The 137,379-nt window shown below is 49.8% G+C and overlaps 9 protein-coding genes and 1 long non-coding RNA gene across 19 annotated transcripts in view; 7 read left to right on the top strand and 3 right to left on the bottom strand.

The window, feature by feature from the left end:
- The window catches only part of pde2a (phosphodiesterase 2A), a 51,103-nt gene extending 29,980 nt beyond the window's left edge, over window positions 1–21,123 (top strand). Inside the window, 31 exon segments of the mRNA XM_029844123.1 lie at window positions 6,208–6,270; window positions 6,272–6,298; window positions 6,498–6,539; window positions 6,542–6,588; window positions 7,200–7,309; window positions 7,442–7,497; window positions 7,633–7,722; window positions 7,784–7,940; window positions 8,122–8,174; window positions 10,869–10,943; window positions 11,032–11,073; window positions 13,334–13,402; window positions 13,503–13,633; window positions 14,221–14,332; window positions 14,426–14,465; window positions 14,742–14,805; window positions 15,014–15,095; window positions 16,173–16,347; window positions 16,772–16,884; window positions 16,964–17,041; window positions 17,135–17,257; window positions 17,350–17,420; window positions 17,726–17,848; window positions 17,924–18,011; window positions 18,299–18,346; window positions 18,566–18,640; window positions 18,718–18,817; window positions 18,952–19,064; window positions 19,499–19,537; window positions 19,685–19,791; window positions 20,121–21,123. Coding sequence (XP_029699983.1) covers window positions 6,208–6,270; window positions 6,272–6,298; window positions 6,498–6,539; window positions 6,542–6,588; window positions 7,200–7,309; window positions 7,442–7,497; window positions 7,633–7,722; window positions 7,784–7,940; window positions 8,122–8,174; window positions 10,869–10,943; window positions 11,032–11,073; window positions 13,334–13,402; window positions 13,503–13,633; window positions 14,221–14,332; window positions 14,426–14,465; window positions 14,742–14,805; window positions 15,014–15,095; window positions 16,173–16,347; window positions 16,772–16,884; window positions 16,964–17,041; window positions 17,135–17,257; window positions 17,350–17,420; window positions 17,726–17,848; window positions 17,924–18,011; window positions 18,299–18,346; window positions 18,566–18,640; window positions 18,718–18,817; window positions 18,952–19,064; window positions 19,499–19,537; window positions 19,685–19,791; window positions 20,121–20,355 — 2,748 coding nt within the window. The 3' untranslated portion in view covers window positions 20,356–21,123.
- Window positions 21,124–24,072: 2,949 nt separating this feature from the next.
- Window positions 24,073–33,422, top strand: LOC101070392 (cullin-3). Its single transcript, XM_029843272.1, has 16 exons — window positions 24,073–24,337; window positions 25,619–25,816; window positions 26,452–26,565; window positions 26,918–27,078; window positions 27,168–27,282; window positions 27,422–27,650; window positions 27,834–27,979; window positions 28,070–28,246; window positions 28,324–28,494; window positions 28,577–28,684; window positions 28,757–28,881; window positions 29,147–29,243; window positions 30,613–30,747; window positions 30,842–31,028; window positions 32,049–32,194; window positions 32,301–33,422. The coding sequence occupies exons 1-16, from the start codon at window positions 24,275–24,277 to the stop codon at window positions 32,430–32,432; spliced, it is 2,304 nt and encodes a 767-aa protein (XP_029699132.1). The 5' UTR covers window positions 24,073–24,274; the 3' UTR covers window positions 32,433–33,422.
- Window positions 33,423–35,335: 1,913 nt separating this feature from the next.
- LOC101064811 (porphobilinogen deaminase) lies at window positions 35,336–39,856 on the bottom strand. Of its 2 annotated transcripts, none has more exons than XM_011618084.2 (14): window positions 39,500–39,856; window positions 38,447–38,500; window positions 38,226–38,298; window positions 38,013–38,062; window positions 37,870–37,925; window positions 37,665–37,742; window positions 37,505–37,582; window positions 37,349–37,424; window positions 37,159–37,272; window positions 37,044–37,082; window positions 36,823–36,942; window positions 36,658–36,711; window positions 36,361–36,450; window positions 35,336–36,296 (listed from the first exon to the last, which is right to left on the bottom strand). In XM_011618084.2, the coding sequence occupies exons 1-14, from the start codon at window positions 39,521–39,523 to the stop codon at window positions 36,123–36,125; spliced, it is 1,080 nt and encodes a 359-aa protein (XP_011616386.1). In that variant the 5' UTR covers window positions 39,524–39,856; the 3' UTR covers window positions 35,336–36,122. The 2 variants fall into 2 exon arrangements, with proteins under 2 accessions (XP_011616386.1, XP_011616385.1); XM_011618083.2 differs by lacking the exon at window positions 39,500–39,856 and adding an exon at window positions 38,612–38,811.
- Window positions 39,857–40,551: 695 nt separating this feature from the next.
- Window positions 40,552–45,413, top strand: arcn1b (archain 1b). The gene is made up of 10 exons (XM_003976991.3): window positions 40,552–41,064; window positions 41,940–42,203; window positions 42,517–42,696; window positions 42,770–42,975; window positions 43,049–43,210; window positions 43,317–43,482; window positions 43,555–43,702; window positions 43,779–43,887; window positions 43,960–44,164; window positions 44,361–45,413. Exons 1-10 carry the CDS (start codon window positions 41,062–41,064, stop codon window positions 44,448–44,450), a joined length of 1,533 nt encoding a protein of 510 aa, XP_003977040.1. The 5' UTR covers window positions 40,552–41,061; the 3' UTR covers window positions 44,451–45,413.
- Window positions 45,414–53,327: 7,914 nt separating this feature from the next.
- phldb1b (pleckstrin homology-like domain, family B, member 1b) lies at window positions 53,328–84,805 on the top strand. The gene is given in 24 exon segments (XM_029843232.1): window positions 53,328–53,502; window positions 56,701–56,802; window positions 57,942–58,065; window positions 58,291–58,461; window positions 66,499–66,624; window positions 69,767–70,020; window positions 70,022–71,200; window positions 75,680–76,003; window positions 76,096–76,242; window positions 76,304–76,441; window positions 76,912–77,040; window positions 78,366–78,521; window positions 78,591–78,791; window positions 78,936–79,070; window positions 79,816–79,977; window positions 80,334–80,465; window positions 80,868–80,978; window positions 81,057–81,159; window positions 82,301–82,619; window positions 82,700–82,790; window positions 83,015–83,161; window positions 83,270–83,489; window positions 84,371–84,456; window positions 84,532–84,805. Coding segments are annotated over 24 exon segments (4,764 nt in total). The 5' UTR covers window positions 53,328–53,436; the 3' UTR covers window positions 84,673–84,805.
- A 1,102-nt stretch (window positions 84,806–85,907) lies between these two features.
- On the bottom strand, window positions 85,908–96,746 carry LOC101070853 (alpha-2-macroglobulin-like protein 1). Its single transcript, XM_029843233.1, has 35 exons — window positions 96,592–96,746; window positions 95,744–95,924; window positions 94,858–95,014; window positions 93,762–93,814; window positions 93,355–93,375; window positions 93,113–93,281; window positions 92,958–93,042; window positions 92,768–92,888; window positions 92,586–92,700; window positions 92,406–92,515; window positions 92,185–92,337; window positions 91,869–92,105; window positions 91,732–91,795; window positions 91,450–91,595; window positions 91,232–91,381; window positions 90,990–91,166; window positions 90,827–90,920; window positions 90,612–90,750; window positions 90,311–90,536; window positions 90,110–90,236; window positions 89,344–89,465; window positions 89,222–89,273; window positions 89,063–89,146; window positions 88,811–88,987; window positions 88,644–88,725; window positions 88,043–88,199; window positions 87,900–87,974; window positions 87,652–87,817; window positions 87,375–87,571; window positions 87,100–87,315; window positions 86,816–87,025; window positions 86,673–86,741; window positions 86,499–86,604; window positions 86,383–86,424; window positions 85,908–86,314 (listed from the first exon to the last, which is right to left on the bottom strand). The coding sequence occupies exons 1-35, from the start codon at window positions 96,675–96,677 to the stop codon at window positions 86,292–86,294; spliced, it is 4,389 nt and encodes a 1,462-aa protein (XP_029699093.1). The 5' UTR covers window positions 96,678–96,746; the 3' UTR covers window positions 85,908–86,291.
- Window positions 96,747–104,090: 7,344 nt separating this feature from the next.
- On the top strand, window positions 104,091–109,918 carry atf5b (activating transcription factor 5b). 4 transcript variants are annotated; one of them, XM_029843618.1, is made up of 4 exons: window positions 104,091–104,778; window positions 105,234–105,536; window positions 105,808–106,996; window positions 108,699–109,918. In XM_029843618.1, exons 2-4 carry the CDS (start codon window positions 105,281–105,283, stop codon window positions 108,877–108,879), a joined length of 1,626 nt encoding a protein of 541 aa, XP_029699478.1. In that variant the 5' UTR covers window positions 104,091–104,778; window positions 105,234–105,280; the 3' UTR covers window positions 108,880–109,918. The 4 variants fall into 4 exon arrangements, with proteins under 4 accessions (XP_029699478.1, XP_029699477.1, XP_003977041.2 ...); XM_029843617.1 differs by having other exon boundaries at window positions 104,101–104,778; window positions 108,693–109,918; XM_003976992.3 differs by having other exon boundaries at window positions 104,108–104,778; window positions 105,234–105,455; window positions 108,693–109,918.
- A 1,101-nt stretch (window positions 109,919–111,019) lies between these two features.
- LOC115251414 (uncharacterized) lies at window positions 111,020–120,806 on the top strand. 2 transcript variants are annotated; one of them, XR_003889965.1, is made up of 3 exons: window positions 111,020–111,224; window positions 111,746–111,826; window positions 120,671–120,806. It is a non-coding gene; the product is annotated as an uncharacterized lncRNA (long non-coding RNA). The 2 variants fall into 2 exon arrangements; XR_003889966.1 differs by lacking the exon at window positions 111,020–111,224 and adding an exon at window positions 111,396–111,511.
- LOC101071083 (uncharacterized) lies at window positions 113,569–120,825 on the bottom strand. 3 transcript variants are annotated; one of them, XM_011618087.2, is made up of 10 exons: window positions 120,656–120,825; window positions 120,179–120,300; window positions 120,069–120,090; window positions 119,925–119,971; window positions 119,417–119,859; window positions 119,236–119,341; window positions 119,019–119,165; window positions 116,501–116,561; window positions 116,005–116,168; window positions 113,569–114,883 (listed from the first exon to the last, which is right to left on the bottom strand). In XM_011618087.2, the coding sequence occupies exons 1-10, from the start codon at window positions 120,789–120,791 to the stop codon at window positions 114,851–114,853; spliced, it is 1,281 nt and encodes a 426-aa protein (XP_011616389.1). In that variant the 5' UTR covers window positions 120,792–120,825; the 3' UTR covers window positions 113,569–114,850. The 3 variants fall into 3 exon arrangements, with proteins under 3 accessions (XP_011616389.1, XP_029699480.1, XP_003977065.1); XM_029843620.1 differs by having other exon boundaries at window positions 116,025–116,168; XM_003977016.3 differs by lacking the exon at window positions 113,569–114,883 and having other exon boundaries at window positions 114,913–116,168.
- A 5,159-nt stretch (window positions 120,826–125,984) lies between these two features.
- Window positions 125,985–133,724, top strand: pou2af1 (POU class 2 homeobox associating factor 1). Of its 3 annotated transcripts, XM_029844085.1 has the most exons (6): window positions 126,054–126,134; window positions 127,612–127,656; window positions 127,759–127,874; window positions 132,369–132,408; window positions 132,477–132,745; window positions 133,186–133,724. In XM_029844085.1, exons 1-6 carry the CDS (start codon window positions 126,119–126,121, stop codon window positions 133,600–133,602), a joined length of 903 nt encoding a protein of 300 aa, XP_029699945.1. In that variant the 5' UTR covers window positions 126,054–126,118; the 3' UTR covers window positions 133,603–133,724. The 3 variants fall into 3 exon arrangements, with proteins under 3 accessions (XP_003977066.1, XP_029699945.1, XP_011616390.2); XM_003977017.3 differs by lacking the exon at window positions 127,612–127,656 and having other exon boundaries at window positions 125,985–126,134; XM_011618088.2 differs by lacking the exon at window positions 126,054–126,134 and having other exon boundaries at window positions 126,146–127,656.
- The last annotated feature ends 3,655 nt before the right edge of the window (window positions 133,725–137,379 follow it).

Raw genomic sequence — 137,379 nt, 5'->3', positions numbered from 1 at the left:
CATTAATGCATTATGGGCATAAACCACCTTACAGGGAACTACCTGCACTTTAGGAAACATACCCAAACATACACTAAAAATGTGGAGTAATATGAGGCTGAACATATCAGCCTCATATTACGATCCAAAAACCAGGTTAAGTAGATTCAGGAACAGTTCCTTTCTCAGAGCAACTGTGGTCTAAATTTGTGAAATTCAGGTAAATCATGAAGACGCACCTTAGTGAAGATGCGAAGCACTTTATTTTCATTTTTTTAAGCATTCATTTATTATGTGTGATAGCGTGAGTATGATGTATGTGCTTTTTAATGTGCTTTTATGACGCACCATACTGGAGCAGTGCCCCAATTTAGTTGTATTTTTTATGCAATTACAATTAATGACATTCTGGTTCTGTGTAATTTGGTACAAATAGGATTACAACCCACCCGACACCGACATAACCTCTTAGCTTATAGCCTGGAACCTTGTAGCCTGGAATGTGAACATGTTCTCATTTGTTAGCTCATCTATGTGTGACACATCACTATACTGAACCATGGTGCCCTTTTTCCTTGTTTGTTTAATCAGTTTAAGGAGCCACGCGTTTATAGTTTGATAGAGATTTTATACTTTTCTTTTACAGCAACGATTTAATGAACGCTAACAAAGTTTAATTAATAAAGAATATTTACAACATTAACAATAAAAATGACAAATTGCCATTTTAGATCATATTTTCTTGCATGTTTATTTGTATCCCTGTAGTGAAGTCAGCTGTATCATTTGTTTCAAAGTAGCCTACCACTGAGCTTAGCTTAGCTACAGTTGCCAATAGTTCTTGGCAATTTTCACAGCAGTGCCATTAAGTGTGAATTCCTATGGTAGTTTGAGTACATAATGCACGTGGACCCCTTAACATCACTGGACTTGGCCAATAATAGTCCACATGCATCCACTGAACCACCCCCAGATAGCTCGGTTATGATGGCGAGCTGGCACGTGTGATCTGTGCATGTGCTACATACAAACAGCGACCGGTTTTGACCTAGCATGAACAGGTATTTTTGGAACGTCGCGCAGATGGCACAATGCTTGTGTACCTAACAGAACTCAATATTTCAAAAGTGATTCAATCGCTAATGTTCAGTTAGCTACATTAGGAAACGTTACCTATAATGAACTGGCGACTTGTCCAGAGGGCAGCCAATGACAGCCAACGTAGGTTCCCCGTCAGCACTTACATACAATGAATGAACGAACAAGTAATGTTTCAGCCTGGTTTTACTCACTATTCTTAAAGGAAAAACATATTTGAGCCCAAGTTTCGCTTTTTTAGTGTCCAGATTTGTGTTTTTTGGTGAATATCGTCATTATTTTGTTTCCCTCACTCCCTGCTGGAGTTCGCTCTCGCTCACTTCCCACGAGGAAGAACGAACCATAAACCAAACCAGTTAATAACAATTTAACAATGACTTTTTGGCTTCGTTTTAGCTCGGATTCTCTAGGGTGAATATTTGGAAATTAGTTTAGTCTACATGTATTTTGTCGTAAAGTCGACTGTGGGGGCCCTAATGGGCTGTGGACCTTTAGAATTGTCACCAGCTCCTCCCCCCATACAACAGCGCTGATTTATTGTGGTTCTCTAATAAGCAGAGTGTTTTTCCTTTTGTCCTTGTTTCTCATGCTATCAGTTTCCAGTAGCCGTATGCATTGTTGAATGTTTTCCCACCTTTTTCTTATCACTTTATCAGGCATTTCATCACCTACAGACACGTCTCAGGTCCAGCTCACATTAGAGAATTGGCTTTTCTGTTGGAAGTGCTATAGGTCGCGTGTAGCCCTTGATTGTCCTATGCTTGAATATACACTCTTAATCTGTAGTTAGCCTTTACCACAGAGTAATATCTACAGCAAACCTTTACAGATTATGAACATTCAAATGGATTTTTAACACGAAACAGAACATTTAACAATAACAAGTAAAAAGCACTTGGAGAGCACAGACTTCATCCAAGCAGGTCGTTTCCCCACATGTTACTTATACCTGTTGTATAGTATATACCCCTATAGAGGCAGTGGTAGTACAAGGTTACCGGTACACAACACAGCCTCAGAGAAGATCAAATACCAAAGTCCCGCTGGTATCCAGAACATCCTCAAAATTTGATGATCTGCTCCTTTTCTCAACATTTCCTGAAAATGTTGTTAACTTACACTTACTCCACTCGTAAAACAAAGCGAACTACGTTGGTACCACGTCGGTATTCTGCCGTCTCCCAAGCCAGTAATTCCAAGATTCAGATCTCCCCAATAGCAACTAAACCACAGCTCAACTTTAAGACACTTCACAGTCGGAGCTCTTATTTGCGACAATGGTAAAGTTTCAACAAAAGAATAAGACAAGTAAATGTGGGAAAAGGTAGTCGAACAATTCAATTCAGTGTTGCTGGTGGTGGTTCAGATGGACTTCCTGGAATACCTTTTTAGATAACCAATGACTCGTATGGTGATATGCGCTGCTGCTCGGTGGTTCACAGACTTAACTTATATCTTGTGCTATACGTGGATTCAGTATCAGTGACTTCAACAAGGAGGGTCTAACATTTCCATATGATTCCTGTCAGAATATTTTGTTACCCCCTTGAGACTTATTTTAGGTTGGACCGACGCTATTTCAGGTTTCCACAGACATTATTATCTCAGTTTTTATTTCTATAGGAAATACATATCTTTAGGTATGCACTAAATATATGAACTATAGAGGGACACAGACAGAAAGGTCTTTTCTAAATCACGAATAATGACATGGTGATTTACATTGTTTGCCACAGAGGAAGAGCACAAGGGATGACTTCATTAAATACAAATATGATACACGTGGGACTGTCCTGTGTTTATGAGCACATTAGCGTTGCACGTTAGTGTTAACTACTGCTAGCATTTCTAATGCTGTCACACTGTAAAGTGCTGCCAGGTCAGAGCAACTCTTCCATCCAAACCACCCGACAAGTGCAAAACAAAGTTTAAAAAAGATATCTGCCCAATGGTGTCCAGTCCACCTCCTTCTGCTCAATCCACTGTTTCACATTGTGTGTGTGTGTGTGTGTGTGTGTGTGTCTGCGTGGCAGGGCCAGTCATCATGGCTTGGCTGTATTCTACAGTGCATGTGTCTCCAGTATGTTAGTAATGCTACTGGAGACTCAGCTCTGTTGGAATAACAACCAGGACCCATTGCTACACCACTGGCCTCACGTGTTCTGTGTAGAGGAAAAAAAGGCTTTTTGTCAGGTCGGTAATTCATCAGAAAGAGATATTACCAATGAAAAAGTGTGTCCCCTTTCTCTACAACCCTTTGGTAAACAGGTTTGTCTGATCTTACTCAGCTCATTCTTCTGCCGCTGATTAATGGTTGTGTTCAGGTGTGAGTCAATTTTCATGCAAATTAGCTCAAAATAGAAGAATTTGGTGATTTTATGTGTCTTTCTTAGCACTTGTCTAAGGTGATGAAGCCAGGCGCAGCTTTTCGAGACCTTTGAAATCAATTTTAGCAAACCTATCACGTTATCACAATTGTGTTTTTCAACCATTTTTTCCTTTACACTTTTTTTCAGTGAAAAATATCACAAGGCCACACCACCAACCCAGAAATTTCAAACACGACACTGTAGCCTAATGCAGGAATAATAAAATATAGTCTCTCCATTTATTTACACTCACTCAGTGTGAAATCTGGGCCTGTTCGGAGGAATGAAGCTCCTCATCAACAGCTCTCAGTCTCGCTGTTTGTTTTTTTATATGCAGTTGCATCCTCGGTGAATCTCAGTCCAAATAAAAGATAGTTTTCGCTGTATCGCCTCCAGCTCACCTTCTTTGTTTTCTTTTAGACTGCACACGTTTGTCTGGGTTCGAATGTTGTCCAGCGCCCAGTTCAGCGTTATCAATTTGCCTTTTCGAAAACCCTCTCATCACTGTCGCTATAGTCCCGCTAGCCACAATACTACTACCACCGCTACCTGTCACATGCATGCATCGCTAATCCTCTTGTCTCCATGTACAATCGACCAACACAGTCGAGCCAATTAGCTGACCCTCTTGCCCCTACTGATATGGAAGAGTAATGCGTAATTGCCCTGCCATGACACAGACAATCAAAAATGGGATATCATTGCAGAAAGCAATGAATTCGCTTTTTTTCGACAATTAGGTAAAATTGGGTCATTTCCCTCGGTAAATGTGAGGATCGCTCACGGCACACTATGGCGTGAAAGCTACTGCTCTATAGGACTGCCAGTTCCGGCTGGTGACTATGCTTTGGTGTCATAGGGAGTCTGAACTGCACAGCGGATACGCGTTTGAAGGTAGAGTCAAGCCCCTCAGAGCGATGTCACACCACAAGTTGTACAACGTACATGGCCGAGATTTTCCACAGGACTGAGCCTGTTTCCCTCTGAATGGTTAGGGAACTTCTCTAAGTGGTTTCCCTTGTTGCATCCAGCTTCTCTGGGTCTGGATGCCCTCATAGTGCTGCCTTCACTAATTGTTGGATGCCGCTGATGCTAGCGGCAGCGGTGTTGTCTATCTCAGGTGTTGGTTTGTTTTAACCTGTACACCAGTTTGCAGACGCTGGTCAGCAGGGATTTGGGGGATATCTGCAAGGTTGCAGGGGTTCCACTTATTAAACAATTTCTGTTTTCAGAAGATTGGGGTCCGAACAAGGCAAGCCTTCAGCATAAATATCGTCAGCTGTTGGTTTCTCTTGGTGGTCACGATAAAGGCCATTCTGTGTGTAGACAGCTTGTGTCCTTATGGATTATTGATGTTGTGCTCTTGAATATGCAAGATACTCTTAATGTGGCAGTTTCCACACTTCCCAGTGCAAATGTTGTAGTTTTTGTTGACAGACATTCATGTGCTAGTGTTGCAAAGTAGATAATGCTAATGTTGCACTCAAGCATGTTCAGGCTGTGCCGCGAATGGCTGAACGCTGCCAACACAGGCAGCAGGAAAATAATGCTGCAAATTCAGAGACACTGAGCGGGAGCAAAACATACAAACCCGGAAAAAACAAAAGCGTAAAAACAATGCTGCAAACGGGAAAACACACAAAAAGCCTAAAACAAACTGCAAGAGAGAAATGTGGCTATAATGATAAATATAACTCGCCACGTAACTTCCCTGCTTTTCTTTGATACCGCAGCCAAGTATTTTAAAACACATAAGGGATATTCTGGACTTTTGTTCTCCTCTCTAAAGGTTAGCTAAATTTAATTTGAGAATCCCGCTCGTCTGTTGAGGGCTGTCAGCTCCCCCTAGTGGCCTGGGGCACTTCAGCTGTGGCGAGAATTTCATCGCATTTCTCTCTTGCAGTTTTATTTTGGGGTTTTGTCTTTTTTGCCCTACTTTTCGCTCACATTCATTTTGTGGGGTTTGTACATTCTGCTTAGTTTCTTCTGCGATTTTTCTCTTGCTGCATTTGTTTCATGTGCTTTGGTTTAAGCATCATTCCTGTGTTTGCAGCGTTTAGGGGGCCGTACGCTTTTTACAGTGCATTTACGCCCGTCAGCCACCGTGAACACAAGCGATGACACAGCAAACAAGATGCCGTTGTCGCCTTGGTACACTGGAAAATTAATCACGAGCTTTTGTTCTGGCTGACATGTCAATCAGTGTGTCCGACCAGGCTTTAGAAGGAAGAGGACAATGGTCTTGAAGTCACTGAGGTTTTTCCATCAACATAACGGTGCAGCGTCCCCTTTTCCTTTTTTCAATCAACTGTTGGGACTCAATTGGAGCGAGGTCGGGTATTAGCGTATTTATTACTTAGTGCTGGTAGCTCAGTCTGTTGAAAAAAAAAATCAATCAATCAATTTTCATGGACACTTACTCTAAAATGTTGCTAACTATACATTGTTTACAGTTTAGAAGAGAAGGAGAAGGTATACCTTCAACAGGGACCCTAAAAATCACATTAAACATGCACAGCATTGACAGACAACTGCTCTTTAAATTCAAAATAGTGTTTTTTTTTAATAAAGTATACCAATTCTAAATGAATTTGGCTGAATATAGCCATGTAGGCCAGAGAGAGAAGAGTCAACACAGTGAAAAGAGAAACTGAGGGCAGCTCCTCCATTTTATGATTATAATTGCGAGGCACTTTGGGAGCGAGGCTGTAGTATCAGGGAGGGGGGACCTGTTGAAATGTGCCTGTTGATTTGTTCCCAGGATGCTTTGCTGCGGCTGGCGGCGGTCGTTGACGTTCATTCGCTGCGAGCAGCTTTTCGAGACAGCGATGCAGGACCTCCTACCCCACACGGTATTGCCTCCTTAATTAACCCAACACATCCCACAAACTATACAGTTTGCACAAACATAATTGCACCTCGCTGATGAATTTACCTGATTAATTACCTGATTAACATTTCCTGTTAAGGCCTGTGCAGTTGGGTGTTCCGACTGTGGGCTTTTTTGGAGATCGGGGAGGGTTTTTGTTCAATGTGCATGTGTTATTTCAGGAATGTGTGTGTGTCTACATGCTGGATGGAGAGTCAAGGACTGATTTGGTGATGAGCCACCACATGAACTGCCAAAGGAGGGAAAGATCAGGTGGGTTATTTTGTGCGTGTGTGTGTGGGGGGGGGGGGGCAAGTATATAGTATGCATAGGATGTGGGGCCACTCACCGCACCATGTGTCCAAATGAGCTAGAATTGTGATCTACATACATTATCCTACATTGAGGCTCTTCAAGCCGGCAAACAATCAGCTTGATTGTGTTAAAAACATGGCCGGTTTTTACGCGACACTTTTTTCTTTTACTCTGCAGAGAAGCGACCGTCCACAGCTGATGAGCTTCGGTGCCGCTCGCTCGCGGCTGAGTGGAAAATTAGCACGCGATCGAGGCGGATCGAGTTCGACAAGAAAACACTGAAACCGTTCCATCATCCTCGGAGATTTTTGGGAGGGCTAATTAGCATATTTTGACCAGAACGCGTCTGATATTCCTTCATTTCAACTCCATTTACATTAAATGGTTTAATTTGTCACACATGAGGACGAAACTATTTTCCAGGCAGGTTCCAGAGACCACCTGAAGTCCTGAAATCTCTTATCTCTCCAGGCTCCGCAATGCTGTCTGACTTATTTTCTCTCTGTTTAACGTGATGTAGGCGGTTCTCTTCCTCAAATAAGCCGGAGTTTTGTGTGTGCTGCTCACAGGAGTATCGTCAACCAACTGAATCGACGTCAGTGTAATGGCCTTCCTCTGTCGGAGCTGCCAGAGAAATATCGAGCATGCCTGGCAGCGCCGCTTCCAGCACACCGAAGAGGTGAGACGCTCCGGAAGACACAGGAAGCACATGAAGGGGGACGAAGTGACGAATGAAGTCCCCTGTAGTCTGTAGCAACACGAGGTGCATCACTCTGCATAAATCCATATGGTATCCTGTTCTTTCCTTCAGCCATTATCATTCCTATCCTGGACCAGAAGCAAAGCGAGGCCATTGCCGTCTTACTGGTGAGACCCCCTACTCAACAAACCAGCATTCACTTTATAAATAAGTAATTACAAGTGCTAATAGCGCGATTATCTCTGTAAGCTCCACAGATTTCCCTTTTATAAACCTGATTAAAATGTGCTCACCTTCGACAGGTTGGCTGTAATTCACTCTCTGATCAGGACGAAGTTCACCCTGAACACCCTGGAAAAACATGCAAGTCTTCCCTCCTTTACATTGGTTGCGCATAAAAGAATGAATAAAATAACCCTACCCGCATCTTCTCTACCACCACGCATGCACCAGGCATCGGTTGCATGTGTTCGCGTCCAGGCTGTCCAGGCATCCTACCAGAGGCCTCCTCTCAGCCCTTCTTCCGTACAGTCCCATGATGCACTGCTGCACCTCGACATCTCAGGCCATGATTACAGCCAACTGGACCGAGACATCCTCCAGCTTTGTGGTACGCATCCATGCCTGAAGACACGTTTATTTTTGACACTATAGATTAACGTCTACAACAATAAAACACATTGAAGAACCCCGAAGCCTCCTCTCTCCCCATCATATCTAAATTAGCCTTATTCATGAGTCCTCCCTCCATTTTAATCTATTTCTCTCTCTCGCTCTCTCCAAACTTTCAGGTGAGCTCTTTGACCTCGATGCTGCTTCTCTTCAGCTCAAAGTCATCAATTATGTACGTGGTATATGTTACTCGTGCACTCTCATGTGAACACACAAGCACAAGCAGATCATGATGCACACAGGAAGCCGAACCGGACATCTTCTTCAGTGACTTCTTCAGACAAAGAAAAGAAAATTGCGCATAAAAATAAACGTGTCTCCGCCACAAACTCCCAACTCACCAATATGTTTATAGTTCTCATTCCTTTGACATTTATGACATTTCCCACTGTTGCCTGTCTCTTCTGATCCCCTTCACCCAGCATGGATCCTTTCTTTTATGCCAGGATTCTGGGATTTATGGTGTCGTTGGTCACTACTTTTCACAATGCATTATGGGACATATTCCATCCACTGAAAGGTTACAGTGACCCTCAGTCTATACGACATTTTTAAAGGGGTAATCTTGGTAATAATGGTTTGAGCTGTTGTAATGAAAGTGTCATTTGGTCAGAAGAAAGGGCAAAAATCTTCCTTTTTATTCTTTTAAACTATTAATGAGTGGTATATAAAGGAGATGTTGTCACAGATCTTTCCTGTTAAAGACACAAGGTGTATTTTTTCTCCTGGACATTGCACCTCTCATCCAATTAAATGAGTTTTATGCCACATAAGGACAAAACTTTATCCCAGGCATCATCACAAGCAAACATGATGTTCACTCGCATATTTTTTTGCCGTTCCTTATTGATTAATACGGCTGGAAATGCGCCACTTCCAACGTTCAGTGGTCCCGCCTTGCCCAGGGGACAATGGATTTCGTAGTCATTGCCAAACACAGATGACAATTTTACTGTTGCTGTTGATGATTTAAACAGAAATTTAACGTAATTATGGAATGCAACATCTTCAGTCTTGATGATTGACACACAGTCTGTGGCTTTACTACGCAGCCGAGTTTGCTAATAACGTGGACGAAATGATCCACGACCAGCTAACTGAACGCACAGTTAACGTCGCAGTAGAGGGAGGCTTTGTCCTGATTTCTAGAACTATTTGGATGATCTCATTATCTATGGCAACGGCTATGCCGAACTTGACCGAAACCTCAACGCTGGTTTGCAAATACTGAATAAGGCTGGATTTAGAATGAGATCAAATGCCAGGAATCATCCCCGCACGTCCTTGGCCATACTATCGCCATAACTAGACGGCGTCCTTCCAGACCAAGAACACATTGATGCTGTTGTGAACGCTCAAGCAACTCCTTCTGGACAAAAGTATTAAAAATAATACATTTTATTCACGAGTTGAGTCTTGAGTCTGGATAAAAATAAAAGAGGGTCGATATTGCGGTCAGATGGCGCAGTGAGGCGGATGGAGGAGTGGTGATCTGGAGGAGGTCAGACCGACTGTAGTCAGGAAGGAAGCACTTACTTGTTTGTGGGCTGCAGAGAAATGGCCGACACACTTGTGGGTCATCCTCTACTCTTCATACTGGCTGTCAGCCACTGCGGACTCTGATCAGCGAGCGCTACGGCGACACGGCCTTCGAAGGTCATCGACGATTGGTCGTACTGAGCAATGGCCTGTGACCAGCCAAAATGGATTCAGAAGAAGCCTCATGTGTCCTCTGCCGATCTAATGACAAATCTGCTTCTACTCATCTGCCCCTCTGGAACCAGAGCCAGTTCCAGTCCCCTGATGGGCCCTGGAAAAACCTTGGACTTGACATAGTAGGACCTTTTGAATCGGCTGTCCCTACCTGTAGGTACGCAGTACCATTCCTAGTGGTCTGGACTGTTCTCACACCAGCACTGCCTTCAGTCGTCATGGCAACCCCGTCAAAGGTTTTCATGGTGCTCTCAGAAGTTGCATCCAAATGGTAGAAAATTTGTACCAACGTGGACATTCTTCCTTCACCGTTTGCTGCATCTACACAAGATGTTTTTGCTTGCAACTTAGTTAGAAGAGTTCTTTTTGTCCAGGGGGAAAAGTGAGGATAAGGAAGCCCCCTGGTACTGTATGAACATCCCAGTGTTAGTGGCCCAAACTTCCTATTATCTTGCAGATGTTTAGAAGCTGTCTTTCGTTCTGTGGTTGGAACTGACGTCAAGCGCTCCAGGTTTTCTAGGGCTCATGACAGGAGCTCCTGTCGGGGGAACCACCCTCTTCAAGGTTTCACGTGTCACAATTGTCCCTCACAGGGGCTTTTCTATTTTTTGGACCATTCTCTGTAAACCGATGAAAGTCCCCATAGATCATCAGTTTCTGAAATACTTAGATCGGCACCTCTGGCACCAAAAACCAGACCGGATTCAATCCAATTCACTTAAATCCCCTTTCTTCCTTATTCTGATGCTTGGTATGAGCAACTCATCTGTGTTGTGGCCATGTGATTGGTTGATTGGCTTTATAAGCGTGCCTAATAATGTGGCAGGTGAGTGTAGATAGCAAATAACATAATAAAATGACTGTTTGTTCCTTGAATTTCAAGACAGCTCACGTTTTTCTTCATATAAAAATGTTCTGCATCATTCCTATATGTTTAGAAATGTTTTAATCTGTATCTCAATATGGAGCAAAACACTTGTTATCATATTTATATATTGTATTTACAAGGAATTAGCGTCCGGATGAGATTAATTTTGTCATTTTCGACAGCATTGATAAAATATTCACTTTTCCTCGGCTCCATTCTTAAAAAGTGCCAGTGGCCGATATCATATGCCACATTTCAAGCCTCGTTCTGTTGTTTGTCCTGCAGCTGCAGCAGCAGACGCAGTCGGAGTGCTGCTGTTTGCTGCTGGTGTCTGAGGACAACCACCAGCTCTTTTGCCAGGTATGCGCAAACACACACTCACACACACCCACACCAAAAATACATCAACAACAGGCTTTTGGACTAACCTGATCTCTTTGAGTTGTAGGTAGTTGGAGACAAAGTCCTGGAGGAGGAGATTAGTTTTCCGGTGAGGTCCACGGCATTGAACGAACCCTTCCTAAATTCTCATTAGTGTATCCCTTGTATGGCGCACTGGTGTCACCTATTTCATTTAACCTTGCCTTGAAGAGAAAGCTAAATGAGGGGCGAAATGAGAAATTAGGACTTAGGCTATTTGAGAAGCAATGGCAGACAGCGATATTAGCCATCAGGAACCCCCAGACCGGAACAGCTCGGATTCAAAGATATCGGGAGCGGTTGGCGTTCCTGACTGCTGCGTATAGAGACAGAAAAAGATTTCCCCAAACACAAAGGCATTTCCTTAATAATGGAGAAATGGAGAAGCTGTAAACTTCTGAAAATGTGCCTCTGAAATGCTGGAGAATAATTTTCTCAACTGAACCTTCCTTTAGTTCTTTGAAGACATTTCACCTCTTAGGCTTCTTGGTTCTAAATGAACTGGTGGGAATCCCTGAGTTTTATGGATGAATCCCATCGGTTGTAGTCGTCTGTGTCCTTAAGGGCAGGCGATTACGTGCTAGTGAGTGGGAATGACTGGCAGGCAACTGGTGTCCACCTCCTCTGTTCAGTGATGGTCATTAAAGCTTAACGAGGATGGCTCGTTAGGTCGTTGGATCCGGATCTAGTCCGACTAAACCTCTCCATTGGCTGGATTGATGTTTGACTCCTCTCTGCCTAATAAAAGCAGTGAAGTTGGCTGAGATGAGCCGGGGCTTGTTATCTGTGGCGATAGCCTTGGGCGCACCCCAGCAGGCAAACCGGGAGGAGAGGTAGTCACTGATGGTGGAGACAGACCTGGTGGGGAGCACCTCAGGCAGTGGCAGGGGAGGGGGAGATCCGGGCTCACCGTTGGGGAGGCAGGCGGTGCAGCACCGGCGTCTCCACATCCCTGTTGACACCCGGCTATCGGAACGGGCCCCCGCGGCGCTGCTTGACCTTTAGAACGCCCAGGGGTCCTTCATGAATCACGGCCAACACACGGCCTCCCTCAGGGCGCTCGAGACCGCTGTGCACAGCCTTCTCGCCGCGTAAACCTCATTCCAGCAAGACGGGTCACACACATTTCCTCTGGAACTTCTGGTCGGCCACCCCTCACAGAAGAAAGCACGGGGTGCTCTGGAAGGCAGCTCAGCTGCCATGTTTACCCCCCCAGGCGTGAACTGTGACACGCCTGCCACCCTTCAGACCCCCAGGAAAGATACCCCGACGTGTGTCCTGAACCAGTTGTGGTCAGCAGGGCTGTGAGGGCCTGGTGGTCGGACTAAAATGTCCCCCATATGGAGGTCAGGTCATGAAGTTGGGGCTCAGCAGGTGAACGTGGGCCAGCACAGGTGGATCCTGTTATCAGTCATTTGTTTTATTAATCAATGCTGAAATTTTCTGTGTAATTTTAAATTACCTTCCGTATCTTCCCGTTCTTCTGCCTGTGTCATGGCTCACTGCCCGCTGGGGGAGATCACAATTCCCCCTGACGGGAACATTTTGGAAAATCACGCCGGCCCGATCTGTGGCAGTGCCCCTGTGTCAGGTTTTGGACTGCAAGGACTCTAATGGGAACTTCATGTTGCAAAGGAAGCCCCGTTTTTCAGATACAGCAGTCAGGTGAACATGAGGGCCTTCTGGGGGGAGGGACCAGCCTTTCAGGAGCATAGCCTCAGGCTGCAAGAAGGTTGCAGGAGACTTGGGTTCACCCGGATCCCCTGAAACCGGTGCCATGGTAGCAGAAGTGGTGGAGCTGAAGACAAGGCCTTCTGTTATTGGGGGTGCTCAGGTGCAGGTCTGTGGACCTTCAGAAGCCTCTCTGGTTTCAGAGGAGGCCCTCAAACCTCTCAAGGCAGCATTGCGGTGCAGATTTGTGTGCTGGGTCTCATAACCGCTCCGATTGGACTGTAAATGGTCGCAGTAGGACCCCAATTGGACTACACAGGAAAATAAACAGAGGTGAATTTGGGAATGATCTTAAGACAGATGACAGAGGTGTGAGAAGGTGACTGGGGACGAGAAGGCAGCAGTGAAGCCAACAAACTGTGTGAAGGATGGAGGTGGACCTGGCTGGTGAGCTGGTGTGACTGGGCAGACTGGTGCAGGCTTCATATAGGTCACCTGTCCGGTCTATATGGTGTCATTGTTTAATTCTGAATTTAATCTAAGCATCTAATCAGTATTAGCAGATGACACTTGTCATTCTTCTTTTATTTGTTATAGTTGGACTTTTTTTTCTTTATTCCTGCTTCTCTAACCTCTTGGATTGAATCTCTTCTGCGTAGCTTACATTTGGACACTTCGGTCAGGTGGTGCAGAAAAAACAGTCCATCACTCTTCAAGACATCACTGCTGTAAGGGACCTTTTTGGTTCTTCCTTGCTTGCTTCGTGCCATTTAAAAAATATAACTTATTGCAGTATCAAAATTGCATTTATCTCTTTCTTCCTTGCAGGAAGAGTGCAGGCAGATGTCCACCATGTTGGGATGCAAGATCATGTCCATGCTCTGCGTACCAGTGGCGAGTAGAGCCACCGGACAGGTGGTGGCGCTAGCATGTGCCTTTAACAAGCAGGGTGGGCAGAGGTACAAATGTAGTGTGTTCACACTCCAACTTTGTTACATCACCCCTCCTCTGTATATCATGTTTGCAGAAAATACATTTTTAGCATAAATATAGTATAATGAGAGGGTAGATTAGACGATTTCTATGCATAACCCCAGTAGCAGGATCAATGGATCACCTCCGATGATCATTTTGAAAAGCCGAACCAACAGCATCAAAGAATTACTACATTTGTTTTTAATGCTTTGTAGCTCTTTTTGCTACTGTTAATATTCATTTCAGCAGTCAAAAGAAGATCGATTCATGACTTAAAATTACTCATCGAACATTGAGAGACGTGGAAGCGAGTGACCGTATTCTAGTAGGACTTGTCAGGCTGTGTCAGACAGCGCCCTCTGTAGGTAACTGTGGGAACTGCATCGAACTGAATGGCGTCATTAAGGCCAATATTATTGAATTGATCACTCTGCTGCTTATCCAATTTTACTTAAAAGAAAGTGACAAATGTAGCACTTTTTCTTGGGGGGGGGGGGGTTACCCCAAAAGAATTGACACTTGACAAACCTGAGTATTTATGTCTTTAATATGTGTGTATGTGTCTTTGCAGGCATACAGAGGCAGATGAACATGCCATCCAGCACTGCTTCTGTTACACTTCAACAGTCCTCACTTCAACTTTGGCCTTCCAGAAAGAACAGAAACTGAAAGTGGAGTGCCAGGTACGCACACACCAACACACAAGGACACACATACGCATAAGCAATCATTTTCCTTTCAATGAGAGAACTTTATGAGCACTCTTTCTTTCACAGGCACTCTTACAAGTGGCCAAGAACCTCTTTACACACTTGGGTAAGTTGGCAACCGCCAGCCTCGGTGGTTATGTGGAGTAAAACGGTGAATGTATGTGACATCGTTCTCATGGAGTCACGTCAAATGGAGGTTACAGCAACGGTCATATTTCTAAGCACAAAATTCCCTTCAAAATGAGGGTTCCACCTCTCTATGGTAGCTCCTAATCATACTGACACCCAACAAAATAAACAATTTATCCCCTTAGATTGTTGTATTTATTAAATTTTGCCTGTTTCACCCCCCGTTCTCCCCCCCACCATCCATGTCTTTCAGATGATGTGTCAGTGCTGTTACAGGAAATTATAGTGGAGGCCAGGAACCTAAGTGGTGCAGAGATGTAAGCATCATCTCTAGAAGGATCTCTCTTTCTTTGTCTTTGTGTGCACGTGTGTGCGTGCGTGCGTGTGTGTGGGTGTCCAATGTTGCTCATCTCTCTTTGTTTAAAAAGGCAGCCTTGGCAGTTTGCTGTTAAGGCCTCTTTATTTAAAGAAAGGAGCTTAAACTCTACGCTAGCTTCTAACATTGATGCTTCTGGGCTTTTCCAGCTGTTCCGTGTTCCTGCTGGATCGACTCAGCCACGAGCTGGTGGCAAAAGTGTTCGACGGCGGCGTCGTTAGTGATGAAGAGGTGCGGAAGTGCTGACTTTTACACCCCTAATCTTTAGGGTTACCTTTCCTCATAAAGAGCATGATGTGATTATTGTAGTGAGAGCAGAGCGGCAGAAGAGAATACACATTAATATCATCTATCATCTATTAATATCATCTATTTTACATGTATCCCCTCACCAAGCATATATATATATATATATATATATATATATATACAGTACCTACCCCATAGGTAAAATAACTAGTATCTAAAGTTACTGAGTGCATGCAGTCATCAGGATATATACAGAACAAGTTTAGCTCAGCTAAAGTAATATTTAAAACCTGTCCGTTAATATTCAATTTAGTCCTTTTAACATTTACTGTCAACAAGAAAAAGAACAATTTGTTCTCTCTCTCTGTGTTTTTCTGTCTCTCTCCCTCTGTTTCTCTCTCCCTCTGTTTCTCTCTCCCTCTGTTTCTCTCTCCCTCTGTTTCTCTCTCTGTCTCTCTCCCTCTGTCTCTCTCCCTCTGTCTCTCTCCCTCTGTCTCTCTCCCTCTGTTTCTCTCTCTCTCTGTTTCTCTCTGTCTCTCTCCCTCTGTCTCTCTCCCTCTGTTTCTCTCTCTGTCTCTCTCCCTCTGTCTCTCTCCCTCTGTTTCTCTCTCCCTCTGTTTCTCTCTGTCTCTCTCCCTCTGTTTCTCCCTCTCTCTCTCCCTCTGTCTCTCTCCCTCTGTTTCTCTCTCCCTCTGTCTCTCTCTGTCTGTTTCTCTCTGTCTCTCTCCCTCTGTTTCTCTCTCCCTCTGTCTCTCTCCCTCTGTCTCTCTCCCTCTGTTTCTCTCTCCCTCTGTCTCTCTCCCTCTGTCTCTCTCCCTCTGTTTCTCTCTCCCTCTGTCTCTCTCCCTCTGTCTCTCTCCCTCTGTTTCTCTCTCTCTCCCTCTGTCTCTTTCCCTCTGTTTCTCTGTCTCTCTCCCTCTGTTTCTCTCTCCCTCTATCTCCCTCTCTCTCTCCCTCTGTTTCTCTCTCCCTCTGTTTCTCTCTCTCTCTCCCTCTGTTTCTCTCTCTCTCTCCCTCTGTTTCTCTCTCCCTCTGTTTCTCCCTCTCTCTCCTTCACAGAAGGAGTTCCGTATCCCGGCAGATCAGGGGATTGCGGGTCACGTGGCCACCACAGGTCAGATCCTGAACATTAAGGATGCCTACTCCCACCCTCTCTTCTACCGTGGAGTGGACGACAGCACTGGCTTCAGGACCCGGAACATCCTCTGCTTCCCCATCAAAGATGAGACCAACGGTAGAACCTTTGACTTTTCACACGCAGGCACAAAACAGGCTGTTGAAGCCGGAATAACTTCCACGGAACAGGTCAAAGGCGATAGAAAGAACATCCAGGAAATTTGCCGACTCGGAAACTAGTTTGTCACGATTAAACATTGTCAGCGATGTGAATAATGTTCTTGGAAAGACAATTTTGGGTGTCCCACATGTCCCAACAGTAGTAGGGACATCAAAGGAACTCGGACATCAACTTATTTCTTTGAGTAATTACAATTTAACAAGTCCATAAATTCCAAAATAAGGCAATATATGATAAAAATGACCGTCACTTCTAGGCTCTTTCTTCTTTGCCAGATAATGGTGCTTTGATGTCGTCCTCTGTACTCCCTCCGTTCACCCTCCCACCGTCTCATTACTCTTGACGTAACCGTCTCTTCCAGAGGTGATCGGGGTGGCGGAGCTGGTGAATAAAATGAACGGGCCCTGGTTCAACCGTTTCGACGAGGACCTGGCCACGGCGTTCTCCATCTACTGTGGCATCAGCATCGCGCACGTACGTCTGAATTCATGCTAAAATAAGCCGGTCTCTGTGACCCCTGTCCAGGCTAAAAAGGCTCCGTTTGTCCCCTCAGTCTCTGCTGTATAAGAGGGTCCACGAAGCACAGTTCCGATCTCATTTGGCCAACGAAATGATGATGTACCACATGAAGGTAAACTCACATGTCTTCACCCTCCGTCCCGGGAACCGGAGATTACTGACAATGTCGATGCGCTCCATCTGATTCAGTTTGTGTGTGCCGCAGGTTTCAGGGGAAGAGGTCTCTAAGCTGCTGGTGTCCGGGATTGAGCCAATCAAGGAGATCGATCCCTGCTTCGCGGAATTCACTTACACACCTCGCTCACTATCTGACGATTCCACACCGATGGTAAAAGACCATAAAGTTCACACACGGCTTCATTTGTTCGAGCTACACCGCAGCGAACGACGATCTCACGGTCCCGTTTTGTCCTTCTGCAGTGTGTCCTCAGCATGTTTGAAGACATGGGCTTCATCAACACGTACAAGATTGACCTGCACACTCTCGCCAGGTCTGACAATGTCCGTTTTACAAACGCGCTGTAAAAAAACTGTGTGTATCCTAGTTCCGCTGTCCAGATTTAGCCTAGCTTAATCAGTGTTGTTGCGTCGTTACGCAGAAGTTTAAAGGAGATAAACTGTTCAAAGTGTTGCCACTAACATGGTTTACAGGACAAAGGAAAGCAACAAGTCACTAATTGAGCATTTATAGTTGCAGTAACAGCAGCTAAATGGACACACGACCTTTGTAGTCGTAGTAATTACAAAAGCAGAAACAAGTAAGAATCAGCAACACTTGATACTTTCCTGGTGTCAGGTTCTGTCTTATGGTGAAGAAAGGCTACAGGGACCCTCCGTACCACAACTGGATGCACGCCTTCTCCGTCAGCCACTTTTGCTACCTGCTCTACAAAAACCTTGGGCTCTCACGCTACCTCCAGTATGTGAACCTCTCTTCCTCCGTTGCTACGAGTGCACGAGCAGCTCCGCATTGCTAACGTTCCTCTTTCTCTAGAGACATAGAGATCCTCGCGCTCTTCGTCTCCTGTATGTGCCACGACCTGGACCACCGCGGCACCAACAACTCGTTCCAAGTTGCCTCGGTGAGAGCGCGGAAATTCCAAGTTTGCGCTAGCGTTAGCGGCCGGATGTCGGCCGTCGTGTCGCGTCATCTTTGCCGATTCGAAGCCCCAAAATACACACAATTACACACAATAGTCGCCATGAATAAATGAATGGGGAATCAACACGAGAGACAGCACGGAACATAAATTATTCCGGTTTATGGATGCACACCAACACACTCATATCAATGTTTGTTTGTTTATTTGAGTCGGGGCAGATTTGTAACCATTGTCTAACACGCGTTTGATTTCATTTCTGTTTTCAGCAATCTGTGCTGGCTGCTCTCTACAGCTCCGAGGGATCCGTGATGGAGGTAATCTAAGCTCCACGTTACGTCACAGCCAGATGTGGAAGGCCAAGTTTTACCATGATAGAGATTAGAAACGTTCAGATTTATCAAGTCAATTCTCCTACATGTATTAGATTTAGTTTGTAGCGCTGAACTCTTTGGTTGGATCTTGTTCCTGCTTCCTGTCCTCCTCCAGAAGATGCGTTTTAAAATGTTCCCGTCATCTTCTGCTTGTCATGACAGCGGCACCACTTCGCTCAGGCCATCGCCATCTTGAACACTGTGGGCTGCAACATCTTCGAGAAGTTCTCCAGAAAGGTGAGGCACAACCTTCACTGTTTACAGCGATGGCTAGCGCACGTACGTGCACACTACGGTCCCCCGTGTGTTTTCAGGACTACCAGCGGATGTTGGACTTGATACGAGACATCATTTTGGCGACTGACCTGGCTCACCACCTTCGGATTTTCAAAGACTTGCAGAAGATGGCTGACGGTATTTGATCTTCTGTTTGCAAATAGTTTAGAGGCTTGTTTGAGTAACCGGAGGGTTGCCAGTTCAAATCCTGGGACCGGTCACAGGCCAGGGTGTGTGTGTGTGCCCGTCAATCATCCTCATTTGTGTCGTAGATGGATACAATCCCAAAAGCCAGACGCACCGCTCCATGCTGCTGTGCCTGCTGATGACATCGTGTGACCTGTCAGACCAAACCAAGGGCTGGAAAACCACGCGCAAGATTGCCGTCAGTTTAGATCAATAACAACCGCGCTGACCGGACGGCCCTGTGTGTCTGCCTTAAAATATCAATGACTATAACTGGGAATATCACAAACATCTAGTCACTGGCTTAAATGTAGACATAATTCTCCTCGTCTGAAGTTCTGAAACTGTTTAACAATGAAGCTGATATAAAAGTGCTGCCCACTGCTCCTTGGCTTTGATCTTTGGAAGGTCAAAGGTGACGGAAACGTAATCATCTATTGCTCGGCTTATTATCAACATTTCCTCAAAAAAAAAGAAAATCATGAAAACCTGAACTTGAAGCTGTTCCCAAACAGACGGACGCAGCAGCGCCGGCGGTCACCTAACACAATTATACGTAGCGGTTTGATCTTGGAAGCAGAGTAACAGAATTAAGACTTATTGAAAATAACGTCTGCTTCTGTCTGGCCACAGGAGCTGATCTATAAAGAGTTCTTCTCCCAAGGAGATCTGGTACGTCTTCGCTGATGACAAATGACATTTTAAAGCGTTTGCTAAGAACGTAGCATGTTATTTTGAGCCCCTTTGTCTGTGCGTGCGTGTGTGTGTGTGTGTGTGTGTGTGTGTGTGTGTGTGTGTGTGTGTGTGTGTGTGTAACAGGAAAAAGCAATGGGCAACAGGCCCAGTGAAATGATGGACAGAGAAAAAGCTTACATCCCAGAGCTGCAGATAAGCTTCATGGAACACATCGCCATGCCGATTTACAAGTGCGTATGGAAAACCCGCACGCGTCTGGTCTCATATTTAATAGATATAAGATATAGAAATGTATCAGAAACACTAGCTAAAGATGTAGAATTTTAGTATTATCATTAAATGATGATTAGATCAGATTAGACTGGATCAGATTACATAGTAACAAATGTGTTTAGCAAGATATCGTCCTGCCTCAAACAAATCTAGTCAGGAAGTCGCACACTTTTGACTCAAACAAGTGTTTCAGGAAGACGCCCTTTTTCCTACTAGCGGGTTTTTCTTCCCCGCGTTAGCTACCAAAAGGAATGTGGCAACAACGAGCGCTTTTCTCTCCTCTCAGGCTTCTCTCGGAACTGTTTCCCGGCGCCGCCGAGCTGTACGAGAGAGTCGCCGCCAACCGGGAGCAGTGGACCAAAGTGTCCCACAAGTTCACCATCCGCGGGTTGCCGAGCAACAACAGTTTAGATTTCCTGGATCAAGAATACGAACTGCTGCAGTCAGAGGGCGCTCTGACCAGTGACGACCAATGCCTAAACGGTTGCCTTGACGATGCAGAGGGCGGGAGGTGTCAGTGATGTCGGCGGCCGCCTCGTTCTTTGATGTTTTACCGTGTCTAGCAGAAGATCTGCGCTCTGCTATCAATCGTTTAGAGAACAAAGGTTTGAAAGGGGATTTAAGTCAGACGGGGACGGATCCGTGCGAGCTAGTTCGGGAGGTTTCGCGCTTCAGGTCGCTGAAGTCCGCAGGTCAGGAAAGGAGGGAGCTTTTATGTTCTTTTTTCTTCTTTTTTTTAATCTTTCGTTTGTGCTGCAAGTCAAAAGTCCATTAATAAACGCCTGTTCCTGTTTAAGGGTGTAATAACACGCACATGTGTACAGGTGCTGTTCAGACAAAACAGGAAAAATAGCAACTTATTCATCCTTTTTTTAAAAAAGTAACTGTTTCTTTTGTGGGGTTTTCTATATCTCATTTTATTGCATGACAGTCTTTTAATATTTGAATTCAAGCACATCTCATTCTATTTAAATTCACCCTACGTCATTTATCTCCAGTTGTATAGTTCATTTTATAGTTTATATTTATTTCCACCTTCTTTTAGATTCCCGCCTACATTTGTGTTACTTTTAAAAGTTTGAAGCAGCAATTTGACAATCAATAAACCAACAGATGCATCCTTATATTTCTAATCATGGAAAACCTTTCGCCATCCCATGACGCTCCGGATACAGATCCCTGGAAGCCCTTTAAAGTCCGAACCCATCCGTTCATCCCAATGTGCCACAGGAGTGGATTACGTCCCTGATTGTGTCATCCAGATCAGCCTTATCACACATATATGTTGCCTTTCAAAAAATCTAATATATCTTCTTTTTTTTAATGGATGATTGTTGTATATTTGTTATAGACATAGTTTTAGTAGTGTGTGTGTGTGTGTGGACGACGGAGGACCAACATGTTTAGGTAGGTATATATTTGTTATGACTGTATTGAGACCTCATGATGTGTGTGTGTGTGTGGGGGGGATTTCAGTGTTCTGTTCGAAGGCCCTTAGATGGGGGGGGGGGGTGCTGCTGCTGTTGCCATGTTACAGAGACAGGGGACTGATGGGGTGGATCATGACGCACACTCTCTTCCTCGCTGATACGAGATGAGAATTCTGGGATTGTTGGAGGTCAACGTGCGGAGCGCCCAGCGTCCCGTGGCCATCGTTCCCTCCCACCTATATGAACATTATAGCTTCTGTCATTTGCAAACCACTATTTTATACACGCATACCTGCCTTGTACATGGAACTGCAAATGTAAATGGTGCCTCATGTTAAATTATTCTTTTAATTTCCAGATTTAAGTGTTAACGCGCGTTTGTGTGTGTGTGTGAGCGTTTTAACGAGTATTTGCTTTTCCAAATACACACGTGCCGACGTGTATATGTATACTTTTTTTTAAATTTTAGTCACTAAGAATTTTAAAATGAAAATGCTTCTAAGAATCTATACTATAGTATAGTTTTATATACTGAGGATGTGTCTGTCTGTTCCGGTGTTGTCAGGCCTACAGCTGCCATGCAAGTGTTGTTGATCCTTCTCCCACGGCCAGCAGAGACCAGGCTGGACGTTCCCCTTTTGTCCAAGAAGCTTCTTCACTTTTGTTTTGTCCCAGCCGACGCTCTCTTGCTCCCGATAATCACCCGGTCCTGGATGAACGGGAGCGTTCTGTGCTCGACAGTATTCCGATTCGCCAGGTTATTCGATTCCCTCACCAACAGAGCAAAAAGCAAACCTTCCTTTGATGATCCTTTGATGAGTTAGATCCAAACACCTCCACCAATCAGGTCGCCTCCACCCGTGTTGGGACTTACACCCCAAACGAACTACTTTAATTCCATAATTTAATGGAGGCTGTTAATCTTTTATAATTATCCAGTAGTATCGTATCGGCTCATTATCTATGTTTCCTGAAAACTCCGTTAAAATCCGATCTGAACTGTTGTTGTTGCTGCTGCTGCTGCTGAAACAAACAAACAACGAAAGCTCTTTGGCGGAGGGAATCGCTCTAATTCTTGTCAAGAGATGAGATGCAAAACTCCCGACTGTGATGTGATACCAGGGAGGACGTTTGACATTAATAGTAATTGTTAAAAAAAAAGTGTGATGTAAATAACGTTTTTAAAGAAAACATTTGTGTGTCCGTCCACGTCTGTCCAATATCACAGGAGAAGTATTTCAGTTATTTAATCTTTTTAAGGTGTTTCCTGTTTTTTAACAGACTATAAGACGGATGTGATGGATGAACGATTTTGTATTTGGGATATTAATATGATATTCTGCCATAAAGGAGCCTCCAAACTACTTTGTTAACAGATATATACTTTGTATCTGTGGTTGTGGTTGTGTTCTTCTTCATCAGAAAGAATGACTGTGGATATTTTAAAAAGCCAAAGGGCAATGTCTTGGTTTCTGAAATAAAGCTTATGATTATTATGATTAGTCGTCATAGAAGTAGTGCTGTAGTTTGTCTGATTACCCTTTTATATCGGCTCCTTTACACACATTTACTTAATAGTAGAATTTCTATCTGTCCTCTGATGTATATGATGACCAGAATAAAAGACTTGGCTGGGGAGAGTGATTGGGCACGGAACAAATGTCCATTAGACCTGGGCTGTGTCTGGAATCACACTGGTTTCCTGTTCACTACTCACCATAAATAACTAGTTGTCCTCCTTAAACTACCTAGTGGCCTCCATAAGCTTTGCTTTTACTTTTCCCTACTGCTTAATAACTATAAAACACTAGCTGGTTGTTGTCGTCATTAGTTTATTTAATTATTAATGAATAATTAGCATCCTGTTCAGCTTTTCGCGTGCAATCGCAAAGGATGATGGGATTTGAGGTGACCCCTCCACTTCCCGGCTGCCCCCCCCTCAGACAGCCCATGTGTGTTAACTAAAAGTTAATATAGGACAATAACTATTTAATAATTATTATAACGACTCTCAGGTGACCACTCAGATCATTAGCATGCTAATGGTCCACAGGGGCTATATTTTCAAGATCGGAGTTTCTGGTCGTCTCCGTGTTACCTTTGGATAAATAAGTATAAAGGATACATTTCTCACACTTGTATATATAATGTATAAATATACCTTCAACAGAGATGGCAGCATATCATTTTTGCTTCGTCACAAACAAGCTAACAACTAAATAAAAGACATTTGTAAAAACAAGATACTTATAATTAGATATATAGGTTGGGCTTTATTGCTTTATTTTTTTTTGCTTTTTCTGTCCACTGGTCTTGTTATAAGACCCAAACTTATAAAACTTCTACCGGAGTGTCGGGCCCAATGGAGGTAATGTTTGGTTCTAAAAAGGTATCGTTAAATAGATACTTGACTAGTCACATATTCTTAAACCACATAATCTGGTTGAACCACAAATTGCGCAAGTAACGTTCAAAGCATGTAATACACTGTTAGTGAGACACAGAAATGATCTTTAAAATATTTTTTTAAAAGCTGAAACATTGTCCAGTATAAAAGGAAATACAAGGTTGATGATGATAGTAACAAAAATAAATAAATAAATCTATCTATCTATCTATCTATCTATCTATCTATCTATCTATCTATCTATCTATCTATACAGTATGTCTAGATTCTGTGTCTTTTACTTTACTTATAAAGTTTTGGTGTTTTTTTATTTATTTGAATCTTTTTAAAAAATGAGGTCCTCGTGACAAAACACGCGTCTTCCAAGGCCCAGCGGTCGAAATCTCGCGTGATTTGAAGTGCGTGAGCTCTGCGCATCGAGATCTGGGAGTCGTCCGCCATTGCTGTACAGAGAAGTCACTGATTTGGCACTTTGCTGTAAACAATACATTTGCGGCACCGGGTGGGACGTAGCGTTACGTGGTGCTGCTTGAACCAGTATACATAAGTGTACCTCCTTAAGAATACTTTAATGTGAATACAGAGCCAGCGGATAAGGCAACCATGTCCAATCTCAGCAAAGGCGGCCCTAAGAAGGATACCAAAATGAGGATACGGGCCTTTCCTGTAAGTACGAAACGTCGCAAGTGCCCTGTCTGGCCGACGGACGTGTACGCGATCGTCGTGGTCGGCTAAATGCTAACTGGGCTTGTCAGTTGAGCAGCAAACTTACTCAAATAGGTTCCTAGGTAATGCATCGACACCGAGTGTCGTCAAGCTACCGGTGCTAGCGGCGTCGTGTTGCACGTATATGTGAAATATGTTGGCGTCTAAACGCGCCTGTGCCTGCTCCGAACGTTAGCTAGCATCCGTGGAGCTAGCAGACGCGTTAGCTCGTCCCCTGACACTTGTTGTTTTGACTGCTTCTAGTTGTCTGTGGGGAATGGGGACCGTCGCTTTTGGGGCCCATAATGCGAGCGGGTCGGGCGGTCTGGAGCTGTGCGGCGGGCTGCTTCGGCTCAAAATGCGCCAACCTTGTTAAACCTGCAGCTGGTTGCCAAACCAAGTGACGTTACTTTCTGAGATGCTACATGGTGGCGTTTATTGTCTGCTGCAGGTGTCATTTCAGGCTTTCCCGGTGTCGGCCTGCACAGAACCCCCCCTTAAAAGCGTGCTCTCCCAACCAAGGATGGTGTTTTGAGGGGGATTATGGCCGGTACCTTTTGTTTTCTGCCTCGGCCCGGGGAGGAGAATGAACCGTTCCTGCACAAGTTGGCTCCGGAGATGGGGAAACAACTTCAATTTTAATGAGCAGAATTAAAGGATAGTTCATTCATTGGCAATTCGTGCCTCTGAATAAAAAGTGGAACCGTCCAGCCCCCCCTGTCTGTCGGGGTTAAAGTGATAATATGATGCAGAATTTGGCCTGAAGTGTTTTCTGCACACAAAAGTGGAGGGAAAAACGTGTTCTTTCACTTTTTAAATGAAATTTCAGCATGACGTCTTCCTATTAAACTGCAGACTTTAGTGCAAACGAGCATCCCAGATCTTTTCATTAACATAGACTGAAATTGAGAATGGGCCGAGGTTATTAACGCTAAATCCGCCATTATTTTATTAGTGGACTCTTGCTGCGTTCATGTTCGGCGCGTCGACTAGCTTAAAATGTGTGTAGAGTTTATCTTTTGTTGTGGATTAAGACACGAGAGAAATGGACAATTGTACTTTAAGTTCTCTATGCTGTTACAGAAATAAGTGTAGTTTAATGCTTAATGGTTCACCTGTGTGGAAAGGGGACTATTCAGGGTCATTTCACCTTTTACTGCGCTCACAAGAGTGTGTGAGTGTAGACATTGTATACTTGTCAAGCTTCCATCACACCCTTCACAAATGGTCCCATTTCTGCAGATGACAATGGATGAGAAGTACGTCAACAACATCTGGGACCTTTTGAAGAACGCCATCCAGGAGATTCAGAGGAAAAACAACAGCGGGCTCAGCTTTGAGGAACTTTACAGAAACGCATACACAATGGTACTTCATAAGCACGGAGAGAAGCTGTACACGGGCCTGAGGGAGGTCGTCACTGAACATCTAATCAACAAAGTAAGGCCCGGACGAGACACGTCCCTCCGCTCTCTTCACATGTGTGTCTGGTCTTTGGTGCTGAAATTCCCAGAGTCTCCGGTGTGCATGAACGCATCGTGGTTGCTCTGGGTCCCAGCTGAAGTTCAGCCATCGAGGTTTGTATTGATGACATGAAGCGCCTCCTGGAACCCCGACGGCCGGGTGAAGAAGGTGGAACCTGTTTAGACTTGTTCCCTTCTGCATCGTTTAGGCCGTTGACATATTGATCACAACGTATGGATGAAGGGATAACAGTGATGTTTGTGGTAAAGGAGTCAAAGAAACCATGTCCTGCTTTCTATCCTGTTTTATGCTTAAATTATAGTCGTATATTGGGTTCTTGACGAAGGCCGTTGTGCGTTCAGTGACCCAACGCTGGCTCGGCTCCAACGCTTAAATTAACTGAGCGTCTCGGTGACCCAAACACATCGTGATATGTCGTAGTTGAGGCAGGTATTTGCTTCCCCACGTGGTTCAACAAGTAACTGGAATCCCAAATCAACACGGCGCTCAACAGCCTGGCGTCACCCTGCTCCTCGGCTGTTGGCTCTGGACTTTCATGACTAAACCTCCCGTATTTCACTGCCTAAAGCATGACCGTCTGACTCTTGCAGGTACGAGAAGATGTCCTCAATTCTTTAAATAATAACTTCCTGCAAACACTAAATCAAGCCTGGAATGACCATCAAACGGCGATGGTCATGATCAGAGATATCCTGATGTATATGGTGAGTAGCTCGTTGCACGTTAAGCTCTCTGATCCGGCGATTTTCTAGTTCCAATCTCGCGTCTGCTATGCTAACGCTGGGTTCAGCCAATCAGTACAGAGTAAGCCTCAAGCCCCGCCCAGGAGTTTTTCAGGGCAGATCTAAGTTCCTATTCTGGAGCGGGGACTCGGTCCGAGCCATAAAAAGCCCGTTCGGCCAATTTTGATGTGAAAGGGGCATTAATGAGGAGGTCCGTCCAGAGTTGACCCTCTTAACTGGATCGCTAATACCCAGTGCTGTATAGCCACTCCAGTGTCTATAAGCTTGCTCTGAGTGCCTCTAGCTGGTGTTTCACGTGCGTTTTCGTCCACAGGATCGTGTGTATGTGCAGCAGAATAATGTCGAGAACGTCTACAACCTCGGGCTCATCATCTTCAGAGATCAGGTCGTGCGTTACGGCTGCATCAGAGACCACCTCCGACAGACGCTGCTGGACATGATCGCCCGGGAGCGGAAGGGAGAGGTGGTCGACAGGTACTTTTGGCTCCTTTTTTCCAACCTTTGACCTTTTCCGTCGCAGCGTTAACCATTTCCTGGCCGTGCGCTCCTCTTCCGTCCTTCAGGGGGGCCATTCGAAACGCCTGCCAGATGCTAATGATTCTTGGCCTTGAAGGAAGATCTGTCTATGAAGAAGACTTTGAAGCACCTTTCTTGGAAATGTCTGCAGAATTTTTCCAGGTGCGTCACATAATAAAATGAAAGCTGCCCCCTGGCAGCAGACCTCATGCCCCGGAAACCCCGTTCCTTCATCCCTCCGCCCGCCTTCTGGGTGTTTCGTGAACGGCGTCTCAGTGAAGCATCTGTGTCCTCCGTTCAGATGGAAAGTCAAAAGTTCCTCGCTGAAAACTGCGCCAGTGTCTACATCAAGAAGGTGGAAGCCAGAATCAACGAGGAGATCGAGCGGGTGATGCACTGCCTGGACAAATCTACAGAGGAGCCCATCGTCAAGGTGGTGGAGCGCGAGCTGATCTCCAAGCACATGAAGACAATTGTGGAGATGGAGAACTCTGGGCTGGTCCACATGCTGAAAAATGGCAAAATCGAAGGTGCGGCTCCTGCATATCGGAGACTTTGTTTCCATTTCTGCCCACAAACCCTGATAGTCTCCATTTTTGCTCCCCCCTGTAATGCTTGAGGAGTAATACGCAGGAAATGCTTCTCTCATGCTGCAGCCTCCTGGGTTTAGCCGGGAGGATTCTCATTTGTCTCTCTGTTGTGGTGCGTCGTAGATTTGGCGTGCATGTACAAGCTGTTCAGCAGGGTCCCGAATGGGCTGAAGACCATGTGTGAGTGTATGAGTCTCTACCTCCGGGAGCAGGGCAAGGCGCTCGTGTCCGAGGAGGGCGAGGGAAAGAACCCTGTCGACTACATCCAGGTAAGAGTGCAGGAGGCCGCTCTGCTCCAACGGCTTCAGTCCCAACATCTTTCTGATACGCACCCCCCCCCCCCCCCCTTCCCCCCACAGGGTTTGCTGGATCTGAAGTCTCGTTTTGACCGTTTCCTCCTGGAGTCTTTCAACAACGACCGGCTCTTCAAACAAACGATCGCGGGCGACTTTGAGTACTTCCTCAACCTGAACTCGCGGTCACCCGAGTACCTTTCGCTCTTCATCGACGACAAGCTGAAGAAAGGACTCAAGGGGGTGAGTCTTCCACGCCACGCCACTCCGAAAAGGGGGTCCTGCCTGGTTCTTCATTCCCGGTGCATGTTTCTCTCCAGTTGACGGAGCAGGAGGTGGAGTCCATACTGGACAAGGCCATGGTGCTGTTCCGTTTCATGCAGGAGAAGGACGTGTTCGAGAGGTACTACAAGCAGCACCTCGCCCGCAGACTGCTCACCAACAAAAGCGTCTCTGACGATTCGGAGAAAAATATGATCTCCAAGCTGAAGGTGAGTCCAGGAGCGTCCGACGGGCGCCGGCGTCCGTTTGTCAGCTGGCTGATGTCGCCCGCCGGTCTCGTTTCTCGCTCAGACCGAGTGCGGATGCCAGTTCACCTCCAAGCTCGAGGGGATGTTCCGGGACATGACCATCTCCAACACCACTATGGACGAGTTTAGACAACACCTGCAGACCACCGGGGTATGTCGCTTTGGATCTATATTCTGTGTCTCTTCTACAGATAATGGAGGCATCTCTTTCCTCTGACCGCAGGTGTCACCTGGGGGGGTGGATCTCACAGTAAGAGTCCTGACTACAGGATATTGGCCCACACAGTCTGCAACTCCCAAGTGCAACATCCCCCATTCCCCTCGTCACGCGTTTGAAGTGTTCAGGAGGTGAGTCGGTTCGGCTTTCGAGCAGATCTTTGCCGTTTATGGGGCAGGAGGAAAGATTCCTCTGTGGGACCGGCCCGGGTCCCGACTCAAGACGACGCGGAAACGGTTCTCAAATGAACCGGGTCGGCGGTTTCAGAGATAAGCGGCCACCGACGGATGTTCCCTCAAGCCAGATATCTTAATAACAGCCCCTTTTGTGGTTCCATTTAGTTTAGGGTGCTTTTAAACCGCCGCCGGAGCGTTTAACATGATCTTTGGGTTGCAGGTTTTATCTTGGTAAACACAGCGGAAGACAGCTGACGTTGCAACATCACATGGGGTCTGCAGATCTGAATGCCACCTTCTACGGGCCCATCAGAAAGGTACTGGGAATGCACTCACACACTCTCCGATGCGGATTTGGGGGAGAATTTTATTTGTAGCTGTTTATTCACTCGAGTATTTGCCAGAATATCAGTCTGAAATGCATAAAACACCATATGAATGTTGAAAAAGGTGCCTTTCATAGAGGTGGATGTGCTGTAGCCAATCCCAGGGCAGTTCTGGGGGGAGAAACCCTCGTTAGCAGCGGTGATGAGACGCTCCTTGTGGTCGGTCAGCAGGTTTTTTGCACCGCTCAAGAGGGATTTTGGCCCCTGAGCAGGATTTTGCTCTAAATCCTTCAAGTTTCTTGGCTGTTGCTCGGAAACCCGAAGCTGCAGCTCCCTTCACAGGTTTTCTGGTTTTGGGATTTGTGATCTGACCTGTGGAAATTTCCGATCCCGGCGCTGCGATTCCGGCCTGGCCAGGCTGCAAACTGCGCAACGGATTCCTTGAATGGAGACGCGCCTCAGAGGGGAGACGTGCCTCCTTCCAGGAAGTCCGTGCCGCAGGTTGGAGCCAGCCGGGCCGGCAGCAGGCCGGCATTGATCAGCGTTCCCAACTGCACAACTGTGCAAATCGATTGTTTTCCACCCGAAACGAGACACAACGTGCCTGAAACGTCTGCGAGGCCAAAGCTCCGAGCACCTGGATGGATGAAGTCGAGCACTTGGAAGGAGCACCACATGTGGAGCAGGAGGATGCAAAGAGCCTTCAGGAGGCAATTCAGGATTTGTTTCAGGATGGGATTTTCCCTGTTTACAGGATTTCCTGTTTTTCTTACCTCAGGTTGCCTTTTGGGGGGGGTTATTACAGCCTCAGGAAATCAACAACAGTAATGATGATGGTAGTAAGAACGCTCCTGTTTAGTATCCATATCAGCAGAGATCGCTGTACTCTATATGGAACACTCAATGTATCCCATAATGCATTGCACAGCAGTGTAAAACGGTGCTCCCTAACCAAGCAGTATATCCCATCATCCTTTGCGCCCACACGCAGTTACATAGAGTTAAGGGAAACATTAAGGACATAATCGTACATCCACAAACAGGTGTTTTCTATTTTTAATAACTCTGAAAATGAAACTAATTGAGCGGCGCCGACGTCTCTCTGGTACATATTTATGGTGCCACGGCTGAGGGTCCGAAAGAGGTCGTCAGTCGGGTGTGAGGATAAATGGGGGGGGGGACCGTTGGAGCACCGAGGATCCTGAAGCAGAACCCTGCTGCCACGTTCCCCTGACCTCCAGAACCAGCCCAGATGGTCCGAGAGAGCTATCCTTCATTTCTCTTGATTGAGTTAACTGGTAAATGTGGTCCGTCACGGGCCGAGGGCAAATATTCATGTTTCACGTTTATTTTTTTAAAGGAGGATGGATCGGAGTTTGGAGTGGGAGGAGCGCAGGTGACTGGCTCCAACACCAGGAAGCACATCCTGCAGGTCTCTACCTTCCAGATGACCATCCTCATGCTCTTCAACAACAGAGAGAAGTTCACATTTGAAGTAAATCTATTGGGAGTGGGTCGATGGCTGGGCCGCTTTTAGCTTTACCGTCCACGTAACCGCGCGTCCATCTCGCCCTGTCCCCGCTCCCCAGGAGATCCAGCAGGAGACGGACATCCCGGAGAGGGAACTGGTGCGAGCGCTGCAGTCTCTGGCCTGTGGAAAGCCCACCCAGAGAGTCCTCACCAAGGAGCCCAAGTCCAAGGAGATCGAGAACGGCCACGTGTTTACAGTCAATGACCAGTTTACTTCCAAACTGCACCGCGTGAAGATCCAGACCGGTACGGGACCGCCGCCCTCCGTCTGTCTGAGTTTAGTTTTCAGGGAATGTTGATGCCCCAAAAATCAAATGAAAGGTCACGACTCTAATATTTGGAGGGACGGCCTTTAGCTTCCAGAGCCCCTGCTGTGCGTGGAGGTGAGGCCGACGATATCTAGTCGGAACCTCTCAACCTGAGATCCTGCCCCAAGTGGAGGAGTTCAAGTACCTCGGGGTCTTGTTCACGAGTGAGGGAAGAATGGAGCAGGAGATCGACAGGCGGATCGGTGCGGCATCCGCAGTAATGCGGACTCTGCACCGGTCCGTAGTGGTGAAGAGAGCTCTCGATTTACCGGTCGATCTTCGTTCCTACCCTCACCTATGGTCATGAGCTCTGGGTCATGACCGAAAGAACAAGATCACGGGTACAAGCGGCCGAAATGAGCTTCCTCCGTAGGGTGGCTGGGCTCTCCCTTAGAGAGGGTGAGAAGCTCTGCCATCCGGGAGGAGCTCGGAGTAGAGCCGCTGCTCCTCCGCGTTGAGAGGAGCCAGATGAGGTGGCTTGGGCACCTAGTTAGGATGACCCCTGGACGCGTCACTGGTGAGGTGTTCAGGGCATGTCCCTCCGGGAGGAGACCCCGGGAAGACCCAGGACACGTTGGAGAGACTATGTCTCTCGACTGGTCTGGGAACGCCTGGGGATCCCTCCGGATGAGCTGGAGGAGGCAGCTGGGGAGAGGGAAGTCTGGGCTTCTCTCCTTAGGCTGCTGCTCCAGCACATCCCGAACACCCCCCCAGGGGTTCAGGTCTGTCCGATGCTCCCTGAACCCGCCTCTCTCCGTCTGAGCCCGAGGAATCCCGGCAGCCATCTTGGAACATGCCACCAGGGAAGGAACCATCCACCGATGGAATCAGCTGGTCCTTCGGTGTCTTCAGTCGCTAAACCTGGAAGCGTGGGCCCAGGACCCACGTTTCCCCCCGCGTCGGCCGCCAAACCCCGCGTTGATTCTGCTGTTCCAACCTGCTGCTTTCGTGTCTCCAGTTGCTGCTAAACAAGGCGAGTCGGACCCGGAGAGGAAGGAGACGCGCCAGAAGGTGGACGACGACAGGAAGCACGAAATCGAAGCCGCCATCGTCCGCATCATGAAATCCAGAAAAAAGATGCAGCACAACGTCCTTGTAGCAGAGGTGAGTGCGCGCGTCCGATTCCCAGTCGCCCTCCCGCTGTTGCCGGGCGACCACGCCGGCCTCCAGGAAGCCAGTAAATACAGGATGATGCTTGGTGTCTCCGCAGGTCACGCAGCAGTTACGTGCACGGTTCCTTCCCAGTCCGGTAGTGATCAAGAAGCGGATAGAAGGACTCATAGAGCGGGAATATCTGGCTCGAACTCCCGAGGACCGTAAAGTGTACACCTACGTAGCATAAACCCCCGTCGGCATTGAAAGCTCGTACCAAGTCGCAAAAAAACGAGAGCCTTGTTTCTTTTTTCGTGGACTGCTATGCTTTTGAATGAACTTGGAACTGCTTTTATTATTGGTTCTGGGACACACTGGGAAACTTAATTTTCTTCTCTAAAATGGTGAAACACACACGATTGATGGTGAAATTGTCTAGCAAAGGAGTTACAGTCTCGAAAGTGGGTCTGCTTTTGTACAAACCCCTGTTTTCTTGTGGCCTTTGGACAGCATTGGATCAGCCCGGTTAGCAAACGCGCCACTAAATCCCCCCCCCATCCCTCCCCTCGGGGCCCCATCAGATCAGGATTTGCGGTAGACGTCAGGCCGCGCAGACGCCGAGGGAACGTTCGAATCTACGGCCCATTTTAACTGTAAATGTCTGTTGATTTTGCAACACGGTGGCTGTACTGGACGACCGATTCCCCTCCAGGGGATTTTAAATAGAAAGAACCAGACAGAGTTAATATGTACAGACCTGGTTTACAAAAGAAGTCAAATATATTTTGGTGACCTGAGAAAACAGGAAGAGTGCTTAATTTATGTTGCAAAAAAAAAAAGGCTGTTTTTTTTTGTTGTTTTTTTTTTTTGTTTTCCTGTGTGAATTAATTGCACCTCACATTTAGCTGAAATATTTAATACAATTTTAAACATTTTGGTCAGGTCTAGTAGTTAGAGAGATCATGAGCACATGGCGTCCGTTCAGGAGGCAATATGCACATAAATGGCTTTTTGGTTATCTGCATCAGGCCTGTCATGTTATTCTACAACATCTTCTATTTGAATGGAAGGCTACAAATTTCAAAGAGGACTTTTGTTTCATCCTTGACTGCATTTTGAACTGGTAGCGCCACGTTCTAATGTGTACAAATTGTAAAATAAGTATTATACTCCCTGCTAAGGTGGACTGTACAGGGCCTTGTTTTCATCATATTAAATGTAGAATAAAATAAAGCAAGAGGGTTTTTTTTCTTCTTCCCAAACACACACACACACTCACGCTCGTTACACAACTTTACTGGGTCACCTGGTTAGTAAAGGGCTGTTGGAAACGTTCCTCGGAGACACGGGAGCATCGTGGTGACCACCCGACTGAACTCATCGCCTGATGATACCAGGATGGACCCACGCCGAGATGGCGTCCACACCAAATCGTGGCCGACCATCTGAGGGTTGCAGCCGAAACTGAGACTCATCGGAGCAGGTAAAGACCAGTTTTGGTCTTGGCTAGCTCCTGGTGTGGTCTCCTGCCCCTGGAGCCCATCTTAAAGGTCCTGCAAGTACCGTAGAGCCCTTCAGGGGCCCCCATGGAGGTCTACTGAGTAACAGGCAGAGGAAGAAGAGGGAAGTGACGTCATCAGGCGCCACTTCCATCAACAATGGTGAGACACCCTGGATAACTGGGCAGCCCTCCCCACACGGAGGGTTACTGGAGCCCTCGAAGGACAATTCAGGGGACATCGGACCAAAGAAGCGACACCACCCAACGCTACAAAGGAAGTGGCTACAATCTTAGAAACGGCGCCACCAACAGAGAAACTGGGCGTTGGACAATACCCACCTCAAACGGCAGGAAATGGAGCCTCAGCCTCCAAAGGCCTTAGCAGGAGGGGGGGACCTCGGGGCCCCCCGAGGTGAAGTAGCCACCACAGCTGTTGAGCTCTGCAAGGTTGGAGGTGAGCCCCACCACCCCTGACAGCCCCTTTCAACAGAAATAACTGATAGGGCTCCCGCAGAGAGCTCCTCCCCCTTGGAACAACCAGATGAGGACATTCAGGAATGCCTTCCGGTGTTTGGGGAGGAAACGACAACAGGGTCCAGATTTGGGACTGTTCAAAAGACTCAACAAGTGGGTAGAAGCAATAGCTTCTGAGGATGGAGCTATTGGGCTAATACCCAGGGATGAGGGTCCTAAACTGCCTCGGACAAGTGCCACCTAACCCTAACCCAGGTGGTCTGGACCCTTCGAAGCGGTAGGAAGTTCCCCATGACGGTCCAGGTGAAGGGCACATGGGTGCCGCCCAGTTATCATGCCTGATTAATGATTATAAAATATCACCTTTTATGTTACAGAATTACCTGTAGGTACATTAGATCACCTCGCGGCACCACCGGAGGAGATTTGTTAAGTCAGCCTCACATGATACGTCAAATTAGCCCTCTGAATAATAATTAACCTAATTTTGGTTCTAGTTAATTTTGTTTGGAAGACTTTTATCTCGTCTTGTCTCCTCAAGCGATGGAGCTGCCACCACCCAGACGGAGCTGCCACCACCCAGACGGAGCTGCCACCATGGGAATAAAGGTATAAACACAGGCTCTAGCTACAGGCTACTTCTGTACCTGTGTGTTTCGTGAGGTGCCAGGTTAGAAAAAGGATGGTTACGGTAGTTTAACATGCAGGAGACACTTAGTCTATGTGTTGTAACTTAACTAGCATCACCCTAGGTTTAGAGCCCACTAAACCCTCATCTGACTACCAGAATACAACAAATACAACATTAAATCAAATTGATGCTTAGCTTAGCTGGACCAGTTGGTGTCACCAGTGAGACAATCACGGCGGTGTGTTGAGATTTATTTGGGGAGTCACCTGTGCATCAAGCCAAGCTCCAGACAGTTGTGTTTCTAGTTTTAAAAGCAGCCTTTGCTGTGTGGTCCTGGTGGTCCACACTGGACAATAGGTGGTTGCTCCTGCCGGTCACTCGTTAGAAGGTTAGCGTTTAGCATTCTGAGGAGCAATGGGGCTGTTTAAATATTACATGAAGTGCATTACCAGAATAAAGACAAATTAAAAGGAGAAGTTTTAATGTGGAAATATATCGATTTCCTTATATATAATGTTTCTCAGGATTTACACATGAACAACTGTACTGCGTCTTTACCAGTCCTTGTTTATTGTATGAAACATTGTTATTAACAATCCACGGATATTAATTTACACCAGGAAAGATCAGGGTTGCAACTGAAGCCACCACAGACATTAACGTTTGGAAACTGTCATAATATTGACTTATCAAGGCCACCGTAGAGAACCGAGTGTAATGACTCTGTCCACCGGAAGAGGGAGACAAAGTAAAACTGCAGCACAAATGGCTGAATTTCCAGATAAGGCCTCAAGATAAAGACAAAGAAACAGCTCTTTAATGGTGTCACGGCACCCATTCAAAGAAAAAAAAACGTCTCAATTTAGCACAAGTTATCTTAAATATACTCTGTCTCAATATTAATTGATTTAAACCTCTTTAGCTGTGATTCTACACCTTTTATATGAAAAAACCCCCCAAACTTAAATCATCCACATTTCACTCACTGGCTGCAGAAAAAACAGCCACGTTCTGATTTTTGTTGGCATAAAAAGCCAGATTTGCCAAATACGGACACCGGTGAGAGGCGAAGCGCAGCGCTAGTTGACGCTCAGCGCCCTGATCCAGGGTCAGAAGTTGTATTTTGTTGTTTTTCCCTCCTTTTTGGCATCTACAGTCAAAACAATATTGTTCCTGATAATACGTGAAGGTCGTTTTCTGGTTTCGACAACTCGGCGAGGCAACAGACGTCTCTGTGACCCATCTGGTGACAAACTCCAGGAAACTGGACTGTTTACACTATTTTCTGAAATATGTAGGATTTTTCTTTTTAAAAAAAAGGAACCGCGTCCAGATTATCTGGCGTCATTTAGCTGCCTGGCCACCGTCAGGATCTCCTTGGCTCCTTTGCTCAGCAGCAGCTTGGCGAGGTCCACCCCCAGTCGCTCCGCCTTGTCCTGGGCTTCTCCTGGGATCTTCCTGGCGGTGACGCCGACCCTCTGGACGCACTCGTCCACCTCGTCTGGACTCTGGACGCACGCAGGAGCGCGTTAACGTGGGCGGAGGTGACAGAGACCTTTCTTTAAGACTTACCCCGTCAGCAGCGGCGGCGATGCCCGTCTGCATCGTCTCCTTCAGACTGTCGGATCCATCCAGGCTGTAAACGGCGCCCGTCAGGTAGAGCTGCAACAACGTCCCGCGGCGTTTAGCGTGATGTCATTTGCAGCCAGCCCCGCCCACCAACGACATTTCACCCTGAATTTGTCACATCCATCGACTAACGTACTGAAAACGAACGCTTAAACCCGAGTGTGGCCCCGTGCTGCGCCAGATTTTCGACAAACGCTGGCCTGATGGCGAATTTGGGGGCGGGGCTTCTGTGAACCTTACCTGAGAGTCTTTCACCACGGTGTGTACCGCCACCGGAACGCTGCAGCCGCCCTCCTATAAACCGATGAACACCATGTTTACAGGAGAAACTGCAGCGTGAAGGCATCAGCGGTGTGTGTGAGTGTGTGTGTGTGTGTGTGTGTGTGTGAGTGTGTGTGTGTGTACCAGGTGTTTGAGGAACGCTCTCTCGGCGATGCAGCGCAGCACAGTGTCGGGATCGTGGAGGACCGACACCATCTCCAGAATGTCGGCGTCTCTGGCACGAACCTCCACTGCCAGAGCTCCCTGAGGGCGCACACACACACACACACACACACACACATGTATAGATAGTCTATTACATCCAACAGTGCACATCTGGACGGGCCGTGCCCAGGTGTTCCTACCTGCCCAACAGCGTACATGCAGTCGTCAGGCTCCAGGATCTGACGGGAGCAGGAGGAGTTCGGTTACTTTTCCGAGCTGTTTCATGCAAACGTGTGGTTTTTTTAGGGAACGCACCTGGGAGATCCGGTTCTCCCAGCCCATCCTCCGGAGGCCCGCGGCGGCCAGGATGATGGCGGCGAAGTCCTCCTTCTCGTCCAGCTTCTTCAGACGAGTGTTGAGATTCCCGCGCTGGGAAGGAGCGCTCAGGAAAACGCAACGTGCTTCCGCGCTGGATTCGCCGCCGCGACAAGCGATTTAAGGATACGATGTCTTTAAAATCCAGGTGTGGGAACCTCTTCTTCAGCTGGGCGGCCCGCCGCAGCGAGCTGGTGCCGATCACGCTACACAAACACAGCGTTTGAAATCAGGCCGAGGCGGCGGCGGCGTGAGCGGCGGGCGTGAGCGGCGGGCGTGGCCGTACCTGTTGGCTGGCAGAGCGTCCAGAGATTTCCCAGCATTCTTTGGGTGTAGCACCACGGCATCGTGGGGGTTTTCTCTCCTGAAGCACAGAAAAGAACCAAACGTTAAATATTGTCATTTTCCCGCAGGGAAAAGTCGGGTTTTCCTGCACGTGCACTCACTTGAGCACGGCCCCTATGGTGAACCCTGGAGGAAGGGTGGTGGGAAGGTCTTTGAGGGAGTGGACCACCAGGTCGACCCTGCGGGGGAGACAGGAAACACGCTCACGCTCTGTTCATCTGGGGCCTCTCAAATCAAAGAGACCCTTCAAAGAAGATCAAAGGTAAAGGAGGAGCCAATCAGCCGGCGGAAGCGTCAGACACTCACTCGTTCTTCTCCAGAGCGTTCTCCAGCTCTTTGGTGAACAAGCTCTTCTCCCCGATCTGCATCAATGAAAGAGGACAGTGGGTGATTCTGCTCGTGCGCAGGAGACCACTCGACCATCTGCTGGCGTTTTAATGCACCGCTACCTTTGATAACGCCGTGTCCAGGATTTTATCCCCGGTGGTTGACATGGCAACTGGAGCAAGGGGAATTCAAAGAGTTGATGTGAAAGCAACAATCAGCAGAGGCAGCAAAGGCAGGTTTGACCCCACCTCTGCTGCAGCAGCTAGCTTATCAGATGGGCTTGAGGATTCATGCTCTGGACCCAGAATTAGTGAAAATAAAGGGCTCCTTCTCACCGATCTCCAAGCGGACGTCAGGGTACAGTTCTTTGAGTTTTTCAGCCACACTGTCCGTCTGGATGCGGGCCAACTGGGACACAACGACCACGTGAGAGAAAGTTTCACACGTCCATCCGCCGCTAACTGGCGTCTCGCTAACTTTAACTTCTTCCGATTACATTTAAATGCGTGAAAAGGCAACTTAAACGCGACTTTAGTGGAGCAGAGTGGTGGGTTACCTGGCTCTTGCGGGTTCCTATCTGGATGACCCGACGAACCTCGCCGCTTCCGTCCTGCACAGACCGAAAAAGAGCAAATTTAAAGGACATCTGCAGCAAAACAAAGGTATCCTCACTGACGTCGTCCCTGACAGAGGCGCGGGACGTGTGCCCCGCTCGCCTCACCCTCATGTACTCCTCAGGTCTTCCCTCCATCATCCGGCTCAGAGTCTCGGCACTGTGGGGCCTATTGTGGGGCTGGGGCGGCTCGCTGCGTCTGGGTAGAGCTGCGCTGAGGTCACGTAGCCTCCAGATACTGAACAGTGGTCTTTTTTAACAGCTCGCCGCCCTCTATTCAAGACCTCCACCCCAAGATATCTCTGGTTCCAAAAGATAAGTGCTGTCGATTCATGAGTCCGTTATAAAAGGCAGGGAGGGGCCAGTTCCAGGGGCCAGGGGCCTTTGGGTGTGGTGTGGTTACAGGTTTGATATGCCTTTGTGCGGTTCTCTCCCCAATTATTCATTTCTACATGACAGTCAGCCCTAAAGAAAGGCAATATTGTCCACAGTGTGAACTATTTCCTTGTCAAAGCGCATCATATCGAACACTTTTTGATTACAATTGCTTTTTCCTCGCTTTGTATCTAATCATAACGATATTTAATGGGGGGAGGGGGAGTTTAAATACGTTTAAATGTAGAAAATATTCACAATTGTATTTTTTAGCTAGATTAAAAGGACTGCAAAACAGATTAAAGAACATATCATGGAGTGATGTTAGTTGGTTGATGATATTGGGTTTTTTTCTTGGTAATTAATGTGTATTACACAGTCCTTAATGTACATAATCGATAGGTTTAAATGTGGGAACTGATCGTGTGGGGAACTCGTTCACGGGATGACCCGCCTTGGAGAAGTTATTATCCAATAGCGAGGCGAGTTTGGAGACAGACGGCATGATTGGCCAATCAGAGCGCGCCAAAGAAGCAATGCGGAAATCAGGTTATACACGCGAGCGCCCGGGAGCTTAGCCTATATTCTCCTAAACAATGGGCATTTTTTGGCAAGTCTTACCGGAGAACTGGTTTCCACTGACATATCGATGATGCGCTGCTCTTTGCCACTTCTGCAGAAGTCAAGGGCGCATTTTTGTTCATACGGAAGCCATCAAATAGCCGAAAGCGCCGTCGGTCCACGGTTGCCGGACGGCTCCTCTCTGAATGAGCGCAGGAGCCGTGATGTCATTGCATCTGTGTTAGAGGTCATTTCCGGGTTCTGTCACATCGAAAAGGCGTCCGTGTCTTTCCGGCCCCTTTGGAATTATATCCGAATAATATTCCCCTACCACCAATCAAAAGGCGAAACACGAGTTTGGTTTAGTTAGATCGAAACAATTGGTTACGTTTTCCAAAAACATTTGCGCTCAAGTTGGTCACATATAGCAGGGTTTTATAGAATAAAGTTGGAGGCAACTGCCACACTTCTACGGCTCTCTGATGATAAACTGCAGTGTCCTGTCACTCAAAATAGGTTCTACTGTCTTCTTGTTGACGTTGGTGTCCTGCATAAATTGTGTAAACAGGAAAGTTTGACTCAAACTATCTGTAGTATATCGCTACATTCTGAGGAAATAGAAATTGTTAATCTAGGCCAGAAACTATTCAACATAATTTACTAACCCCACACGGCAGGTTGATAAAGGGTGCTATACTCGGGACCAAATAGTAATTTTTAAAACTTTAATGCCACGATACAGTGTAAACGTAGATGTCAATGTTGCTATGGAAACAGTGCGAAACCGAGACTAGTACGAATCACACTCCCTTTCGCTCCCTGAGATAGCCTAAATCAATAGCGCTCACCATAAGACGCTAAAACACTTTATATGATGCTGTGAAAAGCAGTGTGTAAATTAATATTACATATTCTATCTCAATTTCGTACATTATTTTTTGTATCGGTCATATGCAACACACAAACATAACCGGCGGAAAACAGCAAATGAACCTTGGTTCCGTCCATAGCTGTTGCAGATTTTTTTTAAAGGCCTGTAGAAAGTTAATACATACCATCACATCATCGTTACCTCGTCACAAAAGCGCACATTACAACAGTTGTTGCACCATGACTTAGTTAACGATGTTTATTTCGATGTTTGGTTCAAACTATATTCTAGGAGGCTTTGTAATTATGTATAACTCCAATAAACAACATGAAATGAAATTCTTTAATGAAATAACTTTCCATAGAAACGTTCCGAATATACAGCTTCACGATCTAGATCTAAATTGATTCCGACGTCTCTGGGTATTTCCAATTATTGTAGAACTTTGGCACGGCCCACACGAGATAAACGAGTAGAACCGTCTCTTTAGAAGTAAAAAAGGGAAAGAAAAAAGAGGGAGAGACAACATTTCGGGCCCACGTCACAGCTTTTTACAGTGGGCCGATCTTGCGCTGCACTTCCGGTGGAGACGTGGCTCTGTGCTGCTGCCATATTGACGCTAGCTAGCTAACAATCACATAACTTGTAGGCAGCTGTGTGTTCGCACTTTGCTTCTCCGGAGTGACTAGAAATCACCGAAAAAGGGAAAACCGAGTGACGGATTACCATCCTTCCATAGATAGCGACCAAAATGGTGAGTGACAGCCGAATGTCGAGATGTTTCCAGCGACTTTGTCGGGCCTGAAACATTGGCTAACCTCGGAAGCAGCTAACAGCTTGTTCCCATTTAGCGAGAGCGAATTAAGAAAACTAAACACTGCATTAATTTGAGATGGCACCGATTAGCGCATCTCTGGTGGTGTAAAGAGTTGGGATGAATCGTCTTTCAGCTATTGTAGTACTGGTTGCGGTGGGTCGGTGGCACTGAATGCACAGACAGTGCTGACGTTCAACTAGCTTCAGAGGCTAGCGCTAGCGTTAGCTCCTGTCAGTAGCCGGATCCGAGCTAACCTCACCTGCTGTCAGCAGGCAGCTCTGCTTTGAGACCCAAAACTATATCGAGGTCCACATGTGTGCCAGCACTGTGGGTTGCGAACTGCTGCAATCTTATTTTCTTGTTTGTCAAAGATCGATCGATTTTTTAGCAGGTTGAACTTCTGCCGTTGTCAACGTGGAATGAATCCAGTTCCTCACAATCAGCTGATTGGGAAACTTGTTTACCTTAAAACTCATGTAAAACATCCACGCATGATACATGTATCTGCCGTTTCTACCTGTTGGAAGCACCTCTCTTAATTGTGGGACTTGTCCTGAAGTCTTTGCCAGGTTTGTGGCAGGTTTTTACGCATCTGTGTGCGTTGAGCTGTGATATATGAGTTAATACTCAGGGGAATTGCTTCCAAGATCTGCCACAAACCATTAGTGCTGTTTTTGCAGACGTTTACCTGAGTAGCCTCCAGTTAGATCATGTCACAATGGACCTTTTCCCCCCTATAAAGTCCTATTTGCACAGACAAACGGATGGCATGGCATGTATACGTGACGGCTAATCAACCCTCCATCCTGCAGGTGCTTTTGGCAGCGGCGGTGTGCACCAAGGCTGGAAAGGCCATCGTGTCCAGGCAGTTTGTGGAAATGACCCGGACGCGCATCGAGGGTCTCCTGGCGGCGTTCCCTAAACTGATGAACACGGGCAAGCAGCACACCTTCGTAGAAACCGACAGCGTCCGCTACGTGTACCAGCCGCTGGAGAAGCTCTACATGGTCCTCATCACCACCAAGAACAGCAACATCCTGGAGGACCTGGAGACGCTCAGACTGTTCTCCCGTGTGGTAAGAACGCGGGCGTTAACACTGATGCTAACACGCCACTGATGACCAGCGGTCCACGAGAAGTAGGCGTGTTCGTTGCACGACTTAGAACACAGACGACTTAATTTAAGACGCTACCTCGCGCCTTCTGGAGCGATGTGGCTTATTTACTGTGACTTCCTCACTCACCCCACTGGTATAAATAAAGTTTTCTGGATTTGAATGGGTGTTTACAGCCGAGCAGCCACCAGGGGGCGCTCAAACTTCTAAGTTGAAGGCTAACAATAAGCAGCTGCTCGTTGTCCGGTCAGTTACGCGGCGCTTTGTTCCTCAGATCCCTGAATACTGCCGCGTGCTGGAGGAAAGCGAGATTTCCGAGCACTGTTTCGACCTGATCTTTGCCTTTGACGAGATCGTGGCGCTCGGCTACAGAGAGAACGTCAACCTGGCTCAGATCCGCACCTTCACAGAGATGGATTCCCACGAGGAGAAGGTCTTCCGCGCCGTCAGAGAGGTGCGTCGGCGCGGCGCCGCCCGGTAATTTCCCCGACCGAGCCTTTGCTAACGTCTGCCGCGTCGCTCCGCAGACTCAGGAGAGAGAGGCCAAGGCGGAGATGAGGAGGAAGGCCAAGGAGCTGCAGCAGGCCCGGCGGGACGCCGAGCGCTCCGGGAAGAAGGCGCCGGCCTTCGGCGGCTTCGGCAGCGCCGGCATGACCGGCATCTCTTCGGGCTCCATCATGACAGACAGCATCGTCGAACCAGAGAAGCCCAAAATCTCCCCAGCTCCAGTCAGGTACCCCAGCACACCCACACCAACCGCGCCTCTATAGCGCCCCCACGTGGCCAACCAGCGCTCTCCTCCTCAGACCCAGCGGACCCAGTAAAGCCCTCAAACTGGGCGCCAAAGGGAAAGAAGTGGACAACTTTGTGGACAAGCTCAAATCAGAGGGGGAGACCATCATGCCCACCTCAGGGAAGAAGGCGTCGGAGGTGTCTAAAGTGCTGTCGCCTCCGGTTAATATGGAGAGGTAGCACACACACACGCACACACACACACACACACACACACACACACGCACACACACACACGTACGTGAGGGGACCACAGTCAACTCCGACGTGCTTCCCGTCCAGCGTGCACCTGCGGGTGGAGGAGAAGATCGCGCTGACGTGCGGCCGTGACGGCGGGCTGCAGAACATGGAGCTCCTGGGCATGGTGACGCTGCGGGTGATGGACGACAAGAACGGGCGCATCCGCCTCATCATCAACAACAACGACAACAAAGGGCTGCAGCTGCAGGTGGGTGCGCGTCCGCCGTCCCCCCGGTGGGGGGGGAGACAAGAGTGATAAAACCTGTCCCTTTTCCCTCAGACGCACCCCAACGTGGACAAGAAGCTGTTCACGGCCGAGTCCGTCATCGGCCTGAAGAACCCAGAGAAGTCCTTCCCGCTCAACAACGACGTCGGCGTGCTGAAGTGGAGGCTACAGACCACAGACGAGTCCCTCATCCCGCTAACCAGTAAGCGACCGCGCCGTTCCCGATCAACGGGAGCGCGCGGCCGCCGCTAACGTGCGCCTCCCCCCCCCCCCCCCAGTAAACTGCTGGCCCTCGGAGAGCGGCAGCGGCTGCGACGTCAACATCGAGTACGAGCTGCAGGAGGAGAGCTTGGAGCTCAACGACGTGGTCATCAGCATCCCCGTCCCGTGAGTCGCCCGCGCTGACGCCGCTGGCGAGCGACGACCACGCCGCTCACGTCACTCCGCGTGTCCCCGCAGGTCCGGCGTCGGAGCCCCCGTCATCGGGGACCTGGACGGAGAGTACAAACACGACAGCAGGAGAAACATCCTGGAGTGGTGCCTACCCGTCATCGATGCCAACAACAAGACCGGCAGCCTGGAGTTCAGCGTCGCCGGGCAGCCCAACGACTTCTTCCCAATCAACGTGTCCTTTGTGTCCAAGCGCAACTACTGCGACATCCAGGTGGGTGTGTCGCCCTCTGCTGGCAGCACGCGTGATTACACATTGATGTCTGTGGCGCAGCAGCGCCCTCCAGTGGCCGCTCGCCCAAACCACTCATCCAGCCCCGTTTAGAACTGTTTTTAGTTGGACTTTAACGCACTAAATGACGTCCGAAATGACCCAGTGGATTCGTGACCCGTGTTTTCTTCTCTTCCAGGTTACCAAAGTGACTTACGTAGACGGCGACAGCTCCGTCAGATTCTCCTCAGAAACCTCCTTTGTTGTCGACAAATACGAGATCCTGTAAAAACAAACGGGAAGGGAGAGGGAGGGGGGAGTCAAAGAAGCGTCAAAATAAATAAAATCACCAACAAAACAAAAAAAAAAAAAAAGTCCAAATCTATGCTCCAGAGTTGCAGATTCCTTGGCTGCCCACCTGTTTCAGACTGTACACGGCGTGGAGCGGAGCCGCGGTGGCGTATTTATGTTTGTATGAAAGGATCATCTATATATAGAGTTAATTCAACAGGGGGACGCAGCAACCACACCTGGCGCCGTCACCAAGCAGAACCTTCATGAGGACTTTCAGATGAAGTACAGGGTGACCGCGTGGGGGGGGTGCGGGGGGCCCCCACGGTCTCGCCGCCGTCGCTTTTTTTTTTTAATGATTATTTTGGAGCCGTAATCGCTGCAGCCTGTCTGTGATTCTCCCCGTGGTTTTCTTTGAGGACGGCGAGCTCCGAGTTTGTTGCTCGTCCGGTCTGCAACTATCAGCAAAAACTAATAATCAATATTCCCCCCTCCTGTGTTTTTTTTTTTTTTTTTTTTTTCCACGGATCTTCACACGTCTGAGAAGGTCAAAGTTCACTCCTCGCGGCGTCTGAGTGTCGCCGGACGCCGTCTTTCGCTCTGGTCCGTCTCTGATTTCACAGATTAGAAATTAACCCCTCCCCTAATCTGGTGTTGGCACAAGCCCCGCCTACTGGACCCGCCCACCAGACACGCCCCCACAGTTCCCTTCAGGACATCTTCATCCTTCAGATCCACGTCTCTTCCTTCCTTCCTTCCTTCCTTCCTTCCTTCCTTCCTTTTCCTTTCTTTTCTTTTCTTTTTTTAATTGTTCTCCCCAGACTTCAGTCCAGCGACGATTGTGCGGATGTTGAAAATGAGATTGAGCATTTTTGACTAAATTACTGACGGGGGATCTTAACATTCCAGTGTACAATTAGAAAAAATCTTTAATGGAATAAAAGTGTATTATTGAAAAAGACTCATTTTGTGTTCATGAACGTCCATTAATCCTCTCCCAGTGTAACCAGTCCATTTATCCTCTATCTCCCAGTGTAACCAGTCCATTTATCCTCCCTCCCAGTGTAACCAGTCCATTTATCCTCCCTCCCAGTGTAACCAGTCCATTTATCCTCCCTCCCAGTGTAACCAGTCCATTTATCCTCTATCTCCCACTATAACCAGTCCATTTATCCTCTATCTCCCACTATAACCAGTCCATTTATCCTCCCTCCCACTATAACCAGTCCATTTATCCTCCCTCCCACTGTAACCAGTCCATTTATCCTCTCTCCCAGTGTAACCAGTCCATTTATCTATCTCCCACTATAACCAGTCCATTTATCCTCCCTCCCAGTGTAACCAGTCCATTTATCCTCTATCTCCCACTATAACCAGTCCATTTATCCTCCCTCCCACTATAACCAGTCCATTTATCCTCCCTCCCACTGTAACCAGTCCATTTATCCTCTCTCCCAGTGTAACCAGTCCATTTATCCTCCCTCCCACTGTAACCAGTCCATTTATCCTCTATCTCCCACTATAACCAGTCCATTTATCCTCCCTCCCAGTGTAACCAGTCCATTTATCCTCTATCTCCCACTATAACCAGTCCATTTATCCTCCCTCCCACTGTAACCAGTCCATTTATCCTCTATCTCCCACTATAACCAGTCCATTTATCCTCTCTCCCAGTGTAACCAGTCCATTTATCCTCCCTCCCAGTGTAACCAGTCCATTTATCCTCCCTCCCAGTGTAACCAGTCCATTTATCCTCTATCTCCCAGTGTAACCAGTCCATTTATCCTCCCTCCCACTATAACCAGTCCATTTATCCTCCCTCCCAGTGTAACCAGTCCATTTATCCTCTATCTCCCACTATAACCAGTCCATTTATCCTCCCTCCCACTGTAACCAGTCCATTTATCCTCTATCTCCCACTATAACCAGTCCATTTATCCTCCCTCCCAGTGTAACCAGTCCATTTATCCTGTCTCCCAGTGTAACCAGTCCATTTATCCTCCCTCCCAGTGTAACCAGTCCATTTATCCTCTATCTCCCAGTGTAACCAGTCCATTTATCCTGTCTCCCAGTATAACCAGTCCATTTATCCTCCCTCCCAGTGTAACCAGTCCATTTATCCTCTCCCACTGTAACCAGTCCATTTATCCCCCCTCCCAGTGTAACCAGTCCATTTATCTCCTCTCCCACTATAACCAGTCCATTTACCCCTCTCCCACTGTAACCAGTCCATTTATCTCCTCTCCCACTGTAACCAGTCCATTTATCTCTTCTCCCATTGTAACCAGTCCATTTACCCCTCTCCCAGTGTAACCAGTCCATTTACCCCTCTCCCAGTGTAACCAGTCCATTTATCCTCCCTCCCAGTGTAACCAGTCCATTTATCCTCTATCTCCCAGTGTAACCAGTCCATTTATCCTCCCTCCCACTATAACCAGTCCATTTATCCTCCCTCCCAGTGTAACCAGTCCATTTATCCTCTATCTCCCACTATAACCAGTCCATTTATCCTCCCTCCCACTGTAACCAGTCCATTTATCCTCTATCTCCCACTATAACCAGTCCATTTATCCTCCCTCCCAGTGTAACCAGTCCATTTATCTCCTCTCCCACTATAACCAGTCCATTTACCCCTCTCCCACTGTAACCAGTCCATTTATCTCCTCTCCCACTGTAACCAGTCCATTTATCTCTTCTCCCATTGTAACCAGTCCATTTACCCCTCTCCCAGTGTAACCAGTCCATTTATCCTCTCCCAGTGTAACCAGTCCATTTACCCCTCTCCCAGTGTAACCAGTCCATGTATCCTCTCCCAGTGTAACCAGTCCATTTATCCTCTATCTCCCAGTATAACCAGTCCATTTATCCTCTATCTCCCAGTATAACCAGTCCATTTATCCTCTATCTCCCAGTATAACCAGTCCATTTATCCTCTGTCTCCCAGTATAACCAGTCCATTTTCTTCCCAACCGGTCTCCACTATTTCCTCCCAGTATCCCTCCCTCCCAGCCCAGTTAGCGTGCGGCTAAGTGAGCCTGCTCTTTAATCCTAGCTAGCGTTAGCTGAAAGGTCACAGCCGCCAGACTAAACATGATCCGCTGTTGTGTGTTTTTCCACATACGTGACTCACGTCTGCTCTTTGTTGCCCCCTTAAAACATGTCAGTCGTCCCGGATGTCGACGGTGACGGTGTGAAAACACAGAAATCACGTGTCAGATCGTCGCCACGGCAACAACAGGTGCAACAAAGACACAAAAGCACTGTTTTTACAGCTTTGCCAACGGTATTAGCGAGTTCTCACCGAGCTTCACTGGTTATTAAGGAGATGTGTAAAACATACAAGCTAAGGCTTTTAAAAGCACGTCATCAATGCTAGCTGGCTCCCGGATACCTTAGCTAGCTGCGGCGCAAGTGAGCTAATGGAAACAAATGGCAAGAATAGAAAAAGTTGCTAGCTGTAGTTTTAAGCGTTAATTGGCGGTGGACATTGTCTCACCTGTCAACTAGTCTCTTAGCTAGCCCTGTTCCTGTGGCTAATATGCTTAGCAGTGTGACATCTTACAATAAGTTACCACAGATGTTTCCCAGCTGTGGTTGCTCCACTGTGATAGCATAGTTGCTAAATAGCATACCTTTGCATGAGTGTGTTAAAATGTCTAAAGCAAAAAGTTTTGGTTTTTGATTCGGCATCACTTGCGCCACGCTAGTTAGCACTCTGCGGCTAACGTCAGGTGCTGAGACGTTTAGCTTAACGGATGGATGAACGCTAGGAGAGGTGAGGGTGTTTGGGGGGGAGTGGAGGCGGGGCTTCAGAAGGTCACAGCCTGCCTGCGACCATATTTGGACAGAGGGGTGTTGCTGGAGGAGGGCGGGTGTTAATAACAGGCCTGCGGTCATAAAAGGGGGTGTGTCTGTTTTACGATTGAATGAGCAGGCTGATAAGCTTTGTGGAGGGTTTCGGGGGCGGGGGGGGGGCACAGACGCTGTTGTCTTTGGCACATTAGACTCAGTCGCCCTGGAGGACTCAAACCAGTCTGATGTTGCCCTGAGCTGGAGTTGCTCTTTCATGGAGCGCAGGCTGGCAAAAGTTTGCTAACGCCTCCGTTTTTGGTCCCGTCCGATGGAGTTGAGGACGATGCTGAAGAAGGTTCGATTCAAGGTAGGAAGGCGGATGTTCGGAGGTCGTTGCCTTCAAATAAAAGTTCACGTCGACAGGACGGAGTCAACTCTGAGAGTGTTAACGTCTAAACGTGGCGACCTTTGAAGTGTTTAGCTTTCAGAGGTTAGCCTTTTAGCCAAAGTTTTCCCGGAGCTGTGTTCAACCCTAAATGTCTGCAACTTTTTCCGCTGTATTTGGAACCTCAACATTTTTACGATTTTTTTGTTTGTTAGCAGTTAAACGAAGAGCGCTAGCATCATGTGCCTGATGGGAGCTGCTCTCTTGGCTCTTTATTTACTGTCCCACAGTTCAAAGGGAGAACCTGCAGCCTCCTGATTGGTCTGTGGCGACACCGAGGTGCTAATTAGAGCGCGGGAGTACACATGACCTATTGCTAATGTAGCGTGGGAGGAAACTCCCTGTCCCCTACGACTTTATTATCACTTCCTCTGTACGAGGAATATTCCGGAATCCATCCGAGGGCAACAAGTGAAAACTGTATTTTGTTGGCAATTGGTGAGAGTTTTAACCTTTTGCCCACAAGGTGGCGCCCTTTCAATAGCTCGTTTTATCCCAACTAAGCTTTCAAGTTAAGTTTTGGAAATTTTAAAAGAATTCTTAAACTTCCCGCAGCGTCTCTTTCCGGAAGTGGGACATTCCTCAAACCTTCGTAGGCCAGGAAACATTCAAACGAGCGACTGGAACTTTCGTTCGTGGGTGAACGCTTCCTTTCATCCCATCCTGGCGTAAAAGCTACGAACTTTTCAAAGGGGCGATTGAGAACCTAGCGCACATCAAAGCAACAAAACAAAGAGAACTATTTGTTTTCACCTTTCGCTCCTCCCCGCTGCTTCCACCGCGGCCTCGTTTCACCTTCTTCTCTCTTCGTTTTCAATGTTTTTACCCACCAGAAGATTTAAAAAAAACATCGTGTTTGGGTCGTTAGCCTGGAGGGGGGGAACGACCCCAGATCGCCCCCTTTTTACGACACTCATGTTCACCTGTTGCTGCCAGCTGCTGTTTGGTGATGCCTTTCCTAACCCTTTCCCCAAGGAGTGTTGCTCCTTGACTATTAATTAACACTTAATTACACAGTAATAAATACTTAATAAGGCTCAATAAGATCGCTAAACCTCAACTGTGGCTAGTCATTCAGCTACACTAGCAGGAATGAAATGCCGCGTGCTAACTACTTGACACCAAATAATGTGGGTTTAAAGGAGCCTTAATAAATGCTTTATTAACCTTTATAAACTGTTAATTAACCGTTATTATCTGCGATGACTGAAATTTACCGATACAAACGTTACCGTTGGTGCCACACGTGGCCCTGAGAGGGGTGGGGGGGGGTGGATTTCATGTGCCGGTGTGGAATTTCCAGCTCTGGAACAGGAGCATGTGGTTCTGGCATCGGCGCCTTTTCCAGGGGGGCGGGCCCGCGCCCACCTGCGACATTCTGTAGGTCCAATCGGGGCGTTTGCCCGGTTCTGCCATCAAGGAAGCAATCCCCCACTCCAGCACCAGGGGGCAGCAGCGCCGCTGTGTTGGCTAATGTTTCTCTTCATCAGGGACGATGATGATGATGCTGGGGATGATACCGGCACCATGTCGACCCGCTCCCTTCGGGTCCGCTTCTTCCTCCACCGTCAGCCCAGAATCCCGAGTCTCCGTCCCGGCACGTCCAGGCCGTCCTGCGTCCCCCCGATTAAAAGGGTCCAATCAGCTCCGAGTCGGCCCCCGTCTTTGATGTTGATAATGAGCGTTTTCCCGCGGCTCGGCCCGGCAGCTCTGCTTCCATAACGGGCTTCAGCGGTTGCGTGGGTGCTGGCACGGCGTGGCGTTTCATTAAAGATCAAAGAGCTAGCGTTTACGCGTCTCAGACGGCGGTTTATGCTAAGTGTGTGTGTTCACCTTTGACTCCCAGCAGTCTGCTTTCACCCGGAGGCTAAGCTACGGCGGCGCTCAATGCTACCGGTTAGCATCTTCTAAATGTTAAACAGTTTCAGCTCTTTTTTTTTTTTATCGGCGCGTCTTTCTCTTTGAACCTTCGCTGCGTGCAGATCAAAGCGGCCAGAGGGAGTTTTCATTAGAAAACTCCAAAGAAAAAGAGATTTGGAAATAAACTGCATATAAATTGAAATAAAAGTTCTTTCTCGCTAGCAGAGACGCCGTTTTTCCCTCCAGCTGCCACCAGATAATTCATGTTGGATTAGCAGTAGCGTCGCGGTCAGCTAGCGGGGAATGTTTTACGATGGACCGGCCCAGATGTACAAGCTTCCTATAAACAGTCCAGGAATGTGGGACATTTGTAGGTGACTAAACCAAGATTCTAGTTAGCAGCTAGGTTAGCATCTCATCTTCGATACCCACCAATTATCACAAGCTATTTAAAAAATTGACACTTTATTTTTTTTTTTACGTTTCATCGAGTCGAAGTTTCAATAACAGTCGTGGCAAGATGCTAATGCTAGCTGGTAGCAACGAAGCAGAACCTCGACCCACATTTTTGTCAGCATCTTTCAGTCTTTCAGTTTTAGACACGCAAATAGGTCTCTAGCGCTAACGCTAGCATTTGTTTTTATATGGATTACCCAAAATGTTGCTTAGCTTATTTACGAAAACGACGGCCAGGCAAGAGGCGGCTTTTTGTTTGCTGGTGCTGAACGTATTTACGAGAACAGACCGACCCGAATGGACCTGATTTGGACCAAGAGGAGTTCTGGCTCAAGCTAGCCGACAGGCGCTCCAGTGTGGGAGCATAAAGGTCTGTTCCCGAGAGAAGCTGCGCCCTCACTGTTTGGCTGTGTTTGCTAACGAGTCCCAGTTGAAGGTTCTCCGCAGGCTCCTGCTGAACCACACAGTGGGTCTTTATTCCGGAGAATGAGCTCCTTGTGGAGGCCCGCTGGGCGAGGCTGAGCAAACAGGAAGCAGAACCGGGGCGGTTCGGCTGCACGGGTCGGTGGGCGTGTGTTAGCAAGGGCAGGGTTTCAGCCCCATGTGGGGACCGCGCAGATTCATTAGGGTTTATTGTGGTTCTCATTAGCCTCCCTGATGGGAGCACCTGCATCCCGGACCATTGTCCAGCTCCTAACCCGACCGGGACCGGTTTCTAGCCAACATGACAAAGCTGGGTGGGTGGTCCGGGCGGGGATGGGCTCCCTGAATGGGTCCATTTAACCTGGAGAGGACGGGAACGGCAGAGCGAGGTGAGCAACCGGTGTGTGTGTGTGTCTGTGTGTGTGTGTGTGTGTGTGTGTGTGTGTGTGTGTGTGTGTGTGTGTAAAGAGTTAGCGGGTTAGCGTTGACCCGTGTTGTTGTTACAGCATCTGGTTCTGTTCTGGTTCGGAACCTTCTGTGGTATCGAGAACCAAACACATGAGGACTTCCCGGGAAGATAAGGGCGGTAGTCCGGACACGTGTGGTTCATTTCCATCCTTGGCGGGTCTTTGGACGCCTCGGCGGTGTCGGATCAGCGCCGGCTGCTCCGCGGTCGGGGGAGCCGAGAACAGGCCCCGTTGTTGCTTGGACCTCGGAGTTGGAGTACATTTAGCGGCCGGAACGGCTGTGTGGGTTCTCGGAGCGATAATAAATCCTTTGTTCCGTGACCTAATCACTGCGAGACGGAGGCTCCGCCCCCTCGCCCCAGCACCTGGGCTGAACCTGACCCGCTCTTTTTCCCGCTACCTAGCGACGCTAACCCAAACGAGCGAGTGATTTTCCCTTTACCTTTTCGGGAACATCCCGACCGACCGTCGTCCCGTCTGATCCGGAGGTCGCGGGGGCAGGCGAGGTCGCCGACATCACGTGTCTAAACAAGTGAAATCCTTCCAGGCGGCCATGTGACCTCGCCGCGACATCATTTCCTGCCTTTATTGTCCTGTCTTTTGTGCCTCCGACACTGATTCATTCCAGGCTTTCACTCCCCCCCCCAACCGGCCGATACTTATCCCAAAAAACCGCGTGGTGAAACGCGCGCACGTGCTCACGTTTCCACCCTGCCGTCACCATGGCAACGGCGGAGTTGGCAGACACAACAGTCTGGGGGGGGGTGACGTCGTGGTGTTTTGGCTGCTGCTCTTCGTCAGCCGTATCTGCGTTCCCGTTTTATTTTTAGCGGAATGCCGTAACTTGAGGTGTGGATCCGTGATCTTCCGCGCATTTTCCAGAGGGTCAGTGTTTCCAGGGCCCGTTAGCGGAACGCCGGGAGAACACAAAGGCCTTCAGAAAGGCCTCCGGAGCGACCGGAGCGTGTGCCGTTTCCATGACTCAAAGGGATGTCCCAGCCTCCCCCCGGTGCTTCCCGTCCTTCCCTTCCCCACTTCACCACCGCTCACGTCCGAGTTCACCTCCCGCAACGGTCCGGGGATCCGAGCCGGCCGCAGTTTAAGGCAACAGACATCAAAGAAGATCAGAGATTAAAGAAAGACAGTGGGTGAGTGACACTGGGACACGCTTGTAGCTCCTGGACGGGGGTCTGGATGCTGGAGAGCCGGAATGATGACAGGAGCGGAATCCTGACCGCCAAAATTTCATTTTCCGCTTGAAAAGAATCTTTCTACTAACATAATCCGAACTCTTACAAAGCTCTCGGTCCTCTAGATTTTGATCCACATCGTATTTCGCAACATTACAGTGAAACATTCCGGTGCCGGGTGTGTGTGTCCGTGTGGGTGTGTGTCCTGGAGTCCAGTTTGCTGCAGCAGCGTTCCCGCTCCTCCTCTAGAGGATTACTGCCGTTCAAAGAGCTTCTTTGTCCCCGCAGTGCTGGAATGTCCGTCCAGCTCTGCATCCTTTGGAAACTCTGAGCCAAAAGTCAACGGAACCAATGAGCAACGGAATACCGCTCGGAATATGGCGTTCCTGTTGGGCCAATCACAGGCAACTGCCCCAGGTGGGAGGTCAACCAGTAGGTTTGACGTCTTCCAGGTGTCGGAGCTTTAATTTAGAGGGGGAATATCGACTATATCCTGATCCATCAGGGTAATCCCAGAGCGTTCCACTTATTGAAAGTGGGAATATTGAGTTTGTCGGTGATAATCCCCCCGTAAGGACAAACGCTGACTCGGCGGGCTGTTGGATAACGGCGGTTTGGACCCAAACGCGGCTCTGAGGTCACATTTCTGCTGTGGGCCCGGATGATGAGAGGCTTTCGGGAATCCTCACAGGCCGGAGCGTCGGATTCCGCAGCGGCGGGTTACGAACCTGGACCGATCTTTCGTTGTTTGTGTACGTTCGCGGCACTTTGATACGGCACAAACGCGGAGCAGATGGCGCGATCAGTATCTCGTGTTAAGCGCTAACACCCGAGCTGTACTCCTTGGTGCTAACGCGTCAAAATCTGGAGAAAAAACACTTTGAATCGCGAATGCTAATTAGCTCACTTGACCGAAGCTAACCGCCACCACTTCCCGCCATTTTTGCGATAAAGTCACGGGAGGAGGCGGAAGAAGACGGGTTCCTTTCCGATGAGACCGTCTGATGACAGCGTTTGTCTGTAAAGCTTAGCTTCCGTGCTAACATGACGCATTAGCAACCTGGCCGCGCTAGCTATTCCTGGGATTTTAAACCTCTACTTTGATGCTGGGCGTCGCCCGGCTGCGGTTTACTGTTGCCCTCCACTTGCTTTGTTTTAGCGTTGGTGTGCGAGTTGAATTCCCTGACACGTGGTTTTCTTTAACTGTCGTGTTATTCTTGCGTTTATCGGTGAACCGCCCGAAGAATGTTGAAATACGCCGACGCGTTGTCAGGTCGCTTCCCTTCCTGCTCCCTTACTGCATTTCTGCGGTCGGCTTCTAAAAAAAGGAAAGTGCAATTTGGCCTCGGAATGACGATAAACAAAGTCGCGCCAAAACAGACTTCCAGACAGGAGAAAGTGGGATTGACGGGAAGGAGAGACGCTTAATGCTACTGTTGTTAGCTGTAGCATTAGGCAATGCTAAAGTTCACACTGGAGGCTCGAAACACCGTGGAGCGACATGCTAGCCCTCATGGAGGGGCCCCCGCTAGTTTATAGTTCATCTCATATCATGCATATTAGCCTTATACTGTTAGCTTCCATGCTAAAGCGCCATGCTCCCAAATATATGATCTTCCCATTTGACCTCCTTTATTGCTCAGAATTGGGTATTTTTCACTTGCAATAAATCGTTAGCAGAGGTGTTTTGACGTAAGACTGGACCCTGACTGGTAGGGAAGTTCATGGAAAACCTGGGAAAAACTCCAAAACTCCAGAGTTTGATGTGACTTTCATTCCATTTTCATCCCTCTATCTACCGCAGCCTCCATCTTTCCGGACTTTCTCCGTTCCCACCCCGAGCCTTCGTTTCATATCAGCATCAAAACAAAAACTAAAAAGATTCCCTCATGCCCTCCCCGTGGGGAACAATGGCAGCCTTTCTGCCCCGGCATGAGAGGGAGGGACGCAGGGCAACAAACTATGCAGAGATGGGGGCTCCTTTGTTTCGGACCTGATGGGAATAAACGCTCATCCGGAGACTATCTGCTCCACACAATTCCCAAAGATGCTACTGCTAACTTTGTGTTAGCATTTCCAAGGAGTTAACAGGCGCTTCCTGTCTGGTTTTGCCACGTCTTTATCAGAAATAGACACCGGGCAGAGTCACTGATGTGGCCCAGATTAGCTGATGTGGCCCAGATTAGCTGATGTGCCCCAGATTAGCATTTTAGCTCCTTAAATATCACTTTTTGTGCCCCTTTAATGAAGAAGAAAACATCTGTTACTCCCTCTTCTCTCTGTTTGCCCTTTATTTCCATCATTCATCACTCCCTTCTACTTTGTTTCTTTTGATCACCACACACACACACACACGCACACACACACACACACACACACGTGTCTCTGTTATCTGGGACTTCAGGGCTGCCGGGCAGGAATGTAGGTCTCAGTTTAGTGGAGCAAGCAGGAACAGGTCCACCTCCTGAATGGGAGTTTGTGGAGGATCCTGAGACCAGCACAAAGAGCTCGCCTGTGTCTGGCGGTGCTGCACCAATCTCGCCGTGCCGTCTCGGAGGCGTGAGGTTGGCGTCCGGCGGCGGCCCTGCGCCATGGAAATCGGTTTGCTGGACAACTGGAGGAAGGTAACGATGGCAGGAGAGGAGGGGAGGCGTCAGGTTAGCGTGAAGAAGCTCAGGGGCTCATTCCAGATATCCTGCAGCTGCCTCCTGTATCCTGGGGGCAGAGGGCGATTTCCATCTTTGCTGCATGTTTTCGCTACGCTAATGTCTCCGGGTACCGTGTTCTGTGTGTGCTAGGTCCTCTCAGCCTCTCAAACCTGATTTTTCTGTAGATGATACGGACTTTCACCCCTTTACAAACTGGGCTTAGCGGCTAATTTGGCCATAGCGTGGCCACAAACACATGTTGTGTGTACGCTCATTAGCTCCTGCTGCTTTAAGATCCCTCAAAAATGGTTCTTTAAAATGTTACTTTTCCAACTCCACCAACCCGAACCCCCTGCTGGTCAGTTGTGGTATTGACAAAAAATGCTAAACATTAAGGAACAGAACCTCACCGGTGTTACGTCCCACTGCTGTTGTGTAATTACATGTTTATGGATGTAGCCAAAGCACTTTTAGCGTGCGCTAGCAACAGCCACCTCACTTGTGCTAATGGTTGAGTGTGATCAGCAGGAATTTTGTAATAGGCAAGAAAAGAGTATTTTTAGCCATTTATACTCAGAATTAGCTTGGTCAGGTTGTGTGTGCGTGTATGTGTGTGTGTGTGTGTGTAGATGACTGGCAAATGCGTCATCAATTACCAGGAGATTTTAACCTAGCTTGCGTGCTTAGCGTGTGTTTTACTTCCTCACTGTGTCTTAATGCCGTCTACCATCTGTTGTTTTGGTGTGTGTGTGTGTGTGTGTGTGTGTGTGTGTGTGTGTGTGTGTGTTAATGCCATGAATCACACCTTGACACACTGGTGTGTGTCGTCGGCGTGGGGAGGGGGATTCCCGCTCAGCGTGGTTGAGAAATCCTCGGATTCTGTCCGGTCATCGCCGAGGACCGGTCTCTGTCCAGCAGAGGTCCAGTCACGCGTGACTTAGGTTGACGACTTCATCTCCTTCCGCAGGATCTTCACGCGCCGCGGGACGCCGTGGACGGCTCGGTGGACATGGACCGCCTGAACAGGAACACACCTGAGGGGGGACGGCAGAGCCGGCAGGTGCTCCAGGTGAGTGAGGCGCTGTTTGGACCCGTGCTGCTGCTTCTTTTAGCGCTACGATTGAGGGTAAACAGGGACACGGCGGTGGTTCAGGTCAGCGGGTCCAGACGGGGCGTGTCCTGACAGCATCTGTCCACATATTCCAAAGCAGGAATTTACAAGCGGAGTCGGTAATTAGACCGAACCTGAGGCTGACTGCCTGTTTTTCCCACCTGCTGGGCCCGGCAGTCCAGTCCGGAGCTAAACGGACTCGCCATCGGATCCCGTTCCAGTTGCTGTTTAGCCTTATTGACGCCCAAAGGTCAAGGGTTTGTGACAAATGATGATCCGATGTTTGACGTAAACGCTGTCCGTTAGCAGGCGTAGCCGCGTCCGCCACATGGGAGCAGCAGCACGTAGCATATGGGGCTCCCACAGCTCCCAGTGAGGCCTCCCAGCCAGTCTCTCAGCAATCCTCTTAGGCTTGACCCCGCCGCACCAACACAATGTGATAATCCCATTAGCGCACGCGGCCGGCTAACGGGCCAAGAGGCGGGGTCGCTGCTCGCGGACGGCGCTGAAGCAGCAAGTGTAAGAGGGTCCAGAACCGGGACAGCGAAGGAGCTCAGGGCCTTCAGAGTCCATTTAACACTTCACCTGAGTTTAATCACCAAACGCGCTCACAGACGAGTGAAGCGCGAAATGGACTTTGAAGCCTATTTGCTAGCGAGCGAATGCTAATTGATCCAACAGAGTTTTCAGGGAACTTTGTTCCCTTTCAAGAATTTTGATGTCTTTTGAGTCGGCCTGAATTTGTCTTGTTTTTAATCTAATTTCAAAGTAAAAGACTGGAAAGCTAATTCATTAGTGCGTCAAACGCCCTCCAGGAGCTCCGTGCTTCTTCTAAATCGTGGGGGGTGCCGTTGCTATGGCGACGTCTCGACGGTGATACTTCAGGGTTGTGTGGCGAGGAAGAGGGGGGCGTAAACAGAGCGGGCGGTTATTGAAACGACCCCCCGGGGTGAAGATATCCAGACCCCAGACAGGGCTCGCTGTCTGCACATCCTCGTTCGTTAGCGTCACGCTCAGCCAATTAGCTCGGCTAATGATCAGCAAACGACAGCTGATCATCTCGTGTCTGTCTGTTGGGCGTGGCCTTCCTGTTTCAGAGCACTCCGCTGGACCTGCTGGAGACCGGAAAGGGGCTGAAGCTCCAAGCAGAGCGCCCCCACCTGGTCAGCCTGGGGAGCGGACGACTGAGCGTCGCCATCACTCTGCTGCCTCTGCCCGAAGGTGAGACCCGAGGAGGTTGACCTCCGGGGAACGGCCGATTCCCTCGGGACAATTTCCCGGCAAACAAAACAAATCGTTTTCCTTCAATTTTGTTTCCAGCAGCTTTAAGAGAAATTTGAAACGGCAGTTCCCATAGTGACCACAAGGGGCGCGGGTTTCCCATCTGTGGCTTCATTTCTGTGTGGGTCTGGACACTTGACGCATTCTTTACCCCCCTCCCCACAGGCCGGACCACCCTGGGTAACGGTCTCGCTGACATCAGCATCCAGGGCCCCGGCGTGGCCCCCCACCACTGCTACATAGAGAACAAGTGTGGGGTCATCACGTTGCACCCCTGTGGGAACCTGTGCGCTGTTGACGGACTTCAGCTCACCCAGCCGGTCCGCCTGTCCCAAGGTAGGAGATCAATACATCTGCTATAACAGCACTCACTGGGGACAAAAGGTTCCTGGTTGGAACCAACAAAGGTGTTTCAGCTTCTTCTATGGTGTCTCTGAGAACCAGGACCCTGTTTGGGGATCCAAACCGGATCCCTTATTATTGGTTTTGTGTTTAATCACAGACGTTTCCACGAAGAACCAGTTCGGTTCAGTTTCTGACCTGAACCATGAAGGGTTCTTTGAGCTGTCCTCAAAGAAGAAGAACTTGTACTTTACTTTGGTTCCACCTTTTTGGTTCTAGGGACTGATCTATTTGGTTTTGGTTCTCGGGACTGATCTATTAGGTTTTGGTTCTGGGGACTGAGCTATTTGGTTTTGGTTCTGGGGACTGTAGGAGCCTTTGATGGTGGCTCTTCGGCCCTTTTAGGACTTGTTCCGAAACGATCATTTCCTCACCTTGTGTGATGTATGACAGGCAGTCTCCTAGCATTTGAACCTGGACCCCGAGTAACCTGAGAGGGGGTTATTTATACAGCCCCTCTTCCCCAGACGGACCCCCCTGTAGGCCAGGAGCAGGTCTGGGTCTAGAGGAATAAGGGTAAACTGGAGTTCAGCACAGGAAAGAAGTTCCTTTTGTCTAGTGGTGGCTGATGCCGACCTTGCAACAGGAAGTGAGTCAGCTGTGGTTGCCCAACAGCTAACATGGCTCCTCCCTCCTGTAATTAGATGAGCAACACTCCTCAGAGACGCGTGTCGGGCTCTGACCGCGTCTCAGGTAATCCTGTCTGAGTTTCCCCGCTTTTGCCGATGATTCGCCGAGGCTCCGGATTACCCGCTCTGCTGAGCGCGCGGCAATTCGATAGCGTTGCGGGTGATTCGCCGAGCGGTTAGCAACAATCCTCCAGGATTTACAGCGTGAACCGGGAGGAGGGGAATCCCGACTGTGGAAAACTAAAACGGTTTGTCTGAGTCAATGTTTTACAGGGATGAAAGTTGGTGACTTGAGTTCGGGGCTAGGGTCGGAGTCATGCTAACTGAATTAGCTTTGCTGAGGAGCAAAACTGGGAGTACAGGTGGGGTGAAGTGTTGGAAGTGGTGGGGTCAGGCAGTAGGAGACACATTTGACCTTTAATCGAGCCGTGTTTGGGGTGAAAACAGCCCTCAGACTTTACCCAACATACCCTTTAAGGTGCGCGGAGGCTACGGGTACCCTGGTCCTGGGACGGGTATCGCCTTTAGAACTCCAGCGGAGATAACATAAAAGTAACAGAAAAGTTGGCTAGCCTCATAGCCACTCCATCATTTAGTTAGCATTTGATGTTTTTAGGCCCTTTAGGGTGGTGGAAGTCGATTCTACTCCACAGAATTCCCTAAAAAAACATCAAAGGAAAATGCTTCGGTGGCTGCTTTGATCTACAGTAAGATTCTTTTAATGAATTGATTTTATGAGTCTGACATAATAAATGTGAATCAGTCGCTCAGTTGTGGATGCAGCGGTCTGATCCCAGCTCCTCCCGAGGTCTGGGATCTCCACCTTCCTCCCCCCTCCTCCTCCTCCTCCTCCTCAGCCCTACCTCTCCGGGCTCAGGGATGAGTGGGAGCCAGCTGTTGGTTCCAGGAGGCTCTGCGTCTTCAGAGAACCGCGGAGGAGGGAGACAATGGAGCCGGATTACAGCCTCTGAAACCTTCATCCGAACCTGGACCGAGGCGGAGCTGCGAGGTCCGTGTTTTTTAAGGCGCGGACGCGCCGACGGCTCCCATTGTGGCCCCCTCGAACCTTTAGAATATATTAAAGCCCGTCGCGGTTTGAGGATTATCATAACAAAAGCGCGTCGGGGACAAAAAGCGCCATAAACGCAGGAAAACACGTGTCTTTAAAAAAAAGAAAAGGAAAAAAGAAAATCACGCCAGGAGGCGATGGAACCAGCGGAGGGACGGGAGAGTTTCAGTCACCGCGGCTAAAGTAAGTCCGTTTGCCTTAACTTTCCCTCACAAATCCGGTTTAAAGTGGGCTCAAAGTTGCGACGTGTGTGTGTGAACGGGCGAGAGGTGGACACACACTCACACACACGCGGTTGACATGTCCTCTCCGCGTCGGTTCCGGGCGCTGCGCGCTGTCGCCAAACTCCAGTGGAAAATCTCATTTTTTAATTTTTCCACTTCCGTGTGCGATCATTTAAAGGGAGCGAGCATCGCAGCGTGTTTGCTGCTAACGATCCGCGAAGTTCGGCTTGTAAATTAGTCCAGATTTTTAAACTCAGATGTCCCAACTTTGAGTTTCAAACCTGCTCATTCATACTAACTTTAGCGCTGCGCGGCTGCTTTAAGGAGGATTTCTGCGGCTCAAACTCCTACTTTTATTGATTTATGAACTTTATCTCCCCGTGACTCACCATAATCTCACATTTGCGCCAGTTTATGGGCAGATTCGGCGGTCGTTTCCCAATAAAACCCAGTCTGCGGGGTCATTTCAAAATAAAAGCTCCGGGAGAATCTGGGAGATTTCCCCAGAAGTGTCAATATTGACAGTGTGGAGATTGGACGCGCAGCACCTGCTCCAGTGCCCCCAGACACCAGCACGCCAGGTTTCAGCCTCCATGTTGGTTCTGTTTATAGACCACAAACCCACACAGGTCTGCCAGATCTGCATGTCCACCCCCCCCGCCACCATGTCCCGCTGGCATGAGCAGGCTCTGCCGTGTCTGTCTACTGTTTCACTTCTATTCCTGGTGGCCAATGTGACCTCAGCAGGTCTTTTAGCCTCCCGTAGCTTCCTTTCTGCTTGTTCACGGGCCTTCGGCTCCTCAGGCCTGGATCACATGAGCGAGCTGCGTCCGTCCGTCCGTCCGTCCGTCAGCCCGCGGTGGCTCATCTTCATCTGTCATCTCTGACTTGACCCCCCTCCAAACACTCATGGGGCTGCTAAGAGCATGGTGTCGGCTCCCAGTGGAGCCAGAGTCCGGGGTGTGTGTGTGTGTGTGTGTGTGTGTGTGTGTGTGTGTGTGTGTGTGGGTCCCGGTGCTGTGGTCAGCCTCCTGTGTCCATACGACATGCTGGTGTTAGCGCTGCAGCTCTGTATGTAAAGATTCCAGAGTGTTTTTCATCCCAATCCTAAACCTATTGTTTGGAATGGCTGTTTTCACTCCCAGTATCCACAGTTCCAGCACCAGTACGGCACCAGTACAGCACCAGTACAGCACCAGTACGGCACCAGTAACGGTTGGATGGATTGTGTTCCAGACTTGTTACATATTAAATCCACATTAGGAAATGAGATCGACAATAAAGACACAACAGAATCTGTTCTTATTAGCATGCAGCGGCTAAATGGGACCAAGGAAATATCCCTTAATTAATCCCTTCCCTTAAGTATAACACCTCCAATTTTAATAACTATTAACATTAACGCGCTGAGATGTTAAGACACTTTGAGGCAAAGCTCATTTATTTGGATGAAAGAAGCTAATCTGCCTAATCTAAATGAATGGAATGGATCCATTTGTCCAAGAGTCCAGTAGCACGAACGGGAATCTCTTCCTGAAACAGGAAAAGCAGCTGGAATACCTGAGCAGGGGGAGGAGTTTCAGACCATCTGCCTGGGGGGGGGGGGGGGGGTAGTGGTGGTGGTGGGGGGTCTGAACATCTGTTCGGACAGTCGGTGAACAGACTCCAACGCGACGTCTCGCCGAGCCGACGCTGCGTTCTGTCCCTGAAATTAGGGAAGCTGTGACCTGTTGCATTCTGGGAGTTCACTGTTTTGAGGGGTTTTAATCTGAAGACGTAAATTCCGGGTTTTTCCGGGTTTTTTTAGTTTCACTCGGCAATGCTGGCTAGCATTGAAGTTTACGTTCTTTGCAGACGATCCAGCCGTGTTAGCGGTGTGTTTTAGACATCGCAGTGATGTCAGAAGGGTTTGAAGACGCGGTTTGGCTAGCTCGCCCCTCAGCCCGTCATTGGCTAATGGGTAAATCTGGCTTTAAGTGAGGGTGTAACGCCTGGGTTTCCATAGCAACCCTCGGCCCGGTCTTGAATGTCTTTGTCCGCGGCCGTTGAGCGCTTTTGTGCCCCGGCGAAACTTTTGTTTGCACTGGGATTGTAAAATGTTAAATATTAACGGTCAAGTCGGTGGAGTCGCTGCGGCGGTTTCCGCCACCCGGTGACCCGCACGAAACGCCTCCGCATCATGTGACGGCAGCCGCCGAGTCTCGCCGCGTCGATCCGGATTCACCGTGGAGGAGAAGCTCCCTCTGATCTCATCTGCTGGGAAAGGCGCTGCTCAGGGTTCGTGCGGTCGTTCCAGACCCGAACTGATGGTGCTTTTAATGCCACACGACCCCCGGGGGGGGCGATCTGCCATTAAAGCCGAGCGGTCTGAGAGGGCACGGAACAGTTTCCCGATTGTCTCCTTTGCTGTCGGCTCACATTTATTCAACCGATTCTTTTTTTCTTTTTTTTTTAGGGGGGGCCATCAAATTCCCCACTTTGCCTTTGTGCTTTTTAGCTAATTTTTTGCAACGTCGGCCTGTTTTGGAGGTGAAAGCGCGCTGTTGAAGCTTGTGTTCTGACAGGTCAGAGGGAAAATATGAAGGAGTGGAACGTTCTCAAGGTTGCACCAATAAGCAGGAAATTCCTGAAATGGAAGGAGTTGCAGGCTCAGAGTGTCAAACACACAGTCAAATCCATCCGATTTGCAGTCTTGACGGCTTTTGTAGCATCAAAGGTGTTGTGAAATCAGGAGTTTGCATTGATAAGACGACATTTGTTGCTTTTGCTACAAAAATAGGCTGCGCTAGCATCTAAATATCAGATATTTAAAATGCTCATCAGTTTCAGCTTCACGTGCGGATGTATTTTCTCAGTAATTAGCTTTGATCTCTTTGATCTCCTTGGTTCGTCAGGTCCGTCTTGGCTCCGCCCCCCCCCAACGTTCTATGATCCACTCCCAGAATGAGGACAAAGCGTCCTGGTCGCAAATGTCAGGGTCACCCCTGAAGCCGGGCTGCACCAGGAGACCCGCTCGCGTCACGCTAAGCACTCAAAGTTCTTCCCAGACCACTTCAAAGGATAAAAGGACGCCGCGCTGATGCTGAGAGTGCACTCAGTGTAATGAAGCCCGGAGAAATCCGTCCTGGGGAGGCGTCCCTGTCTCCCACCTGTCGGGAAGCCCATTCGCGTGATTAAATGGGGGGGGGGGGGACAAAAGTGTCCTTCACGTGTACATGTACTGTAGCGGCGCTCCCACCTCAGCTGGACCGGCTTCGTGCGAGAGGCGCCCGTTCTAATTTGCGATTCCTCGTCGGAAAGCGTTCCGAAGCACAACCGTTTATTAAGTCTCCGTCTCGCTGAGCTCAGCTTTGCCGAAAACTCATCCCTCAACCGCTGGTTCTGGGAAGAATCCTCACATGCTTCTCCCAGGTCAGGAGGTTCCTGTGTGGGAGGGAGGACAGGGATAATGCTGTCTGTCTTGGGAGGGGGGGGGGGGCTGCAAGTGATCCGGACAGGCACTAATGAAGTGTTCCCGATTACTCGAGGAACAGCGTGGAAGTTCTTCACGGTCATCTCTCACATTCCTCCATTTTTTTTTTCTGGGAAAACTGCAACAGTCTGTGAAATTCCGGGCTGCAGCGATCCCAGCGGAGGAGTTGACCAACGTGTCGCGCAATTCCCGCGGGCTTCAAAGGGTTCTTCCCAAACGTCTTTCACTTGGAGGTTCCCCCGGGCTGAATAAAGGAGTTAGTGGTTTGAGGTGTGGTGAAGTCGCCCAGCTAACCGTTGTAATGCAGATCAGGTCACTGCTGATAGAACAGTTGCAGATAAGCTACCGAGCCTCCCTGCGGCTAATGCCGTCCCTTTATTGACCTTTTCCCCCGGCGCTTCCGTCAAATTAATGAATTTCTTCTACCTGCGTGAGGAAACGAGGCGTCCTGCTCTCCGTGATGAAAATGTCGTGATTTATGGCGCTAACCTACCCCGTCTCCTCCAGGCGGAACGCGATACGTCTCTTAGAGCGCCACCCAAAACCTGAGCTGCCCTCCTACAGCTACGCTTCAATTGTCTCCGCGTTCACGGAGAATCCGCCGTCATAGGTAGCTGCGCGGCGCTAATTTGAGGAGTGCTAATGGGTAACAAGAGACTACGCACTCACGCTAGGGCCTTTACGCCACTCCCCTGTCCTCAGTTTGCCGGCGGGGGAGCGCTCCAACTCTCCGAAAGCTTTAGATCGAACAATATGACGAGGAAATCACGATGTCATCAACGACGCTATTAACAATAACAATTACAGGGAGCGCTTAGCTATAGCTGTAGCGATCTGATGCCATTTTTGAGAGCACGTGTTTGTTGCTGACTGTTGTTTGCTGACCCAGTATGAGCCTCTGCTGTCAGACACCCCCCCCCCACACACACACACACACACACACTGAGCGGGCGTCTGCTTCCCGTGGCTTAACAGCATAGAGGAAGAGAAATGTCGTCCATCATCTGTCAGCCTGATCACCATTGGGGCCCTGGGGTCCAGGCTGAACTTATTAGCGCGTGTGCCAGCGGTGATCCGCCAGTTACATCTCGATAGTGCATCGAGTCTTCTCAAAACGCTCCGACACACAGTTGTGTCTGACAGAAGCGCTGAGTCGGCGCGGCGTGTTGAGCCAGCGCGGCGTTCCCAAACGCTGGGACGAGTTTGTCACTTCCGCCTGGGAGTGACGGATCTGATACCGGCGGTGGAGATCGAGCCGCTACAAGTCAGGCACCGTGAGTCAGGGGGGGGGGGCGCCAGGTGAAGGAGGGAGGTGAAGAGCGCTGACGTGGCGCCGTAGGCCGCCAGAGCTAACATCCCCCGTTCAGCATTCCTGCTGAGGGAACCGATGGAGTTCTCATTTTCCAGATATCGACTGTGGAAAACCAAAGTTATGTCGGGGAATCTGTGACCACCGAAGGAATCGCTGATGGAAAGTTGGAAAGAGCGGCTGAGCTTCACTCTGCGGATTCGTGGATTTGGATTCGTTTTAGCCAGTCGGCGAGTTCCAGGAGCTGATTTTTGAGTAAAATGGAGCCACAAAAGTGTGAATAAACGATAGTGATTAAACGGTGATTCCTACTTTTACTGTGCAGTGAAGCCCTCGTAGATACAAAACTGCTGGGTATTGTTGATAAAAATGTAATATTAGCGTGTCATCAAGTTCCTTACACCCACCAGAAGCTCCAGAGTTAGCCACCAATGCTAACGACAACAATGCCCGACTTGTACCTGGAACGTATCGACATCGGTCTTTTGTCACGGTTCAGGTTCCATCCTCGGAGCTAACGGGGACTCGCCGCTCAACCACAGTTCAAGGTTTTTATCCATTAGCTAACATCCATCAGGCTCTAGCTGCGCTAGCTTTCCACTAGCTGTCGTTGTGGCCTCTGAGAAGCTCCGTCTCTGCTCAGGGCCTCATCTGTTGTGCTGAGGAGCTTCTATATCATATATTATATATGTTGTTTCGAGCGAGTGTGGCTAAGCAGATGTGATGGATTGTGCCAGGGAGGCTAGCCCGGGCCCTGACTGGCGAACAAATCCCCCGTCGGTGTGGATCAATGGAGCATTGGCTAATCCGACCACCTTAAAGCGGCAACAACGAGCCAATTACGAGGGAATGCGTTGAGGTCGCGGGGCTCCGGAGGCAGGCGACTCACCGCTACGTTCCCACTAAATGAGTTCAGAAGCAGCATTTTTAGAGCGTCTTATCTGCTTAATTGGACGTGTTTCCTGCAGGAGCAGGATATCAGGGCGGGGCACATCAGATAGCCGAGCTTCGTAAACCGTCGGGACTTAATTTGATGTTGTGGATACTCATTAAAGTGTAATTTACACTTGAGATGCAGCTTCCTTCCTCTCAGGGAAGATCCTCTTGTTTTCTCTATTTGGTGAAGCTCCCACTTCCTGTTCCTGGCCTGGTTTATGGAGGCTATCTGCTATATTATGCCTCATAAGGTGTTTTGTTTTTTGTTTTTTTTTAAATAAAGTTCTGACTGCTCCCAAGTAAATATTTAAACCAGATGTTTGGTTTTGCAGGCTGCATGTTGTGTTTTGGCCAATCGGCCTTCTTCCGCTTCAACCACCCTGAAGAGGCCCTCAGGATGAAGAGCATGGTGCCGCAGGGAGGAAGCGTCTCCACCGGGGACTACAGACTCTGTCCAGGTACGTCCCCGAAGCCCTGGCTAGGACAAAAGAGCTGGACGCTCGTCCCCCAAATCCCGCACGTGCTCAGAACCAACGTCCGTTCATTTGGTATCACCAGTGGATTAGCCTAGCTGGTTAGCATTCCTCCAGCCATCGCGTGAAGACAGGCCTTTTCTCAACGTGCATGGTTTTTGAGCGCTTATTTCACAGTGATTAATCCAGCTTTTAGCTCCGCGGCTAGTCTTGTGTTAGCCTTTGAAAGGCAGCACTCGTTGAACCCTGCAGGCTGACTGGTGCCCAGCTGGGAGCAGGCGCTGGAGCTAACGCCATGCATGTTTTATGAGCATCTCATTCCTCTGCGTCTCCAGGCAAAGTTTTCAGCTGCTTGCTTACGCGCGCGCGCACGTGTGTGTGTGTGTGTTCTTGCCACATACTGAGTACCGTAATTAGCATTCTGCAAGCAAAATGAGGACTTTTTGGCTTCAAAGGGCTGTTTGAGGGTTAAAATGTGCTTTTAAGGTTGAGGTTAGGGTCAGGGGAGAATATTATGTCTATGAAAGTCCTCACAAAGATAGAAATACAGGGGTGTGTGTTTGTGCGGAGGCGCTGGCTCCCCCCCAACTGTAAGCGTAGCGTTTCTTGGCTAGCGCTGCCAGCGGGGATGCGTCACAGCATCTTTATTATCGTCCTCTGTCGAGCGGGGACGCTGTCTGCCACCGGAGGACAAGATGAGCGAACACGCGCGATAGCTGCCGTCGACTTCCTCTCCTGGCAATGAAAGCCTTCCGTTGTTTGGAAACGTACAATTTTCCTCAATTACGTGTTCCTGAGCTTCACTGGGATGAAGCACGCGGGCACCACTCCCATAATAATCTGAGCAAATTACCCTTCTTATCTGTGTGTCACTAAAACCGACCACTTTTATGGAGAGAAAACCCTTCGTAGCTCATAAACAGGCTTAAAAGATGGGTTTTTTTCAGCACGCCACATTGTCCTGTCCCAGAATTCTCTTGACTTTAATGCTCAGAGTCTCATTAAGTGAAGAGCTGTGTCCATCAGCTCCTGTCCTCTCACTGATTGGACATTTCCTGGGCCTCAGTGTTGGGCTGACAGAAGCCTTTGTGGCTCTGAGCTGCTCACTTTAAGTGGTGGACGTCTGGGGTTACAGTATCTCTTTCACTGACTATTTATAAAGCTCCAGTTCTGTTCTGCTGTCCAGCGTCTCTGTAATCTCTCTGGGTTTCCCCTCCAGGCCCTCGCAGCGTCTGACCAACTTTCTTCTCACTGTTGGCATCACCTCTCCATAAAAAAAGCTCTTTATCTGCCCGTCATTTGGCTGCAGGATGTTATCGCCACCGGCCGGATTTTCATCACCGTGAACATGTGCTCTTCACAAGATAATGCAGGGATGACGTTTCTACTTAGTGATGCATTCAAGAGCCACACGAAAGCAGAGGATAATGTTCATTTGGTGATAACATTTAATGATGAAGCTTCTGTCCCAGTGACTTTCTCATCCTGGTAAAATCTTGTAAATAGGCAATTAGGGCCACATTTGGTCGTTTACAGGGGTGTTTTGTTGCTCTATTCTTCCCCGGGGTCTTATAAAAGTGGCGAGATCCGCGTCAGGGAGGCAATAACGGGGGCAGGCCACAAAAATCCCCGTTGTGATCCTTTTTTAAAACCGCTGTAAATCTTAAAGTCGTTCTAATCACCCTGGACTGGGGGAGTTGCGTCAAGGCGCCCGTAATACCGGATATAGAAGATTCGCGCTGTCAGAATAAAAGCACGCGAAATGTTAAAACGTTGGAAAAGCTTTATCACTGGAACAACTCAACACATACGTGAGGTTTTTAATGTACCCTGACATACAGGGTCGTTGTAAAGTATTTTCTTGCCACCTATTCAGGGTGTTTCTGGATGACGTCCTTTTATGTTGACAGCGGTAACCGGAAGCGCGTGTAGCGCCTCGACGCTAGCAGAACGGTAGGCAACAGCGGTGCCCAGCGCCCCAACCCCCGGCTGAAATCTCCCTTCACCGCCGAATCTCCGCGGCTTCTTCGGTGTGCGTATGTGTGCGCGACAGGGCTCGGACACACCCGGTGTGTGACCGGTGTCCGGAGGATGAGGGCCTCGGTGGGTGTCAGGTGAACCGGGTTGTGTGTCTTCATGTGAGTAACCGGAGCTCCGGAGGAGAGCAGCGAGTCGAGCCGGTCACCAAACTCCGCTTAATAATCGGTCGTTTTCACCTTCCGCCGCTTACACACAATCCCGATATTCCTCGCGATTTTTGCCCACATTTAGTTTGGGATTTAGCATACGGGGGGAGTCGGTAAAATGCCTTCGAAATAGGGAATAAAAAGATGATTTGCGCCTGGTCCCATCATCGTTTGCGCTGGTGAAATTTGGCGACGAGAACCCGAGATATGGTGAATCAATCAGCGCCGAAAGACGCAGCAATCCACGCCGAATTGCTCGTTTGGACGTGTCACGAAAGGGGTCAAGTTGTCAAACCCCTCAGCAAAAGCGAGTTGTGGATAAAGCTAAGCTAATGCTAAATTAGCAGATTTCTAAATGAAGTTTGGACGGCGCAACCGGGGGCGCGTTTTGCCTCCATGACATAATTGCCTGGGCTTTTCTCCCGGCCAGGGAGGGGGGTGGGGGGCTTTTATCCGAGCCTCCCCTCCTGCAGGTTGTCTCCAGCAGATGTTTCCAGATGTCTCTGGATGTGACGAAGCTCGGAGCAGATGCAGGCGGAGGGTCTCATCTGTTACAACATTTCTGTGACATCACGTCCGCCGGGAGAGAGAACCCTCCCAGTGTTTCCACGTAAACAGAGAAGATTTATTAAGTATTAATAAAATGGAACCTGTGATCTGGTCTCCTCCACGTCACACCGTGTGTGTGTGTGTGTGTGATATTGTCCTATGCTAACACGCCAGAGGGACCCAGAGACACGGCGAGGATTCGATTACTCCGCCTGCGTCCTTCGGGCAAACCTGTAATTGGGTTACGGAGGCACATGTTCTCCCATATGATCCAGAACCGTCTCTTCTCCTCCACACACGTGTCCTTTGTTTTCCTTCCTGTCCTCTCGAGCGCGGTCTCCGACTCGTTCCATCCTGATCGCTTCCCGCGTTTTTTCTGTCTCTTCCCTCAGACGCCGAGAGCCTGGTCAATGGGAATCACCAGGCCGGTCCAGCTCAGGCCGGTCCAGCTCCTGGAGACAGAGTCCAGTCCGAGCACAGCGCCATTGTCAGCTCCATTGAGAAGGACCTCCAGGACATCATGGACTCTCTAGCCATGGACGACGCTCAGCCTTCCTCCTCGGAGGGGAAGCCCCTGAGTGGCCACGCCATCCCCCACTCCCCCCTGTCACCCATGGTCAACGGAGGAGGCCGCTATCTGCTGTCCCCCCCCCACCAGCCCGGGGGCGATGTCAGTGGGGTCCAGTTATGAGAACACGTCCCCTCCATTCTCCCCCCTCTCCTCTCCTTCAGCAGCAAGCAGCGGGAGCTTCACCAGCCCGTCCCCCAGCGGAGGACCCCTGGATCCCAGTTGCTCGCTGCCCCCGGTGCCTCTACGCTCCTCCAGTTACAAATTCACCTCGCCGCCGCCCGTACCTCAGCCTCGGACCACATTGGGCATTGGCGGGGCGGGTCAGGAGAGTCCCAGGCTCCAGCGGAAGCTCTTAACGGAGGCTCCTCCGAGCCCCAGAGCTCAGGGACGGGAAGGAGCGGCCAGCCCCAGTCGGTCGCCTGTCGTTATTTCTCCTGAGTCTCTGGGGGGCAGAAACATTATGCCAAGTAGCCCCAGGCTCCCTCTCAAGTTCCCCACCTCCTCGTCTCCCTCCAGTCCAAGGACCAAGAAGGCCACGGTGCTCCAGGAGAGGCCCGCCAGCCCCTTCAGGGAGGTGGCTGGTCTGGTCGACTCCCTGTCCTCCAGCCCCTCCAGGCAAGTTCCTCAGCACACCAGAACCTTCCAACCTCCACTGGATCCTATTGTCCACATAATCCAGGGATCCCCTATTCAGCAAAGTCCACGTGCGCTGCAGCCCCCTGAAAGCCCGCGCACGTCCCGGAGAAACATGGAGCTGAACGGTAGCAGCATGAGGGAACTGCCGCCTCTGAGCCCCTCGGTGGCCAGGAGGGGGGTCCCGGTACTCCCGGGGGCGCTCCCGGGCACCGTCCCCACCTTGAGGACTCCAGATAGCCCCTCCTGTTTGGGGAAGTTTGTCCCCGAGAGTCCGAGACTCAGGTCCAAATCTGGATCAACGTCTGAGGATCCGGTCTGCAGCAGGGGCGTCAGAGCGCGCAGTCCGTCGCCGACCTCGCCGCTGGAGGGCGGCGCCGGCGCGCGGAAGCCCAGCGCGGGGGGGTCTCTGTCCCCGGCGTACAGCCTGGGCTCCCTGCCCGGCTCGTCCCCGGTCCCCAGCCCCAGGACGCAGAGGAAGATGGCCGCCGGCCGAGCCCCTCCAGGGATGAGGGAGAGGAAGAACAGCATCTCGGAGATCAGCGACAACGAGGACGAGCTGGTGGAGTACCACCGCCGGCAGAGGGAGGAGAGGCTGCGCGAGCAGGAGATGGAGAGGCTGGTGAGTGCCCGCGCGTTTCCACGGCAACCAAACGCTCCCTGGTCTAGGGGGGCGGGGGGAGGATTAGACATCTTGATCTTGTCTTCAGGTCTGAATGTAGCAGCTGGAACAAAGTCCTGTTCTGAAAGCTTGTAATTACACAGTGGGCGTGTAATTAGGCTGGAACCTTGGTGAGGGGGGGGGGGGGGGGGGGCGGGGTCACCTCGGGGTCATCCGTCCACAGGCGCGACCGCGAGTTCAAACCGTAGGACGGAAGAACGCCGGTCAGGTGCCGGTCACGTGACCGTAAAAAGTCGGAATCAGAATCGCTCAGCCGTGCCTGTAGGGGGCGCCGCGTGTGTGTGTGTGGGGGGGGGGGGGGGGGGGGGGGGGGGGGGGGTTCTCTGCACCCTGATGTGTTGTGGGATTGTTTGGAGGCAGGAACTCGCAGCTCTTTGAGGAGGCAGCAGGAGGAGCTGCGGGGCCTGTAATTAGCCGCAGTCGTGACAGCGCCTTCTTGCCCCACAGCGTCTCAGTTTACGGGGCTTCACACACATCCTGCTACTCATTCACACAACCGATTACCCAAAAACAAAGCTGTGTGAGCGGCGCCTCTCACGGAGGCTCGTTCAGGGGCGAGGGAGCGTTCACGGGGAGTCAACAGCTCAGAGGCAGCGGGAGGCTGCTGGGAGGATCCGGGTTCTTCGGGATAATGTTTAGAGTTGTTTTGATGTTCCTGACGGGTGTCTGTGAGGCTCCGGGGGAACTGGTGCGACTGGGGCAAATTGACCTTGAAACATCAGCACTTTGTGGCGTTTTCCCCTCCGGGCAGGGGCGTTTGGGACGAACCGCGACCTTCGTGGTTGTCATCTCGGGGCAGATCTCTGCCAGCAGCCCACCAGTCTGCCCCCTCTCCCCGTCTCCTCTCCTGCTTTATTTTGGTACGTTAGCAGGATGTCACCAACGTCTGTGACGCAGCAAAAACTAAAACGTTTGTGGGTCCAAGTTGTTCCTTCACTGTCCAGATTATATTTAGCGGCAGCGACTTAGACCCCCCCAACACAGGCTGATGCTCCGCGTGAGACTGAATATTTGGGAAAATCCACACAGGCAGGCCGGCAGACAGTTGAATCTGTGTTCTTTAATTAATTTATCAGATAATCTGCAGAAGAGGATTTGGCTTGTGGATGTTTAACGGGGATTTTGAGGGTGCAGTTCAGTGGCCGCCCACTAGAGGGCGCCATTTAACCGCAAACCTGTGAGTAGAGCAGAGAGAAGAAAACATTCAAAAGTCATATGAGATGTCAGACTGAGACAATTAGGAGTAAGTCTGTAAATATTGGCTTCATAAAGTGGAAATGAGCAAAGCAGCATGTCCTGGAGTCGTTTGTGTGGTTTGTGACGGGCCTTTAAAAAGGCAGCAACAAGCCTCACGGGGTAAAACGGCCCCCTTGATAATTATCATCTCGTTTGAGCTGGAATCAACAGAGGCAGGTTTCAGCCCCCCTGAAACTAAAATTACCTCTTTCCATCATCGCGCCTGGTGTAAATCTGTCGGCCTATTTCAGGTAAAGCCCAAAAGTTCCTCTGCTTTTATTAGAAGCAACTGTAGGAGTCCCCGCCCCTGTCCTCACCTCCTCCCATAAGACCTGGGGTGGGGGGCAACGACAGCATCTTCAGCCTTGTAACGCAGCCGCCTGTGTGTCTGATGGACCGGTACCACATGGTTCACGGCAGCGGGACCGTTCCGGGTCCTCCGGGACGAGGTCCAAGCAGGGAGCGGGTTGTGGTCTGCCTGCTGACTGTAGCTCAAAAGAAGCCAACGTTTGTGAACAGCCTGACAGCTCTCGTGAAGGTAACGAGGCTAATGCTAATATTAGGTGCGGGGTCCGGGTTCAGGAGAGTAGGTGCACTGTTTGGGATCCTTCCATGTGACTCTGTGGTTGCCAGGCCAGCTCAGATGCTAACAGTGAGGGCTGTGTTCTTGCCACCTTTAGCTAGGAACAAGCTAACCGCTAAATCCTGCTCTAAATGGTGCATGTGCTTTATATAGGGACTTTTGGGCGCTTTACAGAGACCCAGAGCCTGACCTCTGAGCCAGCAAGGGTGGCAGGAAGAACTGACTTTTAACAGGAAGAAACCTCGAGCAGGACCAGACTCACGTAAGGGGACCTGTCTGCTGGTAGGTGGTGAGACAAAGGTGGTGAGGAAGGGTGAGGGTGACACGTGCATCCTAAATGCAGATAGGTGAATTTGTTTTCCCAAACCTGAGGGTCAGTGGGGTCAGAGGTCGTCGGCATTTTCTGCTTCCAGCTTCGATTTTATCCGGGAAGACCGAGCTGCCTCCCGAATCCTGGCAGATCTCCCGTGAGCGTCGGGACGTGAGTGGGAGAGAGTGGGAGAGAGTGGGAGAGAGTGGGAGCTCGCCCTCAGAAACCAGCTTTGCGACGCCAACGGACGAGCGTTTGAGCCGCAGGCGGCCCGCGAGCGGCCGGTTCCTCGGCCCGCTCCTCTCCGCACCTCTGCCGACGCGCACGTCGGGTTTTACATTCCGCGCACGCACGGCAGATCGAACGGGCTGATGCAAGTGCTGGCAGATGTTGCGCCTCCATAATGAGTCTGACTGAGCCTGCTGATTAGAACGGCCGCGTCGAGGCTCCGCCGCCCCTTTAATCGCTGCATCTCCAGCCTTGGAAGTGCCGATGCCCCCAGGCGGCGGCGGTTTAAATCCCCGCCGCCCCCACTGGGAGCAGCAACGCCGCGGCTTCATCACCGACACGTTGGAGCAGGACCACCACGGAGGTGGGCCGCTGCTGGAGAACCCCCCCCCCCCGCCCTTTCTTCTCCAATCTGGCTTTGATGCTTTTATGTTGGGAATAAAAAAGAAAACAAAGCGAATCCTCTTGTTGGGATCATCTGTTTGTTCCTCCCGTGGGACCTGAACGCCCGGAGCCCCCGGAGGATCAGCCCGCTCATGAATGGGCCTCGTTTGGCGGCAGATACACGCGCAGAATAAGGCTTTGTTGAACTTTCCGTGCCTGAGATTCCTGTTTACGCCTGTGACGTCGGGGAGAAGGGGGGGAAAAAACTGCGACTATGAAAGCATCTGCTCTGATCAAAGATCTGCAGACGGAGGATGGCCCCCGGGGCGCTCGGGGAGGACAAGGAGGAGATGGGGGGAGGGGGGGGAACATTAAAGGGCACCAGAGCAAACAGGAGATGGCAAATCTCAGGGGGGGGAGAGGAGCAAACACGAGGAGGAGACGCCGACTGCTGCGAGGGGGAAAATCCAGAAAATAAAGAGGCAAGTGGGGAGACGAGGCCGGCGAAGGGAGGAGGGACAGAGTGAGAGGTCTGCCGTCAGCGTAGCTGCTCCTTTACTGGAGAGGACGCGCAGTTAGGTGACGCTAATTAGTGAAGCCGTTAAACCCCCAGCTGAGTCTGGGGGTTTGTCCTGTCAGAATTTAACTGGGGGGGGGGGGGGGGGGGGGTATTTGAAACACACGGGGGCAGGAATTCCTTCACCTGCTGATGGCAGTAAAGCCTCACATCCGGTTCGCTGCATTTATTAACCAGTTTCCTCTGGATAGTGCTTCTGTTGGGACCAGTTAGCAGCACAGTTAGCATCCTCAGAGGCTAATGATGTCATGGCGGGGGGGGGGGAGTTGATCACCTGGTTGGAGCGTGAGGAAACCTTGGTAACGCTTAGCCTCGGCTACCGTATCCTGCTGTAAACCCACTGTATCTCCCAGGGGCTCATGGGAGCTCGCCATTTTGTACCCAGTGTTTGATTAACACACCAAAGTGCGACCTTGTTCTCTTCCCAGCCAGCTCTCGCAGCCCCCCCGGGGACCTTCTAATGATATCTACAGAGGCCCCACAAAGTTCTAAATTAAAGGATTTTTATCGCCCGCGGCAACAGAGCGCTCCGATCCTAAAAAAAAACAAACTTCTGGCGTTGAAAAGAGCCGCAAAAAAGGAGGAAAAACGGGGGATTCTTGCAGATCTTGTTTGTGCTTCTGAGCCGCAGCGCGTCTCTACGCGATTGTTGACAGATTTGTTGCTGTCGACTCGATTTAGGCGACGCCGAACGTGTCTAATCCGCCCGAGCCCCCCCACCCCCCCCACCCCCACCCCCCCACCTGAGAGGCCGTCTGATCCCAGACCGTTGGCGTTCTGTCGCTTCTGCTGACAAAACCTGACGGCAGTTATTCTAATTCCAGCAGATGTTGAGTGGGAGGACGGGATCGGAGCGCTTGACGTTGGACGGCGCCGCCGGGGGGGGGGGGGAGGGTTACACAGCCTGGCAGATTACAGGTTAGAGCCGGCGCTGATGGGTGAAGTCCCAAATCCACCAGGAAGTGCAGCCTGGAGTTAAGACGGGTGACCCTGTTGGTCCGTGACCCCCGCATGGTGGCAGCTGGACCACCAGACCAGCCTGGCCCTCGTGGGGGGGGGGGCGAGGGTCCTGTTCTGACGTCCCCCTCCGGTTCCCCACAGGAGCGCCAGCGGCTGGAGACCATCCTCAACCTCTGTGCCGAGTACAACAAAGGAGAAGGCGGCGGCCTGGAGCCGCTCAGCTCGGGGAGGACGGGGTTCCCCGGGGTGCTGAGCGACGGCCCGGCCCAGAAACCCTCGCTGGACGGCGTCCTGGCGGGGGCGCCGTTGCCCGCCGCCTTCCAGCTGCTGCAGAAGCAGCGAGAGAGCGACGAGGAGAACCTGAAGGAGGAGTGCAGCAGCACGGAGAGCACCCATCAGGAGGTGAGGACGTCTCCGGCCCCCGGCTCCTCCGCAGCAGCAGCGCTGCTCAATGGAGACAGACAGGTTCTCGCCGTTAGCGTTTAGCATGTAGCCACGTCGATCTCCACTCCGCAGCCACTTAAAAGCTTTCCTCGTCCTCGTCCTCGTCCCCGCAGCACGAGGACTCGTCCGGCTCGGGGAGCCCCGGCCGCCTGGAGCTGGGCTACCTGGAAGACGAGCGCGTTCGAGCTCTCGCCCGCATCGATGAGCTCAAATCCCGGCTGATGGAGCTGGAGCAGCAGCTGCAGGAGTCCAAACAAGAGGTAGGAAATGAAGCCGCCGCGTCCCCCGGGGGTCAAAGGTCAGACGGTCTCCCTCCTCCAGGCAGAGATGGAGCGCGCCTTGCTGCAGGGCGAGAGGCAGGCGGAGGCGGAGCAGCTGGAGTCCGAGGCGGACGTCATCGCGCAGCTGCAGCACAAGCTGGACGAGCTGGAGAGCGCCATCCAGAGGGAGAAGGACAAGGTAGGCCTGGACGTTCTCTCACACACACACACACACACACACACACACACACGCTCTCCTCTGGTCTCCTCCGGGTTGGTTGATCACATTAGTTCTCCAGATGTGATTTGGGCTCCTCTCCTGCACGTTTGTACTAACGACCTCTGTTAACCTCTAATCCCCCCCCCTTCTGATCTGTGTGGCGACGCTCGGGCTCCAGAGGCCGTTTGGGCTCTGCTCCTCCGATCTTCTGGTGTCACGGAGCTCCTTTGTCCTCAGATTCTAACGGCTTTAGTTTCCTCGTCGATCACATGACCTTTACAGACACAGAACCAGTTTGTAGCTCATTTGTTAGCAGCGTTTTGATGTTTTTATCTGCATGGTGTGGATTTTTGAGTGTCTCTGTTTTCTTCTCTCCCCGTCACTCTGTTGTTGTTGTTGTTGTTGGTGCGTGTGTGTGTGGGTGTGTGTGTGGGTGTGTCGTGTCCTAGGAGAGGGCCAATCTGGAGGCTGAACGGCGGGCCCTGCAGAGCCTCCAGGAGGGCTACGCCGAGCTGAAGAACCAGCTCCATAACTGTCCCGAGTCGCTGCGGGAACATTTGCAGGAGCAGCTCAAGAGGGTGGGTGTCAGACGGAAGCAGCAGCACCTTCCAGACAAAATTCAGGAATCTTCCAGGTCCCCTGAACCTTTGAGCCGGGCTCCAGCACTGAGCCGAAGGAATTTTCCTTCTCGGCTCCACACGTACGTGTTAGCAAGGCCTCCGGGGTTAGCGAGGCCTCCAGGGTTAGCGAGGCCTCCAGGGTTAGCGAGGCCTCCCGTGTTAGCGAGGCCTCCAGGGTTAGCGAGGCCTCCCGTGTTAGCGAGGCCTCCGGGGTTAGCGAGGCCTCCCGTGTTAGCGAGGCCTCCTGTGTTAGCGAGGCCGCCTGGGTTAGCGAGGCTGCCTGGGTTAGCGAGGCCTCCTGGGATAGCGAGGCCTCCGGGGTTAGCGAGGCCTCCAGGGTTAGCGAGGCCTCCAGGGTTAGCGAGGCCTCCAGGGTTAGCGAGGCCTCCCGTGTTAGCGAGGCCTCCAGGGTTAGCGAGGCCTCCCGTGTTAGCGAGGCCTCCGGGGTTAGCGAGGCCTCCCGTGTTAGCGAGGCTGCCTGGGTTAGCGAGGCCTCCCGTGTTAGCGAGGCCTCCCGTGTTAGCGAGGCTGCCTGGGTTAGCGAGGCCTCCCGTGTTAGCGAGGCCTCCGGGGTTAGCGAGACCTCCCGTGTTAGCCCGAGGCCTCCCGTGTTAGCGAGGCCTCCCGTGTTAGCGAGGCCTCCCGTGTTAGCGAGGCCTCCCGTGTTAGCGAGGCCTCCGGGGTTAGCGAGGCCTCCCGTGTTAGCGAGGCCTCCGGGGTTAGCGAGGCCTCCCGTGTTAGCGAGGCCTCCGGGGTTAGCAAGGCCTCCCGTGTTAGCGAGGCCTCCGGGGTTAGCGAGGCCTCCCGGGTCAGCGTGGGAGCACGCGAGGCCCCCTGAGGCTGCTCCTGGGACATCTCTCTAATGTGTGAATGTCGCCTGGTGACCTGTCTTTAACCGCTGACTAATCCATTAACCACCTGCTAGATCTGCTCCTTTCTTTCCTTCCTCTGACTCTTTGGATCGTTTTGACCTTTTTGGAGCCTTTCGAGCTGGAGACGAGACCTGGAAGGAGACTAATCCCGTGTTTGAGTAGCTTCCGCTGTCGCCAAGGTCATTTTTGTTTGCCCCCCCCCCCCTAAAGGACACATCTTAGAGCTCTCCACTCATGTCAGGGTTGGTTTTCAGTGTGAACATGATGGAACGGAGACGCCACATTCCGATGTGTCCAAGTACGTCCGCCTGAACGGCGTCCTCCAGAACAAGGGTTCAGGGTCGGGGGGGGGGGTTTGTCCTTTAATGGCCCGACTGAGCCGTGATGTAACCTCTGGTGGGCTTCCATCAGGACGGCGAGGCGCTGGAAGCCGGGACCAAGAAGTTTGAGGACCTGGAGTTCCAGCAGCTGGAGAGGGAGAGCAGCCTGGAGGAGGAGAGGGAGACGATGAGCCAGCAGCTGCTCCTGGAGAGAGCGGAGTACCACAGCAGCGTGGCCAAGAGAAAGGTGAGGAGACGCGCGCTCGGTAGCCACGCTAGCTCGCACGCCACTCCACTCCACGCCTCTGTCCTCCAGGAGAAGCTCTCCGCTCTGGAGGCCCAGGCCACCCAGCTGGGCCTGCAGGCGTCTCAGGAGCGCGAGCGGCTGGTGGAGGAGCGGACGGTCGTCCTGCAGACGCTGCAGAAGGAGAAGGAGAGGCTGGCGGAGCTGGAGAAGAGGTACCACGGCCTGACCGGGGGGCGGGGCTTCCCCAAGTCCTCCTCCGCCATGAGAGAGGTGAGTGTGGGGTCATCCGTCTGGTGTGAACTGTTCCTGCCCTAACAACCTGAACGGGGGGGGGGGGGGGGGGGGGGCGGTCCAGGGGAGGCGGCTCACCTGTCCCGCCTGATTTCAGCTGCTCTGCCTCAATCCTTGAAACAGGAAGTGCTCCACGTCGGCGAGGCCGGCCTGTTGTCGGAGGACGCCCGCTCCTCCCAGCATTCCCTCTGTCGGGCCTCTGCTTCCTACTCGCGTCCCTCCCCTCCCTGTCAGTTTTACCCCAGCAGCCCCACAGAGGTAACAGCGCTAACCCGCCCTGCATGAAGCCCGTTGCCGCCCCCCCCACCCCGCCCGCTAGCGCCTCTGTGTGTGACGTGACGTGTGTAGGTGGTCATGTGACTCGTGTGTGCTGTAAATGCCAGTAACCTCGTGGCTTCTCATCCCGTCTGACCACGTGGCGTTGAGCGCTACCCGACGCCGTCTGACGTCTTTCCGATGCACGGTGGCGACCACACACCCGTCTCGCTCACTCGCTCGCCACCCTTTACCGTTAGAGTTCTGCCGGTCCGCCGCCGGTCGTGACCCTGCGGCTCCGGCACAGACGCGGGGTTGTTAGCGTTAGCTGCTAGCTGTTAGTATTAGCTGCTAGCTGGGTTTGATTTGGTGACTGTAGAGGTGAATGTATATCAATATCAGGCCGTTTACGGGAAGCTGATACTCAATGACCTCATTTCTGAGGTCAGAGGTCACAAATCAAACCCGCTGCCCGTCCACCAGAGTGACCTTGTTTTTCCTTTCCTTTCCTTTCCTTTCCTTTCCTTCCTTTCCTTTCCTTTCCTTTCCTTTCCTTTCCTTTCCTTTCCTTCCCTTCCTGCCTTTCCTTTCCTTCCCTTCCTTCCTTTCCTTTCCTTTCCTTTCCTTTCCTTTCCTTTCCTTTCCTTTCCTTTCCTTTCCTTTCCTCCCCTTCCTTCCCTTCCTGCCTTTCCTTCCCTTCCTTTCCTTTCCTTCCCTTCCTTCCCTTCCTTTCCTTTCCTTTCTAAAGAACTATGTGACTATGGGACAGTTGAATCAGATTTATGGGATGCCAAAGGTGGAGTCGTCCCCCACGTCTCCGCTCCACCAGCCCCTGCAGTCCGGCGCTGGAGACCCCGCCTTTTCCTACCTCCCCTCTCCTCGTGGCTCCTCCCCCTCTCTCTCCGTGGAGGTTCGTGGCATCTTCCTTCCTGTTTTTCCCCACTTTTAACATGGTTTGTGCATCTTATTCAACCTTGTGAGTCCGTAGATCCTCCAGCTGAAAACTTAAATGTTCCTCTGAGGAAATGGGTCACTGCAGCAGCAGCGACATAGAATTAAAATCAAGAAGATATGGATTTGGAAGCTGGAGGGGGAAACGCATAATTCAGCTGGCAATAATGTGCTGAAGACGGAAAAACATCAGTGTAATTCCAGCTTCTTAGGGTGCATAAAACAAACGCTCCTATCCTCCCCGCCATCTTTACATGCTTTCTAATCTCTTTTCTTCTCTCCCCCACCCTCGTTCCGCTCCCTCCTTCATCTCAGCACCACACTGAGGCTGGCAGGTCCAGGCTAGATTTAGAGCAGTGGTACCGGGGGCTGATGGCTGGCTCCGGCCCGCTCTGCCCCTCCCTTCTGCCCCCAAAGTCACAGTCGGGCTGCCGGCCGGTGCTGCAGGTAGCTGCTCTTCTCTTCCTCCTCCGGCTTTCTGCTCACTTGTTCTTCTGTCTTATTCCTTCATCTGCAGCCCACAGTCGTCAGTGTGTGTGTGTGTGTGTGTGTGTGTGTGTGTGTTAGAGGTGAAGATACCTGTTGTACCTCTTATCAACCAGTAGGGGGCGATAGAGCGCCTGGAACGTCGTGTTAGAATGTGGAATTCCAGTTTGATATTTGAGTTCTGTGGTTGAGAGCGTGTTCCGGGGGGGTGGGGTGGGGGGGTAGAGCCAGGTCCTCTGGGTTTGTGCTCCATCCCACAGCTCAACGCAGCATTATTGGACCTGAGAGCTGCTGATTAGGGTTTGATTCATCAAGTTCTCCACGCCCCCCCCCCCCCCGATCTCTGTGCTTTTACCCCCGCAGGTATTTCGCTCCAAGCTGGACAGCGACTCGGGTCCGTCTCCCCATCAGTCCCGCTCGGGTTCGACGTCCCCCCTGCAGCAGGGCGCGGCCACGCTGGGGCGCCACTCAAAGGTGGGCGGGTCTTCCGACGGCCTCGCCGCCGGTCCCGCGTCTCCGACGGGAACTGACCGTTGTTTTCTGGCGCCGCAGGGCCCCCTGATGGCCGCGGGCAGCACCGGCAGCCTCCCCAGGAACCTGGCCGCCACGCTGCAGGACATCGAGGCCAAGAGGCAGCTCGCGCTGCAGCAGAAAGGTGACGCCACCGCGCCGACTCAAGGTCAAGGTCGACCTGTTTGGGCTCTTTTTGCTCGGACTTTTGCCAAAACGGATGATGAGAAGGTCAAATTAAAACGAGCTCTGCTCAGGGAGAGTTAATGTTCCATCAGGAACCCAAATGTCTGGTAGCGAGCAGCCAAATGGGCCTAATTTCCCCCCAAAACCGGGAGAATCTTCGCCTGGGATGGCGTCGTTACTCGGTCGCCTTTGTGATGAGCAATCAGCATTTAGTCCTGATGACATCGGGAAAGGCACTTATTCCGAGTTTAAACACCGGTTGGAATGTGTAACTATTCCAAAGAGATGAGCAAATAATAATTACAATGGCAACACATTTTATTTGTACAGCGCGTTTGGCGCCGTTATTGTAGCTTCCAGTGGATTCCAGAGAAACGAGGACAGGGAAAACAAAGAGGGAGCGCTAATTAAGGCGAGCGCGCCGCTTTGATGTGGGAAGACGTTCGACTGGAAGCGGCTACGAGACGTTAAAACAGAATTATTACGTTTTCACGTCGGTTTACAGACATTCAGGCGTCGTTAGCGTGTTTTCTTTAGCTCGTCAGTGTTGGTTATTGGTGTGTGTGTGTGTGTGTGGGGGGGGGGACACCTCTGCTCCTCTTCCTCTCTGTGGGAGTAGCCCCGCCCACGGCGCCGGGCTGGAGACCCGAGTCCGACCCTCTCCGGTCTGTTCGGGCGCCCCAGACCTCCAGACTGAACCCCTCAGCCAGGGGCTCAGCAGGTTGTCACATGACCTCCTTGATCTTCCCATCAACCCCCGGCGTCTGAAATCAGCCCGCTCGTGTTCTGATGGGCTGGCGGCAGCCTTTAAGACCCGGCCCACTGCCCCCCCCCCCCCCGGAGGATCCGGCGCCGCGCTAATGCCAGCGGATCAGAGGGGGGCGACCCGGGCAGCCAATCAGGAGCCGCCTGGCGGTTTCCATCGATTTACCCGTCAGAGAATTGAGACGTTGATCACAGACGCTGCCCCCCCCCCCCACCTTCTAGCGTGTTTCCCCTCATCCATAAATCATCCCTGAGATCTACGGGATTTGGGAATTTTGCGAAGGAAAAGTGTCGGGACAAAAGCGCTGAAAATCCCCCCCCCCTCCCCCCCCCAGGTCAGCAGGTGATCGAGGAGCAGCGGCGGCGTCTGGCCGAGCTCAAGCAGCGAGCGGTGGCGGAGGCTCAGTACCAGTGGGAGGCGCTCCACGGCTCCCAGACCCACCTCCTGACCTCGCCGCCTCCGTCCTCGTTCTCGCCGCTGACGGCGTGCCGCGGGGCGCCCCCCCCTCTGGTCCACCACTCCATCCTGCACCACCAGCCGCCGGCGGCCGGCGACCGTCCCTACGACACGCTGAGCCTGGAGAGCTCGGACAGCGTGGACACCAGCATCTCCACCGGGAACAACTCGGCCTGCTCGCCGGACAACACGTCCAGGTTCGTCCGGTCGGATCAGGAGACCTTTGATCTAGATCAAAGGGTCAGGTGAAGCTAACGGACGTTGTGTCTGACCGCAGCGTCGGCGGCGCGGACGCCCTGAAGATCGAGGAGATGGAGAAGATGCTGAGGGAGGCGCAGCTGGAGAAGGCCCGGCTCATCGAGTCCAGGGTAAGACGGATGGTCCCCGTCCCGACGTCAATGGGAGGACAGTCCAGTCAGCACATTCCTCGTCTTCTCCTTCATTTTTATCGTCATTTGATGAAGACCGGGATCGATCCTCCGATTGATGACCGGTTCACTTTGTTGCTGAAAGTCCTTCTGGGTTGTGGTGGGGGGGGGGGGGGGCGGTTCTCTGCAAGGCCCGGACATTTGATGACAGCGTTGCTCCCCAGGAGCGGGAGAGCCTGGCTCGCCGACAGATGCTGGAGGAGGAGCGGAGGAGGCGGGAGGAGGCGGAGAAGAGGCTCCAGGACGAGACGTTCCACCGGCAGCAGCTGGTGGAGAAGGAGGTGAAGATGAGGGCCAAGAACTTCTCTCAGGTCAGTGACCCCCCCCCCTCCCCCCGTTAGAACCAGTGGGGCCGAAACGCTGCCCCCTAGTGGCTGGGAGACCCCGACCCCGTCGCTAACGGCCCGCGTCTCCTCCAGGCCCGTCCGATGACGCGATACCTGCCCATCCGGAGGGAGGAGTTCGACCTGCGCTCCCACGTGGAGTCGTCGGGCCACAACGTGGACACCTGCTACCAGGTCATCCTCACCGAGAAGATGTGCAAAGGCTACCTGGTGAAGATGGGGGGCAAGATCAAGTCCTGGAAGAAGCGCTGGTTCGTCTTCGACCGCCTCAAGCGCACCTTCTCCTACTACGTCGGTAAGATCTACGGACACGCCGGCCGGTCGCGGGACGGTTTTAACGATCAAAGGCTGTCGGAACGGCGACTTTTAGATCCGAGTCGGAGCCGAAACATCGTTGTGTAGCGACTCTGAGGCGTCAGGTTTTAAGGCGGCGGAGCGGCGTGCCGGGGACCTTCGGCGGCGGCACGTGCAGAGCGAAGCGTGCGCCCGCGTCTAATTTTGACGGGAGCTCTGGGAGCCTTTGAAGTCCTCAGAAGGTTGCGCTTTGAAGCGTACCTGGTTGGAGGAGGCGCGCTGAGATTAGCCAGGTTCAGACGCGCCCGGCGCCGAGCTCTCCGGGGACGCCAGCCGAGACGCCTCGCTCCCGTCGTCTCTTGACCTTGAACGGCGAAGAGGTGGCGGGTAAACGGGGCGCGGCCGGCGTTAATCAAGCGAGGCGAAGAGACGCAGCGGAATGAGATGCAAGCGGCGTGTTTGAATGCTAAAGAGGTCGTTAGCGGATAATGGCCGCGCATTAAGCGGGAAAGTGTTGTTCCTCGAAATGAAGCGCGGCATTTTCTACCTACTGCTCTTGAAGTTGGCTGGCGGAGTGTTTGTGCCTGGAGGTAGAGGACGGGTGCTGAGTTCCCCACCGGTTCCCCTCCGCTAGTTCTGCAGCGGCTGATGAAACACGCTGCAATCGTGTGCTAGCGTAGCGTAAGAACGTGAAAACACAATGAGCCCCGCCGCTTAAAGAGGAGCAAAAGTGCTGCGCTTGTCTTTCTCCATCCATCACCGCAAACCCTAAATTGTTGATGATCAAAGTTTTGCGGATTGTCCGCGTCTCCTGACGTTTTCCGCCTGCGCTCTTCTTCTTCTCCTCCTCTCCTTTACATTCCCTCCCCCCCCCCCCCCCAGACAAACACGAGACCAAGCTGAAGGGCGTCATCTACTTCCAGGCTATAGAAGAAGTTTATTACGACCACCTCCGCAGCGCCACAAAGGTGACACGCCTCCTGCCGCCGTCGTCCCCTCCCCCGCGAGCGCCTCTCTGACCCCGCCTCCTTTTCTCCTTCCAGAGCCCGAACCCCCCCCTCACCTTCTGCGTCAAGACCCACGACCGACTTTACTTCATGGTGGCGCCGTCCGCGGAGGCCATGAGGATCTGGATGGACGTGATCGTCACGGGGGCCGAAGGCTACACGCAGTTCATGAACTGAGCGGGAGCCCCGCCCCCTTCCCCCAGGCCACACCCCCAAGACCCCGCCCCTCAGCTCCCAAATATGTCACAGGTCACTCGAAACTGCACGTCAGATTTTATTTTGTAGACAATTTTTCCTGTTTTGGATTCAAAAAAGGGACACACACACACACACACGTGCACACACACACACACACACGTGTATATAAACCAAATGTTTTGAAGAAGCCTTTCTATATTGCCAAATGGAGATCTTGTAGTTATTTGTTCAAACTTTTGTATCTTTTTTTTTTTTACGTGTAAAAGACATAAATTGCCAAATGACACAACGCCAATGTTTCCTTTGACCGTTGAACCGCGACTTCACATTAAGACGTTCGTACGTTCGAATCGGCGCACGTAGCGCTCGCGGCTCTCGGTACATCACACCTTCAGTCCATCGTTCAGACAATCCAAAGAAACTGGAGGAGTTTTTTTTAAGTAACGCGGGACTTTAAGAAATCGGTACGTTGGTGTGTGAGTTAGCAACATGCTAGCTATACCTACTTTAAATGTTAGCTGCTTTAACAGTAGCTACCTTTAGCTTAGCAACCTGATTATGTTTCATTGTTCCATGCTCTTTGCATTCTCACAGAATATTAACGGCCGTGATAAACTAGCTTTCTTTTTTTGCTGAGAACTGCAATAAACCACCTGCCACTCAACCGTAATATTTTTAATTCTTAATTTCAGGCTCCTTACGTACGATTTCTCGCAAAATGTAGAAGACGGTCCATTAGCCAAGTAGCCGTTGGTGAGCTGATGCTACACAGAGGAGAAACAGCCGTCAACCCTGCTGGCCAGATACAAAACCACCAGGGGGCGCCAACGAGTCTGAACTGTGCCTTTTGACCCTGCTCAGTTACTGTTGACTAGGATGGCCTTTACGGCACATCGGATGTAAATAAACAGACGTGTTGTCGTCGTGAGTGTTGAGGTTGTAGTTAGCGGCGGCGGTTTGTGTCCGACCTCGTCCGGTTTCACGTGTCGGTTCACTTAATTTATGGTCGTGGTGCCTGAAAGCGACGCGGTTACTTTAAAGACCTTAATATATTCTTGCCTTTTCAAGCCACAAATGCGACTCTTCAACACTGGCTAGGCTGTTGGTCGATGGTGTTTATGCGTCACTGTTCTGTACGTTAAATAGCAAAAATGCTGTCAAGATGTTGCCTCAATGAAAAATGACATTAAATCGTACAAAAGCACCAGCAGTTGTTCCTCCTTCTGGGTCATTTTACAGCCTTTATTGTGAGTTTTGAAACCATGACAAGAAGCTTTTCGGACTCACAGTCGCCTTAATTGTGCTAGCGGTTTCCGTCGCGTACGAGGTTTTTCCTGTCAAAACTATAAAAAGCGAGTCGTTTCCGAGAATCTCCTGTTGAATTCAGCAGATTCTAAATTTAAAAAAAATTAAAAAAAAACAGTTCCAGTGTCACACGTGGATCTCGTGCCGACTAAAAAACAAATAAAAAGACGGGGTTGACGTTAAAAAAAAAAAAAAAATCCTAAAAACTTGCTACGACAAAACATTCACTGTTACAGCTAGTGCTGAAACTTATCACCCCCCCCACGATGACGGCGATCCTTCCAGACTAGCGTCTACAGCTCGTTGACGGTGTCACCTGCAAGAAAAAGTAAAATCTTTGACGCCATTTCCCCCCTCAAACCGCCGTCCCTGAACCGGACTCACCCTCTGAGCACGGCGAGCTGTACTCCGTCGCGGCCTCGTCACCTGAAACATCAAACGCACGTCAGTCACCATGGCGACAGGCCCCTGCCGCCACCGGTTCCGGACCCGCTACTCACTGGTCTGGTAGTAGTCGTAGACTCTGACCACGGCCGGTTTCAGGTTCCGGACAGGAAGCTCCTCCTCCAGCGTCACGTTGTAGAGCTTCGTCTCGTCCTTCTTCAGCTGAAACGAGAAGCAGAGGTTGGAGCCGCGGTTCCGTTGGTGCGGGGCTACGGAGCGCCGGTTCTCACCCCGTCCAGGTAGATGTTGACGTATCCGCCCTCCACGTCCACGCGCTTCACCGAGCGGTCGTTCTTCAGCTGCAGAAACACACAAGCGTCAGTGCGGCCGGACGCCGAGCGCGGCGGCCGTCGGCCCGTTAAGCCCCACCCACCAGGTCCAGCGAGCTCTGCTCCAGGACGTAGCCGGACAGCAGCTTGACGTTGACGATGACCATGTTGGTTTCCTCCCTCCGGCCCTGGTACCCGACGAACACGAAGAGGATGAGCTGCGGCCGGCTGGCGTTGCACTTGGCCATGGTGTGGGCGGAGACGTTGAAGGCGGAGAAGTCGGGGGGAGGGGGGATGTTGTAGTGGGAGGAGATCTGAGGAGAGAAGGCTCATGGGGAGTCCGGGACCCACCCCAAACCCAGGAGCTGTGGTGAAAGCGCTGGTTTACCTGGGCCAGCACGCAGCTCTGCCCCTCCGCCCTGATGGTGTACTCCCCAGGCACCTCGCTCAGCTTCTCCTCCTGGTACAGCAGCCGGTTGCTTTGATCCACCGTGAACTCTTTGTTCAGGCCGCCCAGCGACGTCACCGTGACCGTAGTGCTGCCCTCCGCGCTGTAGGTGGCGGCGCCGTATTTGGCCAGCGCTTGCAGAGCCACAACGGTGTCCTAAAGAGCACAGCGGTCAGTTTCACATCACCTCCCCGTCAGGTGCCAGGCTCTCTCACCTGTGTGGACGAGAAGCCGCCGTACGGGTTCTGCTGCCGGGCGAGCCAGCGGACGATGCCCGACGAGTAGTCCAATCCGAACTCTGGCAGGGCGGGGCCAGAGAGCAGGGCCAGCAGCACGTAGGAGGTCATCTCCACCTCCAGGGAATCCAGACCTTTCCCCGAAGCCCCAGCTCGGTCCCAGTGACGAGTACTGCCTGCAGCGGGGTCGCAGGGAGAACGGGCCGTTAACCCGAGCACATGACCAGCAGGGGGCGCTGGTCCCCTCCCAGCTCACCCTTAGCGCTGGATTTCTGGTGCAGGTACGTGATGAGTTTGCTCCTCATCTCCTGGTCTCCAGCCAGCGTGAAGGTGTAGGACAGCAGAGCGGAGGTGTACAGGTTGTCCAGCTGCCCTGAAACCGCCTGTCTCAGACAGTCCAGGCTCTTCTGGACCACCGGCTCCTGTCAGGCAACCGCAACGGCACCATCAAACCCTCAATTCAGCAGCTACCTCAAACCTCAGAAGGTGGAACGCCGCTCTCGCCTCAGCGTTGCCGTCCAGCTCCAGCATGGCGGCGGCGATGTAGGCCGTCAGGGACACGTCGTCGCTCACTCCGCCCTGAACACAAAGGCGTTAGCCTCCGCCGGACGATCCAGGTGCGGTTTCTCTGGAGGCGGCGGCGTTACCTTCATGCCGTTGTGAAAGAGTCTGCCGACGGATCGGATGCAGCCGTCGGGCCGCTGGTGCTTGGCCAGCCACTTCCTGGCCTCCTCCACGTGCTTGAGGTCCACAAAGATGTAGGGCCCGGCGCCGCCGAAGGACTTCATCACAAAGGCGGTCAGCCTGGGCGGTGACGGTAAAACCGCGTTCGTTAGCGTAGGGGTTAAATCTTTCAAAGGCAGTTTTAACCGATCCAACTTCTTCCTCCATCCCTGCTCTGATTTTGAGTCCTTGTTTCACACCCACACACTCTCCACGCTGCCCAGTGGCTAATCCCCCCCCCCCCCCCCCCCCCCCCCCCCCCCCCCCCCCCCCCCCAGGCTCCGAGCTCTAAGCCCATTAAATGCAATTATTAATATTTTCTGGCAGGAAGTGAATTATTTTGAAGGTGCCAAACGCTTCCCACCGTGGCGGGATGTTTTTCTTCCCCCGTCAAACCGAGAGTGAGACCGAAGCTAAAAACGTTAGCGAAAGATTCGAAACGCTGACGCAACCCACGTCCCACTTGTACAATCAGACTTTTTCCATGTGTTCCGAGGGAAAGGGGGGGGGGGCGCTTGTACCCACCAGGTGTTTCCGGACTCGTCGCTCTTTCCGAAAGCGCTGTAGGATCCGTCGTCGTGTTTGTAGGTGAGTTCCCTCTGATAACCTACCACAACCAGCAGCACAACAAATAAAGGAACAGTTCGCGTGACTACATGCTAACGCTAACTTTAAGTGCGTCCGAAACTCACCGCTCTCCAGGAAGCGCGTGGCTTTCTCCTGAATGTCCGGGGTCAGCTGACCCGTGCTCTTCAGGTAGTTGAGGATGAAGATGTTGGGAGCAAACAGCACCATGTTCTGCTCCCCGCAGCCGTACGGCATGGCCAGCAGCTTGTCCAGGTTCTTCATGGCGCGGCCCATCAGGTCACCTGCGGAGAGCCAAATTCCCAGTCACGCTAAGCCGGTCTGCCGAGGACCTCTACAGAACAAGGCTGTGAGCTGACCCAGCACGGAGACGGAGGCCCGGGCGGATCCGGCGACAAAGAACTCCGGCAGCAGGAGCGAGACTTTCTTCTCTTTGGGTCCCCCTGAAGCAACGAGAGCAGAGAGCATGATGGGAAACTCAACAACGCCAACATGTTATGCTAACAAGCGGCCCTCACCCGCCGGGCAGAGCAGCGCGTTGTGACTGACCATCTGCGGCGTTCCTTCAGCCTTCAGAAGGAAGCAACCCACACGTTAGCAGCAACATCGGGACATGCGACGTCGGGGGACCGTTACCCACCTCCACCAGCAGGGTGCGCACCACCGTGTCGATCTGGCCCGTCTTGGGTACCGTGGCGACCTCGTTGCCACAGAGAAGGTCGGTCTTGAGAGCTTCTGCGCTGACCTTCAGCTGCACCTGACCTGCACACACGGACCACCAATCGCAGCCTCCCGTTAGCCGCGGCCTCATTAAGCCCCATTTGTTGCCTGATTTTTCCGCTCCCTCTTCCCATCCCAGCATCCCTCACTCCGAGGACACGTACGGAGCGGTCCCCCCCCAGGGTGGTTTCCCGCCGTTTCGTCAGAGATGCTACCTGACTTGTTAGTACAAGTGACTGTCAGATGAGCGCAATCTGACATTGATCAGAGCCTCGCCCGCGCCGCCGCTGATGGCGCCCACGGAAATCCTCCGCTCTCAGGCTAGCCAGCAACAGCGGCGCGCGTTCCTCGCTCCCAGCGCTGCAAACGCAACATCTGTCAGTGTCGTTAGCGCGCGTTAATTAGCCGGCTGCGTCTCATCTTTGTCAGCCGACGTCTGAGTTTGGCGTCTGACGGAACAAACATCATCAGTCTTTAATTATGAAGACGTGGAGCCGCGTCGTTAGATTACAGTCAAAGTCAAGGTGATGCAAGCGCAGGCGGCGCCGCTGCGGGACAGTAATGCGATGGCGTCTGACACGGCTTTTAATGCCGCCATTATTATTTCAGGAGGTTAAAACGGATCCGACGTCTGTGGAACAGCAAAACTAGCTCATTTAATTCAGACGGGATCAGAGTTCCGATACCTAGAACGGCCGGAGTCACGATCCAGGAGAAGGTCCTGCTCTCCTCGCCACACAGGCACACCGAGTACTGGCACCCGTCGCAGTTTCTGAAGGCGTACTGGTCCGATTCAGCCAGCGTGACCTGGACCTGCACGCGGAGACAGAACCCGGCTCACAAACGGTGACAAAGCGCAGAAGAAGAGGGGGAGGGCGGGAGTTCACCATGATGCACTCGGACAGGTAGTTGAAGACGCTGGCTCGGAGGGTGAAGACCTCCCCGCGGATCACCGAGTACGGCAGCGTCAGGCTGACGAAAAAGGGCTGGAACGCCGTCAGCCCGACGCTGGGCGCCACGCCGAACCCCACGGAGGAGACGCAGAACGCTCCGGCCGCCCACTTCGTGATGGTGTCCGGGACGGTTTTCTCCAGGTCCGTCGAGCCGCCGTCTCTGCAAAAAAAAAACCCAGTTTGAACCGGTTTCAAAAACCCAAAAAAAGGTGCAGAAAGTGGGTCCATTTTTTACCCCACAGAAACTAGATCCCAGATCCACGTCTCCGGGAAAAACGTCCTGACCGTCTCCTTCTTTTGGTCATCCTTTTTCATCACCCCTTCGGAATTCATAGTGTTGAAGGCCAGAGGAACCGGAGAGTCGACCATATCCGCTATAAAACAACAGATCGGCTTTAACGAATACACTTGGGACGGAAACGAGGCCTTGGTTGCGGAGCAGGAAGCCACCTTCAAAAAATTCGATCATGTCCTTGTAGAGCCTCTCCCTGCAGTTGTAGGGCTTCTTCACGTCGGAGTTGGTCAGAATTTTGATCCCGATTTCCTGGAAAAGATCCCATCGTCAGAAACAGACGTTCCCCTTTCCGATGAATCGACGTGGACGTTTCGGTACCTTAAAGATGCTGTAGACGTCGTCCTTCTGATCCGGAGGTTCGTAGAAGAATGAGCGCTTCGAGCGGCCGCCTGCCCCGAGGTCCGGCACCAGCGACGGGAGACATGGATATGGCTCGTTGTCTTCGACGTCGTAGTTGTATCCGGACAGCTTCTGGTAGGGCAGCTCCTGGAACACCTGAGCGGAGCAGAAAACGGTCAGGAGGAGTTTGACTTGTTAGCCGCATCGCTAACGCTGCGAACCGAGTTGACGGAGAGTTCCTCCTCCGACTGCAGCAGGAGGACGCTCTGGTCGATGGCTCTGACGGAGCACAGGGAACCCGGGTGGGCCTTCAGACTGAGGGTGGTCTTCTCTGCCGGAAGCTCCTGGAGGGAGGAGAACTTCAGGGAGACCTGCAGAGACGCCAGGGTTAGACCAGACCGCCTGACCACACCAGTTCCCGGAGGGTCTGGAGCTGCACCTTGTTGTTGAGGCAGAGCCGCACAGGGAAGTCCTGGCTGTCGGCCACGGCCTCGCCGCTCGGCATCACGGCGTAAACGACCACTTGTGCGACCGGTGCCAAGTTGCTGACCTGACGGAGCGGCACGGAAAACTCCCCCGTGTTGACTGAGGCGGAAAGAGGAGGAAACTCATTACTGCCCCCTGTTGGGGGGGGGTGGTACACCACCTTACTATTGATTTAAAAACGTCGCTGCTGTTTTTAAATGCCGGAATCGTCGTAATCGAATCTTTTTTTTTTTACCACTTCCTGCTTTAACAGCCACCGGGACACGACCGTGCTGAACTATTCTTCCTTTGGACATCACCTGCAGACACAAAACAATGGAGAATCAGTTTCGATCACATGAGGCAGCCGGTGTGTCACCTCCACAGCCTCACCAGGTAAAAATGGTCAAGCACTTCCTGTCCCTTCCTAAGCTCCTCCCCCTGGATGATGTACTGCACGCGCACGGATGCTTCCTGGCCGCAGGGGAGCTTCCCGTTGCCCTGCGTGAGCTTTAGAAAGCTGCGGCTCTTGGAGTAAAAGGCGGCGACGTGGTGGCTGGCCGACCTGTACTCGGGCCGACGCAGGTTTTGCTCGTAGGGCTCCCGTTCCTCCGTCTTTCTCGACCTCGCCTGGTGACAGACGGAAATCTCAGTCGCACCTTGAAGAATGTGAAGAGCGAAGGGACGTGTTTGTGGAGCGGCGACCCACCCTCAGCGTCACCGAGCCGCTCCACGGCACCGTGTCAAAGGAAAACGCCGCCATTCCTTTCGCGTCGGTCGTCAGCGTCAGGTTAGAGTCTCCGACGAACACGTACACGGGCTCGTCTGGGACCGGTTTGCTGTCCGGACCCACCATTTTCACCTGCGAACGACACAAAGTTGAATTCTGCACAGGCGAGCGGCGGGTAAAAGGCGGACCGGACCGGCTACCTTCCCCTGGAACGGGATCCCGGGTTTGTAGGACGCAGGAACATCTTTGAAGGTCACCGTTCTGACCTGACTGCTGAAGCTGGTCTGCCCGGCGCCCTTCAGAACCACCCCTGAACAACCCAGAGAGCAGAGCTCAGGACCAGCAGGAGCCTCTCGGACCCCAACCCTACCCCTACCCACCTGTGCCGAACTCCTCCAGCTCAGCGCTGACCTCGAAGCGGTCCGCGTACATGTGCCTGTTGAGGGCAAACTCGCTCACGTCCACGGTCTGCGACACGCAGCCGCTTTTGTCCGTCTGGAAGGTCGGGAGGAAAGTTAGCGGTCGGCAACAGAGGCGCCAGCGCCGGATCGGGACTACGCACCGTCAGCTGGTAGGTCTTGCAGATGTCTTTCGGCTGCTCGCCGGAGTACCAGTAAAACGCGAAGGCGCTCCTGCAAAAGTCGGCTTTCACGGACCCGATGACGGGTTTTCCGTAGGTGTATCTGCAGGAGCAGAGGAGCAGGTCAAAGGAAGGAAGAGGCCCGGTATCCTCAGGTGGAAACGACACTCACTTGCCACAGATCCTGAAGGTCGCCTCTCGGTCCAGGATGGTGATGACTTGGGGCAGGTGCACCTTCACTTCGTACTTTGGCAACACTGGGGCAGAAGAGACCCAGTTCAACACAGATCTGAGGGCAGAAGGTCGAAGATGGGAGCCGAAACCCACCGTATTCCTTGATGTCGAAGCCGTGGAGGATCCTCTCCCCTTTATCCGTCTTGGCGCCGATGGTGTAGCGTCCTTGCTCGGCCTCGGGGATCATGGGATGTTTGAGATCCAGGATGCCCCCAGCGATGGGTTTATTCAGCCACTGGGCGATTCGGTTGTTATTGGGATCCTTTAAGGAGGAAGACCTCGGTGAAGGTTCGGAAAATGGAGGGAAATGAGTCAAATGTCATGTGTGGTCTTACCAGCAGCTCCACCAGCTTATACTGGGAGAGAGAGAGAGAAGAGAAGGTTAGGACGCACAGACACCGGCGCTAACGGGCACCGCCAGACCCGAACAAGTCTGAACATCTGAATGAATTCCCGTCCTCATCCTGGCGACACCCATGGAAAACGCCTCGAGTCCGTATTGATTCAGATGTTTGGGTCAGAGTGTGTGCCAAATGAACTCCGACGGCGTGTTTATCACGCCGCGCCACACGGAGCTTCACGCCCACGTGGTCCTCAAAAATCAACAAACAGCCCCTCCGTTCCCCTCCCACTCTCCTGAACCAAAATAGACCTCGGCGCTCACATTCACACGCGTGCTCGACATGGCACCGCTCTCCAGAACCGACCTGTGAAAACACACACGGCACCGGAATGCACTCACCACTCGGTTGACAGGGATGAAGTCGATATCCATGGAGACGATCCGGAACTGGACTGAAAGGAAAGTGGAAAATGAGGTCAACAGAACGTCTGGGTCAATGTTCTGCTGGAGGGAACCAAAGGAAGGGTGAAGTACCATCCTGCACTCTGGTGGCCCTCGACGCTAATAATTGTGGGGTTTTTTTACGAGAAGTTAGCGCGCGGGACTGAACCGCTAACTTGAAATATCCCATGGATCAATGAAGAGAGCTGGGTACAGGAAGCCTCCCGCCTACTGGCCAAACGGTGGTACTGCAAAGATGGCGTCGGTCACGCGCTTCCATCGGACCCAAAAACACTTTTCTTCCGTATGCTAACATGGCGAAAGAGACGTCTAGATCCCCATTTAATACTTTGTTGCTACATACATTTTAAAACCAAGTTCTGGTGTATTATTCTCCACATTGCTAACGTGCACTGGAGCAACGGGAGCGTTCGTGAGCTTCGTTAGCTTTGTGGGAGCACAAATATTAATGTTTAACTCTCTCAGATTAATGAATATCAGTAATGTGTCCCACCTTAAAGTTAAAGTAGTTGAAATGATTCTACGTTATATTTGACATTAGAACTTCCTGAACCGCCGCCTCCTCATAACGGTCACGGTTGCGGCGGCTCAGCCACAATCAGCTCGTTACCGGGCTAGCGAACGTTGCAGCTACGACCGTGGAAACTGTTGAATGAGGCCGCGAGAGCCCGAGTGGTAGTTCGGAGATGCTAGTGTGGAATCTCGGCCCCTACGGGGCTACGGAACCTGCGCTGTAGCGTTTTTCCCAGACCCGGAAGTCAACTGTTTTTTGCCTAGGAACGAATGAAGGCTCCGCCCCCAATATGGTATTCAGCCCTCTTCATAAATCCATGAAATGTCCCAGGAGACAAAGCTAACCAGCAGGAACTCTTCAGGAACCACAGTTCTGTGTGCTGAACACAGAAATAATTCCTAAAGTTTTCTGGCTAGACTCAGCGTTATGCTAATTTCTGCCAGTGCAGCTGAATCGGTGAGCAGCGCAGGGAGGCTAAAGCAGGAAGCGCAGATCTGGGGGCCAAAGTTGGAGACGTACCGGTCTGCCCCGGTTTGTAGATGGGTTTGTCGGTCTGGATGACGTGGATGAAAGCGGGAGGTTCGATGAGGATTTTGGTTTTCTTGCTCATCGAGTCGCTTTCGCCGGCAACGGTGACATTAACGGTCGCCACGGTTCTGGAGCGGACCACCGGAACCTGCAAAAGTGGCAAAGACGCTCAGAAGGCCGTCGTTGGCAACCCTTAAGTTTCAAAATAAAACTACAGCAGCAGCTGGAAGCACTGGATTTACTCCAGGTGGGAGGTGCTAGGCGAGCTAGCACAACTAGGAGGCTCGCAACGTTGCTTTACTTCACGTTCCTCCCAGTTTCCATTGCAACATCTGTCAAATCTGAAGAACAACAGGCCGCCCAGGGTAAACTAACGTCGTCATGCTTTTATGCCATATGTTTTCACTCGCTAAAGAGGCTGCGATTGCGTAACAGGTACTGGAACCGGGTGCTTGTGCTGCGGGATCCAGGATTGCATTTCTGGCGGGGCGGGGCGGGGGCGGGGGGGGTTGGAGGAATGCAGGTACACCACGGCCCCTGGCAGAAAGCAGCCTTTGTTCAGCTGATGAGTGGCCAAACGCTGGGGAGCAACGTGAGACTAAGTGCTATTGTCACAAAGCTGATTGAGGTCGGCGGGTCGGTGCACATCAATATCCTGCGAGTTGCGTAACCACGCGATGGAAACCAGAGCAGAACTTTAAAGAGAAAGAATTTTATCGACGGCCTCCTCGGGGCTGTAAACAGAGGTCAGTTTTAATAGCATGTCAGGAAACGTGGTGTGTGTGTGTGTGTGTGTGACAGCAAAATACGCTGGTCTCTAAGGAGAAAACAGGAATTTAAAGACGCGCTTCGGCCAAATGTGGCTCTGGACTCAGACCTGGAAGTTCAGGCAGCGGTAAAAGTCAACGTTGACGTCCTCCTTCAGGACAACGCTGGCGGTGGATCCCATCTCCAGGGTGACGGTCAGAGCGACGGGCGCCGTGGCGCCATGGATCTGGGCACACAGGGTCTCCTGCTCCCCTCCTCTGACCTGGGAGCTCACAGTCACTGCAAAAATCCTGCAGGCAGAAGGGGGGGGGGCAACAAATGTCAACGGGAAAGAGAAGAAAACCAACACGGAGGTTAAAGCGCCGTTAGCTTATAGCGACACTGTGGCTGGGAGGGATTAGCACACAGCGGTTTCATAACGGTCCGTGTTGTTTGGGTTGGGGGTGGGGGGGTCACAAAGTCATCCGAACGCATGAGGTCAGGGCTCAGAAACGCGGCGTTGCTTCACCGGCGTGGCAGAGATCTCCGAGAAAGTCTGGAGTGTTTGTCAGCTTTAACGTGACCCTTTCATGAGGAACAGAGGAGATAAAAGAGCACAACAGGTCGATGCTGGGATGAGTGAGCAAAACAATCGGCCTGATAACTGGTCACCAGAGTACAGACCTCATTATCTGGATTATCTGGTCATGGTCACGAGTCACCAGAACTCCCACCAGTTTAAAAAGGGCAAAAAAGAAGTTGCGTAATAGCAAACGACGCAATAAAAGTCTTTATTTTTGTTTGGAGGAACTTTTTATGGTCTCAAGCTAGAGAAGCAGCCGAATCCAAACACGCGCAGGTTTGTTGCATAACAATCACGCAAACGAGCGAAGGCGAATTTTCCCCCGCAACGCCAAACACTGGCGCGTGCGCTCGCTTGCGCGCGCCAAACTTCCGCGAAAAGTGTGCAAAACTCACGTGTCGTTGAGTTGCGCCGCCGCGGAACTTCGCAGGACCGCGAGCGCGGCGATGAGCGCGAACGTCGGCAGGACAGGTGCCGTCATGTCTGCAGAGCCGCGGAACACGCACGGCCGCGAGCAAAAGTTGATGAGGAGGAGGGGGAGGATGGCTGCCGCTTATAATGCCCCCGACCCACCTCCACCCCCTCCCGCTCCAGTCACACCCCCCCAACTTCGTTGGACCTCTGCAGCCTCCTCCCTTTTCCCGGAGGAGCTCTGCTTCCCAAAAGTTGCCTGAGAGACAACAGTCCGGAGCCAGGTCCGCTTCTAAGGGAATCATTGATGCCACATGTTGAGCAACAGCAGGCCCGTAGTAGCCTAAATGTCCAAAGCTGGACTCCGGCCACTGCCGGAACCCTTGAGCAGGAACCACCCTCCATGGGTTTGATAAACTCATTAACTACCGTGGTGCGTTAGCTTGTCTGACCTGACCTGACCTGACCTGACCTCGCCGATCCTGCATAACGAGGACGTCATTCCAGGCCTCCAACGGCCCAGATAAGGTGAGATGGAAAAGCAAAGATCAAAGGATCTGGACTGATGGGTTTCGCTGCAGTTTCCAGTTCAGGGACCAGTGTGACCAGTGTGACCAGTGTGACAGCGAGTGTTGGGGAGGTTCTCCCCTCCGCTCTGCCGGAGCGGCGACACTTTCTGATGAATTAGCTTTTTCTTTTGTCTTTCTTTCAGTGCTCGTCTCCTCCCCGCCTTTGATCCGCCGCTTTCTACCGGCGCGCCCAAGACGACAATGGCGAGCGTCTCCGCCTGGCCGAGGCCTCGGGCCTAAGACGACGCGCCGGAGCTTCAATGAGCGGATGACTCCCCGGGACTTTCAAGCCTTTGTGTGAAAATCCTCCTCTTCCCTTATCAAATCGGAAGAAATTCGCGACTTCTTTCCTCTCGCGGGGGAACATTTTTGATTGGTCAAACATCGGACAGTTGTTGTGTTGGTCAGCCGAAACCGCCCCCAGCTAGCCCGAAGACAAGACCAACAGCCAGGAGGTGAAGAGGGCAGCCAGGATCCTGTCATCATCCGAGCTGCTGGGTGGACGTGGGGCAAACCCGCTGTGGTCGTTAGCCGCCTGGGCTATTGGGGATTAGAAAGAAGTGGATATCTGCTACGTACAGGCTTTTTCCTGTTAGCTAGCCTTGCGCTCAGAGCTAATGAAGCATGTTGCACACACCCATCTGCGTATAGAGGAGCCTCTGTGTACGGCTAAATGTTACTGAGGCTAAAGCAAACAGCTGATCCCACTTTCCTTTTTTTTGCCATTTAAAGAGGAACCAACCGGGGCAGGAACCTCTGAGAATCCGGTCCAATGAGTCCTGCCCGGCTCAGCGAGCATCTGCTGCCCCGTCGACATTGTTAATTGGTATTAACGACCTGCGGAGGAGGTCCCGGTCTGGCAGAACGCCCCGGCATTGCTGACAGTTGGTGGAATTTGCACCTCGTTAAGAAAGGTAAATATAGAAAGGCCGAAATGCCGCACGCCTCTGAAGCCGCAACACGTGCGCGCGCGCACGTCCGTGTGTTCGCGGCAGCAGGCAGGAGAGGGCGGCAGACGTCGGGGCTGAGAGCAGCCTGTTTGTTTCAGGTCTCTCGTCTCCAGTCCAGGGAGGAGCTCGTTAGCTCGGCTCCCCCGCGGATGCCTGATGAATTCTTTATTAAAACAATATGTTCACCCAGAGCTCCTGCCGAGATGCGTAAAAGTTCAATTAACTGGGCCTTGATGAGCTGAACGAGATGATCTTTTCGCTGTTAAAAGCTCCCCGCGCGCGCCGCCGCCGCCGTCTCCAGAGCGCATGCGTAAACACGGCGAAGGAACATCCACCAGCGACTAACAAAGGGAAGCCGGGTGCTGCGCGGGGATTTGGATGTTCAAAGGAGCAGCTCACGCCTCTGGGCCATGAGGGGCTCTCTGGAGTCGGGGAGCCAAATGTGTTGTTAAACAAGCCTTTATTGGAATCCACACTTCTACCAAAATGTTGAAGATCAGGGACAAACAGAGGCGAGAGCAGCCGAACACGAGCCGTACCGGGTCCACATCGGCCCGGGTGATTCCTGCCATATCCTCACAAAACCCACCAGTGTGTGTGTGTGTGTGTGTGTGTGTGTGTGTGTGTGTGTGTGTGTGTGGAGGAATATGTTGCGCTCCAGGTGGTGGATTTGAACAGAAACCGCAGCCTTTGGTGTCTTCTCTCCTTTTGACCGGTTTGTTCTGACAGTTCCGCCGGCGCCCTGAGACCCAGTCTGCGGTTTGTTCTGCCTCTGTGTGACAACAGCCCCTCGGATTTCCCACAGGAGGGTCGGACGATGGTGAAGGGACATCCAGGAGGCAAAGTCATTCAGGTTCGCCCGAATCCGCGTGTTTACACAGAGCAAATACCCTCCAACACAATTAGCATCCGCGGCTCATTAAACGGCACGTCCTCTGCTGGAGCTCTGCTAGGCTAGGCGACAATAATAAACCCATTTTTCCATTTGTTAGCTTAGCCTGGATTGTGCTGGAGGGTTTGAAATATCACACACAGAAGAAAATCAATCGACTTTTCTGGGTCAAACGAAACGATAAAAGGCGACTGAAGCCTCACGAGTTTCGGAGGATCCAGAAAAAAAGAAGAAGGGGAGCTGAAAGATCAGCACAGTTAAAGAGAGAAACACACCTGTCAATCACCGACACAACAGAGAGAGAGCAAAAAGCGCGTTTTCTAACAAGTCGGATTACACTTGGATCCAAATCCGCGCTCGGGCCGACGGCTGAGGAGCATCTGAGGTGTCATCTGGTCTCCAGCTCAGTTGATGGAACGACTCTTCGTCTTCTGGTCTCGCTCCTCTGACTCTCACAACCATCTTCTTGTTCTTACTTTTAATCCAGGTGCTAAAGGAGCTGGTTGCAAGCCCCAGTGCATGATGGGAAAGCGGGTAACCAGATCCACTTAATCCTCCAGTCACGTGACAGCGAGTAGCCGATGCACGATGACGTGAAACCGATGGGGCTGCCGGCGTGGACGAGGCGCGGTCGCTCAATGCTGCAACAGTGTGTTTGTTGTTGCAGCTGCTGGTTCCTGATTGGGGGAGTTTCCATGACGCTGAGGGAAACGTCCCGCCGGAGGACATCCGAACACGCCGCTGTGATGTCATTGTTATTGTAGCGGGGAGAGCTAGCTTGGCCGATATTTCAGGATAACAATGATGACATATCTAACGTCATCGCTGGCCAATGGGTAGCCGCTACAACTTGATAGCATCTAATGAAAATATTAGCCACAGTGTGACCTGAAAAGGACAAAGTGATTTTTTTTCTGTGGAAGTAGGAGGGTGCAGTTCAGCGGACCGCCACAAGAGGGCAACACTCAGGTGAGTAATATAAAGACAGTTGATGCTAAGAGCTAAACAGGCTCCGACTTTAAAGATATTAGCTTCTTCCACGTGGGATTATAACATGTGCTGGCTCTTCTCAACTGGTGGTGTTTGATGGTTTTACACTAGCAAACCAGTTTCCCCCCACCTGTGACAACCAGACCCCCCCCACCTGCCGTCGGGTGGATGTGCTGATGTAGCAGAGAACAATATTTGTTAGCAGAAGCTAACAACGCCATCGCGGGTGTGAAGCGCTCTTCCTCTGACCACAACCGCGATGGTCATCCAGGACGTAAACTGGCGCGATTCTCAGTTTAGGCCACTTAATAACGAGGCTAACGGGTCGCACTTATCGACGCGGCCGGTTCATCGAGCCGGGGTCAAAGGTCGCGACATCAAACCAAGAAGATCTTTGGCCACCTAGCGTCTATTTCCCAGCGTCAGCTTCTCCTCTCGTAACTGTAAAAAGCGGCGTGACAGCCTCGGCCCCGGCTTCAGCAGACCGGGCACTTGCAACACCTCCTCAAAGATTGCGTGTATCAGAGCGAGCAGCTGGGAGAAGTCCCCCCCCCCACCCCCCACCCCCCCACCGTTGAGGGCAAAACACACAGAACAAAACACACACACACACACGCAGAAATAAACGCACACTTGCTGCAGAAAACTCGCATAACCTGAGATTAGGACGCTGCTCACGCGGCGTCGGCTTTAAACCCTCCTTTCATCCCGACAGCGAGCGCCAAAAACGGCGGCTTCATTTGTTCCTTGGCCTTTTTGGGCCGGAACCGGCGGCCACCGGCGCCACCTCCAGGCCCGGCGCGTCCATTTAGCTTCATGCTAATCAATTAAGGCTGCCCCCCCCCCCCCAGCAGAGGTGAGACCCTCCCTCACACGGTCTCCTCGGGGAACACTTATCACAACAATGCCGCCGTCCCTCACACACACTTTGAATCCCCCCCCCCCCCCCCGTCCTACTGTCCTCTTAATCCCCCCCCCGTAATCCCACTGTAACTGTGAGGAGCCGCCACAATTTGCACCGTTTGTTCGCGCAAACACGACAGCTCATCAACAAATAACAATACGCCGGGTGCAACCGTTGGGGGGGGGGTGAAGCCTAACTGGATTGGAGCGCTGGCACCGCCGCGCATCCCTGCCTGCGCTGCCAAGCCGGTAAAAAGTTAATGTAAGCAGGATTCACAGGGAGCCGCTGGTGATGAAATGATGGTGTAACTGGTACCAACGCGCCGCGGCCGCCTGCGTCTTTGAAGGAGGCTCCGCCCATCCTGGCGAGCGCTGCTGGAGAGGCCCCGTCTGCACTTACAGTAGTGACGGACAGATGGGGGCAAGACTGCGCCCTGAACTGGCAATCAGGGAGAGAGGGAAGGATTCATTCTGGTTCCGCACCGCGCACGGGGAGAGGTGTTTATAACTGGGTTATAACACCTCTGGTTAATAGCTTCCTGCTTAGTTCATTCATCCCTGTTCCCAGTCTAACCAGTCCATTTAGCCTCCCTGTTCCCAGTATAACCAGTCCATTTAGCCTCCCTGTTCCCAGTCTAACCAGTCCATTTAGCCTCCCTGTTCCCAGTCTAACCAGTCCATTTGTCCTCCCTGTTCCCAGTCTAACCAGTCCATTTATCCTCCCTGTTCCCAGTCTAACCAGTCCATTTATCCTCCCTGTTCCCAGTATAACCAGTCCATGTATCCTCCCTGTTCCCAGTCTAACCAGTCCATTTAGCCTCCCTGTTCCCATTATAACCAGTCCATTTATCCTCCCTGTTCCCAGTCTAACCAGTCCATTTGTCCTCCTTGTTCCCAGTATAACCAGTCCATTTAGCCTCCCTGTTCCCAGTCTAACCAGTCCATTTAGCCTCCCTGTTCCCAGTCTAACCAGTCCATTTGTCCTCCCTGTTCCCAGTCTAACCAGTCCATTTATCCTCCCTGTTCCCAGTCTAACCAGTCCATTTATCCTCCCTGTTCCCAGTATAACCAGTCCATGTATCCTCCCTGTTCCCAGTCTAACCAGTCCATTTAGCCTCCCTGTTCCCATTATAACCAGTCCATTTATCCTCCCTGTTCCCAGTCTAACCAGTCCATTTATCCTCCATGTTCCCAGTCCAACCAGTCCATTTATCCTCCATGTTCCCAGTCTAACCAGTCCATTTGTCCTCCCTGTTCCCAGTCTAACCAGTCCATTTATCCTCCCTGTTCCCAGTCTAACCAGTCCATTTATCCTCCCTGTTCCCAGTATAACCAGTCCATGTATCCTCCCTGTTCCCAGTCTAACCAGTCCATTTAGCCTCCCTGTTCCCATTATAACCAGTCCATTTATCCTCCCTGTTCCCAGTCTAACCAGTCCATTTATCCTCCCTGTTCCCAGTCTAACCAGTCCATTTAGCCTCCCTGTTCCCAGTCTAACCAGTCCATTTAGCCTCCCTGTTCCCAGTCCAACCAGTCCATTTATCCTCCATGTTCCCAGTCCAACCAGTCCATTTATCCTCCCTGTTCCCAGTCTAACCAGTCCATTTATCCTCCCTGTTCCCAGTCTAACCAGTCCATTTATCCTCCCTGTTCCCAGTCTAACCAGTCCATTTATCCTCCCTGTTCCCAGTATAACCAGTCCATGTATCCTCCCTGTTCCCAGTCTAACCAGTCCATTTAGCCTCCCTGTTCCCATTATAACCAGTCCATTTATCCTCCCTGTTCCCAGTATAACCAGTCCATTTATCCTCCATGTTCCCAGTCCAACCAGTCCATTTATCCTCCATGTTCCCAGTCTAACCAGTCCATTTAGCCTCCCTGTTCCCATTATAACCAGTCCATTTATCCTCCCTGTTCCCAGTCTAACCAGTCCATTTATCCTCCATGTTCCCAGTCCAACCAGTCCATTTATCCTCCATGTTCCCAGTCTAACCAGTCCATTTAGCCTCCCTGTTCCCAGTCTAACCAGTCCATTTAGCCTCCCTGTTCCCAGTCTAACCAGTCCATTTATCCTCCCTGTTCCCAGTCTAACCAGTCCATTTGTCCTCCCTGTTCCCAGTCTAACCAGTCCATTTAGCCTCCCTGTTCCCAGTCTAACCAGTCCATTTAGCCTCCCTGTTCCCAGTCTAACCAGAACTGGTTCCGGTGTTGTGGACCTTGTTGCCTATCACTATAGCAACAGGAAGACCTGCTGCGTCCATCAATGTTTGGTTTGTCAAGGAGGAAGAGGAGAGGCGGAGATTAGGAGCTGCTCCAGTTTTACTAATGAGGCCCACTGAGCCCCCCCCCCCCCCCCCCCCCCCCCCACACACACACACACTCCTGGATGAGTAGAGCTCAGGTGTCAACACACACCTGAGTCTGACACACAGCTCCGTTAATTGATGCTAAATTTCTAATTACGCTGAAGTGGAAACATTGTTCTAAAGCTTCGTTCATCACCATTAATGCGATTAAATCATTAAATACTGACATTTTATGTCAAAAAACTTTATTGACTTTCTTGCTATTATTATTCATTATGATTAAATTAATGCAACAGCCTGATAGTGTGGGATTAAAAAGACAATGTTTATGGATAAAATCCATCGATTAAAATAAAAGCGTGTCGATTCAGAAAAAAATGGATTTTTAATAGAAAAAAACGTGAATTAAACTACGTTGAAAGCTTGTTTAAGGGGGGGGGGGCTATTGTTAGCGGTTGTTTTTGTAGGGTTTTCCCCCCCAATCATTGAGAGAACAAGTTGCTTATTACATTTTGGTTGCTGAAACTTAAATTAGAACTTTTGGACTGAATAAAAATAAATAAAACTTTTATATGTGCAAAAACAGCTTCAGCGCGAGAGCCTTTTTTAATCACCTCTGACTTCAGCTCTGTCCTAAAGCAGCAACTAATCCCGCCTGGGTTGACAGAACCAGCAGAACCAGCAGAATGCAGGGCAACAAAGTTGCCGCTGCGCCCCCAGTGCTCTCTGGTTACTGGGAACCAGTCTGGTTACTGGGAACCAGTCTGGCGCTGGTGCTGATGGCTCGTGATTAGGGTGATGGGGGGGCCAATAGAAATTAAATGTTAAAAAAGTTAAACCAATGGTGTGGCCACATTGTTGAGGCGCTCCAGAATCCCCCGCGGATCTGATGCAACAGGGCTGCAACTAAAGTTACACCTTCGAACCGCAACCCCGTCTCCTTCCGCTCGCAGCCCCCGAAACTAGTGCACGCTGTTGAAGACGCTCCGGCGGCTCGGCGTCCTTTCCACTGCACTTTTAACGTTCACTTCTCGGGTTTTTAAGGATAATCTCGGCATTTTAGGATCATTCATTCCTCGGTCGCTTACTTTCCGCCGCCGCGTCTGCTCCGTTACTTTATACAGGTTGTTAACCTTTTTTAAAACAAATGGTAATGACTTTGGCAAACAATTAATGCGGATCCCAGCAGATTAACACCACTGGCGTCGGATCAGGTGTGATATTAAAGAGAATTGGAGCAGATTCGGGTTCTCGGGGAAAGTCCCGGGGCTGATGACGTAACGGCCGTCCGAGCGGTGGACGCTGCGGAGTGATCTGGTCCGCCGTGATCAGGCCCGCGCTTTAGGAGTTACACGAAGTAGCGGATTTAAAAACTTTGTGTCGGCGTGAGTTGTCCGTGCAAATAGCGACTGATGAAGAGTCCCTGACGCCTAAGAGCAGAGAAAAAGAGCCCGAAGATGGCTTTTTAGACGTGTCACCGCTCAACTCGTCTTCCTTCTATTCAGATTAAAGCTCCGTGCGCTGCGCTCCACCTTATACAGAACTAGTCCGAAACTATGGGGTAAGTACAACTGCCTTCACGTCATCAATTCACTTTTTTTAGACTCTATTTTTCATTTAAACTTCATTTTCATTTGAATTTTATTTTATTTTTCTGCTAAAGAAATAAATATTTGTGAGAAAAAAAACATTATACATGTAAGAGTCTGTAATGGTGTTATTGGTGTGGGAAAGTGTTATTAACTGTTTTATTTAATTTTCTAATATTTATTGAACAATTTTCCTCTTTGAGCCTGATAATTGTGTTGACACACCACTTAGGACAGGTGCACTGGCAGCCATAAATCAATAGAGTTCAAGGAAAGTAACTAAATGTCATTTTAAACATTAAATTGTTTTTTTCCCATTGTTAAACCCAAATGAACCTGTTTGGCCGATGAAGATGAATCATTTTAATATTGCGTCAAAACCTGTGACATTTCTAATTTTGCTACTTCGCTTAATTCCCTTTCGCAGGTCTTCAGGTGTTTCCACAACTCTTTCTTTCATCGGTTGTATAGTTCATGCTTTTGAACAATTTAATCGGAGCAGGCGACACAATGGCGGCATCGATCCTTCGCAGCAAAATTCCTCCCACTTGCACGGGCGAGCTCTGCGCTCCCCCTCTCCAACAGGCTAGCCGCAGCCAATCAGGGTTTGCGACGGGGGAGGAGCCAGCAGAGAGGCAGCACTTAATTGGTGAGTTTGGCCAAGACGCTTTTTTATTTTTCCACATTCCGAGGTCGGAGCCGCAGTGCAGCACGGGGCTAATGTCGTACAGTGAGTACAGCTAAGTGGATTTTTATCGAATGCAGACGATGCTGTTCAATCATTTTCAGATGATCGGTTAGTTGTTCACTTGGATTTGTTGGATGTATTTTGCGTAGTTTTAACTTTGCTTTTTTTTTTTTTTTCCTTTTTACGATTGTCCTCTGCCGTGCGTGATTTTAAGATTTTTTTTCTGTCTTTCTAATTTAGCTTTCAGTTATCGTGAGTGAATGAAAAAAAAATGGATTTCTCGGTTGACTTGATGATTTTTTTCATTTTTTAGGTGATGGTCATTCAGATTGGATGACAGAAAAAGTTGATTTGTCTTCATTTGTGTCGACGACCGAGTCTTCCCCCAGCTCATCCCTTCCGCCCTCGCCATTGGAACACGATGTCAAGGTGCCCTCGGATCTCGAGGTCATGACCTCACTACTACAGGAGGAGCTGGCTCAGCTGGAGGACTACTTCCGATCCGAAAACACATCGACCACCAACAAGTTTGAGAAATCTTCAAAATGTGACAAGGGTGCTCAAGCCATGGGCTCCCAGTCTTATTACCAGTTACCCTACGGCTCATATGGGACCAGCCAATCAGAAACCAGCCCTGTGGTTGTTACCTTGGCAACAGGGGAACTGGACCTGGCCAGCTTCTGTGGCAGTCCCATCAGCAGAGCCAAAATTGCGCGACCCGCTCCGTACAACTACCACCACCGCTACCACCACCACAACAACGGGCGAAGAATCTTCAGCGAGGCTGTGAAAGTCGGGGATGAAGTGGGACTTGATACTTGGGGCCCCAGGGGAAGTTATTCGGGAAGCACAGAGCTGTCGGTGAACCACTACTCCACACTGAAGACCGTGAGCAAGAACAGCCTCGGAACCGTCAAGAAGGTGAGAGAATGTGCTTTATCGTTGAAGGAAGAGGAAAGTTATTGTTTCTCGGAAGGAATGTTTTGCAGCGAAGAGATTGCGAGAGGTTTTTGCCTGGCCAGTTCGTACGATGGCCACCACAAACGAGAGGGACAGCTGATGCACAACGTGAAGGTCAACGTAAGTTACGACAGCACGGGGCTTGAGGTCTTGCACTGCAAAGATGGAGGACTTTCTGGGGGGATGCCCCAAGAGACAATGGTGGCCGGTGATGGCTACTTCCACCAATCCATGGCCAGCACGGAGCCTTACCATAGCTTTATCGGTGACCTAGAGCAGCCGCCACAAACGCAGGCTGTGGAGCCGCAACACGGCCACTACCTCTATCCAGAATGCCTTGCAGACCAAAGCTACGAATGTCTGTCCAGAGGAGACAGCGATGGGACGCTCCTGGGGGCCACCATCCACCGCCCCACCCAGAGGCTAAAAGACGAGCACTGCCCCATCAAACCGGCTCTGGTGATGGGCGCCGGCTCTCAGGAGTGCAACAGTGGAGAGAGGAAGCAGAAGAAGAGAGACCAGAACAAAACTGCTGCTCACAGGTAAACACCCAAGTTGGTACACGTTTACTTAAAACTACCCATCATTTTCAAATATTGAAATATTTTTTTAACAAAGAGATTTTAATTTGTGTTAGAATTACTTAATCCTGTCACCTGGTTGAAGGTTAAAACCATGTCCAACCTTTATTGCGACGATAATTTAAATGTGTTATTATTCCAATAAATATCTTAATTAATTTCCCTCAGAAATTATTTAAAAAGTAGAAGAGAGCAAGTCTCAAATGTTTATTCACAAGTCAGACATTCAGAGAGAGGCAAAGATACCAGAAAAATAAAGAGCTAAAATTTGAAGAAAAAGAATTGTTAAATTGTGCGTATCAAGTCATTTTATACGGATTTGTCAAAATTAATATTTGAAGAAAAAACGAAAATATACAGAAAATGGCATTTTGTGCGTAGTTCTTCTTTCTTTTTCTCATAAAAATGATCTAGAAAAAACACAGTTGAACCAACCGTAACGAGCTGCTTGTTATGGTTGTTAGATTCTGCGTCCTGCCAAACGGCGATGATGCAGAGGAGCCTGGCGTTTTTGTGTAGCCTGACAAACGTAGCATCGCAGCAAAAAAATGACATGCGGCAACCGACAGGTGGTGCTACTTTAAACACATTTGCAATCCCGAATATCTGGTTGAGTGATTCCTAATTTAGAGCCACAGGATTGGTGACAGATCACGAAGACTTCAGCCGTCGAATCCTGGTGAAGCAGGAGTGTGTCTGGAATACGAAAATCTTTAACACAATAATCATACGAATACTACTCATTATAATAATAATGTTGTCAATGACAATATTAATAATGCTAATAGTAATTATGATCATTACCATTATTGTTATAGGGTTATTGAATCTACTTAATCTGATAACCTTTAAAGAATGGTAACAATGATTTTGTTGTAAATAACCACGTTTATTAGAGTGGGAGTGGCCTATTCAACTAATTATGACTAATTTAAAACCATAGTTTCCCTATGGGGTAAAGTGAGGTCATCCATCTGTCTACACTGGTCAACCTCTGTCATATAGGGATTTAAGTGTTATTTTTAGATTCTAATCAGTTAATTAACAGAATTTTAGCATGTTTTAGATGTATTGGATGTGACAGTAATTCGAATTGGTCACTGACGTATAATGGTCGTCTAATGAACATCATCCACTAGAGGGTGCTATAACTAAAATATCACTTAATCCCGAAGTAAAAACCCAACATTTTCTTCATCCATAACAAATTCTGAAAGGAAAGAATATTTTTTAAACACGGACTCAATGCGAAATGTCACCACTGCCGTTGCACTCTCAGTATTAAAGTGTGACCTGCATCTGTCGTCTATGGAATCTTCCAACGTGGGTAAAAGCCTCATTTGCATTGTTTGAATTTAACCAAATCAGCCTTGTAAAAACAATAATAACTCTCAAATGTTCGGAATCACCTGAACTCTGCGGTCGTGGCGCTGCAGGACGAGCGGAGCAGCCGTAGAACTAGAGATGACCAGCAGAGCGGAGACGGTGGAAAGTCCCTCTCTGCCTGCCAAAGTCAGCCCTGCCTACTGTTGTCGGGGAGAGTGTTTTTATTTATTTACATTTTTAAAAAACCTTCTTCGTGGTAGGAGGGGGGGCTCAGGGTGGCTTCATGAAAACGCAAGAAAGAAAGAGTTACTTCTTTTTCCCTGTTTTGAAGGTACAGGCTGCGAAAGAGGGCGGAGCTTGATTCTCTGGAGGAGGAGCTTCACTGCTTGGAGGGACAGAACAGGGAGCTTCGAGACAAGGCGGAGTCTGTGGAGCGGGAAATCCAGTACGTCAAAGATTTATTGATCGAGGTCTACAAGGCTCGCAGTCAGCGGCTGAAACAGGACGGCAGTGCCTAAAAAAAACAAACCCTCACCTCCGAACCCCCGGACCAGCACTGAGAGATCAATCAAGTCACGAGCACCAACTGGTTTTTGTCTCACACAAAAATTAAATGGTAGTTGCATGATTTTGGTAGTTCTTTTCTAAAAAAAAAAATTAAAAAAAAAATTAAAAAAAATCTACAAATTTACTATATATAAAAATACACATATATGTTTCAAGAGGAGGTGAAAACGTAGGTTTCCAAGCGTGGGACACCACTAACTTCAAGCCTTAGCGAGGTGGCTTCAGGAGGAGATGCTGAACTTGTCCGTGACCACTGTGATCTGAACTGCACTCACAGCCTTGTGACCACTTTTCACTTCCTGGCGCTTAACGATTGTTTTAAGGGGAAAACAACGCTCTTTGGATCGGTAGTAGAGACGGACTTTGCTCGTGCTTTTTTGGGTGACTCTCGCGCACACACAGCACTGACGCGCATCCATCGCAGATATTATTTGATCCCTCTCCATTTCCCCACCGCCACTTTTGCTCAGTAGCTGAACTTGACGGACTGGAAAAAAAGCGCGTGCAAATGCTCTGTTCGTTATCGGAACTGTTTCAAAGATTTGTACCGCTAAAAAAAAAAAGACAAAAAAAGTTGAGTATTTATATTCGTTACCCCTGAATTACCCGATGCATGTTTGCTTTTGGATAAAGCATGTGTGAGTGTCACTTGAAGGCAATATTCTGTTAGCTGCATGGCTTTAAGACCTCCACGCATCAGTTAAACTGAGTTAACTTCGTTCCTGTCATCCGCTGCCCCCCCCCCCCAACCCAAATCACACTCAGGTTTTGGTTTTTCTCTTCCGGCAAACGTTCACTTTTGTCTCGGCTGTATTTTGCGATTAAACAATCACCTGTTGACACGATGAACATTGGCTACCACTTCCTGTTTGTGTGTCGGGTTTTTTGTTTTTTGTTTAAATCGATCGATTTTAAGCATCTGAAATTCAGGTCGATGTCAGGAGATGATATGTCAGGTAAATTACAGCCAAATAAACAAATTCTCACTGATGTCTTCGCTGGTCTTTACTGCACGTGGTTGACCTGAACACCCTCCTGGATATTAAGCTCGGGCAGTCAACAGACAGCATTGCGTTGCCTATCTCATCTCCCAGCTCACAGAGGGCGTGTGCATGTGTGTGTGCATGTGTGTGTGTGTGAGAGAGAAATCTCTTGGTATCTCTCCGAGCAGTTGTAGGCCTTTCAAGTGCATGAGGCAACATAACACAATACTTGCAGGAGGAGGAGGAGAGGAGACGGGAGTGAACTATCAGAATAAAAAATTACACCAGGCTGGCAGAGCGCTGCAGCATGTATTGATCAAGGCTTCCATCTATTTGTTGCCCGTCGGATGATTGTTTATCGAGCCATAAATACGGCGCCGCGCCGAAAAAAAGGGTTTGGATTCTGGATTTCTTTTTTTTTTTTACAGTTTTCATATGGATGACTAAAATGTGTCAAATGTTAACAAAACCTACATCACTATAATCACACACATTGGAATATTTAGAAAGACTCCATGTCTTTATGTCCTCCAGGTGTCGCTCTTGCGTAAGGGAAAAAAAAAAAAAACCTCAGCGGTGCATCCAGCAGGGTTATTATGGTCTGTAGGATCAGCTGTCAATCAAGACCCTGCTGGCCTGAAGAGAATAAACACACATAACCCAGTAGAGTGAGGAAGAGGAAGAAGATTTTGATGATGATGACAGGTATGGTGGAGTGAAGGAAGGAAGGAAGGAAGGAAGGAAGGAAGGAAGGAAGGAAGGAAGGAAGGAAGGAAGGAAGGAAGGAAGGGATCTTCACAGGAAAAGGCTTTTTCATATTTTACATGAGGAAATCAATAATAACAATAGCAACAGATAATGTCAATAAATACTAATGATGATACACAATAATAAGTAATGATAATAATTAGAAAGGAGAGCCCAGAGCGCCACCAACAGGTCATTTCTCCACATATTAATAATCAGCTCTTCATCGGCCCTTTGTCATTTCCTGAAAATTTCATTTAAATCCGTTCAGAACTTTACAAATTATTTTGTTTACACACACACACACACACACACACACACACACACACACACACTTATATTTGTGTTTTGCTGCGCAAACTCAACATTTAAAATCTGTGTGGGATAACTAAAGACCAGCTTTATCAATGCTCCATGTTAATATTCCATGTTAAAGAAAAATACATTTTAGCTACAGTTTGGACAGACCGAGCGGATAAATCGATTTATGTTGGACACAAATGCTGAGAACGGTTTCTGGTGCTTGGTGGGACTGGGACGAAGTGACGTCACTACTTTTTAAACAGGTACGTAGTATACAACTTACCACTTTCTTGTTTCTTTTTCTTCTTAATTCCTTTTTGCACGTCCTTAGGGACATTTTCGCCTCGTTTTCTCCGGTTCGAGAGAACCGCCGAGTTATTTAGTGTCACTGATATGGATCAATATCAATCGTGCCTCGGAGCCCCCTTCACAGCCACCAGCCAGCAACAGCGAGTCGGGGGCCCCATGTGGGGGGTTCCCGACGCGTCGGTGTCGAAAAGCAGTTCAATCGTTTTGTTTGATACGTGGGCCAATGTCAGCCATCTCTCAGGTGCCCTTTCAGCAATAACCAAACCTAAACCCTCAGCTCGCTGTCACTCACGTTACCTGAACGAGTATCGCGTTAGCTAGCAACATTTAGGCTAGCTGCCGTCAAAGTCTCTTCCTCTATGCTTTAGACGGGCTCAGCGAACCCGGCGCACTGTTAGCTCCTCATTAAAGATGCATACGTTGTAATTTTCTTTATTTATCCTTTAATATCCGCGTTTCTTTCATATTTTGGAAGGGTTGAGCTGGAGGCCTGAAGAGTGACGTCAATGCGTCAGAGGGCGGGAAAAGAGCGGCGCTGCTTTCAGGGGCCTCGCAGGTAAATGGCATTAGAGGACAATACTGCTATAAAAGTAATCATATTCCTAACATAGCTGCCACTTTTTTAATGTAATTTCACTGGAACTGGTGGTGCTTAAAACATACCAGCTTTCATCACCGTGAACATCGTTTTCATCCGAACCTTCCTTGGTTAAATTTAAGACAGCGTCTCTTTCAGAGAATGAATGCGCCGACCTTTATCATCAACTTTAACTGTTTCCCCAGCATGTGCACACATAGAGGCACAAAGAAACATGGAAATATATTTCAGATTTTGGACTGACGTTAAATGATGCAACATATGCCCACATTTGTGTAAATGGTAACCTTGGATGATGTGGGGCAATTAATGCGGCAAAGGAACGTGCGACGGTTTCAGCTCGACCTTGGAAACAGCGGTTGGTGGAAGCGTTAAGGCAAGGCGAGGCAAACGCGAGCAACGCGGCGTCACGGTAGAATTGGAGATGATGTGGAGGGTGTTGCAAATAGGGGGGGAATGGACGGGGGTGGGGGGAACCACAGAAGTGATGGTATGGAGGAGAGGATGGGATGGAACTCGGTGGTGCTAGACGGCCTGCAGCACCGTTCCAGGCTGTGTGCACACCAGTGAGGAGGCTTTAAATTCATTATGAGAAGGTTGTAGCAGCATAGCCAAATAGGGAGAAGAACGGGGGTGGGGGGTAGAAGAGGGTCGCATAGGGGGTTTGAGAGGCTTCAGAATATCGGCCAACAGGCACAACCACCAAAAAACTACTTTCCCTTTTTCCCCAAGACAACATAGTAGAAATATTTAGGGTCAGAATATTGTGATTTTGAGCTGACAGCTAGCTGCTGTTTAGTTTTAATGATGGCAACTAGATTACATGAAAAAATTAAATCCAGACTAATTTTTGAAGCCTCGTGTGGCCGCTAGAGGAACTGCAGTTTCTGACCTTGAACAAATGTCAAATCTGAGTTTCCAGCATTTAAACAAGGGCATTTTCTCAACAGAGGCGTCACATTTCCAGGCCTCTTTCATCGCAGCGCTTCCAAAAATGACGTGTCTGATAACCTTGTGCGTTCATGTTCGAGTTCACATTCCGTTTCACATTCCCTAATAATTACAGGGTTAAATTTCCATCAGTCAGAAATCTGAATGCTCTAAAAAGACTGTATCCAGTTTTCCCCTGCAGGTGAACTTTTTTTGTTATCTAGCTACCCCCCCCCAAACACACACATACACACACACACACACACACCTTCCAATGAAGGAAAGCCGAATGCACACATTTGATTAAACTGCTGTTGGTGTGTAATTTCGATTCTTATTGAATTAATCACAGCTGCAGAGAGCCAGAAAACATTTCAAACCTCTTATTTCTGTGTACACTTGCATGTTGGCCACCCGTGAGTGTCATCTAAGGGCGCGTATAAGAGATTATAAATGATTTTTCCCATCAAATGGAGCGATGAAATTACGAAATTAAGGAACAGCCACGCAAGCCCCCACACATCTGGCCGAGGGTTGTGAAACGCATCGTTGCAACATGATTACTAATAAATATCATTGTTTTGGAAAAAAAAAGAGATGCGAGTGTTGTTCATGTTAGCATTAGCATTTGCTCAAGAGGAACAGAGCAGAAGGCATGTTTCAATCCTGGAACGTTGAATTCTTTACGATGGGAGTTAGCTTAAGCAGTCCTGCCGTGGGGGCAGGCTTTATCGATAGGAACTGTCAAATAAATAAATGGAAAGACAATGTTACAGCCACCTGATCTTTAATGTGCTTAAAAGTACAATTATTGTTACATAATTTTGACTTGTACCATCACCAATGTGAAAACACCTTTAATCACACATACGTCACATTTCAGTAAAGGGACAGTTTGGAGCACAAACGTTACCGGACTTCAAAGATCAAACAATTCCAAGTACCTTGTGCGATACAGAGTGACTTTTGATGTGATCCGTTGCCACAAGACATTATAGACATTTCAGGATCTAGCTAGCTAGCATTGGCCCAGTTTGTACTGGTTTGTGACAATAGGTGTTTCCAATTTTTAGAATGCAAACAAAACCAACCACCAAACAATCACCATGCCTTATAAGTACCCACATTATGATTAAAGAGTGTGTCAACACTTTAAGGCAACACTAGCATAAATACATTATGCTATGATAAATACATTTGAATCACCAGCCTTCCCCTGGATTACATATCAGCAAATCTTTGCTATTAATGAAAACATATCAATACAAGTGCCACAAATTTCCTATTGTTTGTCTTTTCAACCGTCTTGTATAAATAGGAAATATGACAACAGGCTTTAAAACCCAACACAAGTGTCAGAGTTCATTCATGTAGTTTCCAACAGAAACACTAGTTTCCTTTTAATTTTATTTCTTTTTGTTCAGCTCTTTGTTCTTTTTTTTCCTGCAGCACGTTAAGCATTTAATGGTAACTTTTTTGGAAGCTTAAAGGAAATATAAAAGCTGAATAATTCAAATTAGCTTCGTTAACATTGACGGGTGTAAAACCTGCTAAAAGTATAAAAAAGAAAGCTTAAAGAACCGAAAATCTAGAGATCCCTTGAACCTTAAGTCATAGTAGCCAAGGACAAATGTAAATGAAATTAGCAAAGCAAATGCTGAATCAAGACACTATTTAAAAATGTTTAAAGTACGTTTACATCCTTTGTGTCTGCTGGGATATTTTGGGCCCAGGATTTTAACAAAAAACCCTTAAATGTGCCACGAAACATCAGAACAGATGTGCATCCCCACAAACACACTGGGTTAGTTACTCCAATGTAACAAACGGTTGAAGTTTCATAGAAACCAACAGAGGATCACCTGGTGTTTGTGCAGGTTACAGAACCTGGCACAAAAACCTCGATGCTTGACGAAACGGGCTTGAATTTGTGCTCAGAGGCCGACCCAAATGAAGGCCTTTGGTTTTCTCTATGACAAATTCAAGCCTGAACCAACTCAGAACATTACTGTCGGGTCCAAAAAGGCCCAGTTGGGCCAGAGCGCCATGGGGTCAAACAATAATTGGCTGCATCATTCGATTCCCCTAAGAAAAAAGACAAAAAGAAAAATAGGATGAGACGACAGTTGGGTAATATAAGTGTCTTCACATATGCAAATTAATAGTAAATTTGTACGACCCACGTTACCGTTGCCATAGCTACCCTTGGCGAACATAAAAAACTCTGCCCGGTACTTATGGCAACTCCAAAAATATCGACGTCGAAGTACAATCAATGTTCAGCACCTATAAGGCTGAACATTAAAGGCAATGAAATGTGTTTATCACCCTCATTTTAGCTAAAGTTAGCCCTTCCCATGGTTCGGCTACACCGGCATGATATACGAGTAGTAGCTATAATTACATTCAGTCAACCCTGACATTTTTACAATCATTTTTTATGGGCCTCTGTTATTTTGTAAAACCTGTTTATGTCATGCCAGAGGGAAGGTGCTAGCTGAGCGCTGACAGCCTAATGCCGTTCAACCTCCCTCTAATTATCTGTAGGGTGCAGAAGTCTGACCTCTCTGGTATGAATTCTTTAGGATGACGCTTTAAAAGAATACAAGCACACTTAAAGCAAGCTAAAATAATCCCCTACCATGTAATAACGGTGTGGGAGCCAGAAAGATGTAGCCTAGCTTTGTAAATAGGCACAAGGCCTACGTTTGTAAGTCAAGCTGAGTCATTATTTGTTAAGGTTATTCACTGTTCTGTTGCGCAAATCTGAAATCCAAACAAAGGACAGTCGTCTCAGGGCTACAACTGTTAAAAAACAGGCGGCAAGGCTTCTGATGTGGGAAAGCTAACTGTTGCAACTGTATAATTTATTTGATGGAACTTAGCTTAGCATTGGCTTACTGACAGTAAGTACATGCGCATCTAAAGCAGACTCCACTTGTCGCTCAATTGGTGCGAATAATTTATGCAGCTGGATTTTGTGGCAGCTCGCTGTCAACATGCTCGAGTAAAACATCTGAGCTGTCTGGGGGCTGTTGCTCCGTCTACGTTCAGACTTCTCTGGGGGGATTTTTGTCAAGCTACAGCGTTCACATGTATTTTATGTAATCAAACTACCGCGGAAATTTGGTTTTCTTGTGTGAACGTCAAGACTGTCTGAAGTCAAGTTGAATGTCGTAAAATGTTGTTGCTACTCGGGTGTTTACCATGGTGTGAAGGTAGCTACCCATCTGCAGGAGACACTCCAGCGTCTCCATCATCTGCTCTTGGCGGAGGGCGTGGAGTCTGCTCCAATGGGAGGATTGACCATTTTCCAGGTCCCTCATGGTGGCCTTCATGGCCACTGAAACACACTGGAGGACACTCATTTCTGGGAATACAAACACACACTTGGATTAGTCTGTTTTGGTTACTTGAAGAACCAGTACAGCAACAGCGTCGCAGGCTTTCATGTTACTGTTCTCCTACTTTCTATTTCATAACTGAAATCTCAAGCATTTCTCAAACTGGTTGGTCCCTTAGATCCATTGGTGTGTTTGTTGGAAATCACAACTAAATCATTTTTATATTGTTTTAAATATCTATTTTTTTGCAATGTCCCATGCCAAGGTTGTGTGTGAAATATAGGAAAACTTAGTAAAAAGGATAAGAAAAAAAGGATACTAGCTAAATCTTGTTTCCTTAATATTATGATTATCTTACCAGAGTTGTCGGTGGCTTCAACATCCACATAGACGCCTCCAATCATTGCCTGTTTTAACACCTAAAAGGAAAAGATGATGAGGGGTTGGGATTTAAATCCACCTGAACCTCAATCACCCAGGAAATCTGATTAGAGATAATCTGATGTTTATTCCGAGGAGGAAAGTACAAGGTATGATAGCTACATTAGGATCTCTAAGCAGTTTTATATTTTCGTATCGTTCGCCTAAAAGCTAGCCTTATCAACTAGGTTACGTCGACACCACGGATATTTACAGTATGTCTTGCGATACATTCCTATGAGTCACCGACTTCTGAACATGTGAATGACAAGCTATGCACGCTCAAAAAGCAGAAGAAATGTTAGTATCATTGGAAAAGGTCGCTAAGCATCAAAAGGACTTCACACACTCAGGCTTGACTAGCTAGCACCCCACATCAGAGCCTGAGGATAACCATAGCGTGCACATTTGAAGAGATGAAGCTCGGTGAACTTTAGGAATAGAAGTTCTTTATTTCACATTGACTCGTTTACTTCTGCGCTAGTTAGCATGCAGGTGTTCATTTGGCCTGTGGAAGAGGGTTGCCCAAATCCTTTTTTTCTTGCCGCGGATCCGATGCATGACTAAATAAACACTGTCTTGCCGATACCAATCCGATACAGTTTGCCAAGCCAACAAGCAGGCCAACTTTAAAGTTATTAATAGAAGCGTCTGGTTGAGATCTCTTGGTTTAAGAGAATTCAACTGGCTTCCTTTAGTTTTTCGAAGACATTTCACCTATGCTCTGTGCCGTGCCTCTCCTCTCCTCTCCTCTCCTCTCCTCTCCTCTCCTCTCCTCTCCTCTCCTCTCCTCTCCTCTCCTCTCTCTCTTTACCCAGCCGTCCATCAGCAGGAGGGTCCCCCTACATGAGCCTGGTCCTGCTCAAGGTTTCTTCCTGTTAAAGGGGAGGTTTTCCTTGCTACTGTTGCTTGTCTGGGGTCAGGCCCTGGGATTCTGGAAAGCGCCTTGAAACAATTTTGATTGTAACAGACGCTATATAAATAAAGATTGATTGATTGATTTTCCAAAGTGCCTCATGAGTTCTAAATTAACTGGAGGGATCCCAGGACCACCAGCAAAAACTGTTCCTCTGTTCGTGTCGGGGTGTTTTGTCCTTGGGGGTGGACCAGTCTCTGGACCGGTGTGTGTGCTGACTGATGTAGCACCACCATACATGTGAGGAAACAGGACCAGATCTAACGCTAAACAAAAGCCACCACCACTAGCATCAAAATGTCAGATTGTTGCATTTACAGCCGATCAAGTGGTTGCCGTTTTTAAGGTTAGTTTTTTAAAGTAAACTTGTCTAGCGAAGCTTGACAAGCCTCCCCTAACTACCATACGTCAGATGCCATGTTGTTGCACAACGAAACGGTGTCAGGGACCAATCCGATACTTCGGATCGGTTGGGACCTATATACTAAATGAATTTGGACAATAATCTAATGGCAATTTTTATTAAATCAATATTGAAATAGCTAAAATGAAGCTCACTGATCTCCTGCCAGTAGCATCGCATTTGTCACTTGCGCTGTTTTACTTGTTTCATTCTGAAAATCGACCGGATCGGAAAATCGACCAGATCCCTTCGGCATAACGCGGTCGCTCTCGGCTCGCGCACGTAATGGACCAGACACTGAAGTGACGCATGGTGCAATTCTGTTAACATGGGAAAGGAAACTGCCTCCGCTTCTCAGCTATTCGCGGCGCTTCGCCGTCGCGCGAAACAGTTGTGACACCGTTGTGGAACAGGTTAAATCCTGCCCTGCTCCATGAGCAACACTACCAGACCACGTGACGAGTCGATTTACAGCCTTTGGCATTCGAACATCTTGTTTTATCCTATCGTGATACTATCACAAATGCAATAAATCACTCAGCCCTACTTAGGACAGCTAAAGTATCGGCAGGTAGACACAGGACAAAAATTACCGTCCAAGTTGAAAAAAAACAACCGTGACGCTAAAAGTAAGGATATTAGCGACACAGTAAATTAGCTCCTGAGAGGAACAATGAAGTGGAGCAAGTTCAATCGCTGGTGACACACTAGCTTCTGAGTAAACTCAAAAATAACAAAACGCCAAATGTCACATCGCGGAGAGATGTACCGCGCTAAACCAGCTCAGTAGGTTTTGATCGGAGCCTTTCAACTCCACAGTCTGATACCTTCATTGCTCAGCTCGACACATCGTAACGCAATAGAAGGACTGAAGCTAGCATGATGTTCTATGTGCATGCAAACTTGTAAGTGGGCGATGCTATCCTGGGAACATTGTTGCCAAAGCCAGATCATTCAACCTGCAAGGTTTATATCAACCGTTTAATCTAATCCAACAACATTTGTTGACTATCCCTCCGACAGGCTAACTCGTCGCACCTTTTCCCAGGAAGACCAACAAAAGCAGTGACGTGAACGCATCTTTACTTAACCTCGAATTGTTTTCAAGGATCACACAGAAGAAAACCCATCTCTAACCTCCAGGACCCGGATGTAGCCTTTTTCGGCACTGAGGTGGAGGCAAGACTTCCCGGAGTTGTTTTTCACATTGACATCAGCTCCCAGGTGGATCAAATCTGCAACCATCAGGTGGTGGTTGTGCGAAGCGGCGTGGAGGAGGGCGGTCTATGGACAGAGGGGGAGGGTGACTTTTACTGAAGATATAAGTTTACATGACCCAAATCTCTCATGTCACCATTCCAGCAGAGTCCCTGAGGTCCAGGCTGTTGAGGACCACCATCCTTTTGGCGATGCAGTAGCCTAGCGCCCTTTTCCCAATGCAGGCCACCTGGTGCAGGGATCTGGAGGCACAACTGCATTTAATGGCTTCATTCACCACGATGCTAGCTCCCAAATCCAGAGCAAACTGAACTTACGTCCTGCCATGTATGTCGGTGCGCAGTAGTACCGCATCCGTGATGCCCCCGAGGACACACTCCTCTCTCTGTAGCTGTGTCCAGAAGAAAAAGGAACTGTTGAGGTCCCAGTCAGGACTCGGGGGCTCTGTCCAATCCTGCATCTGTCCGTCTCCTCCTGACATGCTGCAAATCTGGAGGCCACTACTCATGAACCCAGGAGGGGAGGGGACCTGCTGGTACCCTGCCTTGCTGGGTGAGCTGGTGAGGTAAGCCTCAGGGCTTGGGATCATCTCGTCACTGTTGTACCCTGCACCCGATTTACCCACTGGGTTCGAGTTGGGTGACTGGGGCGGCTGGAAGGGGGGGGGAGAGGAGCCGTGGTTGGTGCTGGTCCTGAGATCTTCCTCTAGGACCTCCACGATGATGGCCAGCTCCTCCAAACTTTTACTGGCATGTTTTCTCTGTAGGAATGCAGACCAATCAAAAAACGGTGGGAAAAGGGACGTGCGTTTTCACCGCCACTCACCCTCAGCATTTGGCGTGCGGCACGGGTATTGACACGCTTTTTGTCGACTGAAAGCAGAATTTCAGAACAATTTACTTGTTCGCACAATTGTTTTTTTAATTAAAATGAGGCGAAGGAACAGCTATTTCAGCTGAGTTTACTCACCTTTGACTCTCTTTTCCTGCCCCTACCCAAAAAAAGCACATTTAGACAAGTTTTCAAATCAACCCTACCAAAGAAAAAACTGTTGCCCCATCATAAAATAGTAAAACCACCTGATCCTCCAGAGGTAGACCACCTTGTGACAGACGGATGTTCTTCAGAAGATCTCGTACTGGCATTTTGACCCGCACGCCCAGGTAAACCTTGTTGCTATCATAAATGGAGCACTTGGCACCTGGCGAGGGCAGGAGAGACGAAGGTCATCTTTTGTGTTGATGTGCATGTGCATATTTTGCAACTTCCAGGTCCACATATGGAGCAGCGTGTCCACTATTTACACACACGGTCAAGTTCAGGGGCATCAAGAATTCTGACCTATTGTTTAAAGTGCCGCATCAAATTCTGACAATTCTGTGGTTTCGCATTGTTTTTGGACCCACGCGGCCATTTGAGGAACTGCGGGCCAGGTTTCTTTAGTATATTTTATAATAGTATATTAGTATAGTATAGTATAGCATAGTATAAATATATATATAATATATAATATAATATCTGAATTTATTATATTTTGTTTGGATAAGCTGTCGTACCCTTTTTGCTGCCAGGTAACCTGGGTCCTGCAGGTTCCCAGGAGCCCGCTGCAGGAGCCCCGGGCCAGGCCGTGAGCTCAGCGCCGGCCCCACCGGCCGTTTCATCCCGGTTCTTCCGTTTGAAACGCTCCCTCATCTCGAACCGGTGCTGGAGATCAAACTGGAGTCCAGGGAAGACCGAGGCTGTGCGACCCGCACCTGTGTGTTGGTCCGGGTTTGGCGACTCCGACGCGGCTGCGGAGAGGTGGAGGTCCCGCCCCCGCCCCCCCCCCCCCCCCCCCCCCCCCCCCCCCCCGCCGGAGAACGCCCATCCGACGCCGTCCAAAAACACCTTAGGGACGTCATCGATTTAACAGATCGCTCTGACACTATTTCCTGTTAAAATGTAGTTAAATAAATAGCTGAGACTCGACAAAAAAGGCTCAATATCACGATTACCGTGTTTCTGGATTTGAAACTTGGATCATAAATATTTTAATAGGTGGGTTTAAATGTCATAAAGCCCAGCACACCCCCTTCTCACACGCACACACACACACACACACACACACACAGATAAACTGTTACTTGGAACTGGGTGTTTGAAAACTACGCCCTTTCAGCGCACATGTGGTAGGACCTGTTATGACGCGTTTGCTGTCACACACAGCAAACGCGTTAGTGTGTGTGTGGGTGTGTGTGTGTGTGTGTGTGGGTGGGTGGGTCGAAGAAAAGACTGAACTTGATTAAACTGCCGGAGTTTGGATTTGATCCCATCCAGGAGACAATAAATCCCAATAATCTGACATTATTTTAACAAGAGGTTCCTCAGTTCACCGTCATCACGATTTGGAGCCGGTTTCTATGGCGACGGTTGTGGCTTTTTGTTCTCCTCGCGTTTTTGACTCGATGGAGGTTGATTTTCACCTTTAATGTGATTCAATTTTCAATTCGTTTCTCTATTGATGAACCTGAAACATGAATTCGTGACTATTGCTGCCCGGCAGACTGACCCGCATACCTGACCTCGAACCTGACCAGTGGGTGGCGCTGTTGCCGTTTTAGCTCCAGCTCTGAGACGTTTGATATAACTGTGTTTTATTATTTTCTAAGGCGCACAATTAAGACAGTAAACAGCCTTTAACCATATTAAAAACAGCAAAAAAACAAACAAACCCGGAATGATACGGGGACACCAAAGAAAAGAGATCAAAGTCGTCTTAAATATTTGATTTAGTCATAACTTAATAACAATATTAATCTACTTGAGTCTTTTCAGATTACTGCACCAACACGGCCATGTCTTAAAGAAAAATATTTTTTTAAGAATCCCTTTTAGAGAACTGCACACCTACCAAATAAATAAGTAAATCTTTTTATTTAAAAAGAAATGGTGTAAAAACGGTAAAACTTGACAAACTCGTTTTAGTCCCGTTTCTTTGAGAGCTCTCTGGCGCCATCTCGTGGTTGCATATTTATTTGCCAGCGTTGCAGTTGCGTCACTCTGCCGCTAGATGTCAGAAGTGTCTAAAAAAGTAAAACACTAAAAAAGTACTATAAAAGAGACTTAAAGAGACTTTTTTGACGCAAAATAACAATGCAGTTCTACTTTGATATTAGTTTTATTTAACACGGGCAGTGTAAATTAAAAGCAATCAAACTGTGAAAAAAATAATTTAGCACTTGTATACAGTTAACATGCAACACAATGAATAAAACTACATTAGTTTAAATCTACAGATAAACTGTAAATAACATGGTGCAAATCTGTAATTAAATGTATGTGCATGTGAAACTACAGTCCCAGTTCTGTGTTTCTTAGCCTACATAGGTGTGTGTATGAATGCATGGTACATAGTGGGGACCAATATTTGTGTTTTACTAACAAAGTGAGGACTTTCTGTCGAGTCCTCAGAACTTGGGAGGTGTGTTTGAGGGTTTGAGACTCAAGGTTGGGGTTAAAGATCAGTGTGAGGGCTTTAGGAGTGAGTAGTGACAGCAGTAACGAGTGTTAAGCCGACGACCTTCTTTGTGGAGGCAAGGCACACACGTGTGTGTGTGTCAGAGTGTGTGTGTGGCTTCATTTAGTAGAAACTGAGCAAGCCCACACGTGCACGCTGCTTCATCAGCGCAGTTTCTGTGGATCAGAAGTGAGGAGCCGGTGCTGGTGCTCCCTCCTGAGAGTCAGGAATGTGCAGAGGATGAGGAGGTGGTTAGCGCCGGGTGTGCGCGAGTCTGCCCGCGCTACAAGCCCCGACTCACCTCACCCGAGTCACACCTCAAATTACTTTCTGTGCGACTAGTTCCAACCCGATTGGCATTTTTGATGCGTTCGTCAGGAGTGAAACTCTCTGCTGACATCAGATCCACTCCGGATCTGCTCCGATTCGGTTGCTTACTCGGTCTCTTTAACCGAGATTAGCCGTTAGCGGCTAGCTGCTTCAAGGCAGGCGCACGGCTGAACGCAGCTTTGAACTTTGACCTCAACCAGAAGAAGCTGGCGTGTTTTTCTAATGTAACGGACCCGATGACGGACCTAACGGTGGTCAGGTCCTGACCCCACGTCCTGCACGCTAGTCTGCTCTGAGCCGAGGTCAAAGGTCATCAAGATAATCACGGGATCAACTTATTCACGTGAATTTTTGGGAGCTTTTTCGTGCAGATCAGTAGCAGAAGAGACTCGTTTGGTTCTTCCTGAACTTCTGAACTCCAAGAGAACAAAGAGAGTGTGACACACACGCACACACACACACACACTTGCACACACACACGCATGCACACACACGCACAGTTTAATCACTTATTCAGTACCAGCAGCTGTGCAAGCAGTTTTTCTCCATCTGTTTGTTTCAGGTTTTCAGATGTCAAACTTTGATTGAATCTGTACAGAAAGAAGAAGAAAAAGAAGAGTGAGGGATGGAGAGAGGGAAAGAGGGGGGAGAGAGAGGGGGGAGAGAGAGGGGGAGGAAGGGAAGGGTCTCAAAAGAGAGAGAGAAAAAGTGAGGGGAGAGAACAAGAGGAAGAGGGAAAGAGAGAAGAGAGGGAGAGAGAGGGGGGAGAGGGGGAGAACAAGAGGAAGAGGGAGAGAGAGGGGGAGAGAGGGGGGGGAGAGGGGGGAGAGAGGGGGAGGAAGGGAAGGGTCTCAAAAGAGAGAGAGAAAAAGTGAGGGGAGAGAACAAGAGGAAGAGGGAAAGAGAGAAGAGAGAGGGGGAGAGGAGAGAGAGGAGAGAGAGGGGGAAGGAGAGAGAGGGAAGGAGAGGGGGAGAGAGGGGGAAGGAGAGGGGGAGAGAGGGGGAAGGAGAGGAGAGGGAGAGAGGGGGAAGGAGAGAGAGAGGGAGAGAGGGGGAAGGTGAAAGTGAAGCCGCCCTGTCAGATTTGTTTGACTTACAGGTTGAGGCGTGTTTCAGACCTTTTATGGTTTTCCAGGACAAGGTACACACACACACACACACACGCACACACACACGCACACACACACACACACAGACACACACACACACGCACACACACACACACACAGACACACACACATACACACACACACACAAAGACACACACACACACACACACACAGACACACACACCTGAGCAGGCAACAGTGGCAGGAAAACTTTGCTTTGAGCAGGAAGAACCCTTGAGCAGGACCAGGCTCGGACTGGTCTCCCAGTCTCTAAGGGTTTGCAATGGTGCTCAGACCATCAGCAACACACACACACACACACACACACACACACACACACACACACACACACACACACACACCTCCTTAGAGATACATTTGACCGATCGGGGCTGATGGACCTGGTGGTTTTGGCTGGGCCCTCAGGTGTCCGTGACGCCCCCTGAGGTGACGCCTGCAGGAAGAAGGTCCAGACGATAAGATCAGCCCTGAAATGCAGCCGACGAGACCCCAACAAGCCTGGTGGTGGTGGTGGGGGTATAAACTGCTACATGGACCCCCCCACAGCACGCATCGTCCCCCATGTCTCCATCTTCATGTCTCATTTTGTTTTCTATGTTTTGTTTGTAGTTTGGTGACGCTATCACTAGCACTGCTAACGCTACGCTAACGCTGGCACATTTACAGAAATGTCCAGTGATGTGTAAGAGTAGAAGGTTAGCATTTGTGCATTTCAGCCTGGAGTCTGCACGTCGTTTGTTCCCACCAGCAGTTTAGAGACGCAGAAAAACACAGACGACTCATTTGAGAAGCACCTGCGGTTTTGGTGCGTTGGTCAGTGAAGCCGAACGTGGCTGCAGGTGTTTCCCTGCGACACCAGCAGACGCACGCACGTCGATAAAAACCCAAGGAAGCGGCCAGATTTTCACCAAGGACGGGTTATCTAGCCCCCAACGTGAGACGGTCCCATTTTACCGCTGTTCTCGCGGCTCCAAACTGGATCATTAATACGACACTTATAAATGATAAATGTTGCGATCGAGAGCGACTGCTTCGCGCGGTATTGCTAACTTCTTTTCCTCTTCTCAATCCCAACTCTCATATGTGTTTCCCATAAATAAAATTCTCTTCGCAACGACGCGGAGGGAACATTTTAGCAGCACGTCCGGTACCAGACTGGTCCCAACACCTGCAGCTACAGTTCTCAGGCTGCGCCGCCGGCGGCTATTTTCGCTTCGTCGGCTCGTTTCTTTCCTGCTGTAATTATCGCTACTCTACGAGCCCGTTAAGGACGACAACAGGTGTCCCACAGTTGAGCAAGGCACGCGGGGGCTTTTGGGGAGTAAAACCCGCGATTCTTGGCTGAGCAGCGTCGATCTGGAAGAACCGAAGTTTGGGCCTCATCATGATTCACTTTCTCAAGCATGCAAATGTCCCGAGAGCCAGAAACAACACAGCTCTGTCATGCTATTGCGTTAGCACAATCTCTTGCACAGTTTTTGCTTCTACCCCCCCACGCCGCCTATCTCTGCATCTACAGGTATTACGATGCCACAGCTGTGCACGATCTGCTGACCTCTGACCCCAGCGACCCACTTAGCTTTGATAGCGCAGCATAATTAAAGCACTTGCATGATGTGTATCTATTCTCTACCTGTCCCCCCCCCCACTCCTCCTCTCTCTACCCAGCCACCTCCAGCAGGAGGGTCCCCCCACCCATGTGACCCGGGTCCTGCCCAAGGTTTCTCCCTGTTAGAGGAAGAAACCTACTAAAATTTGTGTTTCTTTACCTTATACGACTCTATTTTCCTGTGTGATTAACAGGAATTAACGAGCCTTTGTCCCCCCCCCAGTCTGCTTTGATGCATCTCAGCTTGTCTATAGAATAATCTTTGTTCTCGGGTCTTTTTTTAGCTGTAATGACGAGCACTGAAACCAGATGTGTGAGGCAGATGTCTCTAGCGAGGTCCCGGGGGACTCTTGCCCATCTCGGGGTTATAAAGCTCCTCCGTCAGCGGCCCCACACTCGGATCGTCTCCCGTTCGTTAGATTGATCCAGTTTCTAAGTGATCCAGAGCCGCAGCATGCACTGGGACAAATGTAAGTTCTGATAAATGTATCTGTTCCTAAACTAGAGGGGTTTTAAACTCGCGTCTCACCCGCCGTGCCGCCACGCTTGGGTTTGGGGTCGCTTCCAGAACCCGTGTGAACTTGGGCTCCTTCGTGGTGGATTCGACTGTTTGTTGCGGCTGATTTTGTTGGGTCGTGATTGTTATCTGGACTTGGATTTAGCTTTGGGAATTTTTACTGCTTCTTTTCTCCCCCTTTGAATGTTAGCTTGGAAGTTTTGGCTTGGCTTGCGGAGCTTCCTGGCAAGGAAAACAAAGGCAAAGGCCCAGGACACACATTAAAACCGTTTTATTGGACTTTGCTGAAAAGAGGAAGGTGATTATTTGGAAGTTGGCTGTATATTGTGACTGGCCTGTAATGATAATATGCAAAACTGGCGCACAGCTGTGGCGCTTCCTCTTTTCTGTTGAGTCCCAGTGCAGCGGCGTGCACGTGTGTTCACGTCTAAAATAGAACATACATAAAAGTGTAATCAGTTTTGAGTTGGGGTGCGAGGGTCTGAGGCGTGCAGGGATCTACGCGCGAGATTCTTTCAAGACAACAGTGATAATAAAACATTTCATTTCAATACGGGTCGAAGATTAAAAGAGTAATTCGAGAAATGTATTTATTTGCAAAGCACTTCCTGCGCCTAGCGCTCGAATTTAGCTTGTTCTGGACACGTAAATCAGAGAAATATAAAGATGTCCTCTGAGTCAGATAAACCTCAAAGCAGGGAGCAGGACCTGTCCCGGGTTTATGCCTGCCATGACGAGTTTGTTTTTGTACAGCTGTTGCAAGAACATCGGAATGTTAAGCTAATCTGCATCTCTAGCTGTGGACAGGCTGCGGATCCTAAGATCTGGTATCGTTATTGAATGTTTTACTGGTTTATGGCACCGTCTCTCACCGTTAGAGCCAACGGCGCTACGATACGCCACTGAAAACCGCTAACGTTTGAATGTGCAAAACAAACATGCACAAGGAATCACAATGAAGAGCTCAGCTCGCGCGACAGGACCAGAAACCAAACCCGAATGCTTCTCTTGCTCGGCTGTAACACTTTCTCGGTATCGTTTCTTCCGTTTTATTAAGCTTCGTAAGCTGCATAGCCATAAAACACGTTGCGTCCTTTCCATGTGTTTTAACCTTGGTAGTTTTATTACCTCCCTCATTTGCTTCAGGGGTATAAAAACAACAACAACAACAAAACCTGGATCTCTGAACCAGTTGGACCTATTTTGTGGAATGATTCCCCCCCCACAAATTCAGTCTGAACCCACACTGACGTGTGCCGCTCGTGTAAAAAGCTGGTGATTTAATAGTCTGGTGATGGGCGGGGCTTTAGAGGCCGAGGACACAGCCACTGACTCCGCCCCCTCAGTTGTCTTCCTAAGCTATCCCAGTATAGCCCCAGAATTGACACGAGTGTTGCCACATTTTAAATTGTTTCTTCCTTATGTGGGAGGTGGGAACCTGCTTCAGCCCTGCCCCAAATGTTGCCCTAGCATCTGTAAGAAGCCGTCTTCCCTATCTCGACACGCCACTTCCCTTTAGCTCATCAACCCTGCCTTAGCATCCGTGCTCTCTCTTTATCTCTTGGTGCCACCATCAGCCCTGGCAAGACCCAAACCGTACCAAGGTGTCCGCGTCAGAGACCCCGTCAAAGAACTGCTGAGGAGGAAGAGGAGCCTAGAGCTGCAGAGCACAAAGACGGCGCCCCCTGCTGTGGTGAGCAGAGCATGACACGATACACACAAACACACAAACATGCGAGATAAACCTCCAGATTCTCCCCCTGCAACCGCCAACGTCCCACTATGACCAGTCCATAATGAACTTGTTGCGTAAAAGGTTAATGATAAAGGTTAACGACGGCTAAAAGAAAAGTAAATTGACGCTTGTTGGTTAGCTTTAGGGGGGGATTTGAGGTCGGCCTGAGGGTGATGTGGCGACATCGGGAGGGTTGAGAGGAGGCTGGAAAATGTTCTGAGATGGATATAAGACGACGGGACGTTTTTTGCGTTTGAGGTTTCAGTCAAATATCACCAAGATTTTAACGCTGTGACGACATCGTAGCCCAACGCCAACCAAAATGCACGTGTCTGTAGGGTCATTGATTATTAATGGACATTCATTTGATATTCCGTGTCATGTGACGTAGTCAAGGCTAGTTTACAAATCCGCAGGGGGTGAGTTTGTCCGTTTCCCTACTCCAGCTACTAGAGGATCAGATGATACGCGGGTGTCACGGGTGGTGTTATAGTAAGTAAGGTCTAGCGCTAGCTAGCTAGCTAACAGAAGGTTGAGGTGGTTTTACTGGTGATGGGGGCTGGATCGTACTCGTTGTGATTCCGCCAACCTGAAATGAATGAAAGGACTTGCCTGCTGTTGAGGTGCGTAAATAATCGCTAGGGAGCCGTGGAGCCTTACAGCACAGGTTACCGTTCTCTCTGCGCCCCCCCCCAACCAGCCTGTTTATCTCATCTATTTAGAGAACTGGATACCGCGTTAGGGGCGGAGCCTTCATTCATTCCTAAGTTGCTCAGTGGCCCATGAAGGAAAAAATTGCTCCACTTCAGTGTGTGAGAAAAACACGCAGGTTCCGTAGCCCCGTAGGAGTCAAGATTCCACACTAGCATCTCCGAACTACCACTCGGGCTCTCCTGGCCTCATTCAACAGTTTCCACGGTCGTAGCTGCGCCTTCGCTAGCCCGGTAACGAGCTGATTGTGGCCGAGCCGCCGCAACCGTGACCGTTATGAGGAGGCGGCGGTTCAGGAAGTTCTAACGTCAAATATAATGAATAATAATTTAATGAAAACCCAACACAGGAACTAATATCAAAGAGCCGTGTGTTTCTGTTAGAGGGGTTCGTTAATATAACGAGTGAATGATCAACGTAGTCATATTGAGCGCCAGATCTGTGAATATCTTTCTAACTTCATGAGTTTGAACAGTGACTACATTAACTGAAGGTGGGACACATTACTGATGGTCATTAATCTGAGCGGGTTAAACAATAATTAAGCTGCTGATCCCACAAAGCTAACATGCAGATGAGCTAACGAACGCTCCCGTTGCTCCATTGCACGTCAGCAATGTGGAGAATAATACACCAGAACTTGGTTTTAAGTATTAAATGGGGATCTAGACTTTCCCCATGTTAGCATACAGCGTATAGCATCTTTGCAGTACCACCGTTTGGCCAGTAGGTGTTTTGCCTCAAACTCGGGGCCGTTTCCTGTATCCAGCTCTCTTCATTGATCCTCTGCCACACAGCTTTTGCTATTTTCCTAACATGAAGAGCTGAACACAGGGGCCCATAATCCAGGTGTTTTTCCATGACAGTTACAGATATTCCCTGCGAGGCTCCAGGGCTCGGCACGCAGCCCTATGCAAAAAGGCTCTGCTGTGCCAAAGGTCCCAAAGTCCTCCCACTTACTGCGCACACACACACACACACACACACACACACACACACACGCACACGCACACACACACATACACATACACACATAGTTAGAGTGGTTAAAAGTATCATACAAAAGTTGCGCCGCTTGAAAGTGAAATAAAAGAATGTCGGCAAAGGAAAAAGACTAAAAAACTCCGGTATCACCGTCCAGGTTTGCCTTTGAGCGTCGCTTCTTTACTCGCATTTACCAGCGGTTGTCCCTTTAACCTCTGTCTAATCGCAGGTATTAGAATTAATCCCCTGTGCGTCACCTGTGGACCTCTATTCACCCAGGTGGAAAGCGTCCTAAAGTAGAGCGCCGATCTCTTTACGCCTCCATGAGCTCGGTGCAAAGTTCATCAAATGTATAATTACATTTAAAAAAAAAGAGAGAGGACTTCCTGGTAATAACGGTCTAGATGTTGTAAAGTCTTCAGCAGTTTCCTGCTTTGCATCAGGAGGGCGGAACGCGTCTTTCCCTGACCCGAGAGGCGGCCGGACGGCAAAAGTCCACTGGATTATTGCTCCAACAGTGGGCTTTGTTTTTAGGAGTGTGTAGCCGACGTGGAGCTTTGATCAAAAAGTGCTCGGTTTGTAGTTAAAACACGCCCGGCGCCTGAATTCCACTTTACGACAACTGATATTGTGTTTGTTGATGTTATCAAGATAAAAAGAGTCCACCCTCAGGAGACAGGCCGTCAGTCCTCGGCAGCGTCTGATGGACGGCACCATTTGAAGATGCTATGCTGCTATCTCACCAAAAGCCTGATGACCAAACGTTGGCGGTATCTGTGACGCACCTGCGTGACTGGATGGTCCAGGAGGGTAGTCAGATGCAGTAAAAAAAACTAGCCTCACTAATTAAGCAATTACCAAAAAAAGCTAAAACTGCCGGTGATTAGATACAACTAGTAGGTGACGTTAGTTAGCGTTAGTGCAAAGCTAAAGCCACTGTCCAGGAGATATTGGTCGTGTCACAGAATTCGCAGCCAGTCGCCACAATGTTCCTCCAGTAAGAACGGGTACTTTCAAAACCACTTGACGTGCAAGTTCAAAGGTCACCAGGGTCATAATTCCCTCAGCCTGACTCCACCTGCAATCCTGTCTGCTAGCAGGGTCCCCGCACCCTCTGATAGCACCGCGGCGGCGTGACTGCGGGCAACAGGACGCAGGTTTTTAAACGCCATCTGTCCACACCACTCTGCCTCCGCTCTCATTCCGCTGTTTTTCTAACCACAGAATCTGAACTGCATCAGTGCTTTCTTGACACATTTTGACTGATGAGACCAAGTGTTTTTCTTCTTCAGCTGCACGTTAGCTGTCAAAGGAATTTCTGCTCCACCTGCGCTGGCTTCTGTTTGTCCCGGCTAACCGCGGCCCGTGGAGACCAACTCTTTACGTGGTCAACATTTAAAAACGCAGTTAAAACAGGGGATTTGTTGATCAGAAACCACAACAAATCCTGGATTAGCCAAAGGTTAGAGTTAGGGTTAGGGTTAGGGTTGCGGTTAGAGTTAGGGTTAGGGTTAGGGTTGCGGTTAGGGTTAGGGTTAGGGTTAGGGTTCGGGTTCGGGTTAGGGTTAGGGTTAGGGTTCAGGTTAGGGTTAGGGTTAGGTTTAGGCTTAGGGTTAGGGTTAGGGTTCAGGTTAGGTTTAGGGTTAGGGTTAGGGTTCAGGTTAGGGTTAGGGTTAGGGTTAGGGTTAGGGTTGGGTTAGGGTCAGGGTTAGGGTTAGGGTTCAGGTTAGGCTTAGGCTTAGGCTTAGGGTTAGGGTTGGGTTAGGGTTAGGGGTTAGGGTTCAGGTTAGGGTTAGGGTTCAGGTTAGGCTTAGGGTTAGGGTTAGGGTTGGGTTAGGGTTAGGGTTAGGGTTAGGGTTAGGGTTAGGGTTATGGTTCAGGTTAGGTTTAGGGTTAGGGTTAGGGTTAGGGTTAGGGTTAGGGGTTAGGGTTAGGGTTAGGGTTGGGTTAGGGTTAGGGTTCAGGTTAAGCTTAGGGTTAGGGTTAGGGGTTAGGGTTAGGGTTCACAGGCATTACCTCCACAACAGCAACAAACGGGTTCTGATGCTAGCCTGTGTCCATAGGCTCTCTGAACCCGCCCACTGTAGTTGGACTACAGTCCCAACAGGAACGAAAATAAAGATTTCAGTGCCCAGAGTGGTTGTCTAAACATCCGTTAGACACTTCAGACGCTGTACAAACACCTCTGTACATCTGTTGTCATGGTTCACTTCAGAGAAACACGTGAACCCGTTAAAAGACGGATCCGCCCTGTTGCTGATGAGGTTCCCCTGCTGGTCACGCATGGAAAAGTTCCTCAGTGCATTGAAGTGGTTCTTCAGAACTCAGGGATCTTCTGGAGTGGCAGGAATCCTTTCGTTTGATTCCAAAGAAAGACTTTTGTGTATTTTTTTTCGTTGAATCTCAAACCTATCAGAGAGGCTAACAGGTGAGCGTTGGTAGCAACAACACACCTTTGTTTATTGTTTACTTTCACGATGCAGCGATAGCGATCTTTTCCTGAAATGTCATCCGCAAAACAACCATCTCCCTGGATCGAGTGGAAAAGAGAAGCTGTTCAAGACCGTGCTTGCATGCAAACCAAATACCAAATACCAAATTCCTCACACACACACACACACACACACACACACACACACACACACACACCGTCATACTGTACTTTTATGGTTCTCCGAGCTGCTGCAAGTATAAACTCGGCATATTTACAGATCAACATGAAGATGGGAATGTTGACGTTAACGTGTTTATTTTTAGGATGCGGTGAATCCGAGCGGCCAATCGTCGTACGCGCCAGGTACGTGTTCACGCCGGCTGCGGCAGTTTGAAACGGTGATGTGTTTGTCTCTGAACTGTCTCATTCAGTCTTCAGCTCTGATGGCGGCGTGTGCCACCCCGCCGAGGCCAGCGACGCGGCGCAGCAGGGCTGGAGGGCCCCCCCTGGCGCCGGCGCCGGCCTGCAGCTGGGAGCGACCCCCTGGTCTCCGACCGACTGCGGCCAACAGGATGGCTCGACTCAGCCGATGGCGTACTCGGCCACGCCCGCCCTCGCCGCTGACGTGTACATGCAGACCCTGTGTCCCAGCTACACCATGCTGACCTACACCCACACCCCCCTGCTGACCAATTTTGGGGTGAGGGTGCAGTTCTAGACCACAGGGAGGGATGCTGACCTATGATCCTGCAATTAAAAGGCCAAAGATCCTGCGTGCCTGGATCCATCATAATTGGTTTATTGCATTGTAAACGTCAACAAGATCTGCTCGTTAGAGGCTGGTAGTAGCAACAGTGCGCTAGCGTCGCCCTGCTACAAACCACAGTATGTTTAGATCAGCAAACCAAAACCCTAAAATAAACCAAACTACCTCGGAAACGGTTAAGATAATTACGACAAACTACCAGGACTGGACTAGGCCCGTACAACCAATATTCTCCAGGAAGTTCTGGCCAGTAAGGAAACCTGGCAGAGCTCATTTTATGTAACAACGCTATTAAGATATTGCTTTTCTTTTTTGAAATTTTCTCTCGTTCTTGTGCTCGATAGCCCCAATGGTTCCATTCCACTGTGTTTCAGACCATACCGATGGCCCCTGCACAAGCTACCCTCCCTCAGATGGAGCTCCCAGACTCTGGGTTAACCTACCTCCCCTGGGCCCAACCCCTCACCACCATATCCACCATGTCCAACCCGGGGGTCCAGTTCGCCGCCAGTGCTGCAGCCCTTCCGGCGTCACCTCTGGTCCACATGCCTCTGTCCATGTCTCTGACCACCATGATCCCTCAGCCGGACCCTCAGACTACAGATCCGGAGCTCCACCAGGACCCACACCCCCAGCTGGACTGTGAGCTGCCTGACCAGCCTCTGGACGAGGACTCTGGGTCTGAGTCAGAATCCCCAAGCCTGTTGGATAAACTCCTGGAGGAACGAAAAGCTGAGGAAGAGGGGGTCAAGGACTCGTACAGGAGCTCCCTCTTCATTCCAAATGTCTGAGGGAAATGTTGGAATTGACCGTCCTGTTTTTCATGGAATGTTTGTGAAATATTCTGTTAAATTGCAAAATAGCAAATGTATTTGGGTTTGTAGCTGCTTCAAAATACAAGTTTGGAACATTTGTTTAATCGTTTCAGGTCAAAAGTTCCCCTCGCAACTATCATGTCATTAACCTCAGCAAAAACAACATCTGACACTTTAGTATCTGGCTCACACACACACGCACACACACACACACATATATAATATAAAAACATGTTTATAGAGTCTAAAGTCCAAGTTAACAGAGTCTTCAAGCAAACATTGGCTAAACTGGTCCAGCGGGATTCGAAGTAGCATTAAATATGTAAAGAAACATGTAAAGAGAAGCTAGCAAAAGCCTGACTAGCAAAGTGACATCTGGGTGTGATCAATCAGCACGGCGGCTCTGCTAGTCCAGATGTTTACTTTTCACAATGACAGCCACTTAAATTGGACGTTTATCACCAGAACTAGTTTAAGTATTTTACATTTGTTATGCTGCTGTGTTGATTTACTGCACTCTCGAGATATTTATGAGCACTAGCGTTAGCTTCCATGTGTCATGGAGACGTTACCGCTGTTGATGTTGCCTGCCGGAGGTCTCTCATACACGACTGCTGGTTGCTGAAACAGTTGACGCGATATCCATCTTCTTCTGGCCTTGAGGTGTTTGCCTTTGCCTAATTAGCACTGGCAGTTAATACGAGCCTGCAGAAGCACGGAAGACCCCAAACTACTTGTTTCCTGTCCATTAGGTGCTGTTGCTTTGGTAGAGACAACGAGCTGATCCGTCCCTGTAACAACAACAACACCACTGCGGAAAATCAGAAATCGAAATCGAAATCAGAATTTGCGCTAGCTGGGGGTTAACAGCGAGCGCTTTGTCCCTTATCTCTAACTCCCACCATATTCATCAAAGGTGTTGCTGGGCTCTGTGACCCTGTGAGTGATACCTGGAATCACCCTCAGGAGGTTTTCTAATGATAGATGGTTGCTTCCTGACCTTGGTCGAGTAAAATATATTAGAAATGAATATTCCCAGGTCAAAAGTGCCGGGTAACTTTAAAAAGTCCCCGCGGTGAACTAAGAGCCCCATGGGTGGGTTAAGGGTGCCTGGAAGGGTCTTCAACCGGGGAATACCTTTTGAGACGCGGATCTTGAAAACCTGGCAAAGATATCACACAGGGTCACCAAGTTCGTGTGGCCTCCAACTTCCAGGGAATTTAGCCGAAATATGTCCCGAAATGAGGTTAGCCTGAATCACATTTCTGGTGTTTGCAATGGCGCTAACATGGCTCACAACAGCAGAAGGAGATTGTGTTGCATGTTGTGTTGACAGGGAATGGTTTTGCCTCCAGAAGCCCTCGAGTAATGTTTGACTGTACTTCACGCTGACGGCCTTGGGGAAAACCGTTATCATGGAAGGAAACGTATCTGTTGAATCTGTTAGATATCTGTTAAATCCCACACCCGAAAACACCCGTTTGTAATCGTGCTTCTGCTATGGGAACTTGGTGGGAACTTGGTATTCTTGGCTAAAAGTCACAGAAGGGAAACAGTTGATGCTGGATTAGAGCAACCACAAATGTGATCCTGAGTAATTACCCAAGAAGTGGGCAGGAGTGAAGATACCGCTAAAGTCGTGAGTCAGAACTATGAGGAATTTAAGGCATTGTAGTCATAAAATTCCCTTTTCGTATCCTACTGCACCCTTTGAGGATTAACCTGTTTGTTTAGGGTTGTGTGTCAAATCTTGCGTAATCTAACAGGTGGGCTCTGCTGACTCCACAACTGTGAATGCTATTGTTCGCCTGGCCTTGCAACTCTTTGTGAGCATGCAAACTGTCTGACGCTAATCTCCCGAGAGGTTTGGAATTGGCCGGGATATGCTCAATCCGGTCCTTTCCTCCTTCTCCCTTCATTAACAGTTTATTTAATCTTAAAGGTAGGTGTGTGCGCGCCGAAGCGTTCCCTTGACAGAATACCTCGCCATGAGGCACGGCAGCAACATGCCTGTGCAGCACTTCAGAGCGTGCAAGCAGTTGCTGGAGATGATTGTGCAAAGATTGCGCCCCAGGTGTCAGAAAACCGGCATCTCAAAGGGGCCGCGGATAGACAACTCCTGTTAATTCTGCTCTCACTTTCTAGGAAGACGTCCCCTTTTTTTCTGGAGGGTCTAAACAATTAGACCTCTGGGGTCATCACATGTCAGTAAAACCTGCTCGACTCAGCCTTTGGAGCATATTTTATAAGTCCGATGTTTTCTAGGCTGCTAAAGTTTTACTTCAAGTTAGGCTCATTTACAAGTACCAACATAATCAGGGGTCAAAGAGAAGGTGTTAGCATTAGGGCGCAGGTCTCGACTACCGTAATAACACATTCACAAGAGTGCCACAAGGATCCTGCGTTAATATAAAACACTTCACGCCCAAAATCTAATGCTAAAATGTAACGTGCTTTACAAATAAAATGTACTATTAACCTTCTTGATAGGTGTTAGGGTAAAGGTAGAGACCAGCGCAGTATACCAGGGTGGCATCATGCTACTTACATATTCCTATCAAAGTCCATCCAGATTCAAACCAGATCCTCGGTCTGACTTTAGCTAGTCTGGATCGACATGTTAAACGTACCGAAGCGGTCCACATAGACCAGTGATATTGTTGTGGTTTAATCATTAAAATCACAACTACTTCCTTGACAACGAATTTTTGATTGAGGAAAATGTCCGATTGCTGAATCGTAACGGAAGAAGAGCAGTTGCGGCGCTCCGCGGACACGTATTGATGATGCAAACTGACATGGTGGCGAGTAAAAGCGTCTGACAGGTTGTACGGGATGAAGGGGAAACCCCAGCGACAACGAGTGCCAAAGGAGGCGTCCTTGTCCGTATGGGTGCGTGTTTTGGTAAATTCTGAACAAGGCTAAAGGTAGCAATAAACAATTTTAAGTCGGGATTAGCATTCATAGCAGGAAAATAGCTGTAGAACTTTGGGGTAATTTTACGGAGTCCTAGCTCCAGGGTAGGTACTTAGATCAGCCTAAAAGAACTCCTGGGTGGGGCCTGAGGTGCTTAAATGGTACCTGTTTTGGCCTCAGCTCCTTCCAAATTGACCTCCTTCCCACTTGTTTTCTGTTCTGTTCTGAATCCGTAATTATTTCGGCGTTTGGCAGCTGGCCCGGTGGAAACGGTTGCACAACCATTACACGCTGATCAAAGCCAAGGGTCCCACCCCGCCGTCCAGACTCAACCATGGAGATGTGAGATGGCCAAGTGAGATGAATAGTTCCAGTAAATTTCCCTGGGTATTCACCAGTAAATCCCACCAGTGGAAAAGTGCCTATTTGGGTGTTTTTGTTCCCTACTGAGGCCCTTAACTTATTTTGTTGCTAATTCAAAGCTATTTCTCTTTTTTTTGCTCTTTATTATTCATCTCCTTCATTGTAAATGTTGCTCCATCGAGTCCAACTTGATGTTCGTCCTATTATTTACTTTCCACTAATTTCTTTTCTGTAATAAACTACGTAAACAAGTAAAAGTAAGTAAAGTATTTCGCTAAAGTAGCTAAGCTTTGTGGGAGGAACGTGATCAACAACAATTTAAATCCCTTTGTTTAATCATCTGTAGTGAAAGTAAACCCTTTGCTAAGGTCTACCCTGGCATTCCGGCTTTGGTTGATCTGGCATGACCATGTTAGTTAACTGTTTTTTGCCTGTGCGGGTTTTTCCCGAATTTGGCGTTTACCGTGTCGAAAT

This window comes from Takifugu rubripes, chromosome 11 (assembly GCF_901000725.2).
Source record: "Takifugu rubripes chromosome 11, fTakRub1.2, whole genome shotgun sequence".
NCBI lineage: Eukaryota > Metazoa > Chordata > Actinopteri > Tetraodontiformes > Tetraodontidae > Takifugu > Takifugu rubripes.
The sequence above is the reverse complement of the archived record's forward strand: the minus strand, read 5'-3'. Positions and strand labels throughout refer to the sequence as shown.

Excerpts from the sequence above, each read along its gene's own strand:
- LOC101070392 (XM_029843272.1), top strand. The coding sequence starts at position 24,275 with ATGTCCAATCTCAGCAAAGGCGGCCCTAAGAAGGATACCAAAATGAGG. Across the intron at positions 27,283-27,421 it reads TGTCTGCAGAATTTTTCCAG|ATGGAAAGTCAAAAGTTCCT; the intron begins GTGCGTCACATA and ends TCCTCCGTTCAG. Across the intron at positions 28,247-28,323 it reads TGAAGAAAGGACTCAAGGGG|TTGACGGAGCAGGAGGTGGA; the intron begins GTGAGTCTTCCA and ends GTTTCTCTCCAG.
- atf5b (XM_029843617.1), top strand. The coding sequence starts at position 105,281 with ATGCTTTTGAACAATTTAATCGGAGCAGGCGACACAATGGCGGCATCG. Across the intron at positions 105,537-105,807 it reads CACGGGGCTAATGTCGTACA|GTGATGGTCATTCAGATTGG; the intron begins GTGAGTACAGCT and ends TTCATTTTTTAG. Across the intron at positions 106,997-108,692 it reads AACAAAACTGCTGCTCACAG|GTACAGGCTGCGAAAGAGGG; the intron begins GTAAACACCCAA and ends CCTGTTTTGAAG.
- LOC101064811 (XM_011618083.2), bottom strand. The coding sequence starts at position 38,644 with ATGATGGAGGGAAGACCTGAGGAGTACATGAGG. Across the intron at positions 38,299-38,446 it reads TAGGAACCCGCAAGAGCCAG|TTGGCCCGCATCCAGACGGA; the intron begins GTAACCCACCAC and ends GTTGTGTCCCAG. Across the intron at positions 37,743-37,869 it reads AACGCTCTGGAGAAGAACGA|GGTCGACCTGGTGGTCCACT; the intron begins GTGAGTGTCTGA and ends TCTCCCCCGCAG.
- LOC101071083 (XM_029843620.1), bottom strand. The coding sequence starts at position 120,791 with ATGAGGGAGCGTTTCAAACGGAAGAACCGGGATGAAACGGCCGGTGGG. Across the intron at positions 120,301-120,655 it reads GTTACCTGGCAGCAAAAAGG|GTGCCAAGTGCTCCATTTAT; the intron begins GTACGACAGCTT and ends TGCCCTCGCCAG. Across the intron at positions 119,166-119,235 it reads TCAGGGACTCTGCTGGAATG|ACCGCCCTCCTCCACGCCGC; the intron begins GTGACATGAGAG and ends CTCTGTCCATAG.
- pou2af1 (XM_011618088.2), top strand. The coding sequence starts at position 127,476 with ATGGGCGGGGCTTTAGAGGCCGAGGACACAGCCACTGACTCCGCCCCC. Across the intron at positions 127,657-127,758 it reads CAAATGTTGCCCTAGCATCT|CCCTGGCAAGACCCAAACCG; the intron begins GTAAGAAGCCGT and ends TGCCACCATCAG. Across the intron at positions 132,746-133,185 it reads CCCTGCTGACCAATTTTGGG|ACCATACCGATGGCCCCTGC; the intron begins GTGAGGGTGCAG and ends ACTGTGTTTCAG.
- LOC101070853 (XM_029843233.1), bottom strand. The coding sequence starts at position 96,677 with ATGACGGCACCTGTCCTGCCGACGTTCGCGCTCATCGCCGCGCTCGCG. Across the intron at positions 92,701-92,767 it reads GCAAGACCTACCAGCTGACG|ACGGACAAAAGCGGCTGCGT; the intron begins GTGCGTAGTCCC and ends CCGACCTTCCAG. Across the intron at positions 88,726-88,810 it reads CACGCGCTTCCTGGAGAGCG|GTTATCAGAGGGAACTCACC; the intron begins GTGAGTTTCGGA and ends TGGTTGTGGTAG.
- arcn1b (XM_003976991.3), top strand. Across the intron at positions 42,204-42,516 it reads TCAGACTGTTCTCCCGTGTG|ATCCCTGAATACTGCCGCGT; the intron begins GTAAGAACGCGG and ends TTTGTTCCTCAG. Across the intron at positions 43,211-43,316 it reads CCTCCGGTTAATATGGAGAG|CGTGCACCTGCGGGTGGAGG; the intron begins GTAGCACACACA and ends CTTCCCGTCCAG.